We start from the raw sequence: 104832 nt of genomic DNA, 5'->3' as shown, positions 1-104832 counted from the left end.
CCTTTTTCAACCAACATCTTATAAATCCCTTTTTAAAAAAAAAAACAAAACATTTTTTATTTTTCATTTTTAGAGTCATATTTTATCCCTTCATAGTAGTTACCCTTATTTTTGGCATATATATATATATAAGTTGTTCTCGCTTTAAAATTTTGAGGTACAGTTTCTTCTAACAGATCAAAATATACCCTAAATCACTAGTGTATGGCTTTGTTCTAGTTTCCTGCCTGATCACATTCTCTCCCTTTTTCCTTTTTTTTTTTTCTTAAATCTTCTTTCTTTTTTCAAACAACTTATCTTACCAAGTCCTTTTATAAAATCTTTTATAATTTTCATCTTTACAGTCATCTTCCATCCCTTCATTGTATCAACCCTTATTTTGTACATATATGTCTTTCTTCCTTTAAAATTTTAGGAGGCACTTTTTTCTAACAGACCAAAATACGCCCAAAATCTAGTGTGTGGCACTGATCTATGCACTAGCCTGATCATATTTGATCATATTCTGCCTTTTTTGTATTGTTTTGTTTTTGTTTTTATCTTTCTTTTTCTTTTTTTTTCTTTTTCTCTTTCTTTTTTCTTTCTTTCCCTTTCTTTTCCCCTGGTTTCAGGTCTTTTCTGATTTGTATACAGTATATTTGCTGGGGACGTTGTAAACCTGTTAGCATTTTGTTCTCTCATTCATCTATTCTCCTCTGGACAAAATGACAAGACGAAAGAAATCACCTCAGCAAAAAGAACAAGAGGTAGTACCGTCAGCCAGGGACCTACTCAATACGGACATTAGTACGATGTCGGACCTAGAGTTCAGAATCATGACTTTAAAGATACTAGCTGGGCTTGAAAAAAGCGTGGAAGTTATTAGAGAAACCCTTTCTGGAGAAATAAAAGAACTAAAATCTAACCAAATCGAAATCAAAAAGGCTATTGATGAGGTGCAATCAAAAATGGGGGCACTAAATGCTAGGATAAATGAGGCAGAAGAGAGAATCAGTGATATAGAAGACCAAATGATGGAAAATAAAGAGGCTGAGAAAAAGAGAGAAACAACTACAGGATCACGAGGGCAGAATTCAAGAGATAAGTGATACAATAAGACGAAACAACATTAGAATAATTGGGATCCCAGAAGAAGAAGAAGAGAGAGAGAGGGGGGCAGAAGGTATATTAGAGCAAATTATAGCAGAGAACTTCCCTAATGTGAGGAAGGAAACAGGCATTAAAATCCAGGAGGCACAGAGAACCCCTCTCAAAATCAATAATAATAGGTCAACACCCCGACATCTAATAGTAAAACTTACGAGTCTCAGAGACAAAGAGAAAATCCTGAAAGCAGCTCGGGAGAAGAGATATGTAACTTACAATGGTAGAAACATTAGATTGGCAACAGACCTATCCACAGAGACCTGGCAGGCCAGAAAGGACTGGCAAGATATCTTCAGAGCACTAAACGAGAAAAATATGCAGCCAAGAATACTATATCCAGCTAGGCTATCATTGAAAATAGAAGGAGAGATAAAAAGCTTCCAGAACAAACAAAAACTAAAGGAATTTGCAAACACGAAACCAGCCCTCCAAGAAATATCGAGAGGGGTCCTCTAAGCAAAGAGAGAACCTAAAAGCAGCAAAGAGCAGAAACGAACACAGACAACAGACAGTTAACAGTCACCTTACAGGTAATACAATGGCACTAAATTCATACCTTTCAATAGTTACCCTGAATGTAAATGGGCTAAATGCCCCAATCAAAAGACACAGGCTATCAGATTGGATTAAAAAACAAGACCCATCCATATGCTGTCTGCAAGAGACTCATTTTGGACCCAAAGACACCCCCAGATTGAAAGTGAGGGGGTGGAAAACCATTTACCATGCTAATGGACACCAAAAGAAAGCTGGGGTGGCAATCCTTATATCAGACAAACTAGATTTTAAAACAAAGACTGTAATAAGAGATGAGGAAGGACACTATATCCTACTTAAAGGGTCTATCCAACAAGAAGATCTAACAATTGTAAATATCTATGCCCCGAACATGGGAGCAGCCAATTATATAAGGCAATTAATAACAAAAGCAAAGAAACACATTGACAACAATACAATAATAGTGGGGGACTTTAACACCCCCCTGACTGAAATGGACAGATCATCTAAGCAAAAGATCAACAAGGAAATAAAGACTTTAAATGACACACTGGACCAAATGGACTTCACAGACATATTCAGAACATTCCATCCCAAAGCAACGGAATACACATTCTTCTCTAGTGCCCATGGAACATTCTCCAGAATTGATCACATCCTAGGTCACAAATCAGGTCTCAATTGGTACCAAAAGATTGGGATCATTCCCTGCATATTTTCAGACCACAATGCTTTGAAACTAGAACTCAACCACAAGAGGAAAGTCGGAAAGAACTCAAATACATGGAGGCTAAAGAGCATCCTACTAAAGAATGAATGGGTCAACCAAGAAATTAAAGAAGAATTAAAAAAATTCATGGAAACCAATGAAAATGAAAACACAACTGTTCAAAATCTTTGGGATGCAGCAAAGGCAGTCCTGAGAGGAAAGTATATAGCAATACAAGCCTTTCTCAAGAAACAAGAAAGGTCTCAAATACACAACCTAACCCTACACCTAAAGGAGCTGGAGAAAGAACAGCAAATAAAGCCTAAACCCAGCAGGAGAAGAGAAATTATAAAGATCAGAGCAGAAATCAATGAACTAGAAACCAAAAGAACAGTAGAACAGATCAACAAAACTAGGAGCTGGTTCTTTGAAAGAATTAACAAGATTGATAAACCCCTGGCCAGACTGATCAAAAAGAAAAGAGAAATGACCCAAATCAACAAAATCATGAATGAAAGAGGAGAGATCACAACCAACACCAAAGAAATACAAACAATTATAAGAACATATTATGAGCAACTCTATGCCAGCAAATTAGAGAACCTGGAAGAAATGGGTGCATTCCTAGAGATGTATCAACTACCAAAATTGAACCAGGAAGAAATAGAAAACCTGAACAGACCTATAACCACTAAGGAAATTGAAACAGTCATCAAAAATCTCCCAAGAAACAAAAGCCCAGGGCCAGATGGCTTCCCAGGGGAATTCTATCAGACATTTCAAGAAGAATTAATACCTATTCTCCTGAAACTGTTCCAAAAAATAGAAATGGAAGGGAAACTTCCAAACTCATTTTATGAGGCCAGCATTACCTTGATCCCAAAACCAGACAAAGACCCCATCAAAAAAGAGAATTACAGACCAATATCCTTGATGAACATGGATGCAAAAATTCTCACCAAAATACTAGCCAATAGGATCCAACAGTACATTAAAAGGATTATTCACCAGGACCAAGTGGGATTTATTCCTGGGCTGCAAGGCTGGTTCAACATCCGCAAATCAATCAACGTGATACAACACATTAACAAAAGAAAGAGCAAGAATCATATGATCCTCTCAATAGATGCAGAAAAAGCATTTGACAAAGTACAACATCCTTTCTTGATCAAAACTCTTCAGAGTATAGGGATAGAGGGCACATACCTCAATATCATAAAAGCCATCTATGAAAAACCTACAGCGAATATCATTCTCAATGGGGAAAGGCTGAGAGCTTTTCCCCTAAGGTCAGGAACGCAGCAGGGATGTCCACTCTCACCACTGCTATTCAACATAGTATTAGAAGTCCTAGCCACAGCAATCAGACAACAAAAAGAAATCAAAGGCATCCAAATCGGCAAAGAGGAAGTCAAACTCTCACTCTTTGCAGATGATATGATACTGTATGTGGAAAACCCAAAAGACTCCACCCCAAAACTGCTAGAACTCATACAGGAATTCAGTAAAGTAGCAGGATATAAAATCAATGCACAGAAATCAGTGGCATTCCTATACACCAACAACAAGACAGAAGAGAGACAAATCAAGGAGTCTATCCCATTTACAATTGCACCCAAAACCATTAGATACCTAGGAATAAATCTAACCAAAGAGGCAAAGGATCTGTACTCAGAAAACTATAAAATACTCAGGAAAGAAATTGAAGAAGACACAAAGAAATGGAAAAACGTTCCATGCTCATGGATTGGGAGAATCAACATTGTGAAGATGTCAATGCTACCTAGAGCAATCTACACATTCAATGCAATCCCCATCAAAATACCATCCACTTTTTTCAAAGAAATGGAACAAATAATCCTAAAATTTGTATGGAACCAGAAGAGACCCAGAATAGCCAGAGGAATACTGAAAAAGAAAAGCAAAGCTGGCGGCATCACAATTCCGGACTTCCAGCTCTATTACAAAGCTGTCATCATCAAGACAGTATGGTACTGGCACAAAAACAGACACATAGATCAATGGAACAGAATCGAGAGCCCAGAAATGGACCCTCAACTCTATGGTCAACTTATTTTTGACAAAGCAGGAAAGAATGTCCAATGGCAAAAAGACAGTCTCTTCAACAAATGGTGTTGGGAAAATTGGACAGCCACATGCAGAAGAATGAAACTGGACCATTTCCTTACACCACACACAAAAATAGACTCCAAATGGTTGAAAGACCTAAATGTGAGGCAGGAGTCCATCAAAATCCTAAAGGAGAACACAGGTAGCAACCTTTTCGACCTTAGCTGCAGCAACTTCTTCCTAGAAACATCGCCAAAGGCACGGGAAGCCAGGGCAAAAATGAACTATTGGGATTTCATCAAGATAAAAAGCTTTTGCACAGCCAAAGAAACAGTCCACAAAACCAAAAGACAACTGACAGAATGGGAGAAAATATTTGCAAATGACATATCAGACAAAGGGCTAGTATCCAAAATCTATAAAGAACTTATCAAACTCAACACCCAAAGAACAAATAATCCAATCAAGAAATGGGCAGAAGACATGAACAGACATTTCTCCAAAGAAGAAATCCAAATGGCCATCAGGCACATGAAAAAGTGCTCAACATCGCTCGGCATCAGGGAAATCCAAATCAAAACCTCAATGAGATACCACCTCACACCCGTCAGAATGGCTAAAATTAACAAGTCAGGGAACGACAGATGTTGGCGGGGATGTGGAGAAAGGGGAACCCTCCTACACTGCTGGTGGGAATGCAAGCTGGTGCAACCACTCTGGAAAACAGTATGGAGGTTCCTCAAACAGTTGAAATTAGAGCTACCGTTCGATCCAGCAATTGCACTACTGGGTATTTACCACAAAGATACAAATGTAGGGACCCGAAGGGGTACGTGTACCCCAATGTTTATAGCAGCAATGTCCACCATAGCCAAACTGTGGAAAGAGCCAAGATGCCCATCGACAGATGAATGGATAAAGAAGAAGTGGTATATATACACAATGGAATATTATGCAGCCATCAAAAGGAATGAGATCTTGCCATTTGCAACGACGTGGATGGAACTGGAGGGTGTTATGCTGAGTGAAATAAGTCAATCAGAGAATGACATGTATCACATGACCTCACTGATATGAGGAATTCTTAATCTCAGGAAAGAAACTGAGTGTTACTGGAGTGGTTGGGGGTGGGAGGGATGGGGTGGCTGGGTGATAGACATTGGGGAGGGTATGTGCTACGGTGAGCGCTGTGAATTGTGCAAGACTGTTGAATCACAGATCTGTACTTCTGAAACAAATAACGCAACATATTTTCAGAAAAAAGAAAAAGAAGAAGATAACAGGAGAGGAAGAAAAGGGGAGTATGTCAGAGGGGGAGACGAACCATGAGAGATGATGGACTCTGAAAAACAAACTGAGGGTTCTAGAGGGGAGGGGGTAGGGGGATGGGTTAGCCTGGTGATGGGTATTGAGGAGGGCACGTTCTGCATGGAGCACTGGGTGTTATGAACAAACAATGAATCATGGAACACTGCACCAAAAACTAATGATGTAATATATGGTGATTAACATAACAATAAAAAATAAAAAAAAGAAGGAAGTATATAGTAATACAGGCCTACCTCAAGAAGCAAGAAAAAAAATCTCAAATAAATGACCTCACCTAACACCTCAAGGAGCTAGACAAAGAACAAATAAAGCCTAAAGCCAGCATAGGAAGGAAAATAAAGACTAGAGCAGAAATAAATGATATAGAAAATGATATATAAAAAAAATTCGATAAAACCAGGAGATGACTCTGAAAAAATTAATAAAATTGATAACCCCCTACCCAGACTTTAAAAAAAAAAAACCCAGAAAGGACCCAAATAAATAAAATCATAAATGAGAGAGGAGAAATAACAAACACCACAGAAATACAATTATAAGAGAATATTATGAAAAATTATAAGCCAACAAATAGGACAACCTGGAAGAATGGATAAATTCCTAGAAACACATAAACCACCAAAACTGAAACAGGAAGAAATAGGAAACTCGAACAGACTGATAACTAGCAAATAAATTGAATCAGTAATCAAAAAACTCCCAACAAAGTCCAGGGCCAGATGGCTTCACAGGTGAATTCTACCAAACATTTATTTTTTTTTTTAAGGATTTTATTTATTTCTTTGAGAGAGAGAGAGAGCATGAGCAGGGGGGAGGAGCAGAGGGAAGGGAGAAGCGGACTCTCCCCTGAGCAGGGAGCTTGATGCAGGACTCAATCCCAGGACCCTGGGATCATGACCTGAGCTGAAGGCAAATGCTTAACTGATTGAGCTACCCAGGTGCCCCTGATTTCAATTCTTTTAAACTTGTGAAGGTTTGATAAGAAGGTCTAGGATGTATTCTATCTTGCTATATGTTCTGTGGGCACTTAGAATGTGTATTTTGCTGTTGTTGGGTGAAGTGTCCTAAGTCAACTATAATTGTGGATTTGCCTACTTAATCCTTCTGTTCTATCAGTTTTTGCTTTACATATTTTGCAGCTGTGCTGTTTGGTATATATAAGTTTAGGATTGCTGTCTTCTGGGATTGACCCATTTATCATTATGTAATGTGGTTTTTTGGTCCATAATTTTCTTTGCTCTGAATTCTACTTTGGTATCAATATAGTCACCCTAGTTTTCTTGATTATTATTTGAATGGTATACCATTTTCCATCCCTTTACTTCAACCTGTTTCTATCACATTTGAAGTGATTTTTTTTCTTTTTTTGTCAATAGTATATAGTTGGGATATGTTATCCATTTTGCCAAACTCTTTTTAACTGATGTTTAGGTCATTTATATTTAATGTAATTAATGATGTGTTAGAATTTAAGTCTGCCATTTTATCATCTGTTTTCTGCTTATACTTTTTGGTTTTTGTGCCTTGGTTTCCCTTTCTTGCCTGCCTATGGATTACTTGAACATTTCTGGTATCTTTTTTAGTATCATTTTATTGGATATATATCTGCACAGATATTATATTAGTAATATTATATTACTGTCAACATTTGCCACTTCAAGTGGAATATAGAAACAGTACTATCTGTTAGATTACTTTACACTTTCCCCTTTATGATATACTTCTTTTAAACATTATCTTTACAAACTTTGAAAACCATATCAGAGCACATTTTCAGCCAACAAATATGATTTTAAAATGTTAAAAGAGGATAATCTAATATATGTACCCATATGTTTATAATTTTTGTTGCTTTTTCTTCATTCTTGAGGTACCAAGTTTTCTTGTTGTCATTTTCTTTCTGAATAAAGAAATTTCTTTATGAATTCTGTTAGAGCAGAACTGCTACTGACGAATTCTTGTTTTTCCTTCATCTGAGAATGTCTTCATTTTACCTTCCTTCCTGAATGATACTTTCACTGGTCAGAATTCTGGGTTGAAAGTTCTTTTCTTTTAGCAAAAAAAAAAGTTTTACTACTTCTCTCTGGCCTCACAGTTTCTAATGAGAAATCCACTGATAATCAAATCACTGTTGTGCTATAGCAGTGGTTCTCATTTAAAAACTGTTTTGCACCTGGGGGAACATTTGTCAATGTCTCTAGACATTTTTGGCTGTCACAACTAGGAGTTGCTATTGGCTTCTATTGGGTACAGGCTAGGGATGTTGAGAAACATCCTGGGCGCCTGGGTGGCGCAGTTGGTTAAGTGACTGCCTTCGGCTCGGGTCATGATCCTGGAGTCCCTGGATCGAGTCAAGTCCCGCATCGGGCCCCCTGCTCGGCAGGGAGTCTGCTTCTCCCTCTGACCCTCCCCCCTTTCCTGTGCTCTCTCTCATTCTCTCTCTCTCAAATAAATAAAATCTTTAAAAAAAAAAAAAGAAACATCCTAGAAGACACAACAAAGCCCCCCCTGCCCCGCACTAACGAATTATTTGACACAAAATGTTACTAATGCCAAAGTTGAAAAGCCTTGTTATATAGGTTTCTTTTGTGTCTGGATGCTTGCAAGATTTTTTTTGTCTTTAGTTTTCAGAAATTTGAATATGATGTGTCTAGATATGGATTTTGTTAGATTTATCCTATATTTACACATCTTCTTGAACCTAGGTTTATATCTTTTGCCACATTTGAGTTTTCAGACACTTTCTTCAAATATATTTTCAGCTCTGCTTTTTCTTCTCTCCTGGGACTGATATGCATGTTAGACTTTTGTTGTCACTAAGGTCCAAAAACTTCCATTAATTTTTTTCCTGGTTTATTTTTCTCTGTTTATTCAGAATGGATAATTTCTGTTGCTCTATCTTCAAGTCAACTATTTTCCTCTGTCATCTCCATCCTGCTCTTGTGTTCACCCAGTGATTTAAAAAAATCAGTTATATTTTCAGTTTTAATGTTTATATTTGGTTCTCCCTCATCTCTTTTATTTCTTTACTGATATTCTCGCTCTCATTTGATTTTTTTTTCTCTCTCATTTGATTTAAAAGCGTTTTCCATTGCTTGTTGCATTGTTTATTATGGCTGTTTTAAACCTACTATAAGATAATTACAACATCTGTGTCATCTTGGTCTTGGCATGTATTGACTGTCTTTTCTGATTCAAATTTTGATTTTCCTGGTTCTTTGTTTAATAAGCATTAAAACTTTTATTTTTTTGACATTTTGAGTATTAGGTTTGAGACTCTTTTTCCAACTTATGTGTGTAACTTTTTTTTTTTTAAGATTTATTTATTTTAGAGAGAGAGAGAGCACCAGCAGGAGGGGCAGAGGGAGAAGGAGAATCTCAAGTAGACTCTGTGCTGAGTACAGAGCCTGACGCTACGCTTGATCCCATGACCCTGAGGTCATGACCCGAGCTGAAACCAAGAATAGGATGCTTAACCAACCGCACCACCCAGGCACCCCTGTAATTTTTTTTTTTAATGCATGTAACTTAAAAAAATAAACCTGCCAAAGTGTTTTCCAAAGCCGTTTTACCATTTAAATTCCCACTAGCAGGGTATGAAATTCAGCTCCTCCTCATCCTTGCCAAGATGTGGGATAGTCAGCTTTTTAAATGCTAACTATACTAATAGTTGTATACTATTAGCTTATTTTGCTTTAATTTGCCTTTCTATAATAACTAATGATGTTGAATATCTTTTCATATGCTTATTTGACATCTGCATATGTTCTTTAGTTATATATCTGTTCAGTCTTTCGCTCATTTTAAAATTGGGGTATTTATTATTGAGTTAAAACATTTTTATATTGAAATCCTTTATCAGATATGATTGGAAAATATTTCCCCCAGTTGGTGGTTAATCTTTTCATTTTAATGGTGTCTGTGAAGAGTTTTCAATTTTCATGAATTATTATCAACTTGTTCTTTAAGGATCACACTTTGAGTAGAACACCAAAAAAAAAAAAAAAAAAAAGTTCTCCCTAACCCTAAGTTCTGGAAGTTTTGTGGTTTTAGGCTTTACATTTAGGCCTATGATATATTTTTACTTACTTTTTATATGCTGTGACATATAAATCAAAGTTATTTTCGCATATGCATAGCTAATTCATCCAAGCACTATTTGTTGAAAAGACTATCTTTAACCCATTAAACTGCCTTTCATCTTTGTCACAAATCAGTTGTCCATATATGTATGTGTCTATTTCTGGACTGCATTCAGCTATTTGTCTATCTTGATGGCAATAACACACAGTCTTGATTACTTTCGCTTTATAATAACTCTTCGACTTAGGTAGTCCATGTCTTTCAACTTTGTTCTTTTTCAAGGTTGTTTTGTCTCTTCTAGGTCCTTTGCATGTCTACGTATGTTTTAGAATCAGTGTCCACAAAAAAGAAAAAAAGCTTCTTGATATTCTGTTTGGTACTTTATCAAATCTACAGGTCAGTTTGGAAAGAATTGACATCATAACAATATTGACTATTCCAAATGCTAAACATGGTTTATCTCTGTTTATTTAAGTCTTCTTTAAGTTCTCTCAGCAGTGCTTTTTAGTTTTTATGGTATAATTCTTTGCACTTCTTTTTCTAGATTTATCACTCAGTGTTTCTTGCTCGTTGTGGTGTTATAAGTGGCACTTTTAAAATTCAAGTTTCAAATTATTCATTGCTAGCACAAAGATAATTTGATTTGTGTATATTGATCTTTATCCTGCAACCTCACTGAACTCACTTAGTAGTACTAGTAGCTTATTTGTAGGTGCCATAGACATTCATTTGTTAATAAAGATAGTTTTAGGTCTTCCTTTCCAATCTGGATACCACCTCCATCCTTTCCCCCCCTTTATTGCCCTGGCTAGAGCCTCCAGTACAATACTTAGTGGAAGTGTTGAGACAACACATCTTTTTCTTGCTCCTGTTCTTAGGTATTTCACCATTAAGTATGATGTTAGCTGTAGATTTTTCAGATACTCTTTATTGGTTGAGGAAATCCCCTTCTCTTTTTCTTGGCTGATGTCTTCTCATTAATGGATGTTAGATGCCCGATACTTCTTTACTGGATGCCAGACATAAACTTTGCCATTAGGTGCTGCGTATTTTTGTATTCCTAAAAATATTCTTGGTCTTTGTTTGGAATACTGTTATTTGGAAAGTTTGATTTTTTTTGGAGTTTGCTTTTAAGCTTTGTTATGTGGGATCAGAGTAGTGGTTAGTCTGTGGCAAATTTTCCCCAGCTAAGGTAAAACCCTCTGAGTACTCTACTATGTGAATTAAGGTTGTCCACTTTGGCTGTTGGGAGCAGGAATTATACCTGGACCTCTGTGAGCTCTCAGGATTTTTCCCTCCGATTCTTTCAGGTGGTGATTTCCCCATAGCTTCAGGTAGTTTCCTCACATGAATGTATCAGTGAGTATTTAGCAGAACTTAAGGAAATCCTCTGCTGATCTCTGGACATCTTTGGTGTTCTGTTCTGTAAACTCAGACCACATTGGCCTCATCATCCCATCTCAACAGTAGGAAACAACTGGGCTCTGCCTGATTACCCTCCCATTCATAAGCTGGGCAATCATAGGGCTCACCTCATTTCTTATCTCAGGGATCACTGTCCTTCATTGGAATTGGACATTTCAAGATGTTCAATGTTTTGAAAACCATGGTTTCACCTATTTTGCTCATTTTTTTAGTTATTTGGCCAATTTCTCCATCTTGGCCAGAAGCAATCAACTGTTCACTCTTTTAAAGTTGACTATTGATTAACAGAATTAATGAAGTTAATGCAAATAGATGACACTTTTCCTTTTTAGTTAAATTTAAAATACTTTCTCTAGAAAATATACTGTACCCTGAGATTATGAAATACTCTTAGCTGTGTTCTAAAAATATTATTCTGTCTTTTGTTGTAAAGTCATCAATCCATCTGGAACACATTTTTTATGTATTATTTCATGCAAGAATGCAAATCATTCTTATATGGATACTCAGTTGTTCTAGAACAATTCATTGAAGAGGTATTTATTCCCCAGGGCTCTGCATTGCTACCTTTGTAACTAATCAACTTGGTTATTTGTCCTGTAGAATTTTCCACTTTCTGATTTGGCCAATTGTGATCTTCACTATACCACTTAGAGGTTTTTTAAATTCATTTTATTTCTGGGGCGCCTGGGTGGCTCAGTTGGTTGGGCGACTGCCTTTGGCTCAGGTCATGATCCTGGAGTCCCTGGATCGAGTCCCACATCGGGCTCCCTGCTCGGCAGGGAGTCTGCTTCTCCCTCTGACCCTCCCCCCTCTCATGTGCTCTCTCTTGCTCTCTCTCTCATTCTCTCTGTCTCAAATAAATAAAATCTTAAAAAAAATTCATTTTATTTCCTATCAACTGGTGATTAGATCAAGTGGCTAAAGTAATTAAGGTTCAATGATGGGAAATAGATCTTAAGTAGTACTTTCTACTTCCTATGGCATCATATTAGGAGGCGTATTAATACTATATTGTTCCAATTTAATGTTGCTAAGACTGGCCAACTAGTTCAGGTGTCACCAACCTGATTGTTACCTTTTGAAATTCCCAATCACTCATTTATTATGGATTGTTGCTAAATCTAAGTCTGTCATTCTTTCTGAATATATTAGCTAATTCTTTTATAATAAAATCTCCTCTCAGTATTTGATTACAGCTTGTACAGAAAAATCATGATAAATACTTGGTTCTGTTCCTTTACTTATTGAAATTTCAGAATGAGCTAGTACTCTGGCAAACTCCATAAAGGACTCTATCATTTTTTTTCATTTTGAATTTAGTAAGTTTTACCTACAATCATGGTTTCAAACCTCTGCAATAGTTTTTGATGCTTAAATTATTCTATTTTTGGTCAGTTCCTTTTTGTTGGTGATCCTATGATCTTTGATAGCTTTATTGCTTTTAGGCACAGTAAGATGGTTTGTTTTTTGTTTTAAAGATTTTATTTATTTATTTGACAGAGACAGACAGTGAGAGCAGGAACACAAGCACGGGGAGTGGGAGAGGGAGAAGCAGGCTTCCCGCTGAGCAGGGAGCCCGATGTGGGACTCAATCCCAGGACCCTGGGATCATGACCTGAGCTGAAGGCAGATGCTTAAAGACTGAGCCACCCAGGTGCCCCAGTAAGATGTTTTATGATAATCATATATATATTTCCTACCCTTGACCTGTCTTACATCATTTCTTCAAGGAGCCCTTGCTTCTTTTTTATAGAAAAGAATTTGAAAACTACCGTCTGGATACTTGGGGAGCTCACTGCTTCTGTGTCATGAATGCTTTTAAATCCTTTGGTGGACAGAGGTAGGAAATACATACTTTCAATTCAAATGAAAGACTATATTGTATTTTACTTCTTTATGATTTTCTTTTGAAAAAATTTAATTCCTCATGAAATTGTTACATAATTAATTTTGGACTCACTTAATACCAATATATTTTTTTTAAGTTTTTATTTATTTGTTAGAGAGAGAGAATGGGTGAGAGAGAGAGTGAGCAAGGGTACAAGCAGGGGGAGCTGCAGGCAGAGGGAGACGCAGGCTCCCTGCTGAGCAAGGAGCCTGATGCGGGACTCGATCCCAGGGCACTGGGATCATGACCTGAGCTGAAGGCAGATGCTTAACCAACTGAGCCACCCAGGTGTCCCCACTTAATACCAATATTACCATTAACAATACTAGTAAAGGCAGTTTAGATTTCTATTTCTCTTTGTCCTTGAGATACAGAATATTCTTGAGATATTCTCTTAATAGTCAAAATATTTTTAAAAAAGATTTTATTTATTTATTTGAGAGAGAGAGAGAACACGAGCATGAGCCGGGGAGGAGCAGAGGGAGAGGGATAAGCAGACTCTGTGCTGAGTGCAGAGCCCAACATGGGGCTTGATCACACAACCCTGAGATCATGACCTTAGCTGAAATCAAGAGTTGGACCCTTAACCAACTGAGCCACCCAGGCACCCCAGTAAGTCAAAATATTTTAACACCACTTGAACTTATTGTTCTTTATGTTGTCATGTTATAACATGATGTAGAGTCAAATTCGTTGCTTTTGATATATGTTTGCTATTTTCCTTTGACTTAATTTTTTAAAAAAGATTTATTTTAGAGAGTATGTGAATGGGGGGAGGGGCAGAGAGAGAGAATCTCAAGCAGACTCCCCACTGAGCATGGAGCCTGACATGGGGTTTGATCTCACAACCCTGAAATCATGACCTGAGCCGAAATCAAGTCAGACACTTAACCCAACTGAGCCAACTGCCCCTGACTTAATTTTTAAAATAAAAGATGATATGTAAAGTATCTACATGGATCCAAAGTCAAAATAGAAATCAAAGTATAACTGAAAATAACTATCTTTCATCCTTGCCCTCTCCTGTTGTTTCATCTTGAGATTTCTTGTTGAAAGTACAGGCATATATTGTATTCCTCTCTTCTTTCACAAACATTAGCATAATATACATATCATTCTGAACTGGCCTACTTTTCATTTAACATATCCTGAAGGTCACTCGCTAGGAGAATACAGGTACACAATATTCCACTGTACATTCATATATTAATTCAGCCAGTCTATTACTGGGCATCTCTGTTATTTCCAGTTTGCTGCATTTACAAATAGTGTTTTTATTTTTTTAAAGAGAGAGATTTTTTTTTTAAAGATTTTATTTATTTATTTGAGAGAGAGAATGAGATGGAGAGAGCATGAGAGAGGGGAAGGTCAGAGGGAGAAGCAGACTCCCTGCCGAGCAGGGAGCCCGATGCAGGCCTCTATCCCGGGACTCCAGGATCACGACCCGAGCCAAAGGCAGTCACCCAACCGAGCCAACCAGACGCCCTACAAATAGTGTTTTTAAAAAATTCCTTTGTGTATACCACATTTTGTATCTTTGGGATAGAAGGGTGCTGGTCTTATGGTAAATGCATGAGACTACACATGGCTGTTACCTGATTCCCTCCTATATGAACTGTATTATTTTGCATTTTCATCAGCAATTTAAGAGTTCTTGTTTTTCCAGTCTTGCCAATGGAGTTTATTAATACACTTTTTGATTTTTGCCCATTTGATTGGGATGAAGTGGTATCTCAGTGTGTGTAACTTGCATTCTCATCTCAATTTTTAGACTCTTTAAGGATATTAGTCTGTGATATAGTTGCAAATATCTCCATTCTGTCATTCTCCTTTAACATTTAGTCCTATAAAATTATTTTTTTCTTCTTTATTTCTCCTGGATTTTTGAGTCATACTTATTGATATCTCCATTCCGGGGCTATAAAGGAATTTACCCATGTAGTACTTGTAAAGTTTCTTTCTTTTTATATTTTTACATTTAGATATCTTGATTTGCTGGGAGTTAATCTTACACTGCCAGGGATGAATCTAATTTTCTTTCCCATAAATTTTATCCAACTGTGCTAACAGTAATTAAAAATTCTTTCTCAAGGGCGCCTGGGTGGCTCAGTTGGTTAAGCAACTGCCTTCGGCTCAGGTCATGATCCTGGAGTTCTGGGATCGAGTCCCACATCGGGCTCCCTGCTCAGCGGGGAGCCTGCTTCTCCCTCTGACCCTCCCCCCTCTCATGTGCTCTCTCTCTTTCTCTCAAATAAAATCTTGAAAAAAAAATCCTTCTCAAAATGATTCTAGCAGAATGGTTCCTGCCAAGAAAGGTGGTTAGGGAAAAACTAAGGAATGTTCTGTCATCTCTAAGGTAGACTAGAGAAGACATTATCAAAATTCACAAACATACCAATGGAAAGGGGTTCAAGAAACATGTACATTAGGCATTCAAGGAGATCCAGGAATTAACGATGAGGGAGGAAGGAGTACCTGACATGCACACTGATACTAAACTCAACACAGAAGCCAAGGCAAAAGGGAAAAGGAATGACCCATATTTATCTGTATATGGATGTCCAGAAAGTTATTTTTCTCAGTGAATTCATCACCTTAAAAAAAAAATAGTCAGCATGAATGAAAATGGCTGGTTTATTACAACAAAGAACATAACAAAAAAAATTCATTTTTCCCGTGTGAGTTGAGAAATTCCACAGAAGACAATAATTTGGGAGGGAACTCTTGTTCCCTAATCCTGTTTAGCTACTGTTAAAGAACCGAATTATAACTGTGCTAAATACATGTGTATAAGCTCAACATTCTTTAACTTACATAATACTAAAAGGTACCAAGAAAATACTCTTAGAATAAATTAAATACTGAACTGATAAGGTACGTCATCGTTGGTATCTTGCAGTTATGTGTAAACTACAGAATTATCACCCGTCCAGATCAGAGTTTAAACATTCTGGGTAAATATCATTTGACTACTGTGTTAGTTTTTTCTATGTATGTTCATGAGTGAAATTATTCCGGAATTTGTTGTTCAAGGGCTACTCAACATCTCATTTTATTAATCAGAATTATGTTAGTCTTTTAGTATCTGCTCGCAATTTTTCCATAGGATTTTCTGTTCCTTCAGGGGGTAGCCTGTACAATTACCTGCTCCTACATGATTTTTAAAGATTATTTTTTCCAATTGTTAAGTTTTTTTGGCCCCTTTCAGTTACTCTTGAAATTTAATCATTTAAAATGTTTTCCTAGAAAACAAACCATACTCTATTTAAAAGTTGGATCTAATAAGGCTTACATCTATTTATATGACCATTAAAAATATCCTCTAAAACATGTATCAGAATTCTTTCTTATAATGTGAAGGCATTGCCAAAGTCTAGTAATACTAGTTTTCTTCAAAGAAACATTTTGACTTAAAATAAAAAAAAAAACTTTTGTACTGTTCTTTATTCCATGATTTTTGCTTTATTTTCATTAAAACTTTCCATTAATTCAAACACCCATTGGGGCATTAGCTTGTTTAGTTCAGTAATCATTATTTAATTTGACAAATATTTAGACTCCACAACATAACAGGCACTTTCCTAAGTGCTGGAGATACAATGGTGACAAGAGGTAAACTGCCCTCAATTGTTTTAGTTACCTACACAGAGTAATTTCCATTGAGAACTGCCATGGTCATGTTCATAGGATTTGATATATAAGAGTTTCATTATCATTCACAACTAAATAGCCTGTAACTTTTTTGATTTGCTTATTACTTTGATAATTATTTATATATGTAGTAATAAATTTCCAAGAGGTCAGGATTCATTTGGCCATTTTCTAATTTCTAAATTTTAATTGTGATAAAATGGACAGGACATTTGGCTTTAGAAATTTGTTAGAGACAAATCATTTCCAAATGCCTTTAAAAACAAAACAAAAAACATTGCCGAGCACTCAACTACCCCATTTTCCTTAAAACCATAAGGCTTTCTTTATAGTATGGATTTTTTTGGTGCAGCAAATGAATACTGATTCAAAGCTTTCTTCCCTTCATTCTGTTTTACTGGTTTTTCTTCAGAATTATCCTACTGTTCAGTAAGATACATATGCAGATGGCATATTTGTCTATATTTATTATATTGTCAAGGTCTTTATCTCATAGAAATGGTCTAATACTAATATTAATGATGGTCATGACATCATTTAAGTCGTCAAGCTCATTTAGCCCTTGTAATCAAATAAGGAAACAGACACAGATTTGAGTTACTTTCCAAAAAATACAGGTAAGATATGTTGGAACTAAGGCATACCAAATAAGTTTTATGACATAGCTCAAGGCTTTCCAAGATTAATTACATAACAGAAATTCACTTTTAGTGTAATTTTGTGGAAGTGTAAGAAGATTTAAAAAGTGATGGAAGGTTGTCCTACACAAGTTAGATTTAAATTCTATGCAGAATAATATCAATGATGTGGAGAATGCTTTAAGAATGATTCAAAAGAGAGTCACAGTGTCATCTTATTCATAGGGTTTTACTCTGGTATTCCAAATGGAAAATTATTCAGTAAATGCTTTCCTCTATTAATACAGATTGCATTATGAATTCTCTGCTGTTGAGTGTGTTATGTGCTCTGACAGAGTCTTCCAATATTACTTACACTTGTGGGGTTTCTCAAAAGAAGGAATTAACAGACATCAATTAATGAGGCATGAATAAAGACTTTCCTATATTTTTATATCATAAGATTTTATGAGAGTGAAATAAAGTGAGAGTTTGGAGAAAATGTCTCAAAATTTTTATATTCATAGGATTTCTCAAAAGTGTAAATACCCTGGTGTTGAGCAAAGTCTGAGTCCTGACTAAAGGTGTTCCCATAGTCTTTCCATTGATAGAGATTCTTACCATTGTGAATTTTCTGTTCAGTAAAATATGGATGGTGACCAAAGATCTGGCTTCTTTCCTTATATTCACAGGAATCTGTATCAGTATGAATTTTCTTATGTCGTGTAAGTTGTGAACCCCAGATAAAAGATTTCCCACATTCTTTACATACATAAGGTTCCTCACCAGTATGTATTCTCTGATGTCGAGTAAGTTGTGAACCCCAGAGAAAGGCTTTTCCACATTCTTCACATTCATATGGTCTCTTTCCAGTATGGATTTTCTGATGTCGATTAAGTTCTGAACCACGAAAAAAGGTCTTTCCACATTCCTTACATTCATAGTTTCTTTCACCAGTATGAATTTTTTGATGTCGATTAAACTCCGAGCCATGAAGAAAGGTCTTTCTACATTCCTTACATTCATGGACTTTCCTCTCATTATGAATTTTCTCATGTTGAACAAGATATGAGGCCCAAATAAATGTCTTCCCACATTGCTTACATTCATAAGGTTTCCTACCAGTATGAATTCGTTGATGTCGAGCAAGGTGTGAACTCCAGATATAGGCTTTTCCGCATTTCTCACATTCATAGGGTTTCCTACCAACATGAACATTCTGATGTTGAGCAAGATTTGAACCACGAATAAAGGCTTTTCCACATTCCTTACATTCATGAGATTTCTCAGTAGTGTGAGTCCTCTGATGTTGAGTTAGGTGTGAGCCACGAGTAAAAGCTTTTCCACACTCCTTACATTCATAAGGTTTTTCACCAGTGTGAATTCTCTGATGTTTAGTAAGATGTGATCGCTGACTAAAGGCCTTCCTACATTCATTACATTCATAGGGTTTTTCACCAGTATGAATTCTCTGATGTCGTGTAAGATCTGAGCCACAACTAAAGGCCTTCCCACATTCCTTACATTCGTAAGACTTCTCACCAGTATGAATACGCTTATGGACACTAAGTTGTGAATGAAATCTAAAGGCCTTCCCACATTCCTTACATTTAAAAGGTTTTTCACCAGTATGAATCCTCCTATGACCAGTAAGACTTGAACGCAAACTAAACACCTTCCCACATTCTTTACATTCGTAAGTTTTCTTAGCAGTGTGAACTGTCTGATATTGAGTAAGTTCTGAATCAGAAAGAAAGGTCTTCTCATATTCCTTATCTTCACAAAATTTCTCCCTAGTGTGAATTACTTGATGTTGAGTACACTCGGAGCCAGAAGGAAAGGCTTTCCCACATTCTTTAAATTCTTTCAGTTTCTTTCCTGTATTCTGTTTGTGATGTACATTAAAAGCTGTGTGATGTTTAGAAGTGGACATTTTTTCACCGGCGAGTATAACCTGCTTAAAACATTCCTCCTGATTTTCCTGTTGTGTTTCAAACTGATCTTTGCTTTCCCAATCACCCCTAAAACACAAATATTCAAGGCTGTGTTTTTTACAAATTTCCAGTTGAGTCAATTCTCTCTCAAAAGTGACATTTTTTTGTGATAACTTCTTGCTCTGACATCTGGATTGCATGTCTGAAAGATAAGAAGATAAATTCATACTGTTTTACTGTTCAAAAAGAAACAAAATGTCCAATGTAGATATAAAAAGCAAATCCTAAAATATGTAAGGCACACAAGAAGTGAATGACTTAAGAAATTCTCAAATTCTGGGCAATATGAAAAAGGGGCAAAAAATAAACAGAAATTAAAGAGAACTAATAAAAGTTGAGGTGAGTGATTAGATATATAAAAGCTTTGTTTTAGTCAAATCATCTGAGCAGTTCAATTAAAAAAAAAAAAGATTATTCAGGTACCACCCAGTCATGGAATGCCAATGTAAAGGTAAGACTGTTTCACTCAGTATGGTAAATCAACTCTTAGCATATGTTAAGCATCAAAAAAATAATTCTGTAAAAAATACATTACAAGACAAAAAAAAAGGAAGAAATTGGGGGAATTTAGGGTGGAGTAAAGGATCTTACAAAAACCAAGTACCAGAAGCACAATTGGGATCATTTAATCATATGATAATAATGTAACACACCTCACTGTCTAGTTGCTTCCATCTTTACTGATATGAGTACATAAACTGCTTCCATATTACTTTCTGCACAGACAGGAAGAAACAAAAGGATATCTAAACTAACTCAAAGACAAGTATGCAGAAATGTAAGCATACCTACTTAATCATTTTTCAATTTGCCTTTGCAAAGACTTCACCCTGCTCATTTCCTCCATGGTGCATAGCCAAGCCATCTTTTTGTCACATGACTCCAACCAAGGTGCTTTTGTTTTCTTTATTCTTGAGTTTATAGTATTGCTCATCCATTCTGCTTTATGCTTTCAAGCCCCTCCCTAGGTCTCTTCTTCCTTTCCCTTCTATGCAAGGCCACTGAAAATATTACAGAAAGTATCTACAAATTTTCAAGTACTATAGAAGATACTATGGTGAACGTCTTATATAATTCTGAGCTTAAAAACAGTAATGTTGGGAAATAGAGTATCAGTCTAATATTGGGAGTAATCTAGTCTAGAGTTAATAGACAGTAGGAACTCAGTAACACAGGTATGTTCCACTTAGGTTAAAGGACATAATTATGGGTGATAGTTCAAAAAGGAAAATAGTTTGAGAAGTTGCCAAGGGCAAAGAGTCTGGCATGAGCTAGGAATAAGTAGGACCATTCTGTGACTCATTTTTGATATGTGCCAGATTTGATGAAATTGTCATGTGGTTATGTTATAAATTTTTCTTGGGAGTAGAGCTGGGAACGGAGCAAGTACTCTAGCGGTGACAGAGTAAGTTGAAAGGCAGTTCAGTTACATGTGTAAGTAATAGTGTATTGTAGCAGAAAAAGGACAGACCGCAGTTTCAGGCTCAGTTCTGTTTACTAACACCATCTTTAGGTTATGAGAAAATTACTGAGCTTGACTGAGTGCTTATTTTTCTGTATGACATTAGAGATATTAATATGCTTTTTTAAGAGATTTATCGAGAGGATTGGGAAAACATACTATGTCATAAAAACTTTTATTTTGAAATATAGTTGACCGTTGAACAACACAGGTTTAAACCGCACAGGTCCACTTACACATGGATTTTTTTCCAGTATTGTAAATTTATGGTTTCTTTCTTATTATTTTCTTTTTTTTTAAAGATTTTATTTATTTATTTGACAGAGAGAGACAGCGAGAGAGGGAACACAAGCAGGGGGAGTGGGAGAGAGAGAAGCTGGCTTCCCGCAGAGTAGGGATCCCAATGCGGGGCTCAATCCCAGGACCCCGGGATCATGACCTAAGCTGAAGGCAGACGTTTAATGACTGAGCCACCCAGGCGCCCCTTTATGATTTTCTTAATAACATTTTCTTTTCTCTAGCTTACTTTAAGAATCCATTATATAACACATATAACATATAAAGTATATGTTAATTTATGTTATTAGTAAGGTTTCTAGTCAACAGTAAGCTACTAGTAGTTAAGTTTTTGGGAAGTTAAAATTTATACATTAATTTTTTAAAGGATTTATTTATTTTACAGAGAGAGAGAGAGCTCAAGCAAGTGGGGGAGGGGCAGAGGGAGAGGAAGAGAATCTTAAGCAGACTCCCAGCTGAGCACCGAGCGTGAAGCGGTGCTTGATCTCATGGCCCTGAGATCATGTCCTGAGCCAAAACCTAGTCAGACACTTAACCAACTGAGCCACCCAGGTGCCTCTACATGAATTTTTGACCGTGCAAAGGTTGGCATCCCTAAACCCTTCAAGTTGTTCAAGGGTCAACTGTAATTATAGATTCACAGTAAGTTGCAAAGATTACCCTTTACCCAGTTTTGCCCGATGAACACATCTTACATAATTAAAGCACAGTATCCAAATCATGTAACTGACATTGGCACAATGAATATATACAGTTATGTCATTTATCACATATGTGGATTACTGTAACCACCAACCAAAATCAAGATACAGACCTAAACCATTATTACATAGATTCTACCTCTTGTGCTACCTCTTTATAGCCGTAACTATGACCACCACTCTCCTGCCCATCCCTAACCCCTGGCAACCACTAATATATTTTCAATCTTTATTATTTAGTGATTTCCAAAATGTTCTATAATTGGATTCATTTGGCATGTGACCTTTGGCATCTTTCATTCAGCACAACATCCTGGAGATTCATTTAAGTTGTTTTAGCTATCGATAGTTCAGAAAAAGAACAATTTTAGAACACAAATATAACCTCTGGCGTTCAAAACCATAATTCCAATAAGGAAATAAAATTTATTTTCTTTCTTTGATATTTCTTTTTTTTTAAAGATTTTATTTATTTATTTGACAGAGAGACAAAAAAAAGGGGGGAGAAGAAGCTCCAAGAGTATGTTGCTTCAATCTGAGTTCTGCCCATAATAGAAAATTCATCAATTAGCCTCAACTTGCCAAATATGCACCTTGTTTCCTCTTGACAGCCTGGACTTGTCTTTTATGACATTGCAGTCTCTTTGTTGTCCTCCATTAGCCTTTTTTTTTTTAAGATTTTATTTATTTGACAGAGAGAGACACAGCGAGAGAGGGAACCCAAGCAGGGGGAGTGAGAGAGGGAGAAGCAGGCTTCCTGCGGAGCAGGGAGCCCCATACGAGGCTCGATCTCAGGACCCTGGGATCATGACCTGAGCCGAAGGCAGACGCTTAATGACTGAGCCACCCAGGCGCCCCTGTTGTCCTCCATTAGCCTTAAACTCTCTTCTACCGCTTATTATTCACTGTAGCCAGAAGCCATTTTCACCTATTATCCTGATTTTCAACTAAGCAGCCTATCAGGCCGTCTCTTAATGTAGAACCTATTTTGCCAAAATTTATGGACATGTTCCAGTCACAGAAAAGAATACAAGTTTCTTAATAGGTTATATACTCTTTGTTAACTCTTCTTATCCCAAAATGAAACTGGAAAATCAATAAATGTGCAGGAAATGCAGAAGCAAGGAGAAATTTAGGCAAAATAAGAAAAATTCAAGATAAAGTAGGCAAAATAAAAATGGGGTCAAAAGTTTTTTTAGGGAGAAATTTACAAATATCTAAATGAAGACATTTACAAATATCTAAATGAAAAAAAGAGAGATAGAAAGAAATTGAGTCAAAGCATTGATAAATTGACTACTGGAGAAAAAGAATGACACTTACCTTTTGATAACATGAGGGAAAGAATTTGAAGAGTACTGAATTAGAGTGGTATTTAGAGATGAAGAGAAGGGTCATTTGGAAATTCATGGTGAAAAGGTTACTTTTGACTCTAGGTCTCAGATCTTTATCCATAGGTCTTTATCCCTTGAGGAAGAGATTCGAGGCCAATATTTCAGAGATGCCGCTGCCTCACTAAACATCTGGGCTCTTATCTACAATGATGGCGTCCTGTGCTGGCTCAGCCCTCACTCACCTGGGCAAGGTCCTCTTGTCTCATCCTGTAAAACCATCCAGGGCTCTTTCCCCTTCTCCAGTAAAGAGAACACATCTGGCTGATAAATGCAAAGTCCTGATTAGAGATAAGAAACAGGAAATGACCATGTGGTAAAGATTTCAAAATTTGCAACTAGTCCCTCGGTTATGGAGGAAGAGAGACAATTATAGGAAGAGCAAGAAAAAGGCATGAAGTATTTCTAAAGGATGGAGAAGATGGAGGTTCCCACTGATGATGACTATTACTAAATTTATAAAGCATAAACCATTTTCCTAGAAAGAAGTCAGGAATTCCCCTAGATACTTAAAAGACAATTCAAAAATTCACAATGTAGAAATCAGAAATTTCTGGGGTTAGATTCTGAATCTTACCCAGTGAGATCATGTTGCTGTAGTTCTCCAACATCACATCTCTGTACAAATGTCTCTGTTCCAAGCCTAGGCATTCCCACTCCTCCTGAGAGAAGTCTATAGCCACATCCCTGAACATCATCAACTGCTGAAACAAACAATCCAAGCATCAACAGTGAAATTAAAAAATCTTTTAGCTAGAAGTGGGAAGAAATGAAAGTGCGCACTGTAGGAAGTAGTATACTCACTGAGCAAAAAACTGAAGTTGGCTGCCTGTAGTATAGGGGGAAATGACATGGAAATTAGTGTGACTGAAGCTGAGTGCCTATATGCTCTTAAAATCTTCTGTTGTTCAGTCACAACATCCTTATGACCTTCCAGTGACAAACACCAGACAATAGGATGGCAGCCCAGAATTAAGAGTTCTTTGTTGATACCACTGGGATGCCATGCCAGGCTTACAGGACTAACTCCAGATTTATTATGTGACAAACACTTTTTTCCCCCTTAGGCTACTTTTAGTTGAATTTTCTGTTAGCTGAAGTTGAAAGGATTCTTAGAAGACACAATTCCTAACTGAATACCATTTTCTGTGGGAGTGTATAAAATCTTTGGGCTCTCAGATAAGTAGCTGACAATCAACACATGTCTTGTTAATAATATTAATCTCTCACTGATTTCCTGGCAAAATCCCAGATCTCTCTGAATTTTGCCAACTAATAAAACGGAAAACCAACCAACACCAACTCTCACCTTTACTAACTGAAACACCCCATTCTACAGAGTAAATAAAAGCTTTCATGTAGAGTATCCCTTTGACCCACTCAGTTCCACCTTGTTAAGCCACAGATTTGAAAAGAAAGTCTCTACTATTTCCTCTAAGGAAAAATATTTCTCCTCCTTCAGTACTCTGCCAAAGTATTAGGACATGGGAGGTGCTGAATGCCATGTTGGAAAGAAGAGGGACACCTAGGAAGGCGGTGGACTGTTTCACAGCTATCACTTACCACAATGAATAGTGACTCAAGTAAGCAGCTTAAGGATAAAAAAGTATTCATATGATGTGATAAAAATGATTATAATTTTGGAGAGAGGCAATTCCAACTCACATGGGCCATGACTTAAAATTCCAAGAATCAATCAGTCTTCTAGACTCCTCTCCTGGTGAAGCAGAGTCCTGAGAAAGCAGAGCTAGAAGGAAGGAATCAGGAGAGGTCAGGTTTACCTCAGAGCTTTCAAAGGGACTAAGAATTCCATTTTCTTCCCTGAAGAAAGATCAGAGGGAGTCTACAGAAATCCTGGCCCAAACCAAAACCCAAGTGACTCATTCTCCCTCCCTTTTTCCCAGTCCTAAGTAACCACTAATTCACTTTCTGTCTCTATAGATTTCCCTATTCTGGACTTTCCTATGAATGGAATCATACAATATGTGAACTTACTGTGACTAGTCTATCTCATTTAGCATAATGCTTTCGAGGTTCATCCAAGTTGTAGCATGTATCAGTATTTCATTCCTTTCTATGGCTGAATAATATTCCATTGTATGACTAGACCAGATTTTTGTTTACCCATTTATCCATTAATGGACATTTGGGTTGTTTCTACCTTTTGACTGTTATAAATATGCTGCTATGAACCTTTGTGTACAAGTTTTTATGTTCGAATACTTGTTTTTGGTTTTCAGAGTACAAGTTTTACACTTATTAAATTTATTCCTAAATATTTTATGCTTTTTGATGCTACTGTGAATGGAATTGTTTTCTATATGTCATTTTTGGATTCTTCATTGCAAATGTATAAATATACATTTGATTGGGGGGGGAGGGGCAGAGGGAGAGGCAGAGAGCGAATCTTCAGCAGGCTCCATGCCCAGGGCCGAGCCTGATGCGGGGCTTGGTCTCACAAGCCTGAGGTTATGACCTGAGCCCAAATCAAGAGTTGGACGCTTAACTGAGTTACCCAGGTGCCCCTACAGTTGATTTTTTTTTTGTTAAGATTTTATTTATTTGACAGAGAGAGAAGAGAGACACAGCAAGAGAAGGAACACAAGCAGGGGGAGCGGGAGAGGGAGAAGCAGGCTTCCCGCTGAGCAGGGAGCCCGATGTGGGGCTCGATCCCAGGACCCTGGGATCATGACCTGAGCCGAAGGCAGTCGCTTAACCGACTGAGCCACCCAGGCGGCCCCCTACACTTGATTTTTATCTATTCATCTTATGCCCTAAAACTTTTTTTTTTTTTAAGATTTCATTTATTTGTCAGAGAGAGAGAGAGTGAGAGAGAGCACACACAAGCAAGGGGAGTGGCAGGCAGAGAGAGAAGCAGGCTCCCCACTGAGCAAGGAGCCTGTTGCAGGTGGGACTCAATCCCAGGACCCTGGGCCTGACTGACTGAGCCACCCAGGTGTCCTCTTAAAACCTCTCTAAACTCCTTTATTAGTTCTAATAGTTTTTTTGTGTGTGTGGATTCCTTAGGATTTTCTATATTAAAAAAAATCATGTCATGTGTAGATAGAGATGGTTTAACTTCTTTTCCTAGATGTTTTTTATTTCTTCTTTCTTGCCTAACTGCTGTGTAAAATCTCTAGTACAATACTGAACAGAAGTGGCAAAAGCAGTCATTCTTGTCTTATTCCTGATCTTAGGGGAAAGACATTCAGAGATTCACTATCAAATATGTTAGCTATAGGATTTCTGTAGGTGCCCTATACCAAGTTAAAGAAATTCCCTTTCATTCCTAGTTTAGAGTATTTTTTTTAAATGAAAAGGTATTGGCTTTTGTCAAATGCTTTTTCTGTATCTATGAAAATGACTATGTGATTTTTGGTTTTTATTCTATTGATATGATGTATCACATCAATTGATTTTTGGATGTTCAGACAACCTTGCATTCCTGGGATATATTCCACTTGGTCATGCTGTATAATTCATTTTATACATTGCTGGACTTGGTTTGCTAATATTTTGTTAAGGATTATTGTGCTCAAATTCTTATGAGATAAGCTTTGTCTGGTTTTGGTATCTGAGTAATACCGGCCTCATCAAATAAGTTGGGATCTTAGCTGTATCCTCTCTTTTTAAAAATTTTTTTGAAAAGTGAACTCTATCCCAATGTGGGGCTCAAACTCACAACCCCAAGATCAAGAGTCACATGCTCTTCCAATTGTGCCAGCCAGGCACCCCTGGCTATATTCTTTAATTGCAGCAGAGAAGACACTGGGGAACTCAGAACTGATAGTAGGAGGCCTTCTGAACAGGTTACGTTCTGAACAACAAAGAAAACCTGGCTATTCAAAGGAACCATATTTTATTTACTTACTTTTAGTTTAAATTTTAGGTAGTTAACATACAGTACAATATTGGTTTCTGGAATAGAATTCAGTGATTCATCACTTATATACAACACCCAGTGCTCATCATAACAAGTGCCTTCCTTAATACCCATCACCCATCTAGCCTATCCCTCCCCCACCTCCCTCTATCAACCCTTAGTTTGTTCTCTATTGTTAAGAGTCTCTTATAGCTTGTTTCACTCTCCTTTTTTTCATTTCCCCTTCCCATATATTCATCTGTTTTCTTTCTTAAATTACACCTATGAGTGAAATCATACAGTATTTGTCTTTCTCTGACTGACTTATTTCACATAGCAAAATACACTCTAGTTCCATCCATGTTGTTGCAAAGGGCAAGATTTCATGCTTTATGATGGCTGAGTAATATTCCAGTGTGTGTGTGTGTGTGTGTGTGTGTGTGTGTGTGTGTGTGTGTACACCACGTCTTCTTTATCCATTCATCAGTTGATGGACATTTGGGCTCTCTCCATAGTTTGGCTATTGTTGATAATGCTGCTAAAAACATCAGGGTGCGTGTATCCCTTTGAATCTGTATTTTTGTATCCTTTGGGTAAATACCTAATATTGCAATTGCTGGGTCACAGGATAGTTCTATTTTAAACTTTTTTTTTTAAAGATTTTATTTATTTATTTGAGAGAGAGAGAATGAAAGATAGAGAGCATGAGAGGGAAGAGGGTCAGAGGGAGAAGCAGACTCCCCCCGCTGAGCAGGGAGCCCGATGCGGGACTCGATTCCGGGACTCCAGGATCATGACCTGAGCCGAAGGCAGTCGCTTAACCAAGTGAGCCACCCAGGCGCCCTATTTTAAACTTTTTGAGGAACCTCCATACTGTTTTCCACAAAGACTGCACCAGTTCGCATCTCACCAACAGTGCAAAAGGGTTTGTTCCCCTTTCTCCACAGAGGAACTATATTTTAAAGAAAATGTCTCCTATTGTAGTAACAGAGGAGGGAGAACTCTTGGGCAGAAGAACCTAAAAACTACTTTTTCACAGGAAAGCACCAGTGACAGCTATTCTGAGATAATCTGTCACCTTTGAAAAAAATAACAAAATTAGAACCATTGTGTCCCAAGATATTGTTAGATATGTTTGAAAAGAGTGCCAAAATTCCCCTATGTATAAAGAAAACTGCCTAAAAGACACTGGAGAAGATTAAAATTATTATCCAACATTCCAGTATGAGTAAAAAAATAATTTATTTTTATTTTTATTTATTTATTTTTAAAAAATAATTTCTGATATAATCACAGCTCTGAGGCAAGACTACATGCACAAATATTACAATGATTTCAGGAATGGGAAGGAAGTGATGAACAGACTACATGTGAAAGTTGAATTCAAAAGTGAAAGAGAACATAGGCAAAATCACTTTAGAAACGAAGAACAAACAAGCACAAGGTATGACAAATACCACAGAAAGTGCATGGACAAAGAATACAGAAATTAGTGAGCAGAGCAAAATAAAACAAAGAAAGAGATGACAATTATTGGAAGAAAACAGTGAAAGTCAGAGATAATCCAACTTGCAAATAAGCAGACCCCTAGAGACAAAATCCAAATCAAGGAAGAGAACAAATATTAAAAACTACATTTTTTTAAAAAATTTTATTATGTTATGTTAGTCACCATACAATACATCATTCGTTTTTGATGTGGTGATCCATGATCCATTGTTTTCGTAAAACACCCAGTGCTCCATGCAGTACGTGCCCTCCTTAATACCCATCACCGGGCTAACCAATCCCCCCTCCCCCCTAAAACCTTGTTTGTTTCTCAGAGTCCATAGTCTCTCATGGTTCGTCTCTCCCTCCAATCCCCCCCCCGCTCATTTTTCCCTTCCTTCTCCTAATGTCCTCCACGCTATTCCTTACGTTCCACAAATAAGTGAAACCATATGATAATTGACTTTCTCTGCTTGACTTATTTCACTGAGCATAATCTCCTCCAGTCCCATCCATGTTGATAAAAACTACATTTTTAACATTAAAAATAATTTCCTGAAATAAAGCATGAATATACATAATGAAAAGACACCATATTGCAGGGAGAAATGATTCAGAATTGTCAGTACCAAAACATTTCCTAATAAAATTATTAAGCTAAAACCCCTGGGGAAATCAAGATAAAAATATCAAGTTACCTATGAGAAAAAGGAAATTCCGTTGTTAGACTTCTCCACTGCTAAATTCAGAACCCCAAATAGTGAGTAGTCTCTCCAATATACTTGTGGGAAAATAAATGACAGAATCGAAGATTTTATATGCAGCCAAGCTGTCCTTCAAACATAAAGGATATAAAAAGTTCTATGCTCCAAGAGCTTAGGGAATATTACTCAAATGGGTGCTTTCTAAACTACTAGAGGACATATTTCTGCCTTTAAAGAGAGAATAGAGAAAATATCAGGAAATTTTTTATTGTATTATCATTTATACACTTGACTGTATATATGATAAATTTCAATAAAAAGTTCATTTTACAAATTATGGAGAAATATATACAAGGCAAATGCAAGCAAACAAACAAAAAAATAAGCAGGGGCGCCTGGGTGGTAGAGTTGGTTAAGCATCCAACTCTTGATCTCAGCTCAGGTATTGACCTTAGGGTTGTGAGCTCAAGACCCCCATTGGGCTCTATGCTGGGTGTGGAGCCTACTTAAAAAATTAAAAAATAAATTAAAAAAAGAAAAGCAATTTGTTTATTAAAAAAAATAAGCAGGGGCTATGATCTTGAGCATGCTAAAATACCAAAGCCTCCAATTCACAATAAAAATAATTATGAATATCTAGGTTCACCTGAGTGGCTCAGTTGGTTAAGCATCCAACTCTTGATTTGGGCTCAGGTCATGATCTCAGGGTCGTGAGATCAAGTCCTACATCAGGCTCTGTACTGGGCATGGAGCCTGCTTAAGATTCTCTCTCTGCCTCTCCCCCTACCCCTCTCTCTAAAAATAATAATAATGATGATGATGATGATGATGAATATATATCAACTAACAGCAGCAACTTCAATAAAGCAGAAGCTATAGGTTATGGAAGATAAAACTTCATTCACAGAGTATTTTAATACATTTTTGTCAATCAAAGACAAATCAAGTGGAAAACAAGCACTATAGACTGGCCATATATTAGATCACAAAGAAAAATTCATTAAATTCCAACGTTAAAAAATATCATGATGCAGGGCGCCTGGGTGGCTCAGATGGTTAAGCGTCTGCCTTCGGCTAAGGTCATGACCCCAGAGTCCTGGGATCAAGTCCCGCATCACGCTGCATGCTAGGTGGGGAGCCTGCTTCTCCTTCTGCCTCTGCCTCTCTCTCCCTCTCTCTGACTCTCATGAATAAATAAATAAAACATTTAAAAAAATATATCATAATGCAGCAAAACTGGAAATTACAAGCAACGAGGGGGCCTATTGTGCCTTACCTGAATTCCCCAATTTTATCAGTAGGGATTGGGTTCCCTTCCTGTCACAGGGCTCAAGACCCTCCCATAGCACTAAGGCTAAGACACTATACCACTATATTAGTTTTCTACTACTGAGCAACAAATTAGCATAAACACAGTGGCTTAAAATAATACAAATTTATTACCTTACACTTAGGCAGTTAGGTAAAAGTCTGAGATGGTTCTCATTGGGCTAAGATCAAGGTGTCAGCAGGGCTGTGTTCCTTTCTGTAGGCTCTAAGGGAGAATTATTTATTTCCTTACGTCTTCCAGAGTCTAGAGGCCACCAACATTGGCTCCCTTCCTTCAGCCAGCAGTTTTGATTATCTCTGACCATTCTTCTTTGATTCTATCTCCCTCTGACTCTAAACCCTTGGGAAAGGGTTTACTGACTTTAAGAATCCATTGGGCCTGGGCGCCTGGGTGGCTCAGTTGGTTAAGCGACTGCCTTCGGCTCAGGTCATGATCCTGGAGTCCCGGGATCGAGTCCCACATCGGACTCCCTGCTCGGCGGGGAGTCTGCTTCTCCCTCTGACCCTCTTCCCTCTCGTGCTCTCTATCTCTCATTCTCTCTCTCTCAAATAAATAAATAAAATCTTTAAAAAAAAAATCCATTGGGCCTAATTGGATAATCTAGGATAATTTCTCCATTTCAAGGTCCTTAACTTAATCTTGTTTGCAAAGCCCCTTTTGTTCTGTAAAGCAAAATATTCACAGGTTCCAGGGATTAGGACCTGGACATCTTTGCAGGGGCATTATTCTGCCTAACCCAACCACCTTTAAAGTTTCTATCCTTGGCTCCTCTCTTTCTGATGGATACTCAAAAACCCACCTCCTTCTATCCCATCACTTCCTCTCCAACAGTCTTGAATCCAACCAGAATAAGCATCAATATCCCCTGTATCCATGTTTATGTCCATCATAGGAAGCCTTAGATTCCTGATAATCTCTCTATTCAGACACTGTACTCCCAATCAGTCGAATGTACCACCTTCTCATCCCTCCCCAAATCTTGACACTTTCTAGTATGCCCTCTGGAATTCGTAATTCATTAATAACAAACCCCTCTTCTATCCCCAACCACTTTTTTGAATATTCCCTTCACCTTTGGGTCTAAGGGAAACCTGGCTCTCCCCAGAGGACTCTGCAGCCTTTTCAATATCTCCCTCTCCTACCCACCACAGCTTCCTGCCACTGGGTCTGGAAGCAGTGCAGGTATCCTCCTTGTTCTTATTACTTTCAGACTTTTTTCTCTTCCTCCTCCAAAAAAGCTCTAGCTTGGAATTTCATGCCATGAGATTATTTATAATTCACCACACCTCACTGTTGCTGACATCTACCAAATACAGGATATTTCCCCTTGTTTTTTGAAAACCTGAGCTCATGGCTCATTCTCTGCAACACTACTACCCTCTTTTATTCTTGCAGTTGCACTGCATCCACACGGATGAGCCTTGCTTACTCATTCTCACCTGTATTTCTACTTTTCTCTCTCTTGTGGCTCATTATCACCAATATACTGCAACGTTGTTATTTCCCCTATTTCTCTATTTCTATTTCTCTGCTCATATTTACAGAGAAATTTTTTGGGATATGTTCTCTACACTGTCTCCTATTCCTCTCCCCACATTCTACACTACCCGACTCAACCCAACTAACGGCCACCGCAGAAACTGCTCTCCACACATTTACGAATAACTATGATTGTTACTAAATGCAATATTCTTTGTTTCTGGCTCCACAGCTGCTGCTACCACATTTACACACACGGTCAGGCACACAGTGGTGCAGTCACAATCATATACATGTACAGTCACACCTAAATGGTCATTACAATCAGTACAGCTCCCCTCACCATCGTGAGGGGAGCAAACACACACACAGCATGCAAACACACACACATACACACCCCCAACCCTACAGCTCCTGAGCGATCACCCCCACATCCCGCTCCCGTTACAATTTCACACAAGCACCCACAGATCCCATCCGTGATCGCGCGGGAGCGGACACACACATACACAGCTCCCTACCACCTTCCCTCCCACACCCTCTTGCTGGCAAAGCCTGAGACTCCGAAAACATCAGTCCCTCACTGCCCACTGCCCTCCCCAGTGGCCTTGGCCCCTCAGGGGTCATTCCGCTTCTGGGTCTTAGACTCTCTTACCTGACCCTGCGGTCCTACAAGAATGTTCCGCTGGGATTCCGGCGCGATGCTTCCTACGGTCCTGAAAGCGTCAGCGCGCGGACAGGAAGCGGCTTCGGCTATGGTGGGCATTGGAAAATGTAGTCAGAGCGTGGACAGCCTTTCAGAGCCCAGAGCCGACAATCTCAATTCACAGGCCTTGGCCTCGGCCCCCATCCTTTCCCTCGACAAAGACCATTGCCCTCATAACTGCTCACATGCGTGGCAGAGGGCTTCTATTAGTTCCATTAGTTCCAGGCCGCGTTTAGAACGCAAGACTCCACTAAGGCCTCCACGCTGCTCCTCCACAGATGGGTGCTCCAGTCTGGGAACCTGCACAAATGAACCAATGCGGCCTTTACCGGAAGTAGCCTTGGACGCGATGGCCTCTGGGAAATGTAGTTCAGGGCCGTAGGCCAAACTACCTCAGAGGAAGGGTGTAATTCTTCGCGGCTTGAGTTGGCTGTCTGGGCATCTGACAGATATGGTGTGACAGAAAGGTCCCGTTAGGCAGTGCCAAGCATCGACCTGGGGGTAGGATGAAGGGGCCCGGCCCCAGGAGGGTCCCTTCTCTGCGAAGACATTGGAGCTCCTTCTTTAATGGAGGTGTAGTATCTCTCACATCCTCAAATACTTACCTTAGTCTCATCTTCCAATTACCCTTAAAGAGTTTGATTTAAATTAATATTCAAGCTTACATTAGTGTTTTGTAAATGTTATTCATATCTTGGCCATTTTTTTTGAAGTTAATACTTGCCCATTTTTTAAATTTGCTGCCTTTTCTCCGAGCTCATCATTTAGATGGACAGTATGTCTAAGTTTTCTGATAGAGTAGTTTTTTTCAGTACTTTCAAATTCAGCCTTTAAAAAAGAATTTCTTTTAAGATATTTTTATTGTAAAATAGGAAATACCTGACGAAAAGTGCATAGAATGTGTACATTCAGTTTTACTCAATACTAATGAAGAGTACATTGTTGGTATTTCAAGAAGAAACGACCTATGCATGAGATATTTTTTTTTAATGTTGCTCAATAGGAAATGCAACTTTATTTTATTTATTTATTTTTTAAAGATTTTATTCACTTATCTGACGGAGAGAGACACAGCGAGAAGGAACACAAGCAGTGGGAGTGGGAGAGGGAGAAGCAGGCTCCCCACGGAGCAGGGACCCCGATGTGGGGCTCGATCCCAGGACCTGGAAACCATGACCCGAGCCAAAAGCAGACGCTCAACGACTGAGCCACCCAGGCGCCCCGCATGAGATATTTCTGATCCCCAGTCCCTAGCTGACCACTATCCCGCCTGACTGTTAAGGTAATAATATTCTAGAGGCCGCTTTTAGGCAATCCACCTGAACAGTGGAAACTTCAGTAAGATAGAAGGGCCCACAGAAACCCCCTGGCTGAATACAAACAGGCCCTTTAGGAGACCCACCTCAAAAGAATCATAAGCCCTAGCTGACCAGTGGGTAGACACAGGTACCAAAAAAGAAAAATTCCATACTTCCCATACCTTCTCACCTTCCTCCCTTAACTACAGCCCCCCACCCCTGCCTCACAGCAATTTCTGCTTTGCTGTCAACAAACTTCTATCACCCTTGTTCTGCCTTGGGTGAATTCTTTCACTGCCTGTGTAGCAGGCTTCCACCAGCTCAGGTTACCCCACATTTGGTGCCTCCCGTCGGATTGGGGGACCCCACAAATATCTTGGTTGTCAGTTATCTATCTTTGAAATGTATATAAATGCAAATCAAATTGCATGAATTTATCTTGCTTAGTTGTTAAAACTCCTAATTGAATTAACTTAAAACTCCACAGGAAAAGTGTGCCCATTCAGGCATGAAAATTATTTTCCTCAGTTACTACTGTGTTGTGGGACCCCAAGATCAATACTCCCTCTAAGGTTGAATGATTCTCTAGAAGAACTCAGTGAAACAATACCAAAGCAAAATTAGCAAAGAGGAAAAGCACATGGAGTAAAGTCCAGGAAAAACTAGGTGCATAGTTCCAAGGATCCTTTCCAAGTAGAGTCGCACAGGAAATTAATTTCCCCTGCAACGAGTTGTGACAACACACTTGAAATGTTGCCAACCAGGGAAGAAGCTCATTAGAGACTCAGTACCTAGAGATTTTTATTGTGGGCTGGTCACAAAGGCAGCTTCTGCCAGGTGCATACCAGAATTTCAGAAGGAAAGCAGGTGTTTAACATAAACTATTGATTTGTAAAAACAGGCATAGGGAGCCACTCTTATTAGGATAGCGGGACCCCCCTGAGGAAAACTAAGTTCTAGATGCAAGCCAAGCGCCAACTGTGCAAGTAGGCCTTCTAAAGATAAGAATTCTCAGGTCGGCTATGTTAAGGCTTTTCTGCACACTACTGTCCTAAACAAAATGTCTGGCTTTCAACAACAACAAAAAAATTTAAGGCATATGAAAAGGCAAGGGAAAATAAAAATCAAGATGCTCCCAAGAGACCAAAAAACCCAAACCAAAACAACACAGAACTAAACTCAGGTGTCCTTAGCTTGTTGCTGCATAACTTCAATCTCTACCTCTGTCTTTACATGGCCTTCTTTTGTGTGTCTTTTCATCTTCTATTATAAAGACACTTGTCATTGGATTTAGATCACACACAGATAATCCAGGATGAACTCACTTAGAGATCCTTAACTTAATTGCATATGCAAAGATCCTTTTACCAAATGAGGTTGATGAGGGAGCAAAAGGCAAGCTGAGGACAAAGCACAAGCTGACACCGTCCCACCCCCAAGTCCCCGGTAGGATATGTTGACATTCCTCAGGCACTTCTGGCTGCCCTAACCCTAAGGGAAAGGAAAAACAAATGGTTAACTGATAAAGATCTCAGTTCTGCAGGACAAGAGTTTCCATCAATTTACAAATAACTTAGTGATAGACAAGGAAAAAGCATTCTTATCAATAGCCTAACTTTTGGAGACCTATAACTTGATTTCCTAGAACCCTGACATCACCTTCCCCTCCATGAGTGTTATGGGAAACAGAGGCAAAAGGGAATGTAAACAAAATTAAATTTCTCTATGACCAGCAGCCCATTGACAAATACTTGAGATAGAAAGTCCTTTTGGAAACCTCCCTTTTCCTTACCTCCCCCAACTCCCAAGTTTATAATCAGTCACCCCTCACACTTGTAATGCATTTCTTTCTGCCATGGGTCCTGTCTCCGTGCTTTAATAAGAATTATTTCTTGGCCATTGGCTCTGGACTCCAGTGCTACCCAAAACTACATCAAGGTCACATTCACAGGTCTTGGGGATTAGGATACAGACATATCTCTGGGATGCCACCATTCAACCCACTACAACATGTTACTGTGTTTAGTCTTACCCTAATAGATTTCCTTAGAACTCTCATCCTCTCACTACTGTAAACGACACCTAGATACTGACGACATGCAAATGTTTCTCTTTAACATGGACTTTCTCAGTGGTTTATGAGATCAAAGACAGAATTCTTCATCTACCCCCTAAAACTTGCTTATTCCATAGTTTTTTTTTAAAGATTATTTATTTTATTTATTTGAGAGAGAGAGAGAGAGCACACTCATGCATGCATGGCACTCAGGGGGAGAGGGAGAGAATCCCAAGCAGACTCCCCGCTGCTCCTTGAATATACAGGCTTGTACCCAACCCATAGCGTTTATGTTTTGGTGTTTTCTCTCTTTATAATTTGCTTTGTCCAAATATGTTCAAATGTCGCTACTCCTTCCTTTTGGTTTGCTCAGATATTTTCTTCTTAGTTAGGTTTTTCCTAACTATTCTATTTAAAATTGCAATTCCCAGGTGCCTGGCTGTCTCAGTCAGAAGAGCATGGGACTCTTGATCTCAGGGTTGTGAGGTCAAGCCCTATATTGGGTAGGGCAGGTGTTTAACATAAACTATTAACTAAAGTTAATAAATAATATATAAATAAAGTTCATAACTAATAAATAAATAAATAAAGCTTTTAAGATATGGCAATTCCCTTGGCACTCACTATCTCATTTCCAAGCTTTCTTTTTCTCTACAGAGCTTACCTTTATCTGGAATACTATATATTTCTTTTTTTTTTAAGATTTTATTTATTTATTTGAGAGAGAATGAGAGAGAGAGAGCATGAGAGGGGGGAGGGTCAGAGGGAGAAGCAGACTCCCCGCTGAGCAGGGAGCCCCATGCGGGCCTCAATCCCGGGACTCCAGGATCATGACCTGAGCCAAAGGCGGTCGCTTAACCATCTGAGCCACCCAGGCACCCTGGAATACTCTATATTTCATTTACACGTTCATTGGCCACTTTCCCTGACTAGAATGTAAACTCCTTGAGGAAAGGAAATTTTGGCCATTTTGTTCACTGATGCTTCCCTGGAATAGAACCTGGCACAGACAAAGGGCTCAATAGGTCACATTGAGCTGCTGAATGAAGAAATACAGGGTTTGACAGGAACAGGAAATAGGCACTCTTACAAAATTTTTGGTGGGAATGGAAAGTGATTCATCTTATGTGCATTGCAAATATTTATACATAACCAGCACTTTTTAATTAATTTATTAATTTATTTTTATTTTTTTAACCAGCACTTTTTTAAAAAAGATTTTATTTATTTATTTGACAGTGAGAGAGAGATAGTGAGAGCAGGAACACAAGCAGGGGGAGTGGGAGAGGGAGAAGCGGGCTTCCCGCGGAGCAGGGAGCCCGATGCGGGGCTCGATCCCAGGACCCTGGGGTCATGACCTGAGCCGAAGGCAGACGCTTAACGACTGAGTGACCCAGGCGCCCCATAACCAGCACTTCTTAAAGGAATTTATTACAAAGATGCCTGCATATCTATGCAAAGCTGAGTATACATATTATTCCAGAATTGTAGAAACTTGAAAACATCCTAAATATTCACTAATACGATATTAAGGTATGGCATTTTCCCTATGACAAAACACAATACCACCATAAGAAGGAATAAGGAATATGTATTAATATGGGATGCCTTCTAAGAAATAATAGTGAGTAAAAAGACTAGATGCTTTGTAGTATACTGACATTTGTGAAAAATAAAGATGAGGGGCTTTGTATACATAGATATGTTGGTATAAATACAGAATTACTCAAAGTAGTTTACATACGAAACCAGCAGCAACCATTTAATGGTTACAGCAGCAACCATTTCTAAGCTAGTAACTTCAAGAGGTGATGAAAGTAGCTGAAATATGACTGTGGGAAATAAGTGACAATGGGAAATGCAGATGTAAAATATAATCCTGAAGCTTTTAGCAATAGAAAGATAGAAAATGGAATGTAATAAAAAAGAAACTGCAGTGTGCAACAATAATAGTTTCGAAAGACTGCAGATGTTTAAAAAAAAGATTTTATTTATTTATTTGTCAGAGAGAGAGCGAGCACAAGCAGGGGGAGCGTCAGGCAGAGGGAGAAGCAGGTTCCCTGCTGAGCAGGGAGCCAGATGCCGGGACTCTGTGGGGCTCAATCCCAGGACCCTGGGATCATGAACCCAGCTGAAGGCAGCCGCTTAACCGACTGAGGCACCCAGGTGCCTCAATACTACAGATTTGTGAAGGACTCACTGCATATGTAGACTATGACAATGAAGAGAATGTGGTCCTCTAGGATTACTTAAAAGAGGGCACTGATAGAGGAAGAATAATGACAGAAGGATTCACATCAGCTAAGACTCAAGGAGAGTAGGGCCTATAAATGAAACCCTGAAAAACATTTCAGTGTTGTCAGCTCTCTCACTAAACATCTGTATTCTGCCTTACCCCAAGCACATCTGCCTGGTTTTCACTCACTCACTTGGAAAGAACCTACTTTACATTTCCTCTGTTACCACCCATGGTCTCTCTTCTTGTTCCAATTAAAGATTTTATCCAGTTTGGTGATGTGATAGCCTATATATAGGAAAATGATATAAGACTGAATTTTAATTCAAGCACCATCCCCTAAATCAGACGGAGCCTGGGCCTTTAAGGAAGTTACCACATAAAGAGAAACAAAGTAAATAACTTTTTACCTTAAAGGTTGAGCATATGCAATCATATGGCAGAGGGTTTGAGAACACCTGAAACTTGTTATCTCAAAGCTGAATCTATTATGCCATGTAAAGTTTCTCAATATTTCAGAAATGGAAAAGAGACAGCACTTTATTTTCAAAAGTTGGATTGTACAGAGAGCTATCCATGTCTAATATGACTATGTTGCTCTAGTTCTCCAGCATCACATCCCTGCACAGCTTCCTCTGAACATCTTTTGTGGTTGATACTTCTCCTTGAATTGAACAATTACATCTCCGAACATTTACCCTACCAATGACCCCAATTTGCCCTACCAATTACTACAAAAGAGTAAATGTCTGGGGGCAAGATTGTAGACAAAACAAGTACCCCTATAGCAAAATATGCCCTGTTTAATATGTCATACTGATTTGTTATTCTATTCCAGAACAAATGGTTGGAAACTTAAGCGTTTATATAAAAATGCTACAAGTTATTTGTTATATAAATTAAAATGCAGCTTTTCCCTCTTAAGATCGGAGCTCCAGGAAGACATACCCTTATTATCAGCTTGAGGAGAAAATGAGGCTTGCAGGATTCAGATTCCTCCACCATCTCAGGCACCCATGCTGAGATGACCTACATTCAGGTGATCACATAGATACCCATACACATACCTGCAGGGACCCAGACACTCTTGCCCCACTAGCTGCACAACCACACACACCCATGATGTGACCCTCCAGCCTCACAAAGCCACACATAATCTTGATCCCACTCTGTCACACTCATCAATTTTACCTGCATGCAGTTTCTCTTTCATTCAACTATCCTCCCTCCCCCCTCAACCAGTCACACATGTAATCTCACCACTGTCCCATGACGGGACCTCCTTTGTCCACTTTCACATACATGACTGGGCTTGAAGATTCCTCCCTTTCAAACTCCCCAGGCTGGTTTGGTCACAGATGCTCAGGTCCACATAGGGGTTCGTTCTGACAAGGTCCGCAGCAGCCTTACTCAAGAGCATTTTTGTATTCCCAGGACAAAGCAGAATTCCGAGCACCCTCCAGGGCATTTAAATGTGGCCAGGCCTCACCTCAGTGCCTAGAGGACACCGCTTACCTTACCCTGGTCCATCTGGCCATTGGAGAAGTCCAGGACTGCATTTCCCAGGAGGCCGTAGGGCCAAGTATGCTGCAGGGTGAGTCGTCAAAGCCTGAGAACCGCACTGGGAGCATTGTCAACGAAAAACTGCACCAGGCAAGTTAAACAGGTAAGGAAGATTTTATTAGATTGTCGCAGTGGAGAAGAGAGACTGAACTCAACTCAATATATAACACTAGCTGGGATTTATATCCAAGGGGCAGGGTGAGGGAGTCAGTGGATAGAAAATTACTAAGAGGAGCTTGGTGAAATATCAAAAGCAGTGGGATTCTTGCTGAACTAGGGTCAGCAGGTCAAGGACGAGACCCAGTCAAGAGGAGAACTCAGAGGAGCCTGACTCCAGTTTGGTCGACGGACTCCTAGTCAGCTGACACTCGCGGAAGCCCCCGGTGCGCTGCTCAGCGGGAAGACACAGTTTTGGGTGAGTCCAGGCTCTTTGCCACCGGGGAGTCGACATATCCAGGAGACCGCTTTTTAGCAACCTGTCGTTACATCTGTACTACATCTCCCAGATGCCTCTAGGCTCAGTATCCCTCCCGCGAGAACTAGCCCCTCTCCTGAGGAGTGGGCGGGATCTTCTGGCGGCTTGGGGCAAACGGCCTCCGGGCGCTGTGGTAGCTGCCGCTTTCGACTTGTTCCAAGTAGAGTAGAGGGGGTGCTGACCCTACCGAAGGAGGCATAGGTGAGGTGGCCGGGAACCCGGGGTTGGAGCCGGCGTGTCTGGAACCTCTGGCCTGTGCGGGGTGTGTAGGGGAGCCAGCTGAGCAGGGGAGATTGTGAGGAGGGTGTGTGTCTAAATGTGACTGTGTCTCTGTGTCAGTGTGAGCGTGTGTACGGAACTGTGAGGGCGGGGAGGAGGGCTTGATTTGCTGTTACGATTGCTCATCTGTGATGAGGTTTAATTGTGTGACCGGATTTTTGCGAGTGTAGTGTTCTTTGACCGCGGTTGTAAAACTGGGTGTCTTCATGGTGCGTGTGTGTTTATGACCATTTTTGAACTGTGGGTGTGGGATGCCTTAACTGTGAGATCTGTGATTGTGTTTACCCATGGTGTATGTATTTGTGATATTATTGGTGTAGGGTGCGTGTCAATTCGTTGTCACTGTGTCCCCATGAAGTGTGGCAGTGGGAATGTGAGTGTGTGGGGTGTCTATGACTGCGATTGTGACTGTGTCCCCGTGGTGTGTATGCTTGTGTGACCATGTGCAGCCAGTTGTGCTTAGGTTTGGGGGTGCCTCTATCCCCGTGGTTGAGTTTGTGGGACTGTGTGTCCGTATAGCACTGTAGTGTGGGACGCCTTTGTCTACCTTTGTGACTCCAGCACTCTGCTCCCGGGGGACCTCTGTGAGCTCGGGGACAGATTCTGCCCAGAACTGCAGTGACCCTGCTCTTGTCTTGATGCTGGTATTGAACAGGACGCCCTAGTCTTGCCTGACCTAGACCTACATTTATAGGTGGCGGGCGGTTGGTTGACCTGGGCTCGCAGAAGAATCTGATGTTTCCTGACTCCTTTCTTCTTCCTCAGCTCTGCTTTGCTTGCACAGAGGCTTCCAGAGTGGAGTAAAGAATGGCTGTTGAACATCCACAAGGCTCCTGCAAGGTAGTTTGTGGTTTCCCCTTGTTTCCGGAAATCCCCTTTTCTTTGTCAGGACTTGACTTGCTTTTCTCCTCTTGAAAATTCTTGCCCATCAGGTGATTTGCTCCCTGGTATTTACCCTTTGAGAAAATGTGATTGGCTGCAAACCCTAAGCCCTCACAGGCACCTGATTTTCTCTTACTAATTTGTCAAATGGTTTAATTTTACTTTATGCTGTCTTTTTTTAAAAATACTATTTCTATTTATAAAAGTAAGACATGACTATTTTAAATAATTTCAGATGTACATCTTTTGAAGAAAATTTCAATTCCCAGCTAAAACCAAAGCTAACCTTTTTGTATTTTCTTCCTGGTCTGTTTTATGTATGTATATAAAATGTGATTTTTAAAAATTGAATTCATTCAACATTTACCATTATAACCTACATTTTTACATGAAATTATATTTAAGTATTTTCCCACATGATTTAATATTTGAAACATTTTTAGAAGTTCATATTTATTTGAATGCCTGTGGCTTTTTTTTTTTTGCTCTCAAATTAGATACAGAAAAGGTATATCCTACTCATTTGTGCCATTTAATACATAATTATACTCACAATAGGGAGCACCTAAGAAATAGAATACAGCCATCTCTAAAGAAACCTCTGTTGTACCCTTCTACAATCATAAACAATTGTGTTCCTCTGGTGATGACCACTGTGATCATTTCTTTGCCTTTCATTAGAACTTTAGTGTATGAATTCCAAAACCATAGGTTTAGTTTATGTGTTTTCTTTGTATGAATAGACATTCTTTTGTGTCTTTTTTCATAAAAAATATGAGCTTCATTCATGTTTCCTGTAACTACAGTTCACTTTTTTCCATTGCTGTATATAATCTTGCATGGTAGCATCACAATTTACTGCTTATCCAGTCTACTTTTCATGGATATATGACTTGCTTCCAGTTTTTGACTATTAGAAGTGATGTGACTCTGAATATTTTGCACATATTTTGGTACATCTCTGCTTGCATTTCTTTAGCATATACATTAAAATTGTGATTAAATTGCTGAGGGATAGAGTTTATATGTCTTCAGTTTTACTAGACAATGTCAAACTGTTCTCTAAAGATACTGTGCAAGGGGTGCCTGGGTGGCTCAGTCAGTCTGCCTTCGGCTCAGGTCATGATCCCAGGGTCCTGGGATCGAGCCCCACATTGGGCTCCCTGCTCAGTGAGGAGTCTGCTTCTCCCTCTCCCGCTAGGTGCTCTCTTTCTCTCAAATAAAGAAATAAATAAATTCTTTAAAAAAAATATACTGTGCAAGTTTTTACTTGTATCAACAGTTTATAAAGATTCTTTTTGCTCCACATCCATGCCTGCCCTTGGCATCATCGTACTTTTAAATTTTTGCCAATTTGGTGGATGTCTAATGTTATTAATTATACATTTAATTGATATTTCCTTGATTTTCAATGAAACTGAACACAAATTCTTGCCCAACCGGATATCCTCTTTTGTAAAATGCTTGTTGAAATGTTTTTCCAATTTTTAATTGGGTTGTTTTTCTCTGATTAAAGCAGATATATATATATATATATATATATATATATTTATATGTATCTATCTATCTATATGTATATCTTCTGTATAATAGTGACTAAACATTTTCTTCTCTCTGGCTTGGTTTTTCATTCTGTTGCCTTTTGATGAATAGAGGTTTGGGATTTAAATGTTATGAAATCTTTTTCAGTGGTTAGTGTTATTTAAGAAATTTTCTGCTACCTTGAGGTAATGAAAATTTCTTATGTTCTCTTCTAAAAGCTTTCCACTCTTTGGCTTTAACATGTGGGTCTTTACACTACCTGGAATTGATTTCTGTAGGTAGTGATGTAATTTCATTTTATCCCCCATATGTATATCCAGTTGTTCCAGTATCATTTATTGTAAAGTTCATCTTTTCTACACTGATCTGCAGTGCCATTTAGTAAAAAGTCAAGTGATCATATATGTCTACGTTTATTTCTGGACATTATATTCTGTTCCATTGCTCTATTTTTCTCTCCTTGCAGCAATATCATGATATTTTATTCACTGTGACTTTATAATATTTGGAGCAAGAGTATCTTGGCTGTTTGTGTTCCTCTGCATTTCCATATAAATTTTTTGAAATAGCTTGGTTCCACTCAAACATCTTTTGTGATTTAGATTGAATTGCATTGTATCTATAATTGTGTGAGTAGAAATTTGGTGAATCTTCTAATAACATGAACCTCTCAGTTGTTTTAGTCTTCTTAAAGTTTTCTCAACAAGGTCTTGCTTATCTCCCTAGGCAAATAGGAACCATATAATCCATTGTATAGTATTTCCCTTTTGCATTTGACTGCCAGGAATCTGAACACTTTAAATAATGATCAGTCATAGTAATAATTTTAGCCTGTGTTTATGATATTGAGTACCTGTTACCTATGATCGTTGTGTATGATTAGAATTTTTTTTCTTTAATTCTTTGCCTCCTCAAATACATTTTTGGAAGTGGGGTATAAAAATTAGGTAGGGTGCTCCTGACTGGCTCAGTCAGTGGAGCGTGCAACTCTTTATCTTGGGGTTGTGAGTTCAAGCCCCACGTTGGGTGTAGAAATTACTTAAAATTAAAAAAAGGGGCGCCTCTATGGCTCAGTTGGTTAAGCGTCTGCCTTCAGCTCAGGTCATGATCCCAGCGTCCTGGGATCGAGCCCCGCATCAGGCAGGGAGCCTGCTTCTCTCTCTCCCTCTGCCTCTCCCCCAGCTTGTGCTCTCTCTCTGTCTCTCAAATAAATAAATAAAATCTTTAAAAATTTTTTAAAAAATAGGTATAGCCTTAGGTACAGATGTAGATATCTATTGTCTAAAATTTTTATTTTAATAACATTCTGGTCCAATCAGTTCTGCTTTTTATGGTACCCTTTACTGTTCTCTCCATATTATATTTCTTTTTTAATTGTCCTTTCCTCTTGCCCCTACCTTCTGCTGTCCTTTGTCAGATAGTTTTTGCATTTGCATCTTTGCCATCTATTCTCTTTAGTTTAAATATAGGCTTCTTCAGAATAATAATAAAAAAAAGACATCATCTCTCAGATTAGTTTACCTATACTGGTCTCTCTGTAACATGGTATAAAAAGCATGGGCTCTAGTATCAGATGTGGCTTCTGATCTCAGCTGCACCACCTGTGAGCTGTTTAACCTGTAAATGAGAGGTTCTTTTTTTTTTAATGTTTTTTATTTATTTATTCATGAGAGTCAGAGAGCGAGAGAGAGAGAGAGAGAGAGAGAGAGGCAGAGGCAGAGGGAGAAGCAGGCTCCCCACTGAGCAGGGAGCCCGATGCAGGGCTCGATCCCAGGACCCCGGGATCATGACCTGAGCTGAAGGCAGACGCTTAACCATCTGAGCCACTCAGGTGCCCGAAATGAGAGGTTCTTATTCTCACTTAATGTTGAGAATGAAATAAGATATGTGTAGAACACTTGGTACACATCAGAAGTTCAAGAAATGTTAGCTCCCTTTCTCCTTTACTTCTCATTCTTGGGACCTCTATATCAATTACAGTATAAAGCACTTAACTAAAGGCCTTTTGGTGGTTCCCAAAGGATTTTTTTTTAAATTGAGGTATAAATGACATGTAACATTATATTAGTTTCAGAAGTACAAGATAATGATTTGATATTTGTATATATCAATGACATATACAAATATATGATATTTGTAAATATCATATATATTTGAAATGACCCCACAGTAAGTCTAGTTAATATCCATCACCATATGTAGTTTTTCTTGTGATGAGGATTTTTTTAAGATTTAGTCTATTAGCAACATTCAAATATGCAGTGCAGTATTATTTACTACTCATGACTTATTTGTTTTATAGCTGGATGTTTGTACCTTTTGAACCCCTTTACCCATTTCACACCCCCACCCCCAGTCTCTGGCAACTACCAATCTGTTCTCTATGTCTACGAGCTTGGCTTTTATTTGTTTGTTTAGATTCCACTTATAAGTGAAAGTATATGGTATTTACTTTTATCTGACTTACTTCACTTAGCATAATGACCTCAAGGTCCATCCATGTTGTCACAGATGGCAAGATTTCATTCTTTTTTATGACTGAATAATATTCTGATAATCTCTATTCATCCATTGTTGGTCACTGAGATTGTTTCCATATCTTGGCTATTGTAAACAATGCTGCAGTGAACATGGGGGTGCATATATCTTTTTGAGTTCGTGTTTTCATTTTCTTTGGATAATACTCAGAAGTTTGCTGGATCATATGGTATTCTATTTTTAATTTTTTGAGAAACCTCCATACTGTTTTCCATAGTGACTACACCAATTTACATTCCCACCAGCAGGGCAAAAGGGTTCCCTTTTCTCCATATCCTTCTCAACAGATTATTTCTTATCTTTTTGATAATAGCCACTCTAACAGTTGTAAGATGATATCTCATTGTAGTTTTAATTTGCATTTCCCTGATGGTTAGTAATGTTGAGCATCATTTCATGTACTATTGGTCATCTGTATGTCTTCTTTGGAGCAATGTTTATTCAAAACTTCTGTCCATTTTTTAAATCAGAATGTTTATTTGCTATTGAGTTGTATTACTTTTTATATATTTTGGATATTATCATATACCCCTTTATCAGGTATATGATTTGCAAATATTTTCTCCCTTTCAGTAGGTTGCCTTTCTATTTTGTTGATGATTTACTTTGCTATTCAGAAGGTTTTTTTTTTTTTAAGATTTTATTATTCATTTATTTGACAGAGAAAGACACAGTGAGAGAGGAAACACAAGCAGGGGTAGTGGGAGAGGGAGAAGCAGGCTTCCCGCCGAGCAGGTAGCCTGATGTGGGGCTCGATCCCAGGACCCTGGGATCATGACCTAAAGCCAAAGGCAGATGCTTAACGAATGAGCCACCCAGGCACCCTATTCAGAAGTTTTTTATTTTTTAAAGATTTTACTTATTTGACAGAGAGAGACACAGCGAGAGAGGGAACACAAGCAGCGGGAGTGGGAGAGGGAGAAGCAGGCTTCCCGCCGAGCAGGGAGTCTGATGCAGGGCTCGATCCTGGGACCCTGGGTTGATGACCTGAGCTGAAGGCAGACGCTTAACGACTGAGCCACCCAGGCGCCCCCAGAAGCTTTTTAGTTTGATATAGTCCACTCATTTATTTTTGCATTTGTTGCCTTTGCTTGTGGAGGTATATCCAAAATATCATATCCAAGACCAGTGTCAAGGAGCTAACAGCCTCTGTTTTCTTCTAGGAGTTTTATGGTTTCAGGTTTTATGTTCAAGCCTTTTTATCCATTTTGAGTTAATTTTTTGTATGGTGTAAGATAATAATTATTCTTTTGCATGTGGCTGTCTAGTTTTTCCAACACCATTTATTAAAGAGGCTGTCCTTTCCCTTTTGTATATTTATGGCTCCTTTGTTGAAATTATTTAGCCATAGTTTATTTCTGGGTTTGTGGTCCATGGGTTTATTTCTGAGTCTGTATTCCATTCCACTGATCTGTGTGTCTGTTTTTATGCCAATACCATACTGTTTTGATTACTATATCAAAACAATAATATACTTTAAAATCAGGGAGCATGATGTGTCCAGCTTTATTCTCCAAAGGATCTTAGGCAAATTTTGCTCCCCAAATGCTTTGTAAATCATTGAGAGCCAGGATTATACATATTAATTCTCTTATAAACATAACTTTTAACCCATTTTAAATTTGTTTTGCTGTGTATTGGGGATCTAAATTCATTTTTTTCATTTACTCAGTATTGTTCCAGTGTCTTTTATCTAGTAATAACTTATTTCCTTTTCCATTACTTTGCATTGTCTACTTGGTGTTATATTATTTAAGTGGGTTGTATTATCTATTAAATATTTTAAAAATTTATGTCTCTGTGCTTGTACCTCTGCCATGTTAAGATCATTTCCTTTTACAAATCTTGGAATGCCTGATCAAGTATGTCACTTTTTTTTCCTGAAAATAGCTGTATTCTCTGTTTTTTTCATTACAAAATAATTCTTTATTACAACAGATTTAGAAAATACAGAGAAGCAGAAATAAAAGACAAAGGTCATCTATAGTCCTATCAGTTAAAGACTGCTGTCAAATTGTTAGAGCAAATGCTTAGAATTCTTTCTTTAATGTGATCATACTATGGCCACTGACCTGTAACCCATCTTTATCATGCCAAAATACATTATGAACAACTGTCATGCTTTTACACATTTATCTTTATCATGAGTTGTAATGGTCTCATAATGTTAGCATCTTATCAAGCCCCTTTTGTTGAATATGGTTTGCTTACAAACTATTGCCTTTTTTTTTTTAAGATTTTATTTATTTATTTGACAGAGAGAGACACAATGAGATAGGAAACACAAGCAGGGGGAGTGGGAGAGGGAAAAGCAGGTTTCCTACTGAGCAGGCAGCCCGATGTGGGCTCAATCCCAGGACCCTGGGATCATGACCTGAGCTGAAGGCAGATGCCCAACGACTGAGCCACCCAGGTGCCCCCAAACTGTTGCCTTTATAAACAAGTATCTCCTTAGCCTGAATGCTAGTGTTTTCCTTTTTTAATTTTGTTTTTAGTTAAATCATAATTATGTATTTTTCTTATAAAAATAATCTATATGTCATGGAGGGGCTCACATCCCATGTGACCACAGTCTCCATTCCCAGGTATCTACCTGAAGTACCCAAAGATAGCCCCTGTTCCAAGTTAATTATTTATCCTTTTTACCTTTGTTCTATGCATTTAAATATATGCACACATGTATATGGTATTGTTTGTCACATAAAAGTATATCTATATAAAGAGAATAATAAGTATAGGCCGCAAAATGTGGAAAGTAACTGCCTTATAGGGTTGGTCCAAGGTTTGAGTTGGTTCATGTAAAATCCTTAGAACAGGATTCTTAGAACATTCACTCAGAACATTCACTTAGTGTCAGTCATTTGGTAGTTATTATTACCATTCTGAAACTTGGTTTTTCATTCTGTGTGAGGAATTGTACACATAAGTATAGAACTACCTCACTTTAATTGCTTCATGTAAGGCCATATTTTGTAGTACTGTGGTATGTTTAATCATTTTCTGGTCTTTAAACATTTAGTTTCATATAGTTATCACGGTGGCAATCACTGTTCCAATGAACATTTATGTATAGGCCTTCTCTAAGGTATATACTAAAAGTGAAATTATGGGGATAATAGAATACACATATTTTAAATTTCAGTAAATATTTACAAGTTAAACTTCACAATAGCTTCTTCACTTCATAGTACGCCTAACTCTCTCTGACAGAACCTGTTTCTCCACTTCTGGTTAGTTTACTTATGGCTACATGAGGTGCAAAAACGAACTTGCATTTTTTTTTTTTAATTTATGCTAGTCATTCTTAACCATGGTTACTGATGTCTGGGTCATGCCCACAGCGATTCTGATTTAATTCATCTGGGATATGGCCTGAGCATTATCATTTTTAAAAGAGCACCAGATGATTCTAGTATGCTATCACAGTTGTGAATTAATGACTTAAATGCTCGTTTAACTTAAAAGTGACAAGAAAAAACATTGAGATTTAATTGGTCTGAAGTGGTGTTCAAGCTCTAGAATTTTTTGAAAGCTACCCAGTTAATTCTAATTGCAGTCAGAGTTAGGAACCACTGACCTAGGGAAATCATGATTCATTTTCTAGAGCTGAGTACTGTAATTATCAAAAAAACCAAAACCAAAACCATTGTGTAGCAAGTAGGTAGGGGAGGGATGAGTTTGAAGGAGGCAGGCAACAATATCTGTCATACCTGCGTTCTTGCCAGCAATAATGTTATGAAACTATCATTGTTTGGTCATTTTAGTGGTGTTTTGGGAGAAAACATAAAACATCAGTTTTCATGTTTTATCAGCAGTCTTCATGCTTTTCAAAAGCAAGTTTTGAGTTTTGTGACTTACAAGTTTTAAAACTTTTGTATTCTGTTTTTATATCCTTTCCTGCCATTTTGTTACAATATTGAATTCAGATCAGTTTTATTTTATTTTTTGAAGTTTAATGTTATTAATTTTTTCTTTGTAATTTTCTGTGTCAAGATTTTTAAAAAATACGTTGGTCTCATTTTCACTTCATTTCTAGGTATTTTGTATTTCTATTTAGTTTCATATTTAACTTGAGAATTATTTAGTAATATGTCTTGTTTTGGATTACTTTTAAATTTTTATTAAATTCAAACTTACAGTAAAGTTACAAAGAATAGTACAAAGTATTCTTGTGTACTCTACTCAGATTCACCAACAGTTTACTTTTGCCCCATTTGCATGATCATTCCTGTATGTGCTTGTAGTTCTCTCTCTATATGTGTATGCCCACACACACATGCACAATGCACACGTTTTACCTGAACTATTTAAGAATAAGTTGTGGAGGGGCGCCTGGGTGGCTGTCGGTTAAGTGTCTGCCTTCAGCTCAGGTCATGATCCCAGGGTCCTGGGATCGAGCCCTGCATTGGGCTACCTGCTCAGCGGGGAGCCTGCTTCTCCCTCTCCCTCTGGTGCTCCCCCTGCTTGTGTTCTCTCACTCTCTCTGTTAAATAAATAAATAAAATCTTAAAAAAAAAATAAGTTGTGGAAATTTGCTTCTTTACTTTTAAACATGTCAGTGTGTTATTTTCTCAGAACAAAAGTGTTCTCTTACATGACCACAGTACACTTACTAAAATAAGAAATTTAAACAATTACAGTACTCTTATTTAACAATCTATATTCAAGATTTTTCACTGGTCCTAATAATGTTGTTTTGTAGTACTCACTGTGCCCTCATCCTCTGTTCCCAGGCACTGTCCAGGATACAGTTTAGGATCACACATTGAATTTAGTATCATCTCTCTTTCAGTCTTCTTTAATCTGGAAGAGTTGCAGTGCCAGGATTGTCCAATCATAAGTTTCCATATGTATGTGAGTGTATTCCTGGCTCAGTCTTCTGTTGCATAGTTATCTAATTTTTTCTCTGTGCCAATGCCACAGTCAGTGAGTATTGTTTTCTAGTAAGTCTTGACATCTGATAGAGTGAGTCCTTCCAGCTTATTTTTAGGGAGTGTCCCTTAGTCTTCTATATGTAAGTTAGAAAATCATCTTGTCAAGATCCATGAAAAACTTGTGATTTTTATTACAATTGCAATAAATGTATAGATTACTCTGGAGAATTGATGACTTTACAAAATTGATGCTTCCTTTTAATAAGAAATGACATTTCCATATATTTAGGTGTTGTTTAATATCTCAGTCCACTTTTATAATTCTGTTCACATATTATACATTTCTAAGTACTTTGCTTTGGTACTATTTGTAATAAAATGTATTTTCATTTTCATATTTTATTTTTTTAAAGATTTTTTATTTATTTATTTGACAGAGAGAGAGATAGTGAGAGCAGGAACACAAGCAGGGGGAGTGGGAGAGGGAGAAGCAGGCTTCCCTCCGAGCAGGAAGCCTGATGCGGGGCTCGATTCCAGGACCCTAGGACCATGACCTGAGGCGAAGGTAGACGCTTAATGACTGAGCCATCCAGGCGCCCCTATATTTTATTTTTTTAAAGTAACCTCTATACTCAATGTGGGGCTCAAACTCATGATCCCAAGATTAAGAGTTGCCCGCCCTACTGACTGAGCCAGCCAGACACCCCTAAAGAAAATGTATTTTTCTAACTTTGTTGCTGGTATGTAGAGATGCAGTTGGCCTTTGTTTTCTGGTTTATTTCTGAGAGTTCTGCAAAATCTTTTACTAAATATAACAATCTGTTAGAGAATCTTTTGCATTTTTTCCTTGTAGGCAATCATAAGATCTGCAAACATCAGTTTTGTTTCTTGCTTTCCAGTGATTTATATATTTTACTTGCTATAACTTTTAAGGACATGCACTTAACTTTTTCATCATTTAGTATGTTCTTTCCTGTATTTTATAGGTACCACTCATCAGTATAAGGAAATTTCCTTCTACTCACAGGTTTTTAAGTTCTTTTTTTTCTGTTTAATAATTGGATGTTGAATTTCATCAAATTGTTTATTGGAAATAATTGTGCTTTTTCTCTTTAATCGGTTAACAAAGTTAATTATGTTAATATATTTTCTAATGTTAGAGGAATCTTATCTTCCTTGAATAAAATAAACTTAGTTATAATCTTTTCTTTTTTGTTACTTACTGTATTGTTGACTAGAATTTTGTTTTCAATATTTATATCTATATTCATAAGTTAGATCAGCCTGAAATTATTCTCTTTTATAGTCATTTTCTTATTTGGCATCATGGCTATACTAGTTTTATCAGATAAATTGGGAAATGTACTCTCTGTTTTTTTTATTTGAAGTTAAAAAAAGTTTTATACATTCAGACGTGTATAAAATATATTCTAGGTTTGAATTTAGTAAAGTGTATTCCCCCCAGGTCTCCAAGAGATGAGAAGATAAATGTGACATATGGAGCACTGTCTTTATTGCCCATCAGTGCACCTTCAACAACACGGTGCTATGTCCAGGAGACCATGAAATATGCCCAGGAGATAGGTCTTTATATATATATATATATATATATAACATGACTACTTCTTGCAAAAAGACAAAGGAAAGTATAGTAAGCTCTAACAATTTTCTAAATACTCATTTTGCCTTTTTTTTTTAAATAAAGGATAATTCTTTAAAGTATATTATACAAATAGATTGGGTTAAGTTGGCTGTGCTTTTCTCTGAAAAGCAAAAAAAAAAAAATTAAATACATCATGATACGATGCTAATTTAAAACTAGATCAATCTCTGTTCACTGATTATTGTATAATCAGATGGGACCTTTGGGAAGGATAAGACATTTGAGAGCCTTGCTAGCTGAACCAATGAACACCAACTGATTTTTCTGAGTTCTATAGATGTAGGAGCACCTGGCTGCTCAGTCGGAAGAGCATGAGACTCTTGATCTTGGGGTTGTGAGTTGGAGCCCCATGTTGAGTGTAGAGATTGCTTAAGTAAATAAAATTTTTTAAAAAGTTACATAGATCTAGGTCTCTGGGACGGAAGCCAACAGTGATGACCCATTACAACTTCAGGCAAAGTATTTTTAACTCTAGAGATACAGCACCATTTATAGAGAATAACCTCCTTTGGCTCTTGTTGGTGCAGTCAGAAAGAGGAGTTTAGAGACATCCAAAAAAGATGACTTACCTCAGGAGGAATTTGTGTCTCTGTTTCTCAAATCATATATAGATTTTGAACATAAAAGAAGAATGTAGTACTCCCTTCCTCAATATTGGTATGCTTGTCATATATTGCCACTTATGTATATGTTAAATCATTTTATAAAGTTGTGATATCTTAAAACAATAAGATTTAAAATGAAATTCTGATACAATTATAATAGAAAATCAGGAGCAAAAAAATAATAGGTTATCTGGCAATTCACTGGATGAAATGTCCAACAGAACACTTTTTATTTGATTTTGTGGACTTACACAAAATAACTATAGCATAATAAGATGGGGATAATTGATAAATGAAAATGCCATTTCTTGAGCTTTATTATGTTCAAGGCACTATATATAGCACCTTAGAAACTGATAAATTTTTTGCCAATATTCTATAGAGGAGGAAACTGAGTTTTAGTGGGGCAAATAATTTACCCAAGGACATAAGTGTTGGGACCTAGATTTTAGGACCTGGATTGAAAGCTGGGTTTCTCAGACTTCAGAGCCAATGATCTTAACCAAGATAGTTTGGATCTAAATCTCCAGGAAAGATAAAAAAATAAAATTAGCGGGGCGCATGGGTGGCTCAGTAGTTAAGCGTCTGCCTTCGGCTCAGGTCATGATCCTGGGGTCCTGGGATCGAGCCCCACATTGGGCTCCCTGCTCGGCGGGAAGCCTGCTTCTCCCTCTCCCACTCCCCCTGCTTGTGTTCCCTCTCTCGCTGTGTCTTTCTCTGTCAAATAAATAAATAATCTTTATAAAAAATAAAAAATAAATAAAATTAGCTAACATATCATGGACAAAATGGAAGTTTATTCTCACTTAGGGAAAGGCAGTTTTCTTGAATTGTCTCAAACTCTTCAGTTGTACTAAGAAAAGCAAGATTAGTCTCGCTAAATAGTGCTGTACACGTACAATGATTCTTACTTAACACACACACACATATATATGTGGATATATACTTTGTGTATATATGCTTTGTGTATATATACTGTGATGGGGGGGAGGTTAGTCGGATTCTCCAAGGAATCAGAACCGACGGCAAATATATAAATATATAATAAGGAATTGTGTCATGCAATAATGGAGACTGACAAGCCCCAAGATCTACAGTCCACAAGCTAGAGAACTGAAGAGCTGATGGTAGAGTTCCAGTCCAAAGGCCAGCAAGCTTGAGATCTGGGAAGCGCTACTGTTTCAGTTTGAGTCTAAATGCAGGAGGAAAACCGATGGCCCAGCTAGAAAGCAGTCATGCAGGAGAAATTCCCTTTATTCACTGGGGGATCAGACTTTTGTTCTGTTCAGGCCTTCAGTTGATTATATGAGGCCTACCCACGTTAGGAAGAGCAATCTGCTTTACTCAGTCATTTACTCACAAGTCAATTTACTTATTTAAATGTTGAACTCATTCAAAAACACGCTCACAGAGATGCTCAGTAGTGTGTCTGCCTTCAGCTCAGGTCATGATCTCAGAGTCCTGGGATCGAGCCCAACATCAGACTCTCTGCTCCGCGGGAAGCCTGCTTCTCCCTCTCTCCCTTTACTTGTGTTCCCTCTCTCACTCTGTCTCTCTCTGTCAAATAAATAAAGTCTTAAAAAAAAAACAGTAATATTTGATCAAAAAATATAGTTTTAAAATAATGACCCATATAACCATCACACAGTTTAAAAAATACTTTGCTGTTACCTCGAATCCCTCTGCCTGCCCAAACAAAATTAATCTTTTTTTACTTGCTACTGAGGTGTAACCATTAAAAAGACTTTTGTAAAAATAATTCCTCTGCTATTATAGACATCCATTTTACCAACTTTTTATGACAACCTAAGGAATGTTTTATAATTTTGCCAGCTTTTAAACTTTATATAAATTAAATCATACTGTGTGTTTTGTTAATTTTGTTTTAATATTTTTAAAATTAATTCATATGGAATAGTTTAGATGTATCTTGTTTATTTTCACTGCTGCATGCTATTTCATTTCAATAGCTGTATGACTTTATCATACTTTATCCAATATATATTTTTTGTGGATATTGGGGTTTTCATCTACTTGCTCTTAATAGAAACTGTTGCTGCTATCAACATTCTAGTGTATGTTTTTCTTAGGAGTGTAATTGCTGAATCATAGGAATATGTATATTAACCTAAATAATACCAAACTGTTTGAGTAGTTCTATGAGATTCTGTTTTTAACAATGTATGTTTACCTACTGCTTCACATCTTTGCCAAGATTTGGAATCCTTACACTTTTTATCTGATGTATTTATGGTGATCTGTCATTATGGTTTTAATTTACAATATCTTAATTAGTAATGAAACAGCATCTTTTCATTCCAGTTTTCTTTTGGCTTCTTTTTTTCAAAGGTTTTTCTTGTTAAGGTGAATTCACGTAATAGTTAACCATTTTAAAGTATACAATTCAGTTGTAGTTAGTGTAAATTCCATGGTATTTAACCTGTCTTCAGAATGTTGTGCATACATCAGCTCTCTCTAGTTTCAAAATTCTCTTCACCCCATAAAACACCCTTAGCTGTTTGAAGCACAAAACCTTTAACTTTGATGAATTAAAATGTATTTTTTTATTACTTGTACTTTGAAAAGTATAAGAAATACTTACCAAGTACTTGTAATAGTATAATTACTAAGAATATATTGCCAATTCCAAGGTCATAAAGATTTATAAATCCCTGTGTTTTCTTAAAAGAGTTTGATATAGGGGCACCTGGGTGGCTCAGTTGGTTAAGTGTCTGCCTTCAGCTCAGGTCATGATCCCGGGGTCCTGGGATCAAGCCCCGTGTTGGGCTCCCTGCACATTGGGGAGCTTGCTTCTCCCTCTCCCTCTGCCCCTCCACCCTGCTTGTGCTCTCTCTTTCTCTCGCACTCTTTGTCTCTCTCTCTCTCAAATAAATAAATAAAATCTTAAAAAAAGTTTTATGGGTTAGCCCTTATATTTAGGCTATTGATCCATTTTGGCTTAATTTTTTTAATGTTAAGCCAATTTTTATGAAAGGATTTTAAATTTTTTAAAATTCTAGTACAATTAACATACAGTGTTATATTAGTTTCAGGTGTACAATATAGTGATTCAACAATTCTATACATTACTCAGTGCTCATCACAGTAAGTATACTGCTAATCCCTTTCAGCTATTTCATCCATCCCCCTACTGACCTCTCCCCCAATAACCACCAGTTTGTTCTGTATATTTTAGTCTTTGTCTCTTTTTTCTTTCTTTGTTTTGTTTCTTAAATTCCACATATGAGTGAAATCAAATGGTATTTGTTTTTGACTGACTTATTTCACCTAGCATTGTACTCTCTAGATCCATCCATGTTGTTGCAAATGGCAAGATTTTATTCTTTTTTATGGCTAAGTAATATTCCATTTATCTGTCTGTCTGTCTGTCTATCTATCTATCTATCTATCACATCTTTATCCATTCATCTATTGATGGACATTTGGGTTGCTTCTATAATTTGGCTATTGTAAATAATGCTGCAGTAAACATAGGAGTGCAAAGATCTTATTTTTCCTTTTCTTTTTTATTTTTTTTAATTTAAATTCAATTAGTTAACATATAATGTATCATTGGTTTCAGAGGTAGAGGTCAGTGATTCATCAGTCTTATGTAATACCCAGTGCTCATTACATCATGTGCCCTCCTTAATGTCCATCATCCAGTTACCTCACCCCTCACCCTGTCCCCTCCAGCAACCCTGTTTGTTTCCTATGAATAAGAGTCTCTTTCGTTTGTCTCCCTCTGATTTTATCTTGTTTTATTTTTTCCTCTCTTCCCCTGTGATCCTCTGTTTTGTTTCTTAAATTCCACAGACAAGTGAGGTCATATGATAATTGTCTTTCTCTGATTGACTAATTTCACTTAGCATAATACCCTCTAGTTCCATCCACGTCATTGCAAATGGCAAGATTTCAATTTTTTTCATGGCTGAATAGTATTCCATTGTGTGTGTATATCACATCGTCTTTATCCATTCATCTGTTGATGGACATCTAGGCTATTGTGGACATTGCTGCTATAAACACTGGGGGTACAGGTGCCCCTCTGGATCATTACATTTGTATCTTTGGGGTAAATACCCAGTAGAGCAATTGCTGGGTCATAGGGTAGCTCTATTTTCAACTTCTTGAGGAACCTCCATACTGTTTTCTGGAGTGGCTGCACCAGCTTGCATTCCCACCAACAGTGTACGAGGGTTTCCCTTTCTCTGCATCCTTTAACATCTGTCCTTTCCTGACTTGTTAATTTTAGACTTTTTGACTAGTGTGAGGTGATAGATCTTTTTGAATTAGTGTTTTCATATTCTTTGGTTAAATACCCACTAGCGGAATTACTGAATCATACAGTCATTCTACTTTTAATTTTTTTGAGGCGTCTTCATACTGTTTTCCACATTGTCTGCACAGTTTGTGTTCCCACCAACAGTGCCCGAAGGTTCCTTTTTCTCCATATCTTCGCTAACACTTGTTTCTTTCTTTCTTTCTTTTTTTTAAAGATTTTATTTATTTATTTGACAGAGAGAAAGCGAGAGAGGGAACACAAGCAGGGGGAGTGGGAGAGGGAGTAGCAGGCTTCCCACAGAGCAGGGAGCCCGATGCGGGGCTCGATCCCAGGACCCTGGGATCATGACCTGAGCCGAAGGCAGACGCTTAACGACTGAGCCACCCAGGCGCCCCACACTTGTTTCTTTGTTACTGATTTTAGCTATTCTGACAGGTGTGAGATGATATCTCATTGTGGTTTTTACTTGCATTTCCCTGATGATGAGTGATGTTGAGCATCTTTTCAGGTGTCGGTTGGCCATCTATAAGTCTTCTTTGGAGAAATGTCTGTTCATGGGTTCTGCCCAATTTTTAATTGGATTATTTTGTTTTGGGGTGTTGAGTTGTGTAAGTCCTTTATATATTTTGGATACTAGCCCTTTATTGGTTATGTCATATTGAAAATATCTTCTTCCATTCAGTAGGTTGTCTTTTAGTTCTCTTGATTGTTTCCTTTGCTGTTATTCTGATGTAGTTTATTTTTGCTTTTATTTTCCTTGCCTCAGGAGACAAGCATCATGAAAAATGTTGGTGTGGCTGATGTTGGAGAAATTATGCTTGTTCTCTCTTCTAGGATTTTTATGGTTTCTGGTCTCACATTTAGGTCCTTAATCCATGTTGAGTTTATTTTTGTGTATAGGTTAAGAAAGTGGGTCCAGTTTCATGGGTTAATTTTTTATATGAAGTGAGATTGAGGGTTTGACTTCATTCTTTTGCATATGTTTATCCAGTTGTCCTAGCACCATTTGTTAAAGAAATGTTTCTTTCCCCCTTGAATGGACTTGTCATCCTGTTGAAAATCAATTGGTCATAGGTATTTGGGTTTATTTCTACGTTCTCGGTTCTATCCCATTGGTCTATATATCTATGCTAGTTGTGTCAGTATCACAATATTTTGATTACTATAACTTTTTGTTAGCAAGTTTTGAAATCAGGAGGTAATCTTCATACTTTGTTTTTCTTTTGCAATATTGTTTGGCTATTCAGGGCCCATTCTGTATGAATTTGAGGATCATCTTTTCATTTCTCCAAAAACGCCATTGAAATTTTGATAGAGGTTGCATTGAATCTGCAGATTGCTTTGAGTTTTGCCATCTTTTAACACTACTAAATTTTTCAGTCCATGCATGTGGGATATTATTCTGTTTTAACCCCAAGTGGTTACTTCAGTTGAATTCTGTCATCAACCACCCTGAGTTAGTGTCAGACTCCACAGGTTTTAACTGTTTACTCTCCCTTCCTTAGACCAACTGGCTACAAATCTGGTTGGGAAGAAAGGGTCCCCATGACTGCCCCCTCCCACCAAGTTTAATAATTTTATTAGAATAACTCTTAGAATTCAGGAAAGCACTATACTCAAAATTAAAGTTTTATTATAAATAATAAGGATATAAATCAGGAGTAGCCAAATGAAGGGATACATAAGCAAAGTTGGGAAGGAACCCAAATACAGTTTCTGTAGAATTTCCTTGTGGAATTAGAGTACATTACCTTTCTTTTTTTTTTTTTTTTTTTAAAGATTTTATTTTTTTATTTGAGAGAGAGAGAATGAGAGATAGAGAGCACGAGAAGGAAGAGGGTCAGAGGGAGAAGCAGACTCCCCGCTGAGCAGGGAGCCTGATGCGGGACTCGATCCCAGGACTCCAGGATCATGACCTGAGCTGAAGGCAGTCGCTTAACCAACTGAGCCACCCAGGTGCCCATAGAGTACATTACCTTTCTGGTTCATCAGTGTGTTCATCAGCCAGAAGGTTCTACAGAGCTTCAGTGTCCAGACTTTTTATTGGGGTTCCATTATGTGGCACAAATGATTAATCATTGGCTGCATGATTGAACTCAATCTCCAGTTTCACTCCCCTCTCCCAGAGGTTGGGTTGACCACCTCCAATGCTCAAGCTACCTACACAGGCACACCATGAGTTACATCATCAGCACAAACTCAGGTGTGATCCAATAACAAAGACACTTCTATCACTTGGGAAATTCCAAGGGCTTTAGAAACTATGATCTAGAAACCTGGGACAAAGACCAGACAAATTCTTTATTATATAACAGATATCTTCTTATTTATTTAGTGGTTCCTTTTCTCTTGGATCATTTATCATTTAGCTTCTTATTAGTGATTTGAAAAAGGTCTTTATATTTTGGATACTAGGTTTTTGGTAACTATATTATAAATATCTTCTCCCATTATAAGGCTTATTTCTTTACTCTTTATCATGGATTTATTCATAACTGAGGTATGAGTCATGTGTACTTTGTTCTACAACTTTATTTTCTAAGTTATTAATATTGCCTGTTTTTTAAGGGAGAGTGATGCCTGGTAGTCCATATAACTAAATTTTTGGGAAATCTGTCAGGTTCCTGTGTTTAGACAACCCTCCTACAATCCTTTCTTCTTTTCTGCCAACTATTATTTTAAATTTTGCCTTTTTGAATTCTGTGTTCATCTTCTGTGTTGAGTTTTTATTTCTTGGATTTCATGTCTTCTTGTTTTTTGACTGACTCCAAGAAAACTTCAGTTGTCAAAATTGGTTTTTGGGGTGCCTGGGTGACTCAGTTGGTTAAGCGTCTACCTTCAGCTCAGATCATGATTCCAGGGTCCTAGGATCGAGCCCCACATTAGGCTCCCTGTTCAGTGGAGAGTCTGCTTCTCCCTCTCTCTCTGTCCCTCCCACTCCCCCCCCACTAGTGCACACACACTCTCTCTCTCTCTCAAATAAAGTCTTTTATAAGAATTGGTTTTTGATATAGGTGGCATATAAGAATGGATGAATGTGTTAAACTTGTGAGTTCTAGTATATCTGAAAAGGGCTCTTTCACCCAGTACATTGGTTCTTTTGCAGGATAGGAATTCTACTTGAAATTACTTTTCTTTATAATTTTGTAGTTATGACTTCTGGCTTAGAATATTGAGAACTCCAAAGGCATTTTCATTCCTGCATTTTTATTTATGCCCTATTTTTAATCTTTGGAATATTTTATGGTCTTTTCTTTGTTTCTAGTGTCCTGGAACCCAATGTAACATATATGTTAGTGTGAATCATTTTTATTCTTTATTCTAGGTATCAAGTGAGTCCATTAAATGTGGAGATTCATGTCCTTCAAGTCTGGAAAATTTCTTAAATACTACTTTCTAAAACAATCCGTAATTTCTGTTTTCTTTGAAAATTTTCTAATATACAGCAAAATTGAAAGAATATTCCAGTGTACCCTATATACCCTATTTAGTCATCACCTAAAATTGCCAATTGTTGACATTTTGCCACATTTGCTTTATCTTTCTAAACACACACGCACTCACGCACACACATATTCCTCACCCCCTAGAATCATCTGAAAATAAGTTGGGGACTCTGGACATTTTACCCTTAATTCTTTTAGCATGCATTTCCTAGGTATAAGGACATTTTTCCAAACAATAACAATGACATAGCAAATCTGAAAATTTACATTAACTCATTAATATCACCTCAAACATTTCATGTTCAAGTATTTCCAGTGGTTCCCAAAAAAGTTTTTTTTTTAGCTGATGTAATGTTTTTTGTTCATTTACTTGGTCACTTGTTTGTTTGATCTAGGATCCAGTCAAGATTCATGTATTATTTTAGATGTTGGGTCTCTTTAGTCTCTTTTAATCTAGAACAGGCTTTCATTTTTTGTTTGTTTGTTTAATATGACACTGAATGTTTTAGACAATTCAGACAGTTCTCTTATAGACTGTCTTAACAACCTCCATTTGTCTGATGGCTTTCTCATGGAAATCGGAGGCTTAGATTCAGCTTAAGTATTTGGCAAGCGTAGGATGTAGGATGGTGTACCTTTTATTACGTTACATTGGGAGACAGGTTGTTGCACTATTGGTGATGCCCAGTTTTTTTAACTTAAGGTTAAAGGTGGTGAATACTAAATCTTCCCAGTATAAAGGTATATTTTTCCCTTTATAATTAGTAAATAGCCTGTGGAGTGACACTATGAGACCAGTGAATATCCTTTTTCTCAACAACCATTCACTTTCTGGTTTTAGGATTTACTGAGAATCCTTGCCTGAATTAATGTTTAGATTAGATTATAGTGGTGCTTTCAAAATGATAATTTTCAGATTGCTTTATTCCTTCTAGCACCCTGCCTGACACTTGGCAGATGCTTAGCACACTTTTAAAAATGTTCTCTTTCCATTAGATATTGAGCTGCCTTGCATGACCTTCCAATTTTCATTCGTTTTCCATTTGCATATCTTCTTGTACTTTTTAAAGAGATTTTTCGGGGCGCCTGGGTGGCTCAGTCGTTAAGTGTCTGCCTTCGGCTCAGGTCATGATCCCAGGGTCCTGGGATCGAGCCCCGCATCGGGCTCCCTGCTCCGCGGGAAGCCTGCTTCTCCCTCTCCCACTCCCCCTGCTTGTGTTCCCTCTCTCGCTTTCTCTCTGTCAAATAAATAAATAAAATATTTAAAAAAAGAGATTTTTCATTTATATTTTAATCTTTGTAATTATTTGTTTTTATTCCCACTTTATATTTTCATTTCCTAAGATTCTTTTTTTATCTCATTCCCTTTACGTCATCCTAGTTTTCTACCATGTAAAAAAATAACTTCTCATGTCCTTCTTAGGATATTAATAGTGGTTTCTGAAATTTTTCTTGTTTTCTTATGTAGTTTCTCTTCTAAGTTCTTTGGGGTTTGTTTATTTAATCTTTTCTTACATGTAAGTTTTCCTTAACTATGTGATGGTATTTGCCTCTCCGGAGTTTAGAGCAGACACTATGAACCTGACTTAACTTTTTGTATGCCAACTGGTAAATTTCCGTAGGTACATAGTGCCCCCATTTTTAAAGCCTTTCTGGGGATTCTGCAGCATAAATCATCCTCCTCTGGGTTTTCTTTACTTTTTGAGTTAGGTTTCATCATTCTTTGGTTTGTTAAGTTAGTCATCATTTATTTTTCGAACTTAAAAAGTTTTGTTGCTTCTACCTCCACTTTAATTCTCTTTGCCTGAGCATTTGGTCCTTTTTAAAAAGTCCATTTCAGGGTACCTGGATGGCTCAGTGGTTAAGCGTCTGCCTTCAGCTCAGGTCATGATCCCAGGGTCCTGGGATCCAGTCCCACGTTGGGCTCCCTGCTCAGCAGGAAGCCTGCTTCTCCCTCTCCCACTCGCCCTGCTTGTGTTCCCTCTCTCGCTGTCTCTCTCTCTCTCTGTTGAAGAATAAATAAAATCTTTAAAAAATAAAAAATCCGGGGTGCCTGGGTGGCTCAGTTGGTTGAGTGACTGCCTTTGGCTCAGGTCATGATCCTGGAGTCCCGGGATCGAGTCCCACATTGGGCTCCCTGCTCAGCGGGGAGTCTGCTTCTTCCTCTGACCCTCCCCCCCTCATGCTCTCTCTCTGTCTCATTCTCTCTCTCAAATAAATAAAATCTTAAAATCAAATAAAAAATAAAAAATCCATTTCATTAGTTTTAGTGAAGCTTTTAAAAGGGCAGGAAAAACTGTATGTGATCCACTTGTCCTCTTTGAGAGAAAGTATTCTCTTTCTAGAGAGATCTTGTTTTTACATGTTTATTTTTAAGGATAATGAGTTTTGAAACTAATTTATTATATTAGGCATTCATTAAATGTATCTTGATCTTTTCGCATGTGCCAGAATTCAAGCCAATTAAAGTAACAGGCCTTGATTATCCTTCCTTCCTGAAGGCTGGCTCTACTGTAAAAGACAGGCATTAAGCAAACATTCAAATATGAAGTTTGCAATTGTAGGAGACAAATGTGTAATCAACCCTTACCAAAACAGAATACAAAGAATGGAAGGAAAAAAAGGGGGAAAAGTGCTTTGAGAGGTAATGGTGGGATGTGCATAATTAAGACTGAGTATTCAGAAAAGATCTTTATTAGGATATGCCATGTAGCAGAGACCTGAACAATGTCCAGGAACTGGTAAGGCCAAGAGTATAGACAAATATGTAGGGTAGATGAAATCATTTTGTGTATGTGTGTGGGGGGGAAGTATTATAGTTTAGTGCATTTAAAAAACTGAGAAGACTGGTGTAGCTATAACTTATTGTTGAGGGGAGAGAAGTATCAGGTTGAAGAGGCAGGTAGGAGGCAGATTACTGAGGACTTGTTAAGACCAAGTTAAGGAATACAGATCTTATCCTAAGGACAATGGGGAATCACTGAAACATTTTTAACAGAACACTGCCAGGCTGAATATCACTCTGGCTACTAAGGGTGTAAAACTGGAAGGGCAGTCAACTAAATAAAATGCTGCTTTTGTGCCCAAATAAAAGACAATTTTGGCCTGGATCATCTGTTGACAGTGGAGATGGAAAGAACAATTTCAGGACATATTTAGGCCTACCCCAAACAATCTTGCTGTGTAAGTGTTATAAGAGGAGAATGGAGCTCAGATGTTTTTACCTTTGGGGTTTGATGTATTTGCTCAAGGACTTAATTGATAGTTTTAAATCCATTCTTTTTCCTAGTCTCTTTTCTGGCATGTAGGTCTTCCAAAAATAATAGCTACTAAACACTGTGGCAGTTACTTTATACAACTACATAAATATATTTTGTGTGATTTCAGAATCATTCAATAATCACTGGAGCTGGGGTTCAGAATACTTATCTGTTTGCGTCCTTGCAATCTGCCAGTAGTATCACCTCTATCTGCTCTTCCCTTCTCTCAGACTTTAAAACTAGATTCTCAATTACAGTAGCTTTTGCTGAGTCCCCTTTTTTGTTCTCCCAAGCTTAGCCTCATAGACTTCCTTGGCAAATGTGGATTTTATGAAATGGCATAAATAAGCCACATTCTAACCACCGTAGATTCTTCCTTCTGCAGTGCTCATTTGTCACATTAATCTTTCATCAGGATATTGCTATATCTGGAGTAACATTCTCTTCTATTTCCTTCAGATTATATGCAATTTATGTTTGTTACTTGATTGATTATCCTAGATTTTTCCTTCTAGTTGTAGTTTCTTAATGCTCCAAACAACCCTAAGAAATGGGTTAAATGGTAATTACCCTCATTTTACAAAATGTATATGACACTAGATTTATTCTCTAACAAAATTGGGGTAGAGCCTAGATGTCTTTATATTTATCAAGGTCCCCGTGTTTGAAGGGGATTTTTATTTAAATTACTATTTAGGAACAATTGACTAATCTGTTTTCCTAAATATCTCCTTCACCTTCCAGTGTGACTTCTTTTTACTTTGCTTTTCAACTGATCAAATTGCCCAATCATATTTAAGAACTGTATAAGCTATTCACTTTTTATGAAAATTAGTTTCAGTTAAGTCTTTTCATTTCTATTAAAGTTTTTTTTCTCCCAGAACACAAAAAAAGTGAATGTTTGCTTTTATATTTTCTTTCAGACTGTGAATCAAGGTTGAGACCAAGAAATTATTTCTGAAAAAGGATATTTATGGAATAGAATCATCCTGATGAGAGATAATGGAAAGACTTATAAAAAACAGCATTGAGTGTTCAAGTTTCAGAGGTGATTGGGAATGTAAAAGCCAGTTTGAGAGAAAACAGGAATCTCAGGAAGGACATTTCAGTCAAATGATATTTACTTCTGAAGACATGCCCACTTTCAATACCCAGCATCAGAGAATACATACTGATGAGAAACTCCTTGAATGTAAGGAATGTGGGAAGGATTTTAGTTTTGTATCGGTCCTTATTCGACATCAGCGAATTCATACTGGTGAGAAACCTTATGAATGTAAAGAATGTGGCAAGGCCTTTGGTAGTGGTGCAAACCTTGCTTACCATCAAAGAATTCATACTGGTGAGAAGCCTTATGAATGTAGTGAATGTGGAAAGGCCTTTGGTAGTGGCTCAAACCTTACTCATCATCAGAGAATTCATACTGGTGAGAAACCATATGAATGTAAAGAATGCGGGAAAGCCTTTAGTTTTGGATCAGGCCTTATTCGACATCAGATAATTCACAGTGGTGAAAAGCCTTATGAGTGTAAGGAATGTGGGAAGTCCTTTAGTTTTGAATCAGCCCTTACTCGGCATCACAGAATTCACACAGGTGAGAAACCTTATGAATGTAAGGATTGTGGGAAGGCTTTTGGCAGTGGTTCAAACCTTACTCAACATCGAAGGATTCATACTGGTGAGAAACCTTATGAATGTAAAGCATGTGGAATGGCCTTTAGTAGTGGTTCGGCCCTTACTCGGCATCAGAGAATTCATACTGGTGAAAAACCATATATATGTAATGAATGTGGGAAGGCTTTTAGTTTTGGATCAGCCCTTACTCGACATCAAAGAATTCACACTGGTGAGAAACCTTATATATGTAAGGAATGTGGGAAGGCTTTTAATAGTGGCTCAGATCTCACTCAACATCAGAGAATTCACACTGGTGAGAAACCCTATGAGTGTAAGGATTGTGAGAAGGCCTTTAGAAGTGGTTCAAAACTTATTCAGCATCAAAGAATGCACACTGGTGAGAAACCCTATGAGTGTAAGGAATGTGGGAAGGCCTTTAGTAGTTGTTCAGACCTTACTCAACATCAGAGAATTCATACTGGTGAGAAACCTTACGAATGTAAAGAATGTGGCAAGGCCTTTGGTAGTGGCTCAAAACTTATCCAACACCAGCTAATTCACACTGGTGAAAAACCGTATGAATGTAAAGAATGTGGAAAGTCCTTCAGTAGTGGTTCAGCTCTTAACCGGCACCAGAGAATACACAGTGGTGAAAAACCCTATGAATGTAAGGAATGTGGGAAGAATTTTGGTACTGGCTCAAGCCTTACTCAACATCAGAAAATTCATACTGCTGAGAAACTTTATGAATGTAAGGAATGTGGAAAGGCTTTTGGGAGGGGTTCAGAGATTCAGCAACATAAAAAAAGTCATACTGATGAGTAGCTCTGTGAATTGGAAATTTATGTTAGAATTATGTGGTTAAGGAAGGACACAGGACACATAAGAAAACTCATATTAGGGAGTGTCACTACAAATGTAACTAAGGTACAAATGCCTTACTTGTGCTTTACCACTTCATCTGAGAGAATTTATACAGGAAAAGAAAAACCAATTTGAAGAACTCTATCTATATTCATTCTTTCATTATTTTTGGAAAATTCATACTTGTGAATATTAAAAATTAAAAAAACTGCTTATTGTATTTTGCCTTTATTTTAAACATCAAAAAATTCATTTGGGGGCTAACCCTAATGCTTTTGCTTACTGATCCATCTCAAAATTATTTTAAATTATTTATTGAGGGTCTAAATTTGTCCCTCCCTGTTTCTCATTTCAATACCATTTATTTAATAATCTTATCTATTTTTGTATTTTTTATTGCCTGTTTGATGGTAAGTTATATTTTTATACATACGAAGCATGGATATCAGGTCAGTCTTTGTTTTCTAAATTTGCATATCTGTGTTCCATTTTGTTTGTGTTGTTACTGTTACTTCTAAATATCCTTTAATATCTTGTGGATCTATATCTTTTGTTTTGGAATATTGTTTTACTTTACTTTTATAAAGTCTACACTCTTTTTGCCAAACAGTTCTTCTCTATATTAATGTAGATATGAACAAAAATAGTTATCTGTAATCATACCAACCGTAGACAATCATTGTTGAACTTTTGTAGCAAACCCTTTAAGACTATGTCATGGTTTTTGAAAGAAAGTGTGATTATGCTATACTATAACCAGCCTTTAATATTCTTTGTAAATATATTGTTCCTCATCTATTGGCTTGAAGGTATTCACCTGTCTTTTTCAAGCCCCTATTTTGTCAAATATGGAAAATTTTGCCATTATAAAGAGTTATCTTGATGGCTCCTTTTAAATGTGTCTTTATTTTTTATTGTTCATTTCAGAGAAAATGTATGGGGTCTTTTCTGCTTTTAAAGATTCATACCATAATGTATAAGCTCTGCTTCCCTTGACCAACGTTCGTGACCCTAGTTATTTCCCCAATGTTAACCAACTTACTTATTCTTCCAGATCCTTTTATATGCATATATAATGTGCTTATGGTAATGTGGGCATAATTAACTCACTTCAGAGGCTTGTTATGTGGATTCTACAATTGTGCCTATCACATAATAAAACTTGCTTAGTATTAGCCTTTGTCATTATTATTATCTTTTCAATTTTGTTATGGAAAAACTTTTAACTAGTATCCATGTTTTACTGAACATCAAAGACAATATGATGGAAAAAAAGACATTCATGTAAATGAATATAAGAAAAGTTTGACCAACATCTATTTCTTATGACAAGAGATAATTCATCTTAAAGAAAAATATGTGATGGTAAAGTGTAAGAAGGAAAAATTCATACCAAGGTGAAAATAAAAATTCTTCATAGAAATTTGAATTTTGAGGAATGACATCAGCATCATGACAGCATAAGATGCCTACCCTCATTTGGCCCCTCTGTGGTTGTTGTGGGATCCAACACCATAAGCTAAGGAACCTGAGAGGAGTCTCACCCATATCGAGTAATAAGCTGACAGTCCTTGATACAGGCTGTGAAACCAGCAGGAGTCTGAACCAGCCCCAGCCCCTTTTGGCTGCATTAAGGGCAAATCTGGAGAATGCTGATTTGAGCAGACACTCACAAATGAGAGAGCCTTTGTAGAACTCCAGATTTCCTGAGGAGAGAGTCTAGCACTGTGTTGGAGAAAAAGAAAAGAAAAAAAAAAGGAGGGGGTAAGATGAACTTTACCAGTGCCACCCCTTCCCCAAGGTGGCATACCATGGAGCTGAACTAGCCAGCAATGACTTCTTCTGCAGGGGAAAACAGTGGGTGATTGTCCAGCTTCCCTACCTGTATGGGATGCTGCTAAAGAAACTTGTTTCTCTCCTGCAGTACCCACAGTATTGAGGCAGTACCTGCATGACTGCAGCGAGAGGAAATGAGGATATAAGAATATCGGAATGTATTAAAGAAATACAATTCCTACCAGCTGCATCCAGGTCTCCAGCAGGAAGCCCACCACAAGCCGCTGGGAGAACCTTGCACAAGGATCCCCCACTTGGCTTGCAGGCACACCCAGTGCCCCAAACATTAAACCCACAGCTCCCTTAATTCTTCAACTAGCTCTTTGTGTACACTCCCAAGTATGGTAGTAAGGGCCAGTTTTGGCAGACAGAGAGCATGCAGAAAACAGGCCAGAGTCTGTGGTGAGGGAGAAATCACAAACGAGCTATAGTATTATCTTAGGAAAAACAAAAGAGGTTTCCAGCAGCCAGCCTGGTGAGTTGTAAGGTTGAGAGAAGACAAAGAAGCTTAAGATTTCTGCCACAAGGGGGCAAGAAGCAGGGAGCACATGTATTCCTACAAGGACAGAGAAAGCCTCAGTTATAAGCAGGACCCATAAAAAGTATCTCTGACCAGAAGGCATCTAGTAATATTTGGAGGAGGCGACTACTTCAAATGAGAAGACAGCAATGCAAAACTCCAAGAAACATGAGGAATCAATGAAACATGACATTACAAAAGATCTCAATAATCCTCTAGTAAATGAACTCAAAAGACAGAATTCTGTGATTTACCTGATAATTCAAATTAGCTGTTTTAAAGAAACTCAATGAGCTACAATAAAACATAGAACTCAATAAGCAGGAAAGCAATACATGAGTAAAATGAGAAATTCAACAAAGAGAAATCATAAAAACAAGCCAAACAAATCTGGAGCTGAAGAGTGAATGAAATGAAAAACGCAATAGAGAACATCAACAGGAGAATAGACCAAGCAAATATAAAATCAGAGAGGTAGAGGATGGGGGCTTTGAAATACCCCAGTCAGAGGAGAACAAAGAAAAAAGGAATGAGAGTGAAGAAAGCCTACAAGATGTGTGGGACACCACAAAACAAACAAGAATATAAAAAATACTGTAATCTCTTAATGAATTCAGAATATAAAAAGTAAAAAATGGTAAAATCAAAAACATAAAAGGGGCAGTAAAAGAGTAGAGCTTTTGTATGTGATTAAAGTTGCTATCCATCAGCTTAAAATGGACTGTTTTATAAGATTTTTTTAAAGATTTATTTATTTTAAAGAGAGGGCAGGGGAAGGGGCAAAGGGAGAGGGAGAGAAAGAATTCTCAAGCAGTCTCCTCACTGAGTCCGGAGGCTGACACAGGGCTTGATCCCAGGACCCCAAGATCATGACCTGAGCCAAAATCAAGAGCCAGCCACCTAACTGACTGAGCCACCCAGGTGCCCTTATAAGATGTTTTACGTAAGTCTCACGATAACCACAAAGCAAAAATCTATTAGATTCACAAAAGATAAGTGAGGGGAGTCAGAGCATACCACCACGGAAAAGAGAGGGGAAAAAAGAACAATGGAACTCCAAAATAGCCAGAGAGTTATTTATAAGATGGCATTAGTAAGTCTACATATTAATAATTTCTCTAAATATAAATGAATTGAATTTACCAATCAAAAGGCATAGAATGGCCAGACGGATAAGATTCAACTATATGCTACCTACCAAAAGTCACTTCAGCTTTAACGTCCTACATAGGCTCAAAGTGAAGAGATGGAAAAAGATATTCCATGGAAGCAGAAAGTGGGATTGGCCTTACAGGGTTGGCCCATACTTATATAAGACAAAATAGACTTTAAGTCAAAAATTATTATGAGACAAAGAAGGTCATTATAGAATGATAAGGAGGTCACTTCATCAAAAAGATATAACGATCATAAATGTTTATGCACCCAATATTGGAACACCTAAATATGTTAAGCAAATACTTACAGATCTGAAGGGAGAAATAGGCAATACAAGAACAGTAGGTGATTTCAATACTTCACTTTAAGTAACAGATGGATCATTCAAACAGAAAATCAATGTAGAAACATTTCACTTGAATCATACATTAGACCAACTGGACCTAACAGAACATTCCACTCAACAACAACAGCAGAATACACATCTTCTCAAGTGCACGTGGAATATTCTCCAGGATAGATCATATGATAGGTCACAAAACAATTCTTAGGAAATTTAGACTGACATCATACCAAGTATCTTTTCCAACCACAATGGTATGAAACTAAAAATCAAAAAACAAGAGAAAGCTGGAAATTTTACAAATATGTGGAAACTAGGCAACACACTCCTGAATAACCAATGGGCCAAGGAAGAAATCAAGAGGAAAAAAAAAAATCCCCAAACAAATGAAAATGGAAACTCAACAGACAAATACATAAGTGATGCTCTAAAAGCATTTCTTAGAGGGAAGTTTATAGCAATAAATGCATGTGTAAGGGAAAATGAGAGATTTTAAATAAACAACTTTAAATGTCAAGGAACTAGAAAAAGAAAAACAAACCAAGGCCAAAGTTAGCAGAAGGAAATAAAGATCAGAGCTGAAATAAATGAGATAGAGACTAGTAAACCAATAGAAAAGATTAGCAAAGCTAAAAGCTGTTTTTGAAAAGATGAAATTGACAAAACTTTAGACTAAGAAAAAAAGCAAAAAGGGGCACCTGGGGGGTTCAGATGGTTAAGCGTTTGCCTTTGGCTCAGGTCATGATCTCCAGGTCCTGGGACTGAGCCCCACATCAGGCTCCCTGCTCAGTGGGGAGTCTGCTTCTCTCTCTCCCTCTGCCTCCCCCCCATAATCCTGCCAATTATCAGGTAAATCACTTGTACTCTCTCTCAAATGAATAATAAAATCTTAAAAAATAAATAAATAAAATTATTCTAACAACACATTATATATAAAAAAGAAGAAAAGCAAAAGGATCCAAATAAAATCAGAAATGAAAGAGAAAACATTCCAACTGATATCACAGCAATACAAAAGATCATAAGAGACTACTATGAACACTTGTATGCTAACAAATTGGGTAATCTAGAAGTGGATAAATTCCTAGAAACATATGACCTATCAAGACTGAATTATGAAGAAATAAAAAATCTGGAGAGACCAGTTTCCAATGAAGAAAAGCCCAGCACCAGATGGCTTTGCTGTTGAATTTTATCAAACATTTGAAGAATGCCAATTCTCAAACTCTTACAAAAAATTGAAGAGGAGGGAACACTCCCAAGCTCATTTCAAAAGGTTAGCCTTACCCTGATGCCAGAACCAGACAAGGACACAAGAAAAAAATTACAGGTCAATAATCCTGATGAATATAAATGCAAAAATTCTCAAGAAAAATATTAGCTTACTGAATTCAACAGGACATTAAAAGAATCATACACCATGATCAAGTGGGATTTATCCCTGAGATACAAGGATAGTTCAACATATTCACATCAATAAATGTGATATACCACATTAATAGAATGAAGAATAAAAATCATATGATCATCTCAACAGGTGCAGAAAAGCATTTGACAAAATACAACATCCTTTAATGGTAAAAACACTCAACAAATTTGAGTATAGAAGGAACATTCCTCAAACAATAAAAGCCAAATATGACAAACCCAGAGCCACCATCATACTTGACAGTGAAAGGTGGAAAGTTTTCCTTCCAGTTCAGGAATAACACCAGGATGTCTACTCTCACCACTCTGAGTCAACATAGTACTGGAATTTCTAGCCAGGGCAATCATATGCGAAAATAAGTATAAGGCATCCAGATCGGAAGGGAAGAAGTAGAATTGTCTCTGTTTAGATGATATGATCTTATATAGAGAAAATCCTAAGGACTCCACCTTAAAACTGTTAAGAGCTAAGAAAAAACTAAAGTTGCAGGATATAAAATCAACACAGAAATGAGTTGTGTTTCTATATACTAGCAACAAAATACCTGAAAAAGAAATTTTAAAAAATCTTATTCACAATACCATCAGAAATAATAAAATATGTAGAAATAATTGTAACCAATGAGGTGAACAATCTGTGTGGTGAAAACTACAAGACTGATTAAAGTAATTGAAGACACAAATAAGAGATATCCCATGTTCGTGAATCAGAAGAATTATTATTGTTAAAATGTCCCTTCCACCCAAAGCCATGTATGGATTCAATGCCATCTCTATCGAAATTCAACTGGTATTTTTCACAGAAATAGAAAAACAATCCTAAAATTTGTATGGAGCCACAAAAGACCATGAATAGCCCAGGTAATCCTGACTAAGCAGAACAATGCTGAAGGCATCACACTGCCTAATTTCAAACTATATTATAAAGCTATAGTAACTAAGATTGGTTGGTACTGGCATAAAAATGGACATATATTCCAATGGAACAGAATTGAGAACCCAGAAATAAACCCTTGCATATACAGTCAGCTAATATTTGACAAGGGAGCCTAGGATATTCGTTGGGGGGAAAGATAGTTTCTTCATTAAATAGTGTTGGGAAAACTGGATATTCACATGGGAAAAAATGAAATTGGACCCATATCTGTACCACTCACAAAAATTAACTCAAAATGGATTAAAGACTTAAACATAAGAACTAAAATCCTAAACCTCCTAGAATAAAACAGGAAAAACCTCTTTGACATTGGTCTTGGCAATGATTATTTGGTTATGACACCAAAAGCACAAACAAAAGCAAAAATAAATATATGGTACTAAATAAGTGAAAGTTTCCTGCACAGCAAAAGCAACAGTCAACAAAATGAAAAGGCAACCTATGGAATGGAAAAAAAATTTGCAAATCATATTTCAAAATAAGTTAATATTCAAAATATAAAACCCAATAAATCTAAAAAATGGGCAGAATCGAGGAGACACTTTCCCAAGGAATACATAAAATAGGTAACAGATACATGAAAAGATGCTCAAGACCTCTAATCATCAGGGAAATGCAAATCAAAACCACAATGAGGTATTCTCTCACACCTGTTAGAATGGCTAATTATCAAGAAATCCAGATTTAGGGGTGCCTGGGTGGCTCAGTCATTAAGCGTCTGCCTTAGGCTCAGGTCATGATCCCGGGGTCCTGGGATCGAACCCTGCATCGGGCTCCCTACTCAAGAGGAAGCCTGCTTCACCCTCTCCCACTCCCCCTGCTTGTGTTCCCTCTCTCGCTGTGTCTCTCTCTGTCAAATAAATAAATAAAATCTTAAAAAAAAAAAAAAGTCCAGAGTTAACAAGTGTTGGTGAGGATGTAGAGAAAACTAAATCCTTGTGCACTGTTGGTGGGAATGTAAATTTGTACAGCTACTATGGAAGAGAGTATAGAGGTTCCTTAAAAAATTAAAAATAAAACTTCCATATGATCCAACAATCCCACTTCTGGGTATATCAAAGGAAATGAAAACAGATATCAATGAGATATCTATACTTCCATATTCTTTTTTTAATGCTATATTTCTTTTCTGTTTCAAGTTTTCATTTAAATCCTAAGTTAGTTAACATATGGTCTAACATTAGTTTCAGGAGTAGAATTTAGTGATTCATCACTTACATGTAACATGCAGTGCTCATCACAATAAGTGCCTTCCTTAATACCCATCACCCATTTAGCCCATTTCCCTGCCCACCACCTCCCCTCTAGCAACCCTCAGTTTGTTCTCTATACTTAAAGAGTCTACTTTATGGGGGTGCCTGGGTGGCTCAGTCCTTAAGCGTCTGCCTTCAGCTCAGGTCATGGTCCCAGGGTCCTGGAATGGAGTCTCACATTGGGCTCCCTGCTCCGCGGGAAGCCTCCTTCTCCCTCCCCCACTGCCCCTGCTCGTGTTCCCTCTCTCTCTCTGTCTCTCTCTGTCAAATAAATAAAATCTTAAAAGAAAAAGAGTCTACTTTATGGTTTGCCTCTCTCTTTTTTTTCTTTCCCCTCTGTTCATCTGTTTGGTTTCTTAAATTCCACATATGTACACTTCCATATCCTTGCAGCATTATTTACAATAGCCAAGATATGGAAACAACCTGAGTCAGTCAATGAATGAATGGATAAAGAAGAAGTGGTATATATACAGTAGAGTATCATTCATCCATGAGAAAGAAGGAAATCTTGCTATTTGTGACAACTTGGATCAACTCAGGGCATTATGCTAAGTGAAATAAGCCAGAGAAAGAAAAATACTATAGAATATCACTTATATGTGGAATCTGAAATAGGTCAACTCATAGAAACAGTATAGTGGTTGTTATCAGAGTGGTGGGGGATATGGGGAGATTTTGGTCAAAGGGTACACACTTTCTGTTATAAGATGAATAAGTTCTAGGGATCTAATGTACAGCTTGGCGACTAAATACTGTATTGTATACTTGAAAGATGCTAAGTGAGTAGATAGTAAATTTCTCACTGCAAAAAAGAAATGGTAATTATGTTACATAATGGAGGTGTTAGCTAACCCTGATGCTAATCATTTTGCAATATATGTGTATCATATCAACATGTTGTACACCTTAAACAGTATTATAGTCAATTATATTAATAAAATTGGAATTAAGTTCAGCAACTGCCTTCGGCTCAGGTCATGATCCTGGAGTCCTGGGATTGAGTCCCGCGTCGGGCTCCCTGCTCAGCGGGGAGTCTGCTTCTCCCTCTGACCCTCCTCCCTCTCATGTGCTCTCTCTCTCTCATTCTTGCTCTCTCAAATAAATAAAATAAAATAGCCTTTTAAAAAAATTTAAAAAAATGGAATTAAGTTTAAAAATTTACAATCTATACAAAAATAAAATCACATATCTTGAATTAATAGGGAGAAATTATATTTTATGTATATGTGTATGGCCTTTATTCTCTTGAGGTATTTCTTCACTATACCCCCCTCATTAAGAATTTTTATCATAATTGAATTCTGTCAGATGCTTTTTCTGCACCTCTTGGGATGATTATATGATTTTTATCCTTTCTTTTTTTTTTTTAAAGATTTTATTTATTTATTTGAGAGAGAGAATGAGATAGAGAGAGAGCATGAAAGGGGGTAGGGTCCGAGGGAGAAGCAGACTCCCTGCTGAGCAGGGAGTCCGATGCGGGACTCCATCCCAGGACTCCAGGATCATGACCTGAGCTGAAGGCAGTCGCTTAACCAACTGAGCCACTCAGGCACCCTATCCTTTATTTTCTTAAGATGCTGTTTCTCATTGATTTTTGGATGTTGAGCTATTCTTGTATCTATGGAGTAAATCCCACTTGATAATATTTGTGAGTTTTCCAGTTTTCTTCTTGTAATTGATTTCTAGTTTCATAACATTGTGGTCAGAAAAGATGCTTGATATGATTTCAGTCTTCTTAAATTTATTAAGACTTGTATTGTGGCCTACCATATGATCTAGGGAATGTTTCATGTGTGCTTGAGAAGAATGTGCATTCTGTTTCTTTTGAATGGAATGTTTTGTATGTCTGTTAAGTCCATCTGGTTTATGTTTAAATCTTTAATCCTTTTTCAGTTGATTTTTTGTATGTGGTGTAAAACAAAGGTCCAGTTTCATTGTTTTGCATATGGATATCCAATTTTTCCAACACCACTTATTGAAGGAGACTATCCTTTCCACATGTTATATTTGTGGTGCCCTCATCAGAGATTACTTGACCGTATATGTGAGGGTGTATTTCTGGGCTATTCTTTTCCATTGGTTTATATACATGTTTTTGTGCCAGTACCATACTGTTTTGATTACTGTAACTTTGTAATGTGTTGTGAAGTTAGGGAGCTTAATATCTCCTGCTTTGTTGTTCTTGCTCAAAAATGCTTTCAGTATTCAGTGTTTTTTTGTGGCTCCAAATGAATTTTATAATTGTTTTTTTTTCTATTTTTGTAAAAAATGCCATTGGTATTTTGATAGAGATTGTACTGGCTGTAATTTCCATGTATTTATAAATTTTCCCATTTTCTTTCTATTACTGATACATGGTTTTATTCCATTGTAATAGGGAAAGATGCTTGGAGTAATTTCCAACCTTCTTAAATTTATTAAGATTTGTTTTATGACTGCATGTGATGTACCCTGAATAATGTTGCATACATGCTTAAGAAGAATGAATAATCTGCTGATGTTGGGTGGCATGCTCTGTATATGTGTGTTAGATTCATTTAGTCTATTTTGTTGTTCAGTTATGCGTTTTTTTATTGGCTTTCTGTCTGGATGATCTATCCATTAATGATAGTGGGATTGTTGAAGCCTCCAATGATTATTATATTGCTATTTTTCCCTATAGATCTGTCAATATTAGTTTTATATGTTTAGATGCTTTGATATTAGGTGCATATATATTTATAATTATTATATATTCTTGTTGTATTGTCCCTTTTATCATATTGTGATATTTCTCTTTTACCTATTGTGAACATTTGTGTCTTAGTCTATTTTGTTGATGTAAGTATAGCCTCCCCTGCTTTCTTTTGTTACCCCGTGCATGAAATATCTTTCTTCACCTCACACTTTCAGCCAATGTGTGTCCTTAATTCTGAAGTGAGTCTTTTAGAGACAGCATTTATTTGGGTCTTGTTTTTCTTTTTCTTTTTTTCAGTCTATGTTTTTTCAGCCACTCTATGTCTTTTGGTTGGGAAGTTTAGTCCATTTACATTTAAAGTAATTATTATTTTTAAATTATTTTATTATTATTATCATTGAACACTACATCAAAAACTAATACTATATGCTGGCTAACTGAACATAATATTTAAAGTAATTATTAATAGGTAAGGACTTCTTTTAATTTTGTTAATGTTTTGTCTGTTTTGTAGTTCTCTTGTTCCTCTCTTGTTTTCTTCATTGTAGTTTGATGATTTTTTGTACTGATATGCTATGATTCTTTTCTAAGTTTTGTTTATCTACTATAAGTTTTTCCTCTGTGGTTACCATGAGGCTTAAATCAAATAATTTATAGTTATAACAGTTATTTTAAGCTACTAACAACTTAACTTCAATTACATACATAAACTCTACACTTTATTTCTCTCCATACACACTTTATGTAATTGATGTTAGATTTTGCTTTTTTTATATTGTATTTCCATTAGCAAATTTATGTGGTTATGGTTATTCTAATACTTATGATATCTTTTAACTATTTTACTGGTGTTAAAATATACATGGCACCATTACAGTATTGCAATATTTTGTCTTTGTCTTTTCCAGTGAGATTTACATTTTCATATGCTTTTTAAAATTAGTTTCAGAGGTAGAATTTTGTGATTCATCAGTTGCATATAATACCCAGTGCTCCTTACATCAAGTGCCCTCCTTAATGGCCATCACCCAATTATACCTTGCCCCCCCACACATCCCCTCCCCTCCAGCAACCCTCAGGTTGTTTCCTAGAGTCCAGCATCTCTTATGGTTTGCCTCCCTCTCAATTTTCATCTTATTTTATTTTTCCCTCCCTTCCTCTATGTTTATCTGTTTTGTTTCTTAAATTCCACGTATGAGTGAAATCATATGGTATTTGTCTTTCTCTGACTGACTTATTTTGCTTAGCATTATACCCTCTAGTTCCATCCATGTCATTGCAAGTGGCAAGATTTCATTTTTTTGATGGCTGCATAATATTCCAATGTGTAATATATACACATCACATCTTCTTTATCCATTCATCTGTTGATGGACATCTGGGCTCTTTCCATAGTTTGGCTGTTGTGGACATTGCTGCTATAAATATTGGGGTCCCTGTGCCCCTTTGAATCATTATGTTTGTATCATGTTGCTTTTTTTTTTTTTTTTTTTTTGGCAGGGACAAGCAGGTTTTATTCCAAGTGCTGGAGAGTGGTAGTCCCTGCTCCTATCATGTTGCTTTTTAATATCATTTCATTAAAACTATAAAACTTCCTTTAGCATTTCTTGTAAGACAGGTCTTATGATGACAAAATTTGTGTTGTTATTTCTTGGCACATGGCTTCTTCATAGATTCACACCCACCTATTGCTGCTGGTGTGTGTGTGTGTGTGTTTAAGACTATTTTTTTAGAGCAGTCTTAGGTTCACAGCAAAATTGAAAAGAAGGTACAGATGTTTCCTATATATTCTCCTGCCATATGTGCATAGCTGCCCCTATTATCAACATCCCTCACCAGAGTAGAACATCCGTTATAATTAGTGAGCCTACAATGACATATCACTATCACCCAAAGTCCACAGTTTATATGAGGGTTAGCTCTTGGTGTTGTACATTCTGTGGTTTAGGACAAATATATACTGACACATATCCATTGTTATAGCATCCTATGCAGTATTTTCACTGCCCTAAAAATCTGTGTTCTGCCTATTCATCTCTCTCCCATTGCCACAACTCCTGGTAATCACTGATATTTTTACTGTCTATAGTTTTGCCTTTTCTAGAATGTTATATAATTAGAATTATACAGAATAAAGTCTTTTCATTTTGGCTAAGTCTTTCACTTAGTAATATGCACTTAGAGTTCCTACATGTCTGTTCCTCTCTTGATAGTTCATTCCTTTTTAGTACTGAATAATATTATATTGTCTCAATGTACTATAATTTATTTACCCATTCATCTACTGAAGGACATCTTGGTTGTTTCCAAGTTTTGGCAGTTGTGAATAAAGCTGCTATAAACATCCATTTGCAGGTTTTTGTATGGACATAAATTTTCAACTCCTTTGGGTAAAGACCTAGGAGCCCAATTTCTTTCTTTCTTTCTTTCTTTTTCTTTCTTTCTTTCTTTCTTTTTCTTTCTTTCTTTCTTTTCTTTCTTTTCTTTCTTTCTTTTCTTTTTCTTTTTTTAAGATTTTATTTATTTATTTGACACAGAGAGAGAGAGCACAAGCAGGCAGAGCGGCAGGCAGAGGGAGAGGGACAAGCAGGCTCTCCGCTGAGCAGCGAGCCCGATGTGGGGCTCAATCCCAGGACTCTGGGATCATGACCTGAGCTGAAGGCAGCCACTTAACTGACTGAGCCACCCAGGCGCCCCCAAGAGCCCAATTTCTTGATCATATATTAAAAGTATGTTTGATTTTATAAGAAACCACTGAAGTGTGTGAACCATTTTGCATTTCCATTAGTAATGAATGAAAGTTCCTGTCACTTTCCATCTTCACCAGCATTTGGTGTTGTCAGTGTTCAAGATTTTTCCATTGTAATAAATAAGTATCTCATTGTTATATTAATTTGCATTTCCCTATTGACTTATGATGTGGAGCATTATTTCATGGCTTATTTTCTATCTGCCTATCTTCTTTGATGAGATTTCTATTAAGGTTTGGCCCACATTTTCAAATGTGGTTGTTTATTTTCCTATTGAGTTTAGTGTTTTAAAAAATATTTTGTACGATAGTCTTTTATTTATTTATTTGTTTGTTTTTTGTTATGTTATGTTAGTCACCATGCAATACATCATTCGTTTTTGATGTGGTGATCCATAATCCATTGTTTTCATATAACACCCAGTGCTCTCCTTAATACCCATCACCGGGCTAACCCATCCCCCCTCCCCCCTCCCCTCCAAAGCCCTGTTTGTTTCTCAGAGTCCATAGTCTCTCATGGTTCATCTCTCCCTCCAATCCCCCCCCTGCTCATTTTTCCCTTCCTTCTCCTGATGTCCTCCACACTATTCCTTATGTTCCACAAATAAGTGAAACCATATGATATTTGACTTTCTCTGCTTGACTTATTTCACTTAGCATAATCTCCTCCAGTCCCATCCATGTGGATGTAAAAGTTGGGTATTCATCCTTTCTGATGGCTGAGTAATATTCCATTGTATATATGGACCACATCTTCTTTATCCATTCATCTGTTGAAGGCCACCTCAGCTCTTTCCACAGTTTGGCTATTGCAGACATTGCCGCTATGAACATTGGGGTGCCTGTGGCCCTTCTTTTCACTACATCTGTGTCTTTGGGGTAAATACCCAGGAGTGCAATTGCTGGGTCATAGGGTAGTTCTATTTTTAAATTTTTGAAGAACCTCCACACTGTTTTCCAAAGTGGCTGTACCAACTTGCATTCCCACCAACAGTGTAAGAGGGTTCCCCTTTGTCCACAACCTCTCCAACATTTGTTGTTTCTTTCCCTGTCCATTTTTGCCATTCTAACTGGTGTAAGGTGGTATCTCAATGTGGTTTTGATTTGAATTTCCCTGATGGCTAATGATGATGAACATTTTTTCATGTGTCTGTTAGCCATTTGTATGTCTTCTTCAGAGAAGTGTCTTTTCATATCTTCTGCCCACTTTTGACTTGATTATTTGTTTTTTGGGTGTTGAGTTTGAGAAGTTCTTTATAGATCTTGGATACCAGCCCTTTATCTCTAGTGTCATTTGCAAATATTGTCTCCCATTCTGTGGGTTGCCTCTTTGTTTTGTTGACTGTTTCCTTTGCTGTGCAGAAGGTTTTTATCTTGATGAAGTCCCAAAAGTGCATTTTTGCTTTTGTTTCACTAGCTTTTGGAGATGTATCTTGAAAGAAGTTGCTGTGGGTGATGTCAAAGAGGTTACTGCCTATGTTCTCCTCTAGGATTTTGATGGATTCCTGTCTCACATTGAGGTCTTTCATCCACTTTGAGTTTATCTTTGTGAATGGTGTTAGAGAATGGTCGAGTTTCATTCTTCTGCATGTGGCTGTCCAATTTTCCCAGCACCATTTATTGAAGAGACTGTCTTTTTTCCATTGCATGTTTTTTCCTGCTTTGTCAAAGATTATTTGACCATAGAGTTGAGGGTCCATATCCAGGTTCTCTATTCTGTTCCATTGATCTATATGTCTGTTTTTGTGCCAGTACCATGCTGTCTTGGTGATCACAGCTTTGTAATATAGCTTGAAATCGGGCAACGTGATGCCCCCAGCTTTGTTTTTCTTTTTCAACATTTCCTTGGCGATTCGGGGTCTCTTCTGATTCCATACAAATTTTAGGATTGTTTGTTCCAGCACTTTGAAAAATGTCATTGGAATTTTGATCAGGATGGCATTGAAGGTATAGTTTGCTCTGGGTAGCATAGACATTTTAACAATGTTTATTCTTCTGATCCATGAGCATGGAATATTTTCCCATCTTTTTGTGTCTTCTTCAATTTCTTTCATGAGTGTTCTGTAGTTCCTAGAATATAGATCCTTTACCTCTTTGGTTAGGTTTATTCCGAGGTATCTTATGGTTTTTGGTGCTATTGTAAATGGAATCGTTTCTCTAATTTCTCTTCCTACAGTTGTGTTGTTAGTGTATAAGAAAGCAACTGATTTCTGTGCATTGATTTTGTATCCTGCCACATTACTGAATTGCTGTATGAGTTCTAGTAATTTGGGGGTGGAGTATTTTGGGTTTTCCACATAAAGTATCATGTCATCTGCGAAAAGAGAGAGTTTGACTTCTTCTTTGCCAATTTGAATACCTTTTATTTCTTTTTGTTGTCTGATTGCTGTTGCTAGGACTTCTAGTACTATGTTGAACAATAGTGGTGAGAGTGGGCATCCTTGACGTGTTCCTGATCTTAAGGGAAAGGCTCTCAGCTTTTCCCCATTAAGGATGATATTCGCTCTGGGTTTTTCATAGATGGATTTTATGAACTTGAGGAATGTCCCCTCTATCCCTATACTCTGAAGAGTTTTAATCAGGAAAGGATGTTGTATTTTGCCAAATGCTTTTTCTGCATCAATTGAGAGGACCATATGGTTCTTCTCCCTCCTCTTATTAATGTGTTCTATCACATTGATTGATTTGCGAATGTTGAACCACCCTTGCATCCTGGGGATAAATCCCACTTGGTCATGGTGGATGATCCTTTTAATGTATTGTTGGATCCTATTAGCTAGGATTTGTTGAGGATTTTGAATCCATATTCATCAGGGATATTGGTCTGAAATTCTCCTTTTTGTTGGGGTCTTTGCCTGGTTTGGGGATTAAGGTAATGCTGTCCTCATAGAATGAGTTTGGAAGTTTTCCTTCTGTTTCTATTTTTTGAAATAGCTTCGATAGAATAGGTATTATTTCTTCTTTGAATGTTTGGTAGAATTCCCCAGGGAATCCATCGGGCCCTGGACTCTTGTTTTTTGGGAGGTTTTTGATCACTGCTTCAATCTCCTTACTGGTTATTGGCCTATTTAGGTTGTCAATTTCTTCCTGTTTCAGTCTTGGCAGCTCATAGCATTCCAGGAAGGCCTCCACTGCATCCAGATTGCTCAGTTTATTGGCATATAGTTGTTGATAATAATTTCTAATAATTGTTTCTATTTCCTTGGTGTTAGTCGTGATCTCTCCCCTTTCATTCATAATTTTATTAATTTGGGTCCTTTCCCTTTTCTTTTGGATAAGTCTGGCCAGTGGTTTATCGATCTTATCAATTCTTTCAAAGAACCAACTTCTAGTTTCATTGTTCTGATCTACTGTGTTTCTGGTTTCTAATTCATTGATTTCTGCTCTAATTTTAATTATTTCTCTTCTAATACGTGGCTTAGGCATCATTTGTTGCTTTTTCTCTAGTTCTTTAAGGTATAGAGTTAGTTGGTGAATTCGGGATTTTTCTATTTTTTTGAGTGAGGCTTGGATGGCTATATATTTCCCCCTTAGGACTGTCTTTGCAGTATCCCATAGGTTTTGGACCAATGTGTTTTCGTTCTCATTGATTTCCATGAATTGTTTAAGTTCTTCTTTGATTTCCTGGTGGACCCAAACATTCTTGAGCAGAGTGGTCTTTAGCTTCCAAGTGTTTGAATTTCTGCCAAATTTTTTCTTGTGATTGAGTTCCAGTTTTAAAGCATTGTGGTCTGAGAATATGCAGGGAATAATCTCAATCTTTTGTTATCGGTTGAGACCTTATTTGTGACCCAGTATGTGGTCTATTCTGGAGAAAGTTCCATGTGCGCTCGAGAAGAATGAGTATTCTGTTGTTTTAGGGTAGAATGTTCTGTAAATATCTTTGAGGTCCATCTGGTCCAGTTGATTTTCTGCTTAGATGATCTGTCCATTGCTGAGAGTGGAGTATTGAGGTCTCCTACAATTAATGTATTGTTATCAATATGACTCTTTATTTTGGTTAACAGTTGGCTTGTGTAGATGACTGCTCCCATGTTGGGGACATAGATATTTACAATTGTTAGATCTTCTTGTTGGACAGACCTTTGAAGAATGATATAGTGTCCTTCTGTGTCTCTAATTGCAGACTTTAGTTTAAAATCTAATTTGTCTGATATAAGAATTGCTACCCCAGCTTTCTTTTGAGGTCTGCTGGCATGGAAGATGGATCTCCATCCCTTCACTTTCAGTCTGGATGTGTCTTTAGGTTCAAAATGAGTCTCTTGTAGGCAGCATATGGATGGGTCCTGTCTTTTTATCCAATCTGCAACCCTCTACCGTTTTATGGGAGCATTTAGGCCGTTCACGTTGAGAGTGATTATTGAAAGATATGAATTAATTGTCATCATGTTGCCTGTGATGACGTTGCTTTTATAGATTGTCCCTGTAAATTTCTGTTGTATATTACTCTTGGGGTCTTTCTCCTTTTATAGAACCCCCCTTAATATTTCTTGCAGGGCCGGCTTAGTGGTCACATATCCTTTCAGTTTCTGCTGGTCGTGGAAGCTCTGCACCTCTCCATCCATTCTAAATGAAAGCCTTGCTGGATAAAGTATTCTTGGCTGCATGTTCTTCTCAATTAGTACCCTGAATATGTCTTGCCAGGCCTTTCTGGTTTGCCAGGTCTCTGTGGATAGGTCTGACGTTATTCTGATGTTCTTCCCTCTGTATGTAAGGAATCTCTTCCCCCTAATTGCCCTTAAGATGGTTTCCTTGGTTCTAAGATTTGCACGTTTTACTATTACATGCCGGGGTGTTGGCCTGTTTTCTTTGATCTTGGGAGGGGTCCTCTCTGCCTCTAGGACACGAATATTTGTTTCATTCCCCAGATTAGGGAAGTTCTCAGCTACAATTTGCTCAAATACATCTTCTTTTTTTTTTAATTTTTTTAAAGATTTTATTTATTTATTTGAGAGAGAGAATGGGATAGAGAGCACATGAGGGGGGGAGGGTCAGAGGGAGAAGCAGACTCCCTGCTGAGCAGGGAGCCCGATGCGGGACTCGATCCCGGGACTCCAGGATCATGACCTGAGCCGAAGGCAGTCGCTTAACCAACTGAGCCACCCAGGCGCCCCTCAAATACATCTTCTAGTCCTCTCTCTCTCTCCACTCCCTCCAGGATTCCAATTATTCTGACATTGGAATGCTTCATGGTGTCACTTATTTCTCTGATCCTATTTTCATGGATTCTGAGTTGTTTTTCCTTGGCCTCCTCTTTTCCCTTTTTATCTATTATATTGTCTTCCAGGTCGCTTGTTCGTTCTTCTGCCTCAGTTGCCCTAGCTGTTAGATTATCTAGATTGGATTGGATCTGATTGATAGCATTTTTAAGTTCTGCCAATTCAGCTTTCATTTCTGCCCTTAGAGACTCTATGTTGCCATTAATTGATTTCTCCATTCTAGCCATTGTCTTCACAATTGCCAGCCTGAATTCCATCTCCAACATCTTGGTTATATCTGCATCCATTTGTAAATCTGCAGCATAAGTCATAATCTCTGAGTCTTCTATTTTGGGGGTTCCTCCTCCTCGTCATTCTGTTTGATGGGTGTTTGAGGGAATGTATAGAGTCCAAATTATTGACCAGAACCCAAGCAAGATGCACCTGTTTTCTTGGGACCTTAGGGTTGCTGGCCTCTTGTTTTCCCAGCCTGTCTTCTGGGGGAGAGGCCTGCCACACTGTTACTCAGGCAACCCTGTTTGAGCAGAGTTGCCCTGTCCCCCAGTGGCAGGGGATGGGCTCCGCGGGAATCAGTTTTTGGGGCCTTTGTTCTCTGGCGGCTTTCCCTGGCAGCTTTCCGTGTCTCTTCTGCGAGTCAGAGCAGAAGAGACCGTTTCCTCTGCCTTAGAGCAGAAAGACCGCAGTCTGTTCTTCAGTGAGCTCTCCAGGCCACACTGTCTCCGTTTCTGTCCGTGCTGCTATAAACTGCAGCGGCCTGGGTTGTGCGCCTCTCCACAGGGCCCCCAGTCCTGCCTCCTAGTCAGGGCACGTCTCTGCCCTTTGTACTTCTAAAACCGCCAGCTGCTTCCAGGTTGCATGTGCATGGGACTTCGCCGCTCCGGTTTCCGCCCCAGGGGCCGCCCTAAACTCCTTTCCCCGCCTCTACCGGTCTGCAAGTCTGTGCTCGGTCCCCTGTGGAGGAGGCTGTCGCTCACCAGCGTTGTAGGATCCCCACGGACAGGCTCCCTCCCGCTGCCATTTATCCTCATATCTGCCTGCGGAATCAGGGCTCCCCACTTCGTAACTTAAAACCAACCGCCTGTGATATTCTGTTTGTGGAGATCCAGATCTTCTTACATCTCAGGCTGGTTTCATGGGTGCTCAGAGTGGTCTGATGGATATCCAACTCAATTCTGGGGACCAGTTGAAATAGGGTCCCCTACTCCTCTGCCATCTTTCCTTCCCCCTTGGACAATAGTCTTTTATCAGATGTATCTTTTGCAAATATTTTCTCCCACTCTGTGGCTTGTGTTCTCATTCTCTTGAAATCATCTTTCAACAGAACAGTTTTTAATTTTAATGGAGTCCGGCTTATCAGTTACTTCTTTCATGGGCCACATCTTTGGTGTTGTATCTAGAAAGTCATCACAAAACCCAGAGTCTTCTAGATTTTCTGCTATGTTAACTTCTAGGAGTCTAATAGTTTTACATTTTACATGTAGATCTATTGCCCATTTTTAGTTAATTTTTGTGCAAGATGCTCTATCTAGGTTTATTTTTGCATGTGGATGTGTAGTTTTTCTAGCACCATTTGTTTAAAAGTCTGTCTTTGTTCCATTATATTTCCTTTGCCCCTTTCTCAAAGTTTGGCAATTATATTTATGTGCAACTGTTTCTGGACTATATTGTTGCATTGATCTTTTTTTATTGAATAAATTTGACATGTAACATTGCCTAAGTTTAAGGTGTACAGTGTATTACTTTCATACATTTTATATTGTAATATGATGGCTAATGTAGCAATATCTATCACATAATTATAGTATAATATCATCTATATTCATTATTCTATGCATTGGATTTCTTTTTTTTAATATTTATTTATTTGAGAGAGAGAGAATGAGAAAGAGAGCACATGAGAAGGGGGGAGGGTCAGAGGGAGAAGCAGACTCCCTGCTGAGCTGGGAGCCCCATGGAGGACTCGATCCAGGAACTCCAGGATCATGACCTGAGCCGAAGGCAGTCGCTTAACCAACTGAGCCACACAGGCGCCCTATGCATTAGATTTGTGTGGCTTATTTACTACGGACTGGAAGTTTGTACCCTTAAACATCCTTGTTCTTATCCACCCCCACCATTCCCTTGTACCCATTTTACTCTGTTTTTTACACATTTAGTTTTTTTAGATTCCACATATAAGTGATATCTTACAGTACTTGTCTTTGACTTACCTCACTTAGAATAATGTGCCCAAGTTCCATCAATGTTGTTGCAAATAGAAGGATATCCTGGGGCGCCTGGGTGGCTCAGTTGGTTAAGCATCTGCCTCCAGCTCGGGTCATGATCCCCAGGTCCTGGGATCAAGCCCCGCGTCAGGCTCCCTGCTCAGTGGGAGGCCCGCTTCTTCCTCTCCCACTCCCCCTGCTTGTGTTCCCTCTCTTGCTGTCTCTCTCTCTGTCAAATAAATAAAATCTTTTAAAAAAATAGGATATCCTTTCTCATGCCTGAATAATATTCCGTTGTGTATATGTACCACATCTTTTCTATCTATTTATTTACTGAGGGGTATTTGGGTTGGTTCCATATCTTGGCTATTGCAAATAATGCTGCAGTAATCATGGGATTGTGTATATACAGTCAAAATCCTGTTTTCCTTTCCTTTGGCTGTATACCCAAAAGTGGAATTGCTGGATCATATAGTAAATCCATATTTAATTTTTTGAGGAACCTCCTTATTGTTTTCCATAGTAGTTGGATCAATTTACACTTCCACCAACAATGTATAAGGGTTTACTTTTCAGCGCATTCTCACCAGCACTTGTGATCTATTCTGGAGAATGTTCCATGTGCACTTTAAAAGAATGTGTATTCTGTTGTTTTGGGATGGAATGTTCTATATATATCTATTATGTCCATCTGTTCCAATGTACTGTTAAAGACATTGTTTCCTTATTGATTTTCTGTCTGGATGATCTGTCCATTGATGTAAGTGGGGTGTTCTAGTTCTTTACTGTTATTGTATTACTATCAGTTTCTCTCTTTATGTCCATTAATATTTGCTTTATATATTTAGGTGCTCCAATGTTGGGTGCATATTTAGAATATTATATCCTCTTGTTGGATTGATTCCTTTATCATAACATAATGCCCTTCCATTGTCTCTTGGTACAGTCTTTTATTAAAAGTCTATTTTGTTTAATATAAGTATCGCTACACTGTTGTTGTTTTTTTCCACTTCCATTGAAGTGCAACAGATTTATTGATATTAATTTTCTATCCTGGGACTTTACTGAATTCATTTATCAGTTCTACCAGTTTTTTGGTGGAGTCTTTAGGGTTTTCTATATATAGTATCATGTCATCTTTAAAGAATAAAAGTTTTATTTCTTCCTTAACAATTGGATGATTTTATTTCTTTTTGTTGTCTGATTGCTGTGGCTGGGATTTCCAGTACTATCTTGAATAAAAGTAGCAAGAGTGGACATCCTGATCTTAAAGGAAAAACTCAGTTTTTCCCCATTGAGGATGATGTTATCTGTGAGTTTTTCATATATGGCCTTTATTATGTTGAGGTATGTTCCCTCTAAACTTTCTTTGTGAGGGTTCTTTTTTTTTTATCATAAATGGATGTTGTACTTTGTCAAATGCTTTTTCTACATCTAATGAAATGATCATATAGTATTTATCCTTTCTCTTATTGATGTGATGATTCACGTTGATTGGTTTGTGAATATTGAACCACCCTTGCATCCTGGGAATAAATCCCTCTTGATCGTGGTAAATGATTTTTTAAATTAATGTATTGTTGGATCAAATTTGCTAGTATTGGTTGAGAATTTTTGCATCTATGTTCATCAGGGATATTGGCCTGTAGTTCTCTTTTTCAGTGGTTTCTTTATCTGGTTTTGGTATCAGGGTAATGCTGGCCTCATAGAATGAATTTGTAAGCTTTCCTTCCTCTTCCATTATTTGGAGTAGTTTGAGAAGAGTAGATTTTAACTCTTCTTTAAATGTTTGGTATAATTCACCTGTGAAGCCATCTGGTCCTAGACTTCTGTTTGTTGGGAGAGTTTTGATTACTGATTCAATTTCTTTGCTGGTAATCAGTCTATTCAGATTTTCTATTTATTCCCAATTCAGTTTTGAGAGGTTCCCCTCCCTTTCTCTTCCTTCCTTCCTCCCTCCCTCCCTTCTCTCTTTCTTTCTCTTTCTTTCTTTCTTTCTTTCTTTCTTTCTTTCTTTCTTTCTTTCTTTCTTTCTTTCTTTCTTTTTCTTTCTTTCTTTCTTTCTTTCTTTCTTTCTTTCTTTCTTTCTTTCTTTCTTTCTTTCTTTCCTTTCTTTCTTTCTTTCTTTCTTTCTTTCTTTCTTTCTTTCTTTCTTTCTTTCTTTCTTTCTTTCCTTCCTTCCTTCCTTCCTTCCTTCCTTCCTTCCTTCCTTCCTTCCTTCCTTCTTTCCTTCTTTCTTTCCTTTCTTGGAGGTTATATGTTTCTAAGAATTTATCCATTTCTACTGGTTGCCCAATTTGTTGGTATGTAATTTTTCATAATATTCTCTTATAATCCTTTGTATTTCTGTGGTATTGACTGTTATTTCTCCTCTTTCATTTCTGATTGTTTAAGTTCTCTTTCTGTCTCTCTCTCTGTCTCTCCCTCTCTCTCTCTTCCCCTGGCCCTCCCTCCCTCCCTTTGATGAGCCTGGCTAAAGGTTTATCAATTTTGTTGATCTTTTCAAAGAACCAGCTCCTGATTTTATTGATCTGTTCTACTGGTTTTTTGGTTTCTATTTCATTTATTTCTGCTCTGATCTTTATTACTTCCTTCCTTCTTTGGTTTTGTGTCTTGTTTGTTATTTTTCTACCTCTTTTAGGTGTAAGGTTAGGTTGTTTATTTGATATTTTTCTTGCTTCTTAAGGTAGGCCTGTATTGCTATATACTTCCCTCTTAGGACAATTTTTCCTGCATCCCAAATGTTTTGGACTGTGGTTTTCTTTTTAATTTGTTTCCATGTATTTTTTATTTCTTCTTTGGTTTTCTCTACTAGCATGTGGTTTAACCTCCATGTATTTGTGGTCCTTCCAATTTTTTTCTTGTGGTTGACTTCAAGTTTCATAGCATTGTGGTCAGAAAGTATGCATGGTATGATCTCAATCTTTTTGTACTTGTTGAGGCCTGATTTGTGACCTAGTATGTGATCTATTCTGGAGAAGCCCCATGTGCACTTGGAAAAAATATGTATTCTGCTGCTTTAGGATGAAATGTTCTGAATATATCTGTTAAGTCCATCTGGTCCAGTATGTCATTCAAAGCCATTGTTTCCTTGTTGATTTTCTGCTTAGATGATCTGTCCATTGCTGTAAGTGTGGTGTTAAAGTCCCCTACTATTATTGTATTATTATCAATGAGTTCCTTTATGTTTGTTATAAATTATATATTTGGGGGCTCCCGTGTTGGTGCATAAATATTTGCAATTGTTAGTTCTTCTTGTTGAATTGTCCCCTTTATTATGATATAGTGCCCTTCTTCATCTCTTGTTACAGTCTTTGTTTTATTTTATTTTTTAAAAATATTTTTTTTTGAGAGAGAGAGAGAGAATGAGAGAGAGAGCATGAGATGGGGGAGGGTCAGAGGGAGAAGCAGACTCCCTGCTGAGCAGGGAACCTGATGAGGGACTCAATTCTGGGACTCCAGGATCATGACCTGAGCCAAAGGCCCCCCACTTAACCAACTGAACCACCCAGGTGCCCCACAGTCTTTTTCTAAAAGTCTTTTTGTGGGGCTTCTGGGTGGCTCAGTCAGTTAAGCATCTGTCTTTGGCTCAGGTCATGATCCCTGAGTCCTGGGATCAAGCCCCGCATAGGGCTCCCTGCTCAGTGGGGAGTCTGCTCCTCCCTCTCTTTCTGCCCCTCTCCCTGCTCATGCTCTTTCTGTCCAATAAATAAATAAAATCTTTAAAAAAATAAATAATGTCTTGTTTATCTGATATACATATTGTTACACTGGCTTTCTTTGGACAGCCATTTGCATGATAAATGGTTCTCCATCCCTCATTTTTAATCTGCACTTGTCTTTAGATCTAAAGTGAGCCCCTTGGGGGCACCTGGGTGGCTCAGTTGGTTAAGTATCTGACTTTGGCTCAGGTCATGGTCTTGGGGTCCTGGGATCAAGCCCCTTATTGGGCTCCCTGCTCATTGAGAAGTCTGCTTATTTCTCTCCCTCTGCCTACACCCCTCCCTCTGCTTGTGCTCTGTTTCTCTCTCAAATAAATAAAATCTTTAAAAATAAATAAATAAAATGAGTCCCTTGTAGGCGACATATAGATAGGTCTTATTTTTTTTTATCCATCTTGACACCCTATGTCTTTTGATTGGAGCATTTTAGTCCATTTACATTCATAGTAATTATTGATAGATATGTATTTAGTGCCATTTTATTACTTGTTTTGTCATTGTTTCTGGAGATTTTCTCTGTTCCTTTCTTGGTTTTGTCACTTTTGGTCTTTACTTTCCACTCAAAGAGTCCCTGTTAACACTTCTTGCAGGACTGGTTTAGTGGTCATGAACTCCTTTAGTTTTTGTTTGTCTGGAGAACTCCTCCTATTCCGAATGATAGCCTTTCTGGATACAGTATTCTTGGCTGCAGATTTTTCCCATTCAGTATGTTGAATATATCATGCCATTTGCTTCAGCTTGCTAAGTTTCTGTTGAGAGATCTTCAGCTAGCCTTATAGGTCTTCCCTTATAAATTAAGGACTTCTTTTGTCTTGCAGCTTTTAGGATTTTTTCTTTATCACTATATTTTGCACATTTAATTATAACATGTCTGTGTTGGCTTGCTTTTGTTGATTTTGATGTTAGTTCTCTGTGCCTCTTGAATCTAGATGTCTGTTTCCTTCCCCAGATTAGGGAAGTTTTCAGCTTTTTTTCTTCAGATAACTTTTCTGCCCCCTTTTCTCTGTCTTCTTCTTCTGGGACTCCTATAGTACAAATGTGATTACATTTGATGGACTCACTGAGTTCCCCAAGTCTCTTCTCGTGTTGCATAATTCTTCCTTCTCTCTTTTGTTCAGCTTGATTACTTTCCATTACTTTGCCTTCTATATCACTAATTCATTCCTCTGCTTCTCTCAGCCTGCTGTTCATTACATCAAGCATGTTTCTAATCTCACTTATTGCACTCTTCATCTGTGATCAATTCCTTTTTAACTCTTTATCTCTGTGGTAAGGGTCTCATTGATGTCTTCTATTCGTTTCTCATGCCTAGCAGTATCCTTATGATTGTTGCTTTAAATTCTCCATCAGGCATATTATTTATATCTGTTTCATTTACATCCCTTTCCCTGGCCTTATCTTGTTCTTTCATTTGGGATAAATTCCTCTATCTTTGTGCTTTGTCTAGGTCTCTGCCTTCTTGTCCATGTTAGAAAGCCAGTTATGTCTCCTGCTCCTGAAAGTAATGACTTTCTGAAAGAGGTCATGTAGTGCCTAGGGCCTGGTGCTTCAGGGAGGTCTCTGGTGTGTGCTGAGTATGCTCTGCTGTTGTGTTTTGGCCTCTCTATCCTTCAGGCCAGTCATCTGCAGAAGCTCTCCTTGCCTACTGTGAGCAGTGTTTGGCCCCTAACCTCAGTGTAATGAGTTTTAATTAGATGTGCTCTGGTGTGCTTGTGAAATCAGACCTGACACTACTTCCACCAGAACTGATGTCTTACAGAACTTTCTGGTTGGGAGACATGGTGTGGTCAGGGGTCTGTGCTGGTCTTCTGGGGGAGGGACCTGCTGCACTAGGACTGAGGCAGACATGACTGAGAAGGGCAATCTCTCCCGAGCACAGGGGGGTAGGACTTGGTGTTTTCAAGTTAGGCAGCCAGTAGTAGAGCTGTGGTGCTTCCCACGGTTGGCTCTGTGTTTATGCTGAGGGGCAGGGGAGGGAAATGGTACTGGCCATTTGTTTACAGAGAGGTGTCTCTGTGAATGCTGTGTCTTATTGATGCACTCTGAGAAGAATGAATAATCTCCCCATTCTGTGCCCCAGGTGTTCTTCAAATCAGTGTTTCCATGCTGTCTGTCACTGTGTTGTTTGCCTGCCTTCTCTCCAGGAGCAGCATGGTGCCCTCCAGGCTCTATCCCAGCCAAGCCTGTTGACTTTTAAAACTCCAGGCTTTAAGCCCCACTGATTGCAAGAACTCCTGAAATTCAGCCCCTCTTGTTTTCCAAGCCAATGACTTTGGAAAAACTTTCTCCTTATGTGTTCCCTTGTGTGCTCCTCTCTCTCACCCTTCTTTATGATCATGGCTCTCTCCCCTCTGCAGCACCAGTGATCTGTTTCTCCCATGAAGCATGTCTCCACACTTCTACCTTGTTCAATATGGCCTGGTTTCTCCCTTTAGTTGTGGAGTTTGTTCTGTCAGTCTTCAGGTTGATTTCTGGAGTATTTAGGATGATTTGATAGTTATCTACTGTGTTCATGGGACCAGGTGAGCCTAGGACCATCCTACTGTGCCAGCATCTTCCTCTGTCTGTGGGTCTGTTGAGAGTTTTATCACGAATGTTAGATTTTGTTGAAAGCTTTCTTTACATCTATTGATATGATCATGTGATTTTTTTTTTTTTTAGTCTGTTCATGTGATGGGTCACATTAATTTATTTTCAAAGTCTGAACCAGCCTTTTGTACCTGGGATAAATCCCATTTTGTTATGGTGAATAATTCTTTTTATATATTCTTGGATTCAATTGCTGTTATTTTGTGAGGATTTTTACATCTATGTTCATGAGAGATACTGGTCTGCAGTTTTCTTTTTTTGTAATGTCTTGTCTGGTTTTGGTGTTAGGGTAATATTGACCTCAGAATGATTTAGGAAGTAATCCTTCTGCATTTATCTTCTGAAAGACATTATAGAGAATGCGAACAATTTCTTCCTCAATTGTTTGGTAGAATTCACCAGTGAATCCATTTGGGCCTGGTGCTTTCTGTTTTTGAAGGTTATGAATTATTGACTCAATTTGATTTTTACATTTATACCTATTCAGATTGTCTACTTCATCTTGTATTAGTTTTGGCATATTGTATCTTTCAAAGAATTATTCCATTTCATCTAGTTATCAAATCTGTGGGCATAGTTGTTTATAGTATTATTTTATTATTTTTAATATTTATGCAATATGTAGTGCTGTCCCCTCTTTCATTTCTGATATTAGTAATTTATGTCTTCTGTTTTTTTTCTTAGTTAGCCTAGCTAGAGGGCTTATTTATATTATTGATATTTAAAAAATATCTTTTGGTTTTGTTGATTTTCTATATTGATTCCCTGTTTTCAATTTCATTGAGTTCTGCTCTCTTGTTATTTTTCTTTTTCTGCTTCCTTTGGGTTTAATTTGTTCTTTTTCTAGTTTCTTAAGCTGAAACTTAGATTTTTGGTTTCAGATCTTTCTTCTTTTCTAATATATACATTAATTTCTATAAATTTCTGTCTGAGCACTGCTTTTGTTGCATCCCATAAATTTTTATAGTCTGTGTTTTCATTTTCATTTAGTTAAAATACTTTTAAATTTTTCTTGAAAGTTCTTCTTTGACCTATCTATTAGAAGTGTGTTGTTTAATCTTCATATATTTTGGGATTTTTCTAATTACCTTTCTGTTAATCAATTTCTAGTTTAATACTTTTGTTATTTGAGAGTAGACATTGTATGATTTCTATTCTTTTAAGTGTTAGGGTATATTTTATGGCCCAAAATGTGGTCTATCTTGGTGAATGTTCCATGTGAGCTTGAATAGAAGGTAATATTTTTTTAAAGATTTTATTTATTTATTTATTTGAGAGAGCGAGAATGAGAAGAGAGAGCACATGAGAGGGGGGAGGGTCAGAGGGAGAAGCAGACTCCCCCCTGAGCAGGGAGCCCGGTGCGGGACTCGATCCTGGGACTCCAGGATCATGACCTGAGCCGAAGGCAGTCACTTAACCAACTGAGCCACCCAGGCGCCCAGAAGGTAATATTTCTTAATAATGCAAGTCCAGGAGTCCCTTGTGGAAAAAATTGACAAGTATCACTTTTTGCCTGTCCTTTAAGTGACAAACTATGATACATTTGTAGCAAATTATAGCTTACTACTAATCTGAATAAGAGAAAAACATTAACCTCATTAGGAATTGGCCAGAATATAAAAAAATAATTCATACTATAAGAATTGCAGTAAGAACTAGGCAGAAGTAATCAACCTTATAATATTATAAAAATAATTATCAGTATAATTTGAAATATAAATGAGAACTTCCATTTTTACTACTCATATTGGCAAAGATATAGAAATTAGGTATTAACTATACCAGCCATAGTGTGGGGAAGAATATTCTCACACCTTCCTGGTAGGCAGGGTGAATTGGTAGGTACTGCCTCAATAGGGGTCAATTGGAAATTTCTTTACAAATATAAAATTCAGGTAGGACTACATCAAACTAAAAAGCTTCTGCATAGTAATGGAAACAGTTGATAAAATGAAAAGGCGATGTATGGAATGAGAAAAAATATTTGCAAACCATATATCTGATAAGCCATTAATATCCAAAATATATAAGGATTTCTATAGCAAAAAACCCCCAAATACGCTGATTTATAAATGGGAAAAGGACCTTAGTAGACATTTTTCCAGGAAAGATATACTAATGGCCAGCTGGCATATAAAAGGTACTTAACCTCACTAATCACTAGGGAAAGTTGAAGATTGCAATGAGATATCATGTCATACCTGTTAGGATGGATTTTACCAAAAAGACAACAGATAAGTGTTGGTGAGGAAGTGGAGAAAAAGGAACATTTGTACACTGTTGGTTGAAATATAAAGTGGTACAGCCACTATGGAATACAGTGTGGAGATTTCTCAAGAAATTAAAAATTGAACTACTATATGATTCAGCAGTCCTACCTCTGGGTATATATCCTAAGAAATCAAAATCAGTATACTGAAGAGATATCTGCCCTACCGTGTTCATTTTCACTGCAACATCATTTACAATAGCCAAGTTATGGAAACAACCTAAGTGTCCACTCACCAGTGATGAGTGATGAATGGATAAAATAGATGTGAGATATCTTTATAGACATCTAAATAGATAGATAGATAGATAGATAGATAGATAGATAGATAGATAGATAGGCAGACAGTGATATATAGTGAAATATTATTCAGCCACAGAAGGAAGGAAATCCTGCCATTTGCAAACACATGGATGGTATCTAGAAGACATTATGCTAAGTGAAATTAGCCAGAGAAAAGCAAATACTGTAATGATTTCACTTATATGTGAGATAAAAAAAAAAAAAGCCCAATTCACCAAAGCAGAATAAAGTGGAGGTTACTAAGGACTGGGTTGGAGGAGAGAGGGATATGCTGGTCAAAGAGTACAGGCCCTCAGTTATAGATGAATAAATTCTGGGAATCTAATGTACATCATGCTGATTACAGTTAATCATGCTGTGTTGTGTACTTGAAATTTGCTGAAAGAGTAGACCTCGGGGCGCCTGGGTGGCTCAGTTGGTTAAGCATCTGCCTTTGGCTCAGGTCATGGTCCCAGGGTCTTGGGATCAAGCCTTGCCTTGGGCTCCCTGCTCAGCAGGAGTTGTGCTTCTTCCTCTTCCTCTGGCCCTCCCCCCTGCTTGTGCTTTCTCTCTCTCTCTTTTTCTCTCAAGTAAATAAATAAAATCTTAAAAAGAAGTAGACCTTAAGTATTCTCACCACACACACACACACAAACACACACACACACACACACAAGGTAACCATGTGAGGTGATGGATGTGTTAACTAACCCAATTGTGGTAATCATTTCACAAAGTATACATATGTCAAATCATCACGTTGTATACCTTAAACATAGAGGATCCATTTGTCAATTATACCTCAATAAGCTGAAAAATCTGTTTTAAATGAAAGAATAATGTACTACATGTTGGCTAATTGAATTTAAATAAAATAAATAAATAAATAATAAAAGAATAAAAAAACAGCAAAAGAGAAAAGGTACACAGGAGATACATATTTGATTCTTTGCTTCTCTAGAAATGTATTACACAGCCATACATTTGTGTGAATTTTGGCTGGATAAATGACTCTAGTCAAGGGTTCATTCTCAGTATTGCAAAATTTGTTACATTTTAAATTTTGTTTTGTTTCTTCATTTCAGGGCACTGTTGAGCAGGGCATTGTGTTTCTATTTTCTGGTACCTTTCACGTGACCTGCTTTCTGATTGTTGAAAATGTCAAGATCTTCTTTATATTCTTATTATTCTAAAATTTTATCCTCTGATACACTTCCAGGAGTTTACCAATTATTTATAACTTGATTTTTCAGGGGGGAAAGGGAAGCATAAGTGTACTTCTCTTTACTGAGAATGTACTATATACCAGTTAGCCGTTTAATTGGACATTCCTCTTAATTAGATTTAGTATATTTTTAAACGAGACTGGATCTTGGAATTCCGTCATTGTGCACAGGAGTTTTTATCTGCAGGAGTTGGGTTGTGTGAGGCCTGCTCATTGATTAACACTAACTCTAGTTTTCACCTACATCACTGGTATTGAGCCCAACCTGCTTGTGATCCATTTCTCTCCTTTCCTGTAAAACTCTCCTTTACTTCTCCTTTTATGTTTCTCATCTTTCCTTCTACCTTGAAGTCATTTATTTTCATTACACAAGTATAACTCAGGATTTTTGTTTCAGGGATTTGTGCTATTCAGGGATGTGTCTATAGACTTTTCTCAGGAAGAATGGGAATGCCTGGACTCAACTCAAAGGAATTTGTACAAATATGTAATGTTGGAGAATTATAGCAACCTGGTCTCAATCGGTAAGTATACCTTTCTTCAAAAAGTCTAGAGCCCTTTGGAATATTTGCTTTCCCTGAGAAGATTTTCTCAACTCCTTTCATATATCCTATGCGTTTCTTCTCCCTATTCCTAAAGACATGGTTTGAGCTTTGTAGAGTTGGGACTGTATAGCTTCATTGGGCCTAAGGCCAAAACTCCACTTTCTCTGCTTTTTTGTGGCCCTTCCAATTTATTTGCTGATCATAGGATAGGATTTGTGTCCTGGGACACCTACAACATAAAAAGTCTCCTTTCTTCTCTTATGAGTAGGTCTTTGCATTCCCAAGCCAGATGTGATCTCTTTATTGGAGCAAGGGAAGGAGCCTTGGAGTGTTTTTGATAGTGAGCTGACAAGAGGCCTGTACCTAGGTAAGTGATTGATGATTATATAAAGGAAGAGGAATGTAGGATATAAACCACATGCTCAGTAAGGAGATCACATCTTTGAGATGTTTGAAGGAATCTCCCCTCAAAGGCCTACAACTATTAAGAAAAGTAAACTCATCATGAACTTCCAAATGCCCACACCTTCACCTTCAACCTTTTTCATGTATGCATGAGTCTTTAATGACCTTCTTGTTTTCTGGCACAAAAATATGTTGCAGTCTCATCTTGTATTTTTCTTTCCCCCAACTTGGAATTAGCCAGCTCATTAAGAAGCCTTATTTTCTGGGCGCCTGGGTGGCTCAGTTGGTTAAGCGACTGTGTTCGGCTCAGGTCATGATCCTGGAGTCCCGGGATCGAGTCCCGCATCAGGGTCCCTGCTCGGCAGGGAGTCTGCTTCTCCCTCTGACCCTCCCCCCTCTCGTGTGCTCTCTCTCTCTCTCATTCTTTCTCTCAAATAAAGAAATAAAATCTTAAAAAAAAAGAAGCCCTATTTTCTTTTAATAGGGAATGGTGTTCATTGACCAATATCAGTGTTCAGTGCACTCATTGCTACTGGATTTTCATTGCTTTTATATCCATTAAGTACAAAGAGACAGGGAACATATATTTTATAAGTGAATCATACTAATAACTGTAATTGAAGTCCAAAAGACAAGATTCTGTCTCACTTTTCTAAATCTCGGTTTTGTAACTTTTTCTTGACAGTGGAAAACCCTATTTCCCACAACACGAGTATATTTGTTCAAGCCTTCTGTTCCAAATGCCACAGAATACTTTCAAAATTAGAATACCAGCACAACTACTGACTGAAAAACCTACCTGAAGTCATGTTCGAGGTTTATTACAGTTTCCTTTTCCTTTTTCCCTTAGAATAGGTTACACCAAGGATTTCCAGGGTACAGTTCATAAAGTTGCTAGATTAATTCTTTTTTGTGCATTTTCAACTTAATATACCATTTATCTTTTTTAAAAGTCATATTAAGTATTATGACCTATTTTTTTAAAAGATTTTATTTTATTTATTTGACAGAGAGATAGAGAGAGAGCACAAGTAGGCAGAGTGGCAGGCAGAGGGAGAGGGGGAAGCAGGCTCTCTGCTGAGCAGGGAGCCCAATGTGGGGTTAGATCCCAGGACCCTAGGATCATGACCTGAGCTGAAGCTAGCTGCTTAACCAACTGAGCCACCCAGGTGCCCTTAATACACCGTTTATCTTAACTGTTAAGTTTAGATTATTTTTAGTTTATAATTGGAATATATAAAACATTTATATGCTTTAAAAGTCAATATAAAAATATACTGAGAGAAGTTATGTTTGCAACCCTATCTGCTTCATTCATTGCTATCCTCACTCTAGGTATTGGGGGGGGTGTTGAGGTAGTCTGATTAATCCTTTCTGCCTTTATTTTTTCAGAAATAGAGCATGTTCACATTTATATTTCCAATTCTCCTTCCCTCTTGTACATGGGATAGTATTCTCTCTGCACTCTTTTTTTCTTTTTAAGATTTTATTATTTATTTGACAGAGAGAGACACAGCGAGAGAGGGAACACAAGCAGTGGGGAGTGGGAGAGGGAGAAGCAGGCTTCCCGCGGAGCAGGGAGCCCGATGCGGGGCTCGATCCCAGGACCCTGGGATCATGACCTGAGCCGAAGGCGGACGCTTAACAACTGAGCCACCCAGGCACCCTCTCTGCACTCTTTTTTACTGTCCTGTTTTTTTTTTTTTTCTTTTTTGATAGAGAGAGAGAGAGAAAGAGAGAGAGCGCATGTACGCGCACGCATGCAAGTAGGGGGAGGGGCAGAGGGAGAGAGAAAATCTTAAGCAAGTTCCACTCAATGTGGAGTCTGATGCCGGGCTCCATTTAATGACCCTGAGATTGTGATCTAAGCCAAAATCGAGTCGGATGCTCAACTGACTGAGCCACCCAGGCACCCCATTCTGGTTTTCTTTTAGTAATTATTAAAAAAAAATTTATTTTATTCATTTGAGACCCAAAGATACAGAGAGAGAGATAGCATGAGCAGGGAGAGAGGCAGAGGGAGAAGCAGGCTCCCTGCTGAGCCAGGAGCCCGATGTGGGGCTCGATCCCAGGACCCTGGGATCATGACCTGAGCCGAAGGCAGACTCTTAACCATCAGAGCCACCCAGGTGCCCCCCTTTTAGTAATTATTAACAAGTTTTTGTGGAAATCATTCCATATAGATATGTTGGCAAAAATTGAAAAGGTGTATCAAATTGACTTATCTTTCTTGGTGTTATATGTTGATTTTTGCCATAACTCATTAATTACTGGAATTGTTAATAGTAAAGTTTCCAAGCAGACAGTCACAAAATTTGTAAATATTTTCAGTTTTGTTTCCTGCTTTTCTGTGCTTGCAACTTTGATACTCCTTTTAGTCTTATCACTGTGGCTGTACCGTTCAGCAGGTGTTCAATAGAAATAGCACTACTGTGTGTTTTTGTCTTTTTTCATGATTTTTATGGACATGACTTTTTCTTTTTTTAAAAAAATTTTTTAGTTTTGGAATAATTTTATATTTACCAAAAAAGTTGCAAAAATAGTATAGAGAGTTCCTATATTCCTCACCTAGTATCAATTTCCCCTACATTTTTGTGGCATATTCGAATTTACCTCATCCCCATTGTTTTAATTCCCTCCAACATAGTATATCTTTCATAAACTTCATGATTTATCCTTTCTTTGTTTTGTTTAATGTAAGCCCTTATGTATATATCTTCAAATATCTTTCTTTTATAAATGGTAGCAGCATATACATAGAGTTTACTCCTACCTTGTTCTTCTACTTTAAAAAGTCATGAAGATCATTCAATAGGAATATATAGATACATCTCATTTCTTTATACAGTTATTTAGAACTCTATTGTGTGCATTTACTATACTGAGTTCAAGTAGTATTAAGTTGGTGGCTATTTGGGTTTGTTATAGTCATTTGCTCTTACACAAATAGGTCTGTAATGGATAACCTTCTGCATAAATCTCTTCAGATTCTTTCCAGAAAGTATATGTTTGGGTTCCTAGAATTGGGATTGCTTGCTCAAGGGATAAATACTTATATAATTTTGCTAGAAACTGGCAAATATCCCCATATGGTAGTTGTACCATTTTTATTTGCTAAACTGAATGTGTGAAAGGGCTTACTTGCCTATAGCCTTCTAACAGATTAGGTTATCAGATTTTTGGGTTTTTGCCAAAGTATACTTCGAATTTATTCCAAAATTTAAGAATCATTGACTTTATCTTTTTCTGATCCCCTTCCCCCATGCCTTTCTATGTCACTTTTCAATTTCTATAGTTTATCTCTCAAGTTGCACCACCATATAAGAACTGTAAATCCTATTTACATTATAAACATTGATGTCAATGTAATTCTGCCTTTTCTAAGTTTTGTGTCTTCTCCCTCCCAAAAAAGTGAATGTTTTTATTTGTGTTTTCTTTCAGAATATAAATCTAGGTGTAAGAACAAGAAATTATCTCTGAAAAAGGATAACTATAAAATAGATTCATCCCAATGCGTTATAATGGAAGGATTTACAAAGCATGGACTTAAACAGGGATCTCAGGAAAGACATTTTAGCCAAATCTCATGTACCTCTGAAAACATGTCCCCTTTCATTCAGCAAACATCTCTCCCTCTACATCAAACATTTAATACCAAAGAGAAATCTTATGAATGCCAAAAACATAAAAATGCCTATGGACAGGACTCAAAACTTACTACACATCAAGAAGGTCATAATGGCAAGAAATTCTATGACTATAAGGAATATGGGAACGCCCTTAATAGGACTTCAAAACTTAGTTCATATCATTCAGTGCATATTGGTATGAGATCCTCTGAATGTGAGGAATGTAGGAAGTCTTTGAATAGTAACTCAGACTTTATGCAACATCAGATAATTTTTACTAGGGAAAAATCTAATGAATTTAAGAAAAGTGGGAAGGCCTTTACTAATGCCTCACAGTTTTTCCTACATCATAGCATTCATACAAGTGAGAAACACTTTAAATGTAAGGAATGTGTTAGAGAATTTAGTAATGGTACAGCCCTTATTCGTCATCAGAGGATTCATACCGGTGAAAAACCTTATGAGTGTAATGAGTGTGGAAAGGCTTTTAGTACTAGTTCAATATTTAGAGTACATCAGAGGATTCACACAGGTGAGAAACCCAATGAATGTAAAGAATGTGGAAAAGCCTTTCGTCATTCCTCATACCTTACTCAACACCAAAGAATTCACACTGGTGAGAAACCTTATAAATGTAAGTATTGTGTTAGAGCATTTAGTAATGTTTCAGCCTTTATTCGGCATCAGAGGATTCATACTGGTGAGAAACCCTACAAATGTAAGGAATGTGGAAGAGCCTTTAGTACTGGCTCAATACTTACAGCACATCAGAGAATTCACTCAGGTGAGAAACCCTATTTATGTAAGGAATGTGGGAAAGCCTTTCGTCAGTCTTCAGACCTTACTCAACATCAGAGAATTCATACTGGTGAGAAACCCTATGAGTGTAAGGAATGTGGAAGGGCCTTTCGTCGTTCATCAGAACTTTCTCGACACAAGTTAATTCATGCTGATGAGAAATTGTATGAATGTAAGGAATGTGGAAAGATCTTGAGTAGAGATTCAATACTTATACAACATCAGAAAATTCACACTGGTGAGAAAGCCTGGGAATGTAATGAATGTGGGAGAGTTTTTACTTGTGCAACATACCTGACCCGGCATCAGCGAATTCATACTGGTGATAAACCATATACTTGTAACAAATGTGGAAAAGCCTTTCTTCGTTCTTCAGACCTTATTCTGCATCAAAGAATTCATACTGGTGAGAAACCCTATGAGTGTAAGGAATGTGGGAAGGCTTTTGCAAGAGGCTCAAATCTTAATCGCCATCAAAAAGTTCATAATGGTAAGAAATAGTATGAAAGGAAGCTTTGTAAGACCTTTAAGCATGTCTTTCAGGTAACATGACATGAAAGAGAAACCCTAGAAATGTAATAGGAGAAATCCTAAGAATTTATTGGTAAGAAAATATAGAAATATAATTAATATGAGAATGACTTATGTGTTTCACAATTTAACTACCATAAGAATAAAATGAATATTGGAAGGCCTCTATCAATAGCTCATTCCTTTCTAAATTTTAAAAACTTTCTAATCATGAGTGGAGAAAAGTGAAAAATATTTTTTGTTGCATTTTTCATATTTTAAAATACTTTAAATCCACTTTATTTTTTATATAGCTGTAAGTAGTTTGGTTTATGCATAGCTAAAATACTATCTTATTATGTTGTACATTAAATTTTTGAATTTATTTTGTTCTCACCAAAACTCTTATTACAGCACAGCTTATTCAGTAACTATTTTCTGAAGCTATTTATGCACAGTTTTGTGACATTTTATATTTTTAATGTTATAAGCTTGGATATAATGAGTCTTTTTACACCCCAACATCCAATTTGGAAACTCTTTACTTGATCTTTTTATAATAAATTTGTACCTGCATATCTTTGCATCTGTACCATTTTACTTATTTATTTATTTTTAAAGATTTTATTTATTTATTTGACAGAGAGAGAGACAGTGAGAGAGGGAACACAAGCAGGGGGAGTGGGAGAGGGAGAAGCAGGCTTCCCATGGAACAGGGAGCCCGATGCGGGGCTCGATCCCAGGACCCTGAGATCATGACCTGAGCCGAAGGCAGACGCTTAATGACTGAGCCACCCAGGTGCCCCTGTACCATTTTATTTAAAATATCATTACTTTAAAGGGTGCCTGACTGGCTCAGTCAGAGGAGCATGCAACTCTTGATCTCGGGGTTGTGAGTTTGAGCCCCCATGTTGGGTGAAGACTTAAAAATAAAATCTTTTAAAAATAAAATATCATTACTTTAAGATATATATTTTAATATTGATAAAGTGATTATTTGTATATATAAATTAATATTTTTATTTCATAAATGTGATATTTTATTGTAATAATTTTCTCTAAATGTTTAAATTCTACAAAGAAGCCAATAAAGCTAGCTTTCATCCCCCAAAGGGGCTATAACTATTATCAAATTGTTGGAACAAATCCTTTTATAATTTTTTAAAGCAAATGTAATCATATTATTCAAATTGTCTCATAAATTGTCTTTTTAATGACAAGATATGTCATATAGGACATTCCGTGTGATTAAGTGCATTAATAATGTTAATATATATGACTGTACCATTATTTTTACCAAACATCTATGGTCAAATAATGTGACTGGCTCCACTTTTTTTGTTTGTAAGGAATGCCATGTTTAGCATCCTACTTGGCACACTGTTCTTGGTTGTCTTCTCTTCATTGTTTTTGAAATCTCTGCATACCTTTTGACATGTACATATTTTAAACATGACAGATTAAACTGGCTTCCTTTTTGACCATACTCTACTATGCCATTTTTCTCTCCTTGCCTCCATGTTACTTATCCTTGTGGAGTTTTTCCTAATGATTTTGCCCAAATATAATGTAGGGACATTTAATTTTTTAAAAATAATTCATTTCCATTTCAACATATTTATATTAAAAACACATTCCTATATGTTATACTTTATGTGAAATGGGCATGGCTATATTCACTAGCATACGTGGGTTTGGTAAGGATCAAATGAGTTAATTTACACAGATGCTTATAATTAAGACTTTAACATGCTCAGTAAATATAATCCATTATCAAAATTATTTTTTTCCTTTGGCTATTTTATTATTTATGGAATGGCTCTTAACTATGGTGTATATTTTATTTAATATCAGCAATTTAATATTGGAGAAGAATGTTAAGCCTCTAGTGAATATAGCAAAGTCATCATCATTCATTCCTTCTTGGTCATGAGATGATCCATCCTGAAGAACAAAAACCATAAAAATATAATGAATAATGCCTTTATTCGTATCTAACCTAATATGTTGAATCCTAAAATTTATGTCAGCATGAAACATTATTGAGAATATTATTGCCCACATTATCTGACTGATTAAAAAATAATATTGGATTGTAGGAACATCTGACTCTTGATCCAATGCATGTTTAAGCCAACATTTGGCTAAGGATGAAGTATGAACAAACTGCAGTTTTTTTGAATATAAAGTTTGCTGAGTATCCTATGCAGCAAAA

The 104832-nt window shown here is 37.5% G+C and overlaps 2 protein-coding genes across 7 annotated transcripts; one reads left to right on the top strand and one right to left on the bottom strand.

Annotated features, from left to right (window-relative positions):
• Positions 1–15548: 15548 nt before the first annotated feature.
• Positions 15549–33120, bottom strand: ZNF790 (zinc finger protein 790). Of its 6 annotated transcripts, none has more exons than XM_025854464.2 (5): positions 32783–33120; positions 24930–25011; positions 23842–23968; positions 23450–23545; positions 15549–19555 (listed from the first exon to the last, which is right to left on the bottom strand). In XM_025854464.2, exons 2-5 carry the CDS (start codon positions 24936–24938, stop codon positions 17886–17888), a joined length of 1902 nt encoding a protein of 633 aa, XP_025710249.1. In that variant the 5' UTR covers positions 24939–25011; positions 32783–33120; the 3' UTR covers positions 15549–17885. The 6 variants fall into 6 exon arrangements, with proteins under 6 accessions (XP_025710249.1, XP_025710250.1, XP_073741365.1 ...); XM_025854465.2 differs by having other exon boundaries at positions 23842–23965; XM_073885263.1 differs by lacking the exon at positions 23842–23968 and having other exon boundaries at positions 15550–19555.
• A 6224-nt stretch (positions 33121–39344) lies between these two features.
• On the top strand, positions 39345–104098 carry LOC112810569 (uncharacterized). The gene is given in 9 exon segments (XM_025854262.2): positions 39345–39462; positions 39858–40089; positions 40264–40401; positions 41506–41580; positions 64759–66273; positions 96848–96929; positions 97128–97254; positions 97544–97642; positions 101122–104098. Coding segments are annotated over 5 exon segments (3282 nt in total). The 5' UTR covers positions 39345–39462; positions 39858–40089; positions 40264–40401; positions 41506–41580; positions 64759–64837; the 3' UTR covers positions 102660–104098.
• Positions 104099–104832: the final 734 nt, after the last annotated feature.

The sequence above is a fragment of the Callorhinus ursinus genome, unplaced genomic scaffold, assembly GCF_003265705.2.
Source record: "Callorhinus ursinus isolate GAN/ISIS: 27379988/994484 unplaced genomic scaffold, GSC_fseal_2.0 scaffold61, whole genome shotgun sequence".
In the NCBI taxonomy this organism is placed as follows: Eukaryota; Metazoa; Chordata; class Mammalia; order Carnivora; family Otariidae; genus Callorhinus; species Callorhinus ursinus.
The sequence above is the reverse complement of the archived record's forward strand: the minus strand, read 5'-3'. Positions and strand labels throughout refer to the sequence as shown.

Coding starts and splice junctions, on each gene's coding strand:
- ZNF790 (XM_025854464.2), bottom strand. Junction 23,546..23,841: donor CAGCAACATGATCTCACTGG/GTAAGATTCAGA, acceptor ATCTCTAATCAG/GACTTTGCATTTATCAGCCA. Junction 19,556..23,449: donor GACAAGAGGACCTTGCCCAG/GTGAGTGAGGGC, acceptor CTTATCTTTCAG/ACATGCAATCCAGATGTCAG.